The sequence below is a fragment of the Hemiscyllium ocellatum genome, chromosome 9, assembly GCF_020745735.1.
Source record: "Hemiscyllium ocellatum isolate sHemOce1 chromosome 9, sHemOce1.pat.X.cur, whole genome shotgun sequence".
NCBI lineage: Eukaryota > Metazoa > Chordata > Chondrichthyes > Orectolobiformes > Hemiscylliidae > Hemiscyllium > Hemiscyllium ocellatum.
Genome location: NC_083409.1, coordinates 81,086,010 through 81,204,433, shown reverse-complemented (window position 1 = coordinate 81,204,433; position 118,424 = coordinate 81,086,010). Strand labels below are relative to the sequence as shown.

General features: G+C 41.9%; 1 protein-coding gene and 1 non-coding gene across 3 annotated transcripts; one reads left to right on the top strand and one right to left on the bottom strand.

The window, feature by feature from the left end:
• Positions 1–12,466: 12,466 nt before the first annotated feature.
• On the top strand, positions 12,467–107,007 carry ccdc24 (coiled-coil domain containing 24). 2 transcript variants are annotated; one of them, XM_060829869.1, is made up of 9 exons: positions 12,467–12,550; positions 27,268–27,437; positions 56,857–57,029; positions 65,618–65,785; positions 68,672–68,770; positions 79,713–79,767; positions 93,502–93,571; positions 97,939–98,053; positions 106,147–107,007. In XM_060829869.1, exons 1-9 carry the CDS (start codon positions 12,472–12,474, stop codon positions 106,850–106,852), a joined length of 1,635 nt encoding a protein of 544 aa, XP_060685852.1. In that variant the 5' UTR covers positions 12,467–12,471; the 3' UTR covers positions 106,853–107,007. The 2 variants fall into 2 exon arrangements, with proteins under 2 accessions (XP_060685852.1, XP_060685853.1); XM_060829870.1 differs by lacking the exon at positions 27,268–27,437.
• Positions 107,008–108,487: 1,480 nt separating this feature from the next.
• Positions 108,488–108,561, bottom strand: trnai-aau (transfer RNA isoleucine (anticodon AAU)). The gene has a single exon. It is a non-coding gene; the product is annotated as a tRNA-Ile (tRNA).
• Positions 108,562–118,424: the final 9,863 nt, after the last annotated feature.

The following is a 118,424-nucleotide window of genomic DNA, read 5'->3' as shown; positions in this document are numbered from 1 at the left end:
TTGATATTTGTGTTTAATATGAAATTTCATTATAAGGCATTGAATCATGTAATGTCACATTTAAAACAAATCATAGATTCTACTGGTTGTACATCAAGTGAAGAGCCACAAAGGACAAGCTAATGTAAGCAGCAACAATTTTAAAGATGAAAGGAAAATTGAGCGTGCTGACAGGCCTGAAATAAAAACAGGAAAACAGGAAACAATTACACTCAGGAAGTTCTTGTTTGATGTACAGGGATAGAAATGATTGCACTTGAGATACCCTTATTTATTTATCTATTAAAACACAAGGCAATCTGTAACTAAGGGACATAACCTCAGTTTTTACTTTAATGCTCATCAGGTTTCTTTCATCTGAGTAAATAACATTTCTTACATCATTTTCCTCTGATTCTGTGGTATGAAGTGTGTGAAATCATATCAAAGCAGTTATAACATTTGCATGTTTAAATTTCATTTACTTTTTGGTGGAATGGAATGCCACCAAATGACAGATCCAATATTTCATGAGGCACCCATGAGTTCCAATTAGCATCAGCATAACAAATTCATTTGTGGCAAGAATTCACTTCATTGTCAAGACCACCTAATTCCAGCTCAGTAACATTGCCAACTATTTCCCTATCTCAGCTAATCTGCTACTGAACCACTCATCCATCTGTTTGATACTACTAGTCTTAATTATTCCAATGCTATCCTGGTGAGCATTTCATCATCCATTTTACATACTACTGTGTTTATCCAAGAGTTTCTTTCCCTCATGTTCTAACACACATTGTTCCATTCACCAATCATCTCTGAATTCATAGAATCACGTGGGGGTTGCTTTAATTTTAAAATTCTCATTCTTGTTTTTAAATGCCCTCATTTTCTCTATCCTTGTAACATCCTCTAACCTGACAATCTTGCAAAATCTCTCCCTCCAATTTCAGCCTATTGCTGAATTTGATCTTCTTGTCTGGGCTCTAACTGCTGGAATTTACTCTCTGAATCTCTGCATCTTTCTTTCTCTCCTGGCTCTTTGACTCGGCTTTCAACTATCTGTCCTAATATCTGTTGGTGTGACCTCCCATCTACAGAATCCATCTACCAGGCCTGCTGTCAAGGAAAGGCAGCCAGCATTCTCAAAGATCCATCCCACCCTGGCAATGCATTTCTACAACCTCTACTATCAGGGAGACGGTACAGAAGCCTGAACACACGCACCAGCCTGTTTCGAAACAGTTTCTACCCTACTGTTGTTCAAATATTGAATGGACTCACAAACCCTTAGCACTTGCTTGTACCTGTGCTTTTGTTTTGCCGCTCTTTACCTACTATTAACTTATCTATGCTATTTAATTATGTGAGGTGCTTGTATTTCTCGCAAGACAAAGCTCTTCACTGTTTCTCGATACACATGACAATAAATTCAATTCAATTTAATGTTAAAATGCATTTGCTAATCCTCTTCGGAAGTGCATTGGAACAGTTTTTTTAAAATGTAAATACAAATTATTGTTGTTTTACAGAATATTTTCAAAAAAAGGTTGACAGGTGGGAATTAATTGAATAGCCATTGTCCAAATTTTGTGATGCTGCTGAATGACTTACACGTCAGTGTTAGATGAATGACACAACTTCAGTTCAGACATATGATTCCAGTAAGGTCAATCCGCGGAGATTTATGAAATCAGGCAAATTCCTGTTACTGAATAATAATAATAATTAGTAAGATATGTCTCAAATTAATGAATTAGATCTATGCACACTTTTTTCTGCATAAGTTGATTTATTCTTAATACATTTGCAATGTTTCTTGTGCCACATTTTGTTCATTATGAATTCCTATGACCACATTTATAATCAGTTTTGTTTGTGTAAACCTGTAACAATATTGGTATAACATCCCAACCTTTGCAAACATATGGCACATTTAAACCCTATGCTCTGGTCTACAACTGATATTGGCCATGTAGTTCCTGCATAAGCGAAGATTCCCCAATGTATCTGCTTTTCAGATCCACATTGACAGAACGCACAGATCATGTTTCTGTACTTCACAGAATTTATTACAAATATTTGGACCCTAAACAGTTCTGAACAGTCAGCATATATCTCTACTAATTAAAAGTTTAATCCCCTTATAAACTCCTACTTAGGCACAGAGGAAAAAACAGATTATGACTGGAGTGTAAAGCTAGGAAAAGAGTTCAGTGATTCCTGTTCACAAGGGTTGTTCAGATGTTTCTTGTGATTCTTGTGTTGTCTTCTCAACACTGCTTCTCAATCATTCTTCTCCAGATGTTTTCATGAGTTTTCAAGAGGCACATGGTGGCTGGTTCTTTTATAAAATGTCTCAGGCTTATTAATTAAACATCACAGCATATAGAACCTGTTAAAGGAAAGATAAGCTGATTTTCATCAGGCTTAAATTGGCTTTTACTATAGAGAAACAAGAGAGCTGGTGGTCCAAATGCTTCTCTGCATCTTGTTCACAGCCCCAAACTGGTCAGGTACCTGAGAGCCAATCACGTAATTGTTAACAAGCAGAAGATCATTGTCATTGGTAACTAGTAACTAGCCCACAAACTAATTTGTTACATTTTATCAATGAAAGCTCCATTAGTACACACTCTTCACCTCCAGTTCATCTGCAGCCACTGCTGTAATCCACTGCTGTGCATAGTTTACACAATAAGTATCAAGTTACTTGCTTTTGAACCATACAACAATCCTCGCAATCCCTAACTATAAAACAGTTCTTTTCTCATATTAAGCCACAATTAAAAAAAAGAAAAAGAAAAATACATTGGCTTTAGAGTTGTAGAAACAACTAATTAGATCCAATGAGTCCATATTGTTGTATGTACTCTACCTGAATTTCAACCCAATCCATTTATTTCAGACAAGTCTTTCTATTCCCTTTTCTCTTGTGTTCATCTGGTTTTATTTCAAAAGCCTCTAAGCTACTTGCTTCAACCATTGCTTGCAGTATTGTGTTGTACAATTGTACTATTCTGAGTCAAGAAATTTCTTGTTGTTTATCTATTTTGTGCAATGTTCCCTAGTTTTAGATTCTCCTGCAAGTGAAAATGTTCCCTTCACACTTAACCTGACCAACCAATTTATTGATATAAAAACCTCTCTCAGGTCTTTTTCTCAATTTTCTCTTTTTCTCAACAAAAGAGACAGAACCTGCTCAAATGTTTCAAATTGCTGTAATTTATTGGTCAGGTGTCTTTCGCTTCTTTTGTATTTTCTCCACTGCATCTATGTTCTTTTTAGTGAATAAAGACCAGAACAGTGCACTGTAAATGTGGCCTGCCTAAGGTGCATTACAAGTTGATCATAAGAGCACTACTTTTGAATTTAATTTGCCTTTTGTAAGGTTCCTCATAAAACCTAAGTGGGTAAAGTTATACCTTATTGGATTGGGGCTAATATATTAGCATGGATCAAAAATTGATTGACAGACAGGATACAGAGTGTGGAAATAAATGCGTCTTTTTCCGAGTGACAGGCTATGACTAGTGGGGTACTGCAAAGATTAGTGTTTAGGGCAACAGCTATTCATTATATGTGACTATAAGAGTACCTTGGATGAGGAAACCATGAGAAATATTTCCAAGTTTACTGGTGACACAAACGTGAGTGGGATTGTGAGTTCTGAGAGAATGCATGGAGGCTTTTAAGTGATAAATTGAGTGAGTTAGCAAACACATGGCTGTTACAACATTACTAAACATGAAGTCGTACACTTAGGTGTGTAAACCTATGTTTTTAAATGGTGATATATTCAGAAGTATGGATGTAAAAAGGGATCTGGATGTTCTTGTAAACCAGTAAATGCAAGCACACAGGCAAATGCAGCCAGCAATTAGGAAGGCAAATGACATTCTAGCCTTCCTTGCTAAAGAATTTGAGATCAGATATAGGGATATCCTACTGAAACTATACAGGGCCTTGGTGAAACCACACCTGAAGTATTGTGTAGACTCCCTAAGAAAGCATATAATTTCCATGGAGGGAGCGTATCAGAGGTTTCATTCGGCTGATACTGGGGTTGGCAGGGCTGTCTTAGCAGGGAATATTGATTTGACTGGGTCACTAGAATTTAGCAGGGTGAGAGGGAATCTGGTTGAAATGTGTAAAATTCTAAAAGGGCTGGACAGAGTAGGTGTAGGGAGGATATTTTTGCTGCTTGGGGGAGTCTAGAACTGATGGTTACAGTCTAACAATATGGAATAGATCATTTAGGTCTGAGATGAAGAAAGATTTTGTCACCCAAAAGTTAGTGAATCTGTGAAATTCTCTATTGGAGAACACAGTGGAGGTGAAGTCACTGAATATATTCAAGAAAGTGATCGATAAATGTTTGTAGATTTAAAGATATCAAGGAGTATGGGGAGAAAGCAGGAACATGACATTGAGATCGAGGATCAGCCATGATCAGATTGAATGGTGGACCTACTTATCTTCCTAGTTTCAATGTTTGAGTGTCATAGTTGTCATTTTAGGGGTTGAACTGCTTCAAGATGTTGCAGGTAAATCAACACAAGTTTAATTTAGCTGCTTACTGAACTTAGGAGGTATAGTTAGTAAGTTTGCAGATGACACCAAAATTGGAGGTGTAGTGGACAGCGAAGAAGGTTACCTCAGATTACAACGGAATCTTGATCAGATAAGCCAATGGGCTGAGAAGTGGCAGATGGAGTTTAATTTAGATAAATGTGAGGTGTTACATTTTGGGAAAGCCAATCTTAGCAGGACATATATATTTATTGGTAAGGTCCTAGGGAGTTGGCTGAACAAAGAGATCTCGGAATGCAGGTTCATAGCTCCTTGGAAGTGGAATCGCAGGTAGATAGGATAGTGAAGAAGGCGTTTGGTATGCTTTCCTTTATTGGCCAGAGTATTGAGTACAAGAGTTGCAGCTGTACAGGACATTGGTTAGGCCACTTTTGGAATATTGAGTGCAATTCTAATCTCCTTCCTTTTGGAAGAATGTTGTGAATCCTGAAAGGATTCAGAAAAGATTTATAAGGATGTTGCCAGGGTTGGAGGATTTGAGCTATAGGGAGAGGCTGAATAGGCTAGGGCTGTTTTCCCTGATGCTTCGGAGGCTGAGGGTTGACCTTACAGAGGTTTATAAAGTCATGAAGGGCATGGATAAGGTAAATAGTCAAGGTCTTTTCCCTAGGGTGGGAGAGTCCAGAACTAGAGGGCATAGGTTTAGGGTGAGAGGGGAAAGATATAAGAGAGACCTAAGAGGCAACATTTTCACTCAGAGAGTGGTGTGTGCATAGAATGAACAGCCAGAGGAAATGGTGGAGGCTGGTACAATTACAACATTTGAAAGGTATCTGGATGGGTATATGAATAGGAAAGGTTTGGAGAGATATGGGCTGGGTGCTGGAAAGTGGGACTAGATTAGGTTGGGATATCTGGTCGGCATGGACCAGTTGGACTGAAGGGTTTGTTTCTGTGTTGTACATCTCTCTGACTCTACGAAGAAATCTCACAGACAATCAGGTACTGAAACAATGATTTGAACTTTATTACACATAGCAACCAAAATAAGACCACTCATGTAAACAAGTTAAACCTCACAACTCAACTTAGCTATTCCTGATTAATGATGGAACTTAGCTACAATGGCAACCAACAGTGTCTGTCTCTGAAAGCATCCAGGGTTTGTTTCTTACGTAGTGTTGTTCTTTGAAGTTCTGCTAAGGGAGAGTTCTGGAGTTGCTTTTTGATACAGGTTTTTGCCCTTCAAATCCATGATTTGATATTATAGATGTTTCTTCAGATTCATTTCATTCAAAACATTGATTACTCGTCTGGATTCCATGGCTGTATAGCTTGCTGCTATGAGAATTAAACTTGTCTGTTCCTTGTTATGTTTGGCCTGAACTGTTTGTTTTAAGCCACATCCTGTCTTGTAATTAACTGCTTAAATTCTTCAGCAAGGCAATCATTTGTCCTTATGGCATAAGGCATCCAGTTATCAAGCAGGTGTCAAAACAGTCTTTTTTTCTTCTGTAGCCTGGACTCCTTGCTTAGTGCTAATTGCTTTCAAACCCTGTATATGTTTGTTTTTGTCCCTTAATAATTTATTCCAGTGAGTTGTTGCTGCTTCTTTCCGTATGTAACAAGTTATCTTGATTCTTTTAATCCATGAACAGTTATTAAATTTTTGAAGTTTATAATATCACAAAGAAGTCTATGAATTCTCTTTGAAGCAATGGACAGCAATTATATAGTGCTGTAGAACCATTTCTGGGTTGCATGCATGATCTACTATGTAGATAGTTCACTTCTGGTTAATACAGGGAACTGAAACTAAGGAAATTGCCAGAAGCCCTCTATATCTATTTTAACTTCAGTATTCTTAGAGATGCCTGGATATGCACCACTGTAATGACTTTACTGGTTAATATTTGATCAGCTTCGTATTTTGTGACATTGCACTCATTGGATGGGCTACGTCTTAAGTGTATTATTGCTTTAAATTTCTTTACTCCTTTTTCTATACAGATCAACATTCTGCATAGAGTAAATATGATCCTTTTAACTTAGCTGTTTTGAATTTCATCTGCTATGGTTATGTCAACTTCCAAATTTAATGAATTGAATCAGGTAAATGAGTGAAGTTATTGAATGCCTCCAGTGTGGAAGTAGGCCATTCGGCCCATTGCTTCCATATCGTCTCTCTGAAGAGATATGTCTAACTCACTACAGAAGTATATGATGAATAAAGAATTCTCACTCATTTTCATCTACAATGTTGTTGTGTCTTTTTTCTTCACCTAAACTTTCAGTTAGGTTTAAATACAACTTTGTTGCTTCATTTTCAAAGTGATGTTTTTGGACTGAGTTTAAGAAATATGCAATGCTGTCTGGTATGCATAATTAGTTTCAAAGGAAACTAGTCTTCTTTTGTTGATATAAATAAAACCTAATTAGATCAAGTTTGTTTAGTTACTACCTCAGTCTGTTCACATAGAAATGCATGTGAGTTAGTCATTTTGCATCCACTTGTCAGATGTAGGCTGAAGCTTGAAAGGGGTGTGACGCTCAATGGAATTTCAAAATATTTTGTTTTTGACCTTACTTAGGAAGCATCTCTGCAAACATTGATGGAAATGCTACCATCCGTTCAAATAACAAATACTGTTTATGAATTAACTCCATACACCCTATCACCAACTCCATTTTATTTGCACATGAACAGTCCTTGACTTTAGTATTGCCCCTTCAGAGTCAGCTATCAGAGTAGCAGTATCTCTGACACACCCCTTTTTATCTGTCAGCTAGGGCTTCCTGATTGGATGAGGTTAACATGTCCAAACAGTGACCTCCAATTACATGAGCTGCAAATGTGTTGCTGGTCAAAGCACAGCAGGCCAGGCAGCATCTCAGGAATAGAGAATTCGACGTTTCGAGCATAAGCCCTTCATCAGGAATGAGAGAGAGAGAGCCAAGCAGGCTAAGATAAAAGGTAGGGAGGAGGGACTGGGGGAGGGGCGATGGAGGTGGGATAGGTGGAAGGAGGTCAAGGTGAGGGTGATAGGCCGGAGTGGGGTGGGGGCGGAGAGGTCAGGAAGAGGATTGCAGGTTAGGAGGGCGGTGCTGAGTTGAGGGAACCGACTGAGACAAGGTGGGGGGAGGGGAAATGAGGAAACTGGAGAAATCTGAATTCATACCTTGTGGTTGGAGGGTTCCCAGGCGGAAGATGAGGCGCTCCTCCTCCAGCCGTCGTGTTGTTGTGTTCTGCCGGTGGAGGAGTCCAAGGACCTGCATGTCCTCGGTGGAGTGGGAGGGAGAGTTAAAGTGTTGAGCCACGGGGTGATTGGGTTGGTCGGTTCGGGCGGCCCGGAGGTGTTCTCTGAAGCATTCCGCAAGTAAGCAGCCTGTCTCACCAATATAGAGGAGGCCACATCGGGTGCAGCGGATGCAATAGATGATGTGTGTGGAGGTACATGTGAACTTGTGGCGGATATGGAAGGATCCCTTGGGGCCTTGGAGGGAAGTGAGTGTGGAGGTGTGGGCGCAAGTTTTACATTTCCTGCGGTTGCAGGGGAAGGTGCCGGGGGTGGAGGTTGGGTTGGTGGGGGTGTGGATCTGACGAGGGAGTCATGAAGGGAGTGGTCCTTGCGGAACGCTGATAGGGGAGGGGAGGGAAATATCCGCCACAAGTTCACCTGTACCTCCACACACATCATCTATTGCATCCGCTGCACCCGATGTGGCCTCCTCTATATTGGTGAGACAGGCCGCTTACTTGCAGAACGCTTCAGAGAACACCTCCGGGCCGCCCGAACCAACCAACCCAATCACCCCGTGGCTCAACACTTTAACTCTCCCTCCCACTCCACCGAGGACATGCAGGTCCTTGGACTCCTCCACCGGCAGAACACAACAACACGACGGCTGGAGGAGGAGCGCCTCATCTTCCGCCTGGGAACCCTCCAACCACAAGGTATGAATTCAGATTTCTCCAGTTTCCTCATTTCCCCTCCCCCCACCTTGTCTCAGTCGGTTCCCTCAACTCAGCACCGCCCTCCTAACCTGCAATCCTCTTCCTGACCTCTCCGCCCCCACCCCACTCCGGCCTATCACCCTCACCTTGACCTCCTTCCACCTATCCCACCTCCATCGCCCCTCCCCCTAGTCCCTCCTCCCTACCTTTTATCTTAGCCTGCTTGGCTCTCTCTCTCTTATTCCTGATGAAGGGCTTATGCTCGAAACGTCGAATTCTCTATTCCTGAGATGCTGCCTAACCTGCTGTGCTTTGACCAGCAACACATTTGCAGCTGTGATCTCCAGCATCTGCAGACCTCATTTTTTACTCCAATTATATGAGGTCGAGCTGGCTAACCGCGTTACAATCACTGCACTTCGTACTACAATTACTAGCCCTACATAATCAATGGTCTCTGAAAGGAACTGATCAATGTGAAAGGTCTTTTGTGATTTGACTTGATTGACAGCTCTGTGCTCCATGCTTACTAAAATTGGAATATATTTTGAGGAATGTTGGCAATTCCTGTTGTTTCAGTTCCCTTTGTTGGATTATGACCGACCTGTTCAAATAGAACATTTTGTGAACCTGCGTATTGTAATGAAAGATGTATGATTTACAGTTTGGATTTCAAACTCGTAGTATGTGGGTATTGATGTATTTTGTAAAAGATTTTAGATATTAAGAAGATCAATCTTTCCAAAAACATGATTTTAAACCTGTATGTGTTCACGGAGGCTTGTCTATATTGTGTGGGTTTACAACAGGAGAAAGAAAACATTGAAAGATATTAGGTTGCTTTTGAGCTTATAATAATCAAGACTTGATTTTAATTTAGAGAAAACTAGAATTTGGTACGGTTTGGGGGCATTTTGAAGAAGATTTAACTGATCATATACAAGCAAAGGTTCTGCTGGACAAGTGATTGTTCAACCCGTTAAGGAAATAATTTACCACAGTAAAAGGCTTTGCTTGTGAAAGCTCCAGACCAGAGTGTTTGGTTAGAAGTTCGCTTTGGTTATTCAAAGCAGGGTAAGTCTAAGATTTCACTTGTGCAAGAATTCAAGGAAAATGTTTCACTGTTTACAGGACAGGAACAAATGAGAAAAGTAGTTTAATCAAACTCACTGATTTGCAAGAGAGGGAAGCATTCTCGGGATTTTAAGAAACTATAACGTGGTGTTAGTAGGGAGTAGATGGGATTTGGTTTTGCTTCATGTTTTGAAAATTTTCAACCTTAGCATGGGGAGTCCAAAATCAGAGGCCATAGGTGTAAGGTCAGAGGAGAAAGTTTTTAAAAAAACCTGACGGTCATGCAGAGGATGGTGTGCCCATGGAATGAGTGGTCAGACGATGTGGTGGAGGTAGGTACTTACAACATTTAAAAGCCATCTGGATGGGTTTATGAAGAGAAAGGATTTAAAGGGATATGGGCTAAATGCTGGCCAATGGAACTAGGTCAGATTGGGATGTCTGATCAGTGTGAATGAGTTGGACTGAAGGGTCTGTTTCTGTGCTGCACGACTCTATGACTCCATGTTATATTTAGATAAATTAGTTTGGTTTAACTTAATTTTACTAATTTTGCACAATAAATTTCTCTTTTATTGTTAAAGAGAAATCTGCAGCCTTGTTTTCAATCAGAGACTGTCAGTAAAAGATTGTCATGTTAATTTAATAAAAAATCAAGTATCAGCAGAAATCATAACATGAATGATATTACTATGCTTTAACGTTGGTGCTCTCTTCTTCAAAGAGCATTCATTGACATATTGGGATGTAGTACACCCCTGATTCAGGATAACACCTGTGCTCTGTGATGTGTGACCAGCACAGCACCCATTCAATAATAGAGGCATCATAAGTTCATTGGAGTGTGCATATTATGCATAAGGTATACCTATTTTCAAGCATCTACAATCTTAATTCAATCTTTGCTATGTTCTAAATATTTATATGATTACAACCTTGCATTATCCTTTCTGATACAATTTTGTAAATAACCATTTCATGGTTGAATCTAAATAAAACAATCTGGCTACGTAACTTATTCAATCCATCAGTGAGCGCAATAGTGCAATGGAGCCGACTGTCTGACATCAAATGTAAAATTATAATTATTAATTCTGAAGCTTGTGTTCATCATTCAAGCCACATTTAAGATTGATTAACTTCAGAGAATATGGCATATGAAAACATTGGTGTTAATTGGATTGTATCTGAACATATATTAAGGAAACAGGAGGCAAGCTTTACATTTGCTGAAAGGAGACTGGAGGTTGAAGCTTTTCAACATGCAATCATCCGAACTAGGACGGAAGACTTGAATAAAAGATAAACCATTTTATTTTTTTTAGGGTGTTGGTGGACACCGCGTGCTCCTTCTCCAAGGACCCTCGGGCTCTTTTTTTATCCTTTGTTTATTTTCTTTTTTTCTTTTTTTTCTGCTTTTTTTTCCGCACCCATGGTGTGTGTGTATGCAGTTGTGAGACACAGTGAGATAAACCATTTTATACAGCATGAGAAGAGGGTGCTGACTGGTTGACATGGAGATGCAACAAGACCATTTAACTGTCAATCTTAATTCTCAGACCAGGTAAGAAGATTCTGATTGGCCAGGCTGTTGCCTTTGTTAAGGATGGTCCAGCAAATCAGTACCTCTTCCTATAAAATCGTGTCCTTTATTTTTAAATCCATTTCTTGCATCCTGGTTCTGATGAGTGCAAGGAGAAAAGCTTCAACTTATAGTCTCCTTTTACCAATGTTTAAGTTCTATACAGCTTGAAATACTGATTACACAGGCATTTATTTATCATTATATGACATTGTTTTCAGGTTCTATAATAACATTGGTTGCTTTCAGCACAGCCAAGCCATTTTCACCCACTCATAGTTCCCATTATCATATATCTAGCCTTGCTTCTTTGTTGGCTTATTATAGATCATCCCTTTGACTGCCTTATCTTTTTTCCCCCTCTCTCACTCACCTCCAACTACCCTAACCATCATCAGCATAAATACTATCTTTTTCCAAGCAGTTATCAGTTCTGAGGATGTGTCACTGGATTAGAACTATTAACTCTGTTTTTCTTCCCACAGATACCTGCTGAGTTTCTCCAGCAATTTCTGGCTGGGTTTGTTTCAGACCTCTGGCATCTACTGTTCTTTGTTTTATTTTAGTGGTTCCCTCCTGGTGAGTTCTGTAACCATTAATATTGCATCTTCTTTAGTTCAAGCAATTCAGAAATAACTGACTTAAAAGGGCTATGTGCATAAGTTGAAAATTTTAAATTTAGCATTGGAACAAAATGGGTTTTAATTGTCCAGCTGCACGTTTGAGTAAACTGATCTTGATGTGTAATATTAAGATTTATAAGTTGCAGTTGCACTCTGAAAGGAGGGAAAACACAATTCTGAACTTGATCTCAAAGGGAAATAGTGGAAATGTGAAACCAAGACAGAAACTCAACAGTATCTATTGAGAGAAATAATGAGGTAACTTTGAAAGTTCAATTTGATCCTCCTTCAGCAACAAAAACAGAAATTGCTGAAGAAAATCAGCAGGTCTGGCAGCATGTGTGGAGAGAGAAACAGGAGTCGAAATGCTAACTCTGTTTCTCTTTACACACACATATGCTGCCAGACAAATTGAGTGTCTCCAGCAATTTCTGGTTTTGTTTGTCTCAGATCTCTAGCATCAGCAGTCCTTGGGTTTTATTTCAGTGTTTTCCCTCTGCTGAGTTCTGTAACCGTTAATATTGCACGTTCTTTCGTTCAAGCACATCTTCAGTAGTTTGTGCTTGTGGAAGTGAACAAGTTGATGCTGGTGGCCAGCACCTGGATGATGCACTGACCCTGCACGGATTTGCCGCTGGGTCTCGCTTTAAGAAGAGCTCCATTTAGGGGTTGGACGATCGTAAATCGGCGGCGGCTGTTCTCGCGAGAGGTGGGCCTTGGAGATGAGAGTTTGTGATGGCGACGGTGTCAGGGAGGGTCAGTGTCCGGCCAGAGCTGAGGTTCGGCGGCTGCTTGGGGGAGGTGAGTGCACATTGCGGCCGACATCGCCGTGGTCCGCGTGCCAAGTGCCGTTCTCGGTGTTTCAGTCACGCTGTCCGGCGAAATCCCGCCCCCATCTACCCCGCGTCCCCCAATCCCAGTCCCCCTCCCCGTTCTCCACACTTCCCCTCCCCCCTCCCTCCCTCCCTCCTGTCCCCCCTCCCCTCGCTGTCGCCTCCCCCTGCCCCCCTCGCTGCCCCCCTCCCCCACTTTCCCTTCCCCTCCCCGTCCCCCCCTCGTCTCCCCTTTCCCCTTCTCCCCCCTCCCCCCTTCCCCTCCCCCCGCCGCCCCCCTCCCCGTGCCGTCCGCCGTTCCCTCTCCCCCCGCTGTCCCTCTCCCCCCGCTGTCCCTCTCCCCCCGCTGTCCCTCTCCACCCCACCTCTCTCCCCCCTTCCCCCCGCTGGCCCCCCTCTTCACCCCCCTCCGTCCCCACACCCCCCTCCCCCCCCCCCCCCGCCGGCCCCCCCTCTCCCCTCCCCCCCCTCCCCCCGCCGGCCCCCCCTCTCCCCTCTTCCCCCCCCCCCCCCCCCCCCCGCCGGCCCCCCCTCCCCCCTCCTCCCCCCCCCCCCCCCCCCCCGCCGGCCCCCTCTTTCCCCCCCTTCCCCACACCATCCCCCCTCCCCCCTCCCCCCTGCCATCTCCCCCTCCCCCTTTCCCCTCCCCTCCCATATCCCTCCAAACCCTTCGTATTCCTATACCCATCCAGATGCCTTTTAAATGTTGCAATTGTACCAGCCTCCACCACATCCTCTGGCAGCTCATTCCATACATGTACCACCCTCCGTGTGAAAAGGTTGCCCCTTAGGTCTCTTTTATATCTTTCTCTTATCATCCTAAACCTATGCCCTCACTATCCTATCTACCATGGTCTCTTTGTTCAGCAGCACTCCCTAGGACCTTACCATCAAGTGCATAAGTCCTGCTAAGATTTGCTTTCCCAATCATGGGCGGCACGGTAGCACAGTGGTTAGCACTGCTGCCTCACAGCGCCAGAGACCCGGGTTCAATTCCTGACTCAGGCGACTGACTGTGTGGAGTTTGCACATTCTCCCCGTGTCTTAGTGGGTTTCCTCCCACAGGTGAATTGGCCATGCTAAACTGCCCGTAGTGTTAGGTAAAAAGGGGTAAATATAGGGGAATGGATGGGTTGTGCTTCGGCGGGTCGGTGTGGACTTGTTGGGCCGAAGGGCCTGTTTCCACACTCCCCCGCGCCGTCCTCCTCTCCTCCCCCTCCTCTCCTCCCCCTTCCCTGCCCCCCCCTCCGCCGCCCCTCCCGCCGTCCTCCCCCTCTGCCGCCCCCTGCCGTCCCCCCCTCCCCCCTGCCATCCCCCCCTCCCCCCTGCCATCCCCCCCTTCCCCCTCCCATCCCCCCCTTCCCCCTCCCCCTCCCCCTCCCCCTCCCCCTCCCCCTCCCCTCCCCTCCCATATCCCTCCAAACCCTTTGTATTCCTATACCCATCCAGATGCCTTTTAAATGTTGCAATTGTACCAGCCTCCACCACATCCTCTGGCAGCTCATTCCATACATTTACCACCCTCTGTGAAAAAGTTGCCCCTTAGGTCTCTTTTATATCTTTCTCTTATCATCCTAAACCTATGCCCTCACTATCCTATCTACCATGGTCTCTTTGTTCAGCAGCACTCCCTAGGACCTTACCATCAAGTGCATAAGTCCTGCTAAGATTTGCTTTCCCAATCATGGGCGGCACGGTAGCACAGTGGTTAGCACTGCTGCCTCACAGCGCCAGAGACCCGGGTTTAATTCCTGACTCAGGCGACTGACTGTGTGGAGTTTGCACATTCTCCCCGTGTCTTAGTGGGTTTCCTCCGGGTGTTCTGGTTTCCTCCCACAGTCCAAAGATGTGCAGGTCAGGTGAATTGGCCATGCTAAGTTGCCCGTAGTGTTAGGTAAAAAGGGGTAAATGTAGGGGAATGGATGGGTTGCGCTTCGGCGGGTCGGTGTGGACTTGTTGGGCCGAAGGGCCTGTTTCCACACTGTAAGTAATCTAATCTTCAAAAAAAGATGCAGCACCTCATATTTATCTAAATTAAACTCCATCTGCCAGTCCTCAGCCCATTGACTCATCTGATCAAGATCCTGTTGTAATCTGAGGTAACCTTCTTCACTGCACCTCCAATTTCGATGTCATCTGCAAAACTACTAATTTTACCTCCTATGTTCACACCCAAATCATTTATATAAATGACGATAAGCAATAGATCCAGCACCGATCCTTGTGGCACTCCACTGGTCGCAGGCATCCAGTCTGAAAAGCAATCCGTGACTACCCCATGACTTTTACCTTTGAGCCAGTTTGATATCCAAATGGCTAGTTCTCCCTGTTTTCCATTAGATCTAAACTTGCTCACCAGTCTCTATTGCAGAACCATGTCGAACGCCTCCCTAAAGTCATTATAGATCACGTCTACCACTCTGCTCTCATCAGTCCTCTTTGTTACTACTTCAAAAAAGCTCAAATCAAGTTTGTGCATGGCAAGTCATGTCTCAAAGCCATGTTGACTATTCCTAATCAGTCCTTGCCTTTCCAATACATATTAATCCTGTCCCTCCAACAACTTGCCCACCACCAATGTCAGGCTGGTCTATAATTCCTGGCTTGTCCTTACCACCTTTCTTAAACAGTGGCACCATGTTAGCCAACCTCCGGTCTTCCGGCACCTCACCTGTGACTACTGATGATATAAATATCTCAGCAAGGGGCCCAGCAATCACTTCCTTACCTTCCCACAGAGTTCAAGGGTTCACCTGAACAGGTCCTGGGGATTTTTCCACCTTTTTGCGTTTCAAGACATTTAGCACTTCCTCCTCTGTATTATGGATGTTTTTTTAAAGAGGTCACCATCTATTTTCTGACATTCTATATCTTCCATGTCCTTTTCCACGGTAAATACTGACACAAAATCTCATTTAATATCTTGACCCATCTCCTGCAGCTCTACACAAAGGCTGCCTCACTGATCTTTGAGGAGCTCCATTCTCCCCCTAGTTACCCCATTGTCCTTAATGTATTTGTGAAAACCCTTTGGATTCTCCTTAACCCTATTTGCCAAAGCTATCTCCTGTCCCCTTTTTGCCTTCCAGATTTCCCTCTTAACTATATATTTACTGCCTTTATAATCTAAGGATTCACTCAATCTATTCTGTCTATACCAGACAAAAGCTTCCTTCTTTTTCTTAACCAAACCTTCAATTTCTTCAGTCATCCAGCATTCTCTCTGCCTACCAGCCTTTCACCGTAACAGGAATATACTGTCTCCAGATTCTCGTTATCTCATTTTTGCAGGCTTCCCATTTTCCAGCTGTCCCTTTACCTGTGAACATCTGCCCCCAATCAGCTCTCAAAAGCTCTAGACTAATACTGTCAAAATTAGCCTTTCTCCAATTTAGAACTTCAACTTTTAGATCTGGTCTATCCTTTTCCATCACTATTTTAATTCTAATAGAATTATGGTCACCTCAGTCACTTGCCCTGCCTTTTTCCCCAAGAGTAGGTCAAGTATTGCACCTTCTCTAGGAGGTATATCCACATACTGAATCAAAATTTTCTTTTACATGCTTAACAAAATTCCCCTCAATCTACACCCTTAACATTATGGCAATCCCAGTCTTATGTTAGGAATGTTGAAATCCCCTATCATAACCACCCTATTATTCTTACAGATAACTGAGATCTCCTTATAAATTTGATTCTCAATTTCCCTCTATTTCTTATTTCAGTTCCACCCAAATAATTTCCAGGAATATCCTCCCTCAGTACAGCTGTAATGCTATCCCTTATCAAAAATGACTCTCCCTTCTCTCTTGCCTCCCTTTCTGTCCTTCCTGTAGTATTTGTATCCTGGAACATTAAGCTGCCAGTCCTGTCCATCCCTAAGCCATGTTTCTGTAATTATGATTTTCCAGCCCCATTCTCTAAACCCCAAGTTCATCTGCCTTCCCTGTTAGACTCCTTGCATTCAAATAAATGCAGTTTAATTTATCAATCCTATCTTGTTCTCTGCTTTGTCCCTGCCTGCCGTGGCTGTTTGACTAGCTTTTTTTCTCAATGGTACCCGTGTCCGATTGATCTCTTTCTTTAGTATCTAGAGATGTACAGCACAGAAACAGACCTTTTGGTCCAATTCGTCCATGCTGACCAGATATTCTTACTTAATCTAGATCCATTTGCCTGCACTTGGCCCATATCCCTCTAAACCCTTCCTATTTCATGTACCCACCCAGATACGTTTTGAATGTTGTAATTGTACCAGCCTTCTCCACTTCCTCTGGTAGCTCATTCTATTACATGCACCGCTGTTTGAGTGAAAAAGTTACCCCTTGGGTCTCTCCTAAGTCCTTCTCCTCTCATCTTAAACCTGTGCCCTCTTGTTCTGGACTCTCCCAGTCTAGGGAAAAGGCCTTGTCTATTTATCCTAACTTCAAGTTTTTCTTATTACATCCATAGGTAAACTGGAATCTTCCCATTTCTTTTGCTTAAGTTTCTGTAATGTAGTGATTTGGTGACGTTGTCAATCTGTTCATCAAACCTCTATTTTTGTAGACAATTGACTTGTTGATGTTTGTGATTTGTTCTCATGTTTGTACTGATTAAAAGTGAAACTTGCCTCTCTCTGCTATTGTTAAAACCTTGATTGATGTTTTAACAAATACTTTTATTAATTAGACCAACTTTGTTTTTGATATTTTCTGAGGCAAGTCAATTGGAGTCAGAAATTACTGCCTTAGGCATGGACATTAGAAGTAACTCATGCTGGAGGATCATTAAATTAATGTGATACATCCACCAAGTGAATAGTTACATGTAGATTAGATGGAAATTTTTTTTTCACAAATACCTGAGTGACTTGCATTCGAACAGCTCATTAAGGAGCAAGCATAGGTAGTTCAGTTGCTCAAACCACTCTGCCATTCAATAAGATCGTGGCCGATCTAATTATCATCTCAAATTCACATTTCAGCTGATCCATAATAACCTTTCACCCTCTTGCTTAACAAGAATCCATCTACTTCTGGTTTAAAAATATTCAAGGGAGGTGCGCACACTTGCATTTATGGTTATTGAAGGGAGGGGCCATCAAGTAATGCAGCACGGAAATGGCCCTTCGACCCACCCATCCATGCCGACCAGGTTGGTCCCTTTTGCTATGTTTGGCCCGTATCTCTTTCAACCTTTTTTACCAATGTACCTGTTCAAATATGTTTTCAATGTTGTAACTGTACCTGTCTCCACCAACACTTCTGGCAACTTGTTCCATATATGATAATACCTTGATAGGGTAAGGGAACTGTGGTTTATTACAGAAATTACATCTCTTGTTTAGTGGAAGAAGGACGCTTATGTGTTGATGAGACAAGATGATTCAGATGAGGTGATGGAGAGTTACAGATCAGCTAGGAAGGATTTAAAGAGAATTAAGAAGAGCAAAGAGAGGACACAAGCAGTCTTTAGTAAATAGAATAAGGCTTTCTATTGGTATGTGAGGAATGAAAGGATGACTAGGGTAGGAATAGAGCCTGAGTAAAAAGTGAGGTCTGCAGATGCTGGAGATCAGAGCTGAAAATGTGTTGCTGGTTAAAGCACAGCAGGTCAGGCAGCATCCAAGGAACAGGAAATTCGACGTTTCGGGCCAGAGCCGAATTCCTGATGAAGGGCTCTGGCCCGAAACGTCGAATTTCCTGTTCCTTGGATGCTGCCTGACCTGCTGTGCTTTAACCAACAACACATTTTCAGCTAGGAATAGAGCCCGTCAAAGACAGAAGTGGGAAGTTGAGTGTGGACCCTGTGGAGGTCGGAGAGATGCTAAATGGACATTTATCAGTTTCACTCGGGAAAAGAAGAATATTGTAGAGGAGAAGAATGAGATATTAGACTAGAAAGGATCGAGCTTAGTTACTTAGAGGTGTTATCCGTTCTAGAAGGAGTGAAAGTAGACAAGTCCCCTGGGCTGGATGGGATTTATCCAAGGTTTCTCTAGGAAGCTAGGGAGGAGATAGCAGAGCCTTTGGCTTTGATCCTCGAGTCGTCATTGTCTACAGGTTTAGTACCAGAAGATTGGAGGATTGCAAATGTTGTGCCCTTGTTCAAGAAGGACAGTAGAGATGACCCAGGTAATTATAGACTGGTGAGCCTTACTTCTGTTATAGGAAAGATTTTGGAAAATATTATGAGAGGGAGGATTTATAATCACCCAGCAAGCAACAACTTGATTGCAGATAGTCAATGTGGTTTCATCAAGGGCAGGTCAGGTCTCACAAACCTGAGTTTTTTGAGAAAGTGAGCAAGCATGTAGATGTGGTAAGGGCAGTCGACGTGGTATACATGGACTTCAGTAAAACCTTTAAGGTTCCACATGGTAAGATGTCGGAGAAATTGCAGAGGCATGGAATTGAGGGTGATTTAGCAGTTTGGATTAGAAATTGGCTTTCTGAAAGAAGGCAGCGAGTGGTGGTTGATGGAAAATATTCAGCCTGGAGTCCTGTTACTTACTGGTGGTGTGCCACAAGGATCTGTTTTGGGGCCACTGCTGTTTGTCATTTTTATAAATGACTTAGATGCAGGCATAGATGGATGGATTCATAAATTTATAAATGACTCTAAAATCGATGGAGTAGTGGACAGTTTGGAAGAATGTGGCAGGTTGCAGGGGGACTTGGATAAACTGCAGGATTGGCTGAGGTGTGGCAAGTGGAGTTCAGTGCAGCGAAATGTGAGGTGATGCACTTTGGGAAGAATAACAGGAAGGCAGAGTACTGGGTCAATGGAAAGATTCTTGGTAGTGTGGATGCACAGAGGGATCTTGGAGTCCATGTACATAGATCCCTGAAAGTTGCCACCCAGGCGGATAGTGCTGTGAAGAAGACATACGGTGTGCTAGGTTTTATTGGTAGAGGGATTGAGTTCAAGCCGTAATGTCATGCTGCAACTATACAAAACGCTAGCACGGCCTCACTTGGAATATTGTGTACAGTTCTGATCGCCCCATTACAGGAGGACTTGGAAGCATTGAAAAAGGTGCAGAGGAGCTGAAAATGTGTTGCTGGAAAAGCGCAGCAGGTCAGGCAGCATCCAAAGAGCAGGAGAATCAACGTTTCGGGCATGAGCCCTTCAGGAATCTTCAGGCTCATGCCCGAAACGTTGATTCTCCTGCTCTTTGGATGCTGCCTGACCTGCTGTGCTTTTCCAGCAACACATTTTCAGCTCTGATCTCCAGCATCTGCAGTCCTCACTTTCTCCTCAAAGGTGCAGAGGAGACTTATCAGGATGTTGCCTGGTGTGAAGGGAAGGTCTTATGAGGAAAGGCTGAGAGACTTGGGTCTGTTCTTCTTGGAAAGAAGAAGGCGATGAGGATTTGAGAGAGACATACAAGATGATCAGAGGATTAGATAGAGTAGACAGCGAAAGTCTTCTTCCTAGGATGATGACGTCAGCTTGTATGAGGGGGCATAACTACAAATTGAGGGGTGATAGATTTAAGGCAGATGTCAGAGGCAGGTTCTTTATGCAGAGAGTGGTAAGGGTGTGGAATGCCCTACCTGCCAATGCAGTTAACTCAGCCACATTAGGGAGATTTAAACAATCCTTGGATAAGCACATGGATGATGATGGGATAGTGTAGGGGGACGAGCTGAGAATAGTTCACAGGTTGGCGCAACATTGAGGGCCGAAAGGCCTGTTCTGCGCAGTATTGTTCTGTATGCACCACCCTCAATTTAAAAAGTTTCCCTTCTGGTCACTTTTAACTATATTTTCTCTCACTTTAAACCTATGCCCTCAAGTTTTGGTCACTCCTACCCTGCTTCCAATTCCCTTTTTTTCCAGGAAGAGCATTCCAAAGATACTCTGTCCTCTGAAATGATTTCCTCTTGTCTCTCTCTTTTAGGCACGGTGGCTCAGTGGTTAGCACTGCTGCCTCACAGCACCAGGAACCCGGGTTCAAAGCCCACCTCGAGCATCTGTCTGTGTGGAGTTTGCACATTCTCCCCATGTCTGTGTGGGTTTCCTTTGGTACTCTGATTTCCTCCCACAGTCCAAAAGATGTGCAGTCTAGGTGAATTGGCCATGCTAAATTGGCTGTAGTGTTAGGTGCATTCATCAGGGGTAAATGTAGGGGAATGGGTCTGGGTTGGTTTCTCTTCGGAGGGTAGGTGTGGACTTATTGGGCCGAAGGGCCTGTTTCCACACTGTAGGGAATCTCATCTAAATGGGCGATCCCTATTTCTTGATTCTTTGTGTTCTCCACATCCTTGTCAAGACTGCTCTAGAATTTATTGTTCCGGACACGAGTCACTACTTGCTTTTTGTAACTCCAGACTTCTCTCATGAGAGAACTCTTTCATTTACGTATTGGTTGGTAAACCTTCTCAGAATTGCTGCTAGTGCATTGACATCCTTCACTGGGGAGACCAGTACGCTGTGCAGTGCTCCACTTGTGGACTCAACACTTCTCTAACTTCAAATAATTGTTGGTCTTGCTAATGTTGATCTTCCTTTGTCTGCCTCCTGTGCAGCCATAACTTTGTCTGCCTGTCACTGTTTAAGCACCCTACGGTCTGTATGACCTTGTTTGCTTTAATCTGCCCACACTGCTTGCAAAACAAAGCTTTTCACTGTACTGAGGTATATGTGACTACAATAAATCAAATCAAACAAGTGTCCTGTATAACTGAAGCATAACTAAATTATTGTGTTGAAGTCCTCTTATAATCCTAAACCTTTTTGTAATTTAATTCTGTGCCCACATAAAATTTTTTGTGATTCAAGTATGAGGATACCCAGATCTCTCTGCATTTGAGCTCTGTAATCTCTCAGCATTTAAATATTGCACTTTTTATTTTTCTTTGCAAATGGATAATTTCAGACTTTCCTGCATTTTACTCCACTTGCCAGATCTTTGGCCCCATCATATAATCCAACCATATGTCTTTGTAACCCCCTTGTGTTATCTTCACAACCTACTTTTCTATCTTTGTGCCATCAGACAATATGATAACCATACCTCCTGTGCTTTCTCAAGTTTTTCATGTAAATTGTAAATTGTTAAGATTCCAGCACCAAACCCTGTAGTACAACAATTGTTACATTTTGCTAACTTGAAAAAAAGACTCATGCCTATTGATTTCCGTTGGTCAACCAAACTTCCAATCGGGCTAATATGCTGCCCTCTATATAACTCACTTTTACTTTCTGTAATCATGTTTGATGTGGTATCTTATGCATTCTAAGAACAGGGTCATCCACCAGTTCGGGTAAAAAATGAGGTCTGGAGATCACAGCTGAAAATGTGTTGCTGGTTAAAGCACAGCAGGTTAGGCAGCATCCAAGGAATAGGAAATTCGACGTTTCGGGCATAAGCCCTTTCGGGCATTCCTGATGAAGGGCTTATGCCCGAAACATCGAATTTCCTATTCCTTGGATGCTGCCTAACCTGCTGTGCTTTAACCAGCAACACATTTTCAGCTCATCCACCAGTTCCTAATTATCTACAGCATATTTTCTAAACAATTTCAGTGGATTGGTCAAAGCTAGTTTCCTTTGCACAAAAGCAAGCCTGATTTCTTTGAACTAATGATCTAAATGCCTGCTATAATGTCTTTACAAATAGTCATTGGGAGAATGCTATCTGCCAATGTAATAGGATCATCCCTGAATCAAGGGAACATTGGAAAACTACAGTCAATGTCTCAGCTATTTCACTAGCCACTCTTAAGACCCTAAGATGAAGGCCAACAGGACCCAAGCACTTGTCAGCAATTTGCTCAGTACCACTTCTCTGGTAATTTTCCTGAATTCCTCCCCTCCTTTCCATTGCCTTATTTTTTTGCTACTCTGGGAATGAAGTTAGTACAGGACAGGACCAGGCCCTTCTGCCCATGTCTGTGCTGACCATTCTAAACTAATCCCATTTTGCGTGCATCCCAGGGTCCCTGTCCTATACCCTGGCTGTTCACATGTCTGTCGAAGTACCTCTAAAACATTGCTATTTCATCTGTTTCTACCACCTCCCTTGACAGGCACCTTCCACTTAACTTTTGTTTTACAAAAAATATGCCACGCCTGTCCTTTAAACATCACCCCCACCCCCTCCCCCATCTTATATTAAGAGTCTTAGTAATTTCAATTACCACCGTGGGGAAAAAGACTCAGTTTGTCCACCCTGTGCATGTTTCTCATAACTTTATATACTTCTATCAGGTAAAACCCTCAGCGTCTAACACTCTATAGCAAAACCAATCAAAGTTTGTCCAATCTGTCCTTATTGCTAATAAATCCAATCCAGGGAGCAGCCTGGTAAACCATGTTTGCACTCTTTCTCGTGTCATGTCGTTCCTGTTTGGCAATCAGAATTGCACACATTACTTCAAATGTGGCTTAATCATAGTTGTTAGGTGTATTCTCTACAGTGAAGACTCATGCAAAATACTTGTTCCATTGCCATTTCCTTAGCTTTCTATAAGATTAACACTCATCTTGTTAAATCGTTTTCTTTTTAAATATTTATAGAAACTTATCTATTTTTATATTTCTCACTAATTTTCTCTCATGCTCTATTTTTTCATCCTTATTTTTAGTCATTATTTGCTTTATATTCTGTCCATGCAATGACCTTCTTTACACAGTGACTGGCATTCACTGAAATTATGATTTTAGTCATGCACATCTGTGTTCTGAGATTTGTGAAATTTTTGCTAAAACTGACAAAAATACTTAAGTCAACATTTTGAATTAAATGCATACTTGGAACTAGATCACTGCACTGTCACTGGATCAAAAACATGGAATTCTCTGCCTGACAAAATAGATTGTGTATGTCTACATTGTAGGGGCTGCATGGTTGAAGAAGGCAGCACACCATGTTTTCAGATGCAATTTGGGATGGATAATAAATGCTGGCTCTTGTTGATAGTGGGTTCCCACTCATTACGCTTTATACTTTTGAAAAGAATAAGTTTCCCCTTCACCCTCTTGCAACTTTTGCTCAAAACTGAAATCTAATCCTTCTGGCCCTTAGAATAGCCAATTAGAACAGTTTTCACTACTTACCTTGCATGAATATGTTGTCATCTTGTACGCTTTATATCTTAAATTTCCTTTCAATCCCCTTCACTTCAAACAGAACTACCCAGCTGAAAATCTCACATCTTTGGAACCATTCTGGTAAATTTCTCTTTGCACCTGTTTAGGGACCCTTGTATCCTTTCTCAGCCATTGTAAACAGTTGTGGCTTAACAAAAGTTAGATTGTATGACATAGGAATTGAAGTAGGTTAGTCAGCTCATCCTGTCTGTTCCACATTCAGTAAGATCATGGCTGATCTGATCATTCTCAAGTCAGCAATATATAAGTCTTATTATCATAGCGCTTAAATGCTATACTGATTGAAAAATCTATCTTGGCCTGAATACAATTAATGACCCAGCCTTAAACTTGCTGTGGTAAAGAATTCAGTGACCTTGAGTGTGGAAAAAATCCTCATCACCCTTGTACTACGTGGCTGAACCCTTACTCTAAGAGTGTGTTTATGGTCCGAGACTGTTCCATAAGTGAAAACGACCTCTCAGCATCCACCCAACCAAGCCCCTTAAGAATCTTGTGTTTTAATAAGCTCACCTTTTTTGTTCTTCTGAGCTCCAGTGGGTACAAGCCCAACCTATACAATCTCTCCTCACAAGAAAATCCCTCCGTACCTGGGGTTAAGAGTGAATTTTCTCTGGACTGCCTCCAATGCTAGACAATCAATTCTTAGAAAAGGGAACCGAAAAATGTTCACAGCATATTAGATATGGTCTGACTAATGCCTTTTATACTTGAGCAAGATGATTTTTATTCTCCACATCCTTTGGAATAAAGGCCAATAATTCATTTATTGTTCCTACTGTTGGCTTAACTTGTATACTATCTTTTTGTAATTCATATTCAAGGGCTCTGAATCCCTCGTGTGACATCTTTCTGCAAGTTTCTTCATTTTAAATAATATTCAGCCCTTCTATTCTTCTTACCCAAGTGGGTAACTTCACATTTTCTCACTTATTTCATCTGCCAAATTTACGCTTACTCACTGAGCCTGTACACAGCTCTCGTCAGACTCTTTTTATTCTCACCACTTATCCTCCTATCTATTTTTGTTTCACCTGCAAACGTGTCTGTAGTACATTCACTTTCTTCTTCAAGTCATTAACATAAATTGTAATTAAATCTGTCCCTCCAGCACCTACTACTGTCGCACTCCACTAGTTAAATTTCTATCCTGAAAATGCTCCACTTTCCCGATGTCAAATATTACACTAACTTGTTACTGTTAGATCCTGTGCTGATATTCTGTTGTTTTCATTTTTTTTAAATCAATTTTGGTTTGGAGTTATGATCTGGGAATTGTGAACTGAGGATGACTTGTGGACTTTGGGACAGCTTGTAGTAAAAGGGAAGGAACAAACCAAAAAGAAATTGCTTGTTTGTAAGGCTAATTGCAGGCTAATTCTTGATGAAAAGGTTTGCTGCAGACAGTGAGCCAGAGAAGACTATTGTGTTTAAACAGATAGCCAACTGGGAGTTGGTTCTGGTAAATTGGAAGCAACCCTATGTTCAAGCAGATGGCAGATGTTGGATGGTAGTTGAGGTTTCTGTGAGGGGGTTGGGAGGGAAGGATGTGTGTGGCATAGGTGGTGAAGACAATCAGTCTGTCACTTGGAAATGGAATTGAAGTTTTATTTTGAATGATGTTTTCTGGGGAGATGAGCTTGGCTGCTGACAACACAGCATGAAGATTTAACAGCTGTCTGTCTAACCTCCTGCACCAGCTGCCAGAAACCCAAAGAGTAGAAAGTAGAAGGATTGTTATGTATACCTGAGTGAACTAAGAAGTGATGCTAATTGGCAGTTTTAGAAAAGTAACCAAGGAGTCCACATCTGTGCCTGTAAAGCAGTGTATCATGAAAGCCATTTAAGTAATTTGACCTGTTTTGCTGCTTTTATTTATTCCATAGTTGCATTTGTTTGTCTATCTTGTGTGTAAATGGGGGCTGAAAACTCACTTGTTGGGATTAAAGCAGAGACATTAATTACATTACTGTTATTTAATTTTCTTCAAGTCTTTTTAAGGTACAAATACAGGGCCTGGAAATTTATTCATTCACAAAGATTTGGAATTGGTTATTCAAATGTCAGGTCAGGTGCCGTTAGTGACTGTTGGGGGTCTTTGTTTAATTTTACTGTGTTGTAAATACAGAGGTCAAAAGGCTGATTTGGTTCTGCTGTCTGCCTTTGTGTGGTAACGTTTCTTTTTTGTTTTCCTCCCTTTTTGATTTAAGCATTTTACATTGGCAGTTTTCCAATTCTCTAGTATGTTCCAAGAATTTAGGAATTTTTGGAAGAGTAGTACCAGTGCACGCATGATATGTGTAGCTTCTTCCCTTAAAATCAGTGTTTAGCCCATCATGTTCAGTTGACATATCAGCCATTAACCTGTTAATTTGTCAAGCACATTTTCTCTAGTGGTAGTTGTTTTTATTTCCTCCTTTTCTCTCTCTTTTGCTCCATGACTATTTGGTGTTTTGGGAATACTTTAAGGGTTCTCTACATTTATAAAGATTCAGCATAACCACTCTCATTTTGTACTCAACAGCTCTGTTTGAAACCCAAGAATCTGTACACTTTGCTAACTATTTTCTTAATGTGTCCTCCATTTTCAAAGACTGGTTTGAAAATGAACCTCCCAAGGTCCCTCAGTTCTTGCACACAACTTATATTTACTCTACCTTCCTTTTGTGGAATTGCATCAGTTCGGCCATGTCTGTATTAAATAGTCTGCCATTCTGCTTGCTTGTCCATTTGATGCTGTAGGTGATTCTTTTCACTGTCATTGTTTCTTATTCCTCTTCTGTTTTGTTACATCAGCAAATTTGAAATTCTATTCTGTATTCCAAAAATGAATAATTTGAAAATAGGAAAGCATTGACCCTTTTGTTTATCACAACTCTGACCTTTCATTACAACTTGTGCTTGTCCTGAAGTCGATTTTTATCCAGTTGGACCTTCTATTCCATTTCAGTGCAAAAGTTGAACTTCATTTTTAATATATTGTGACTTTTTATTGGTGCTTTGGGAATTTAGTTGTTCAACCCCACTTATCATTCTGTGATAGTTACTGAATTTCCTTTGGATATTTGGCAGAATTGTGAACTTGATTTTGAGTTTTAGCAGAACAGGCAGTTGAACATGAAGATTGGCGCGGTGTGCGAGTTATCTGCTCTGCCAAGTGTTAGAATGTAAATGGAATGTTTCTGTTTTCTGTCAACATAACAAGTGCTAATCAGTTGAAATGATTGCAGGCTACTTCACAATTCAACTTTAGACACAATTGGACCTCAATTACAATGATTAAAATTTCCTCGCCTCGTGAGCCTGCTGTGTCCGGTTAAAGCACATAGACCTACAATTGCCCTATTATGTAAATCAACTGTCCCTGCTTTCCCTCTTCGGGCCCCACTGTAGTCCTGCCACTTCCTTTTTTTTCTAAAAAGGATCTCATGTGCATAAATTGCTAGAATATCCATCAGTGCATTGGCTGGTACTAAGGAGTCTTTGCAGTTTTATCACAGGAGAAATAATTGGGAAATTTTACAGAATTTTCACATAGAACAAGCCTCCCTGATTTCTAATGCATCTGGATTTGACACACAGCTATGAATGTGAACTGTGCTGAAGGTGACAATAGATTTTATGGTAACGTTGAAAACACTTCATCACTATGGAACATAATAAAGGAATGTGTCCCTCCAAGCGAGAGAAATGAAATCCGGAAGATTTTAGGAGCATCTTTAGTCGACCTCAGCCTGGACTTGCATGCAGAGGTGAGAACGATCAGTTTTATCTATCAGTGACTTAACCCTGGATAAAGCTGTTTGACCGGTCAGGTGTTTCTGATCTAAATTCACAAACTTATAGCACAGAAGGAGCTATTAGATCTGAATGGTGAGGGCTCTTTGAATGAGCTGTTGTACTTAGTTACACAGTCCCTTTTTTTTCAATAACCGTGAAAGTTTCAAATCCTCATGTACCTGTCTAACTCCCTTTTTTAAAGTCATTTTATGCATTTTGCTTTCACGACCACTTCAGGTCAGCGGTTGTACATGTGACAACCCTTCATGAACAGGATATCATCTTCTCTCAAGATCCTTTCCAATTGTTGAAATTTGTGACCTCTGGTTATTGGCGTGCTCACCAAAGCAGATACCTGCATGGATAGTTTACAGGCGAGATTATCTTTCCTCAGAACAAGATAAATATAATTTTATTCTGGCACATCTTGGAAGTTTTGGACTCATCAAAAATGTTACATAGGGAAGTGGCATTATGCCACCAAAACACTGCGTTCTTATCAAGAAATAAAATGTCATAATTTGAAATAAATACTTTGAGATAAATAAATTGTAGAACAAATGCCAAATTACTAATATCAAAATCTCATTGAATCCAATAGTTTGCATCAGCAGAAACCCAAGAAATCAAATTGCCCATTTATTTTGTACAATTAAGTTTATATAGCAAGAAAGCTTCATAATGTGAATAATTAGAAAAATGCACGAATATTATCATAATATATTCAAAAGTGAATGCCAAAGGTTGGGAGTGCCTGAGATGTTTCGTCCCATACGATTGTCTTTCACATTTGGAAACTTCATCTGGGTTGCTGTTGGAGATTTAATATCAGCAGTGGAAAATTGTGGAAGAAATGCACAGTAAAAGTTGTCATTTCTTACTGCTCCTGTATGTATGATAGAATGATGGAAAAAGACAGTGGAGTACCAGCTTTTGTGAAGCAACTAATTATGAAATCCTGCTGTTGAATTCTAATAAGCATTGCTTTAAAATAAGATGTTGCCCATTTAAGAGATGAAGCTTTTTTTCCCTCAAGGCTGGCAGTCTTTGGATCTCTTTTTCTGAAATGACAGTGGAAGTCAAGTATTAGAATATTTATAAAGTACAGCTAGATAGGCTGTTGGTAAGCAAGAGGGTGAAAGCTTATCTGGGTAGTGGGAATGGTTGAGGTAATGATAAGATGAACTATGATCTTGTAAGGTGTACAATATGGTCCCCTTATCAAAGCAGAGATATACTGGCATTGGATGTAATCCAGAGAAAGCTCACTGGGTTGATCCCAGGTATGGACGGATTTTCGCAGAAGAGATTGAGTAGTTTGGGCTTGTACTCACTACAGTTCAGAAAATGAGAGGTGAACTTACTGAAACATGTATGATTTTTAGGGAACTTGATATGATAGATGTGGAGAGTTTGTTTCCCCTTTATAGGATTGTCTAGGACCAGAGGGCGTAATCTGAGTAAGGGGTCACGCATTTATGACCGATGAAGAAAAATTTCTTGAGGGTAGTGAATCTATGGAGCTCTTCACTGTCGAGGCTGAGTCAATTTGGATATTCAAGGCGAGCTGAAAACAATTGTTAATCAATAAGGGTATCAAGGGTTATGGGGTTAACACATTAAAGTGGTGTTGAGGTTTATCGGACCAGCTATGACTGCTGGAGCAGTCTCCATTAGCTGAATGGCTTACTCCTTCTTATGCAATGGAGTTCCCATGCATTTGATTAAGTGCTTCTCCCAACACCAAGCTCACCACTGGCAAGGGCGCCAGAGTCCACTTCAGGTCAAATGACCAGATGTACATTGGTGACTTGATAGTGGTGTAGGTGGGAACTTTATTGAGAAGTGGAACAGTAATGACAGGTTCAGGAAGAACTGCAAATAGATTATGGGAAGCGTGATTGAGAACCAGTATCTGTTATAATCTTATGTCTAACCAAAGGTATTTTTTTTTCAAGTGAAGATGAGATAAAGAAAAGGATCCAGAGTTAAAGCTCTACCCACAAGCAATGCTTTAGTAAATCTGCAACTGAAGTGGAAAATTACTAATTAAGTAAAATTCCAGACTTCTCTTTGGACACAGCTAGCACTTTGTTGGAGTTGTTATTGGTAATGTTAGTCCTGTATTTTCTTGAAAAGTACTTTTTTTTTTGTTAGCCAATGTTTAGGGCAGTTTTTATTTTCCATCCCTAATTGTACTGGAGAAGATGTTGGTGAGCTGTTGCAGTTCGTGGTACAAGTACATGCATAATGCTGTTTGGGGGCTGGGGGATGTCGTTGTGAGAATTTGACCCAGGAACAGGATGATGTGTGGTTTGGAGGGAAACTTACATGTGAACACCACTGCCTGCTGCCACTGCCCTTCTAGGTGTTAGAGGTCACTGGTTTGGAAGGCAATGTCTTGGTGAGTTACTGCAGTTAATTTTGTGCTGCACTTGTACATCTGTTACGAAAGGTGTGACTATTGAAGGTGGTGGATGGAGTGCCAATCATGTGGGCTGGTTGGTGTCGAACCTGTTATTGGAGCTGCATTATCTAGGCATGTGAAGAGTATTCCTTCACACACCTGACTTGTGTGTTTATAGATGAACAGGCTTTTGAGTAGTCAGAAGCAGCATTCCCTTTAAGGTGAGACCGCTCCATACTTCAGTGCACAGTTATTAGAGCTGGCACATTGCGACGTTCTGAAATCGTTGTCATGCACATACTTCAGAGGCCTTCACTGCTGGAAAAAAAAGTAGGAGATGAGATACGCATTGTAAAATTCTGTTACTGATCTACTTTTGTGTTAAGATGGCTAGTCTAGTTCAGTTTCTAGTCAGTGGTGGACCTCAGGATGTTGTTGGTTCAAGATAATGATGGTAGTTCCATTGAGAGTCAGAGAGATTGTTTGGTGATGGCCATGTCTTTGCACTTGAGTGGTGCTTATGTTGTTAGCTATCACCTGAACCTGATTTTGGTGTCTTTGGACATAGACTACTTCACCATCTTCAAGTGGTGCTGTACATTGTGCACTTATCAGAAAACATCTCCACCCTCTTCTTTTATGAAGATGGGAAGGTCATTGATGAAGTAACTGAAGAGACTTGGTCCAAGGACACTACCCTGAGGAACAGTGGCGATGTTTTGTGGCTGAGTTGATTTTTTTTCAACAACCATAACTTTCTTCCTTTGTGATTGCTATGACTCCAAAAATGTATGACTATTTCCTGATTCAATTTAACTTACTTGGATTCCTTGATGTCTAATGGAATATACTTTTTTTATTTGCCCATCCTGCTATTATGAGACTTTTGAATGGACCTCTGATCTGCCTCTGCCTGTCTCTCTTGCCTGCCTGTGTGTCCACCTTCTCTGCAGCTGTAACAGCATGTTCTGCACTACACTTTGTATAGTACAATCTGCTTGTATAGCAAGCACAACACTTTTCACTGTACCTCTGCATGTGACAACAATAAATCAATCAATCAATCTAGAGTTTGGTTAATTTTGAGACATTTTGTCCATGTTTGTGCCAAGGCTGGGATTAGGCCGGAAGCTGAATCTGTCCAAACTGAGAATAAGTGGGCCGATTGTTGTGGAGTCAGTGCTGCTTGATTGCTCTGTTAATGGCGGTTTCCAGTATGTTGCTGATAATTGAGTAGTGTCATGGTGCAATAATTTACAGGATTGGATTTGTCCTGCTTTTGTGGAATGGACATGCCTGAGCAATTTTTCACATCGGTGATGTACAGCTGTACAGTAACTGTATCAGAACAGCTTGGCTAGGGGCATGGCAAGTTCTGGGCATAGGAATTCAGTCATGATGCGAGAATGTTGTAAATTGTTATAAAATCAAGCTGAATACATTCAAATGGACCCGCTGGCAATGGAGTTTTTCCTGTTACACACCACACCCCTTGACCTGCATTATTTTGCTGAAATATCAAACATGATCTGACGTGCTTTTGAATTGCCTTGCCCAGTAGGGGGTGCCACTGGGTTCACAACACAGTACTACTCATTCCTTCCTTGCCAAGGTGTGTATTGATATGAAGCCAATCAATGAGCACTGGTAACAAGGTATCAGGTATGCATACTTGACTGACTGGAGTGATCCAGAGGCCTCTTGATGCAGAGTGTGAGCCCCCGTGTTTCTTCCATATCTGCTTTTCTGAATTAGGGGCAACTCCCTGTAAACGCTGCGCCGTGACAATGTCTGGAATGCCTTTTGTTTTGGTTGGGTGCCTGTCGGTTAATAGTGGCGATGATTGAATTGCAAGCCCTTACCGTGACCGTGGCAGCTTGGTCAGCTCTGGCATTGCTATAGCTGACATCTGTCGTGTCCATGATATGGGCCATTTGATTATGGCCAATTGTTCGGGGAGGGAGATGGCCTTAAGGAGATTTTGGACATAGTGTGTTGTGAATAGGAGTGCTCGAAGAGGTCAGGAATCTTCGCTGGGACCAAAGTTGAGACACGCCTAAGGCGTACTGTGAATCTGTGGAAATTGACTTGTTTTCCCTGTGGCCAGGATACAGACTTGTGTCAGCGCAGAGAGTTCTGGGCTGAAAACAGTGGGGTGGAGGGAGGCTGCTTCTAACGTGTCCATGAGGGTGCTGATTGCGCATCCTGAAAGATGTGTTCCTAGGGGTGATATTGACGACTACTGTCTACAAAGAGGGTTAAATCCATTGGAGAATCTGAAGTGTCTGGTTGGGGAATGCAAGAAGTAGTTGTATTAAGGAGTCATGTGAGGATGGGGAAGCTCCTCTTGGCGGGGCACTGAGGACAGTTGCCGGGTTAGTGGTTGAGCAGGAGTAGAAGGTCAGGAAGGGGGTTGTTAAGAAGGGCTACCTCATACCAGCTGAGTCGAGCTTGTGAAAGGTGTTGGGTCTGGTGGGAAGTGAGGAGGGCTACAATCGGGTGTGACAAATAGACGATCAAGGGTCTCTGCAGGGTGATATTGAACACAGCTGTCACAAGGGTTTATATAACTGGCAGAACTTGTGAGCACGGTGGGAGTCCCCTGGCGACAGGGTCAAGGCGAGTTGAGTGATAGGCCACTGGCCTCTTGTGATCTGAGTCTGGGTTAAAACAGCAGTTGCGCAGTACTCTACATACTGGCATACAGCTGCAAGGGTCTGTCATACATTGGTCTCCTGAGGGACCAGGGCACTGGCAAGGGCTGCTTTAAATTAATTGAAAGCTGACTTTCACCCTAGCAGAAGACCAGAAATCCCCTGAGGCCTCATTGGACGCTAAAAGGATTAGCTGCTTGGTAAGTAACGTAACATTGGGGAACCAGTGCTGGCAGTAGTTAATCAAATTTAGAAAGGCATGCATCTGCTTAGCATTCATGAGTGGAGGGGTCGCCAGGATGGGTGGGATGCGGTCTGGGTCAACTGTCACTGTGAAGTGCTGAGCACAGGAGTGCAACTTGTCGCTGGGTGCACTATTCCTTATTGGATGGAATAATGTATCCCCAAGAGTGGAGGGTATTTGGGAGACGGTTGGTATCTGCAATGTTAGCAGATTCTGAGGAGCTAGCTAGGAGAAGGCTGTCCATGTGCTAGACGACTGGAGCTGTCAGAGCTGCCGGTGCAATACCTGGAGAATAGAGTGGGCGAATGGATAAATCCCTTAGGGAGGCATGCTCGAGTGTACTGTTGACCCTTAAAGGTGAAAGCGAATAAATATTGAGACTTGGCTGCTGGGGGAGAGCAAAGAATGTGTGCTGCACGTCAACTGTGGTGAAAACATAGATGCTGGCAGGGGTGTTGCTGAGAATGGTCACAGGTTTTGGCATGACCAGGGATAGTGACTGCACTATTTTGTTGGTCTGTTGGAGATCCTGTACTAATCTCCAGTCTGGGCATCCTGGCTTCGGGACTGGTAGAATGGGGGTGTTACAGGGTGATTGCAGGGGAATAGAACTCCTTGTTGGAGGAATGAGTCTATCAAAGCTGATATCCCCTCTGTGGCCTCTGGTCTTAGAGGGTATTGAAGGGAGTTCTGCTCCTGATGTAATTTGGATTTTGAGGACCCACAGAGGTGCATCTGACTTCATGCTTAGGAGCTGACCAGAGGTCAGGAAAGGGTTCTTCTGAGGGTTTGTGTCAGGGTTGGTAGTGGCGAAGTGAACCCGCCACAACGTAAGGTCTAGAGAAGTAACTTCCTGTTGGTCAGCATTTGGGCCTGATGAGTGATACCAGGGTCCGACTGTTGCTGTAACTGGTGTGCTAAAAATCACAGAGCCTTTGCTTTGTAGCCCTCTTTTTTTACGGAAAAAGTAATGTGGGAAGAAACCAACCCTGGGTTGGTTCCAGAGGTGGAGAGGAACTTCTACTAAGAGGGCAGATCCCTCTTTACCTTCAATGTGTCCTGTGACAATGGACTCGAGGAAGAGGGCAAAGGTGGCTGCCAGCTCAGTGCAGGCTCCGGTGGAATTGTAACAATGGTTTACATGGGGATCACAGACCTGTATAGGAGGCGTAAAATTCCTTGACTGTAATTAGAGAGTAAAAAGTGAGGTCTGCAGATGCTGGAGATCAGAGCTGAAAATGTGTTGCTGGTTAAAGCGCAGCAGGTCAGGCAGCATCCAAGGAACAAGAAATTTGACGTTTCGGGCACAAGCCCTTCATCAGGAATGAGGAAAGTGTGTCCAGCAGGCTAAGATAAAAGGTAGGGAGGAGGAACTTGGGGGAGGGGCGATGGAGATGTGATAGGTGGAAGGAGGTTAAGGTGAGGGTGATAGGCCGGAATGGGGTGGGGGTGGAGAGGTCAGGAAGAAAATTGCAGGTTAGGAGGGCGGTGCTGAGTTCGAGGGAGTTGACTGAGGCAAGGTGGGGGGAGGGGAAATGAGGAAACTGGAGAAATCTGAGTTCATCCCTTGTGGTTGGAGGGTTCCCAGGTGGAAGATGAGGCGCTCTTCCTCCAACCGTCGTGTTGTTATGGTCTGGCGATGGAGGAGTCCAAGGACCTGCATGTCCTTGGTGGAGTGGGAGGGGGAGTTAAAGTGTTCAGCCACTGGGTGGTTGTGTTGGTTGGGGAGGGAGAGTTAAAGTGTAATTAGAGAGCCCACTATTGGGGACACAATAGATTCAGAACTGTCTCTTGGTAGAATTGTCTAACTGTAATGCCCTCATCAAGGCAGAGAATCCTCGACCTGAAGGGCAGCCAACAAATCCCTCCCTGCTAGGTTAACGCCTAAATTAGAGGTTGAGCGAATTGGATAGTACAGGTATGGGGACCAAACTGAACTGTGAGTGGCTTTGTTAGAGGGAGACTGCTTTTCCTGTCCAGTTAGACCACTAAGATGTACAGAGCTATGAGAGAGTCCAACCTACGTTAGCACACACAGGCGATCTCAGGTGGCGCCTGTATCAATCACGAAGGGGATTTCTTTACTCTCAAATGTCAAGTGCACTACCGGTTTATCCTCTGGGTCATTAGTCAAGACAGGGTAAAGCAGAAGGTGGGGGGGGGTTAGTCAGGCTGGGGAGGGTCTCCAGCGTAGCGCAGTTGCCCCTGCCTAGGGGTCCATATTGCGGGTTCAAGAGTGGGCAGTTGCACTGCCAATGTCTGTCTGCACCACAGTGAAAACACATGTGTATTGGCTGTGTAACTGTCTGTGGGGGGTGACCATGGTGGTTGGGGAAAGGGGGTGGATGGGTGTAAGGGGAACGATGAAAAGGTGCATCGGAGCCATTTGAGTGAGTGACATTTGTATGGTCATATTTGTCGACCCACCCTTGGGGACAATGGTGGGGTTCCATTGGGTGGTTCATGAGGGCATCAGGGCCTGCAACAGGGACATTAAAATCTTTGAGGGTCAGACAAGGTGTATCATTTCATGCTTGACTGTTGCCTGTTTAGGGTCTTTAAGACTATACCAATATTAAGTGAGCAGTTATGTCATTGTTGGTTCTAACAGCAGCTCCTACCCCGTCTGGGATATGTTGAAATAGGACAGTAAACTGGGCCAAGGGATGTCCTGCATTATAAGCGGAGTCACCTGCATAGGTGGAGTATGTGGAGCAAAGCTGATCCCAAAAGCCTGAACCTGCTTTGGCACTTCAATACCGTAGTTATATCTACCAATTGTTGTAGGGTACTTTGGAGAGCCCCTCTTATCACCTGGATTTGGTCCCCAGGCTGGGGAATGGCTCTGGAAAATGCCTCCCAATCATTGTAACTCCCTAACTGGGTTTTCCAGCTAGAACCCTTGGCTGAGGTCAAAGCCACGAAACAATAGGATGAAGAGGTCCCATGGTGTGGCTTGATACATTTGAATTGTGCTTGTACCATAATCAATGAAGTTCTCTGGATTGGTCTTTTGGTTGGGGGGCGTGGGACATGATCCAGCACATCTCTTGGAGTATCCCGGGAGTGTTAACCTGTGTCGTGGCCTCTTCCCCGCACCAGGGATTTGGTTAGGGACTGTCCAAAAAGGGAACTGTCTCTGTTCGTGTCTATGAGCTGCGTTGCCTGTTCTGTTTCGGTTAGGTGGGCTGGGGTTAGCAATTCTGTTTCTGGGCCAGTGATTGCTGTCGGAGTTGTAATAGAGAGAGAGAGAGAGAGAGATCAAGTTACCTTTTGTGGGCTAATCAGTCTCATGCAACCAACACTCAGACAATTGCTTATTCAGTCCACCTGGAAGCTCCATGTGACTGGGAATCCCACCATTGCTACCATATATTGTGTGCAAAGCCTTGGGAAAAGAAGCGGAGATGCAATTTGCACACACCAACTTCTGCAAACTTAAGTTTAATAAAGCTTGTTCAAGCTGGGTAACCCCTCTGATACTCTTTGCGAGCATGCAAAGTCAGAAGAGAGACCCCGAACAAAGAAAATACATCCCCTTCTACAAGTCACTTGGCAATGCTACAGATATAGAAATAGATTTGCTCACTGAGCTGGAAGATTTAGCTTTATGAAGCTTTTTCCGGAGGCTCACTGATGTTACCTGGATAGGATAAATAGACAAAGCTTTTCCCTGGGGTCAGGGAGTCCAGAACTAGAGGGCATAGGTTTAGGGTGAGAGGGGAAAGGTATAAAAGAGACCTAAGGGGCAACTTTTTCACGCAGAGGGTGGTACATGTATGGAATGAGCTGCCAGAGAAAATGGTGGAGGCTGGTACAGTTGCAACATTTAAGAGGCACTGGGATGGGTATATGGATAGGAAAGGTTTGGAGGGATATGGGCTGGGTGCTGGCAGGTGGGACTAGATTGAGTTGGAATATCTGGTCGGCATGGACAGGTTGGACCGAAGGGTCTGTTTCCATGCTGTACATCTCTATGACTCTGACTCTAAAAAACCTTCCTGCTCAGTCAGTTAACCTACATTCAGAACCTTAACCTGAGCTATGAGTCTTTTCAATGCCCACGAATGTTACAGATGCTCTAGCTACTCCCCCATAGTCACATGCCACTCAAGACAACTACCCCCCCCCCCCCCCCCCCCCCCCATCACTCAGTCACATATTACCCCAGGTATAATGGCAGAATGAGATCATCCTCTGAAATAATGCAAATGCTAATGCCCTGATCCTGGGGAATCGTTGTGCAGACAATTTCCTGACTCCACCTTTCCCCAAAACAATGCAGGTGCAACATACCTCTGGCCAGACAGCATTTCTGAATGGAAGAGATTGAATTATAGTTTAACTTGACAATAGTAGGGGAGTAATAGCAAATAACTATCCAAAGTTTGTGAGAAGATTTGTAGCTCTTGTGCTCGTTGTTGTGGTTCTGTTCGCCAAGCTGGGAGTTTTTGTTGCAAACGTTTCGTCCCCTTTCTAGGTGACATCCTCAGTGCTTGGGAGCCTCCTGTGAAGCGCTTCTGTGCTGGGACAACACCACTATTATAGGGCAAGCCAAACAGAGAACAGCCAGTGAATTCCTAGAGGCATGGCACTCATCCACAAATTCTATCAACAGACACATCGACCTAGACCCTATATACCGGCCACTGCAGCGGACAGCAACTGACAACCGGAAGCGGCAGATTCAAACCACTATAAATTCCGGAGGAATCAGCACAGAAGCACTTCACAGGAGGCTCCCAAGCACTGAGGATGTCACCTAGAAAGGGGACGAAACGTTTGCAACAAAAACTCCCAGCTCGGCGAACAGAACCACAACAAATAACTATCCATTGTAATTTACACTTCATTTAGACAGTTATCGGAATTCTATATGCTTTTTGTGAGACAGAAAGTTGTCTCCACCCACTTCTAGAATATAGAACATTGAACAATATACACAGTACAAGCCCTTCAGCCCTCATTGTGCTGACCTTTGATCTTACTTTAAGATCAAACTAACCCACATACCCTTTATGTCCTATCTTCAATGCACCTATCCAAAATTGCTTAAATGTCCCTAACGTATCTGACACTACCACCACAGTTGGCAGTGCATTCCACACATTCATCACACTCTGTGTAAAGAACCTATCTCTAACATCTCCCTGAAACATTCCTCCAGTCACCTTTAAAATTATGTCTCTTTGTGATGACCATTTCTGCTCTGAGAAGAAGTCTCTGGCTAATCCACACCATCTATGCCAGTCATCATTTTGTATGCCTCTATCAAGTCTGCTCTCATCCTCCTTCGCTCCGATGAGAAAAGGCATTCCTACCTCCCTCAACTTTTTTTTTCATAAGATATGGTCTCCAATCCACAGCATCCTGCTAAATCCCCTCTGTGCCATCTCTAAAACTTTCACATCCTTCCTATAACGAGGTAACCAGAACTGAACACAGCATTCCAAGTGGGATCTAACCGGGACTTGACAGAGCTGCAGCATAATCTCATGACTCTTAAACCCAATCCCCTTGCTAATGAAAGCCAACACACCATACGCCACCTTAACAACTATCAATTTGGGTGACAACTTTAAGGGTCAATAGACAGGGATCTCAAGATCCCTCTGTTCCTCCACACTGCCAAGAATCCTGCCTGAAACCCTGTATCATTCATTTAAATTCAACCTTTCAAAATGAATCACTTCACACTTTTCCAGGTTGAACTCCATCTGCCGCATTCAGCCCAGCTCTGCATTCTGTCAATGTCCCATTCCAACCTACAACAGCCCTTCACACAATCCACTGTTCCACCAACCTTCTTGTTATCGGCAAACTTGCTAACTGACCCTTCCACTTCCTCATCCAAGTCACTTTGAAAAATCGCAAAGACCAGAAGACCCAGAAGCAATTCCTGCAGAACACCACTGGTCACCAAACTCCAGGCTGAATACTTTCCACCTACGACCACCGTCTGTCTTCTATGGGCCAGCCAATTCTGTATCCGGACAGCTAGATTTCCCTATATCCCATGCCTTACTTTCTGACTGAGTCTACCATGAGGAACCTGATTAAATGCCTTGCTAAAAGTCTATGTGCATCATATCCACTGCTCTACCTTCATCAGTCTATTTTGGCACATCCCCAAAGAATTCAACAAGGCTTGTGAGACAAGACTTGCCCTCCTCAAAGCCATGCTGATTATCTCTAATGAAACTATGGTTTCCCAAGTAACCATAAATCCTGTCTCTCAAAATCCTCTCCAATAGTTTGCCCACCATAAACGTACGATTAATTGGTCTGTAGTTTCCAGGACTATCCCTATTCTCTTTCTTGAACAAGTAAATGACATTTGCCACCCTCCAATCATCTGACACTACTCCAGTGGACAGTGAGGACGCAATGATCATCGCCAACGGTGCAGTAATCTTTTCACTCACTTCCTGTAGTAACCTTCGGTATCTCCTGTCTGGACCAGGGGACTTATCTATCCCTATGTCTTTCAAAATTTTCAGCACATCCTCCTCCTTAACGTCAACCTGTTCGAGCATCTCTGTTCCATGCTGTCCTCACAAATGTCAAGGTCCGTTTCAGTAGTAAATACTGAAGCGAAGTATTCATTAAGACCTCCCCTACCTTCTCCGACTCCAGGCATAAGTTCCCTCCACTATCCCTGTCCAGCCCTACCCTCACTCTGGCCAGCTTCTTGTTCCTCAGGTAAATGTAGAATGCCTTCGGGTATTTCTTAATCCGACCTGCTAAAACTTTCTTATGCCCCCTCTAGCTTTAAGTCCATTCTTTTGTTCTTTCCTGCTACCTTGCAACCCTCCAGAGCCCAGTGTGATCTTTGCATCCTCAACCTTAAATAAGCTTCCTTCTTCCTCTTGCTGAGATGTTCTGTATCCCTTGTCATGCATGGTTCTTTCAATCTACCATCCCCTCCTCGCCTCAGTGGGACAAACCTGTCCAGCACTATCAGCAAGTGTTCCCTAAACAACCTCCACAATCAACTGTGCTGCTTTGTCTGGATGATGCTGGTCTTATTGAGAATTGTTGGAGCTGCATTCATCCAAATGAGTGGAAAGTATTCCATCACACTCCTGTCTTATGTCTTGTACATGGTAATCTCTGACAAATGCACAACTCTCTGCAGCATCTGGCCACTTGCTGTAACTTCACTCAGTGGGGCTAAATATCAATTGTTTTCTAATACTGAAAAAAAGTGCCTATTAATTTACTGCTGCACAATGACATTGTCGACAGGCTGTAGTGTAAGCTGCTGTTTCTTGAGCACCATTTCGGCAGAGAGGTAACACTGGCTCAAAGGTAGAAAACAGAGGGTGGTGGAGGGTTGCTTTTAAGACTAGAGGCCTGTGACCAGTGGAGTGCCACAAGGATCAGTGCTGGGTCCTCTACTTTGTCATTTACATAAATGATTTGGATGCGAGCATAAGAGGTACAGTTAGTAAGTTTGCAGATGACACCAAAATTGGAGGTGTAGTGGACAGCGAAGAGGGGTACCTCAGATCTTGACCAGATGGAGATTATTTCAGATAAATGCGAGGTGCTGCATTTTGGGAAAGTAAATCTTAGCAGGACTTGTACACTTAATGGTCTGGTCCGAGGGGGTGTTGCTGAACAAAGAGACCTTGGAATGCAGGTTCATAGCTCCTTGAAAGTGCAGTCGCAGGTAGATAGGATAGTGAAGAGGGCATTTGGTATGCTTTCCTTTATTTGTCAGAGTATTGAGTACAGGAGTTGGGAGGTCATGTTGCGGCTGTACAGGACACTGGTCAGGCCGTTGTTGGAATAGTGCGTTCGGTTCTGGTCTCCTTCCTATCAGAAGGATGTTGTGAAACTTGCAAGGGTTCAGAAAAGATTTACAAGGATGTTGCCAGGGTTGGAGGATTTGAGCTATAGGGAGAGGCTGAACAGGATAGGGTTGTTTTACCTGGAGTGTTGGACACTGAGGGGTGACCTTAGAGGTTTACAAAATTGAGAGGCATGGAGAAGGTAAATAGGCAAAGTCTTTTCCCTGGGGTCAGGGAGTCTAGAACTAGAGGTCATCGGTTTAGGGTGAGAGAGGAAAGATATAAAAGAGACCTAAGGGGCAACTTTTTCACACAGGGTGGTACAGGTATGTAATGAGCTGCCAGAGGAAGTGGTGGAGGTTGCAACATTTAAGAGGCATTTGGATAGGTATATGAATAGGATGGTTTTGGAGGGATATGGGCCGTGTGCTGGCAAGTGGGACTAGATTGGGTTGGGATATCTGATCAGGTTGGACCGAAGTGTCTGTTTCCATGCTGTACATCTCTATGACTCTAACACCTGACAAACCTAACCCAACAGTCACCTCATCAGAGGTCAGATCAGTTTTCCTTCGTGTGAATCCAAGGAAAGCGATGGGACCAGATGGAGTACGAGGTCATGCACTCAAGAGCATGTGCAGATCAACTGGCAGATGTCTTCTCTGACATCTTCAACTTCTCCCTGCAGCAGCCCACTGTCCCTGCCTGTTTCAAGAAGGCCAAATCATCTCTGTGCCTAAGAAGACTCATGTAGCATATCTCAATGACTACTGCCCAGTGGCCCTAACTTTGGTGGTCATGAAGTGCTTTGAAAGACTGGTCATGGCATTAATCATTCCTGATGAAGGGCTTTTTCCTGAAACGTGGATTTTCCTGTTCCTCGGATGCTACCTGACCTGCTGTGCTTTTCCAGTACGACTCTAATCTAGACTCTGATCTCCAGCAGCTGCAGTCCTCACTTAATCAACTCCAGCCTCCCCACTACTCTTAACCCACTCCAATTTGCCTGTTGGACCAACAGATCCACATCAGATGCCATATCACTTGCCTGTCACTCCTCCCTAGAACATCTTGAAACCAAGAACAGCTACGTAAGAATCCTACTCATTGACTACAGTTCAGCCTTCAACACTGTTATCTCCTTGAGACTGATTGCTAAACTTAGTGATCTCGGACTAAGCCCCACTCTCTGCAACTGGATCTCAGTTTCCTCACCGAGGGCCACAATCAGTGAAGATTGGGGACAATATTTCATTGTCACTAACACTTAACACTGGAGCCTCCTCAGGGGTGCATAATCAGCCCCTTACTGTACTCATTGTATACCCATGACTGTGTTGCAAATACCAGACTAATGCCATTTACAAGTATGCTGACGACACCACCATAGTTGGTTGAATCTCAGATGGGACTGGAGGATTTGAGTTACAGGGAGAGACTGAATAAGCTGGGCCCGTTTTCCCTGGAGCGTTGGAAGCTAAGGGATGACCTATAGAGGTTTATAAAATCATGAGAGGCATAGATAAAGGTTTTTTAGCAAAGGTTTTTTCCTCAGAGGGGACAGTTCAAAATTAGGGAGCATATTTTTTAAGGTGAGAGGAGAAAGATATAAAAAGGGACCCAAGGGGCAATTTTTTACACAGGATGGTTTGTATGTGAAATAAACTGCCAGAAGTGGATGCAAATACGGTTACAACAATTAAAGGACATTTGACATATAAAGTAAGCTTGAGAGGGATATGGGCCAAATTCAGGCAATTGGGATTAGTTTAGTTTGGGAAACTTCATCAATTGGACCAAAGGGTCTACTTCTGTGCTGTATGACTCTGATTCTATGAATCCTCTCTGTCCCCATTATCATGATTCTACTCCTGCTGTCACAACTCTTGATACCCTTGCTCCTCCTTTTGCAATTCTTGGTAACTGCTCACTCTGCTGTTGCACATTCCCTTTACCTCCTTGCAATCACCCCTGCTCCAGCTCTCTCAATTTTGTGCAACCACCCCCACTCTCACACTCTCTCTCTCACACTCTGTCTGTCTGTCTCTCTCACACTCTGTCTGTCTGTCTGTCTGTCTGTCTGTCTCTCTCACACTCTGTCTGTCTGTCTGTCTGTCTCTCTCACACTCTGTCTGTCTGTCTGTCTCTCTCACACTCTGTCTGTCTGTCTCTCTCACACTCTGTCTGTCTCTCGCGCTCGCTCTCGCTCTCGCTCTCTGTAATCCCTCTGTTCCAAGCCTGTTGTCATTGCACCTCCTTTTATATGTGGCACCTGTGTACACAGTATACCTGGATACCTCCCAGAGGCTTTCGAACTCTTGTGCAAAAGATGGTCAGTTTCACCATCTGTAAATTGGCAGGTAGCATTGATGGAGATCGAGGCACAGGAAGGGAAGAGGTGGAATCAACGTACTGGTGGCAAAGCAAGTCTTGAGATATGCTGCTGAGAAATGGAAACGTCAATATAGACTTGATCTATTTAAACTACAACAGGGAAACTCGCTTGTTGCAAGCAAGACCTATCACTGAGCATCGCAGGAGGCTCCAAAGCACTGATGATGTCGCCTAGCCAGGGGACGAAACGTTTGCAACAAAAACTTCCAGCTCGGCGAACAGAACCATAACATTGTAGGTGATTTATTTATGCTGGGTGCCTAAACTAGTGTATTCTACTTGTCACATTATCGTTCCTCCCCAATGGGCAGTTTTTAAAAAAAAAATGTGGCCAGGATAAATAAAGCAGTCTTAAAATAAAAGTCACAGAGAAGGCACACCAGTTCTGCAATCATAAAAGGGTTTTATTGTAGCAACACTTAAATGTTGATTGTATTTGCATCTTTTTACTCTCATGCTACATTGTGGGTGTTGGAACTATGAATAGATATATCCCTATACAAAAGGAAGAGGTATCAATTGTGTATTATCTGGACTACATTACTCTTCAGAATATGTCTTTATTTTTTTGGAAGCCTAATTTAAGTAATGTTGACTGGAATATAGAGAGGCCACTGTCGATATTAAAACTAAACCGCTTTCTTCATTTGTTCCTTTCCAGAAAATAAAATGCTGCTTAACCAGAACTGGGTTAACAATTTGAATAGCCTTTCACATAAACAGAAAATGTCTAACCTCTATGCCCTTCATTTCCCTGTCCCTTTATGCTTACCTCAATAGTTCACTTGACATGGCTACTGAAGCATTTCCATTTGATGCAATTTAAAACTGTAAAACAAAGCTCATATTGATGGATCTGCAAGCTGTGAGATTGACTGACTGCAGTTTAGAATGTAGACACAGCATCATTATTTCTCGATTAGTTGTATCTACAGCACAAATAATTCCATTCAGCAAAATAACTAGGATACCAATAAGTAGTAAGTGACTTTGCTAATATTTACTTAAATATTTGAATATTAATCTATCATTTGGGCTATAAATAGTTCTGCATATACAAAAACACAGAATACTGCATATGGGATGTGTTTCCAGTAGGAAACTGAACTTTTGGTCAAGATATTGATAAAGCATTTGACCTTGCTTGTGCGTTGCCTTATTTCCTTATAGATACACTTCAAATATTTGAGGGTCAGTTAGTTTAGTTAGCTGGCCAGCTGATTTGTGATGCGGAGCAATGCCAATGGCATTGGGTTCAATTCCTGCAACAGCTGAGGTTACCATGAATGAGTCTCTCTCTCTACCTCTCTACCTCTCTACCTCTCTACCTCTCTACCTCTCTCTCTCTCTCTCTCTCTCTCTCTCTCTCTCTCTCTCTCTCTCTCTCTCTCTATCTCTATCTATATATCTCTCTCTCTCTCTACCTCTCTCTACCTCTCTCTACCTCTCTCTACCTCTCTCTACCTCTCACCTTGTCTGAGGTCTGGTGATCCTCTGGTTAAACCACCATCAGTCATCTCCTAAGGAGAGAGCAGCCCTATGGTGTGGTAAGGCTATGTCAGCTTTACAGATATATGAAGTGTAAAAGGAGAGTAGATGTTGACTTAATGTGAAAAGAGAGTGAATTGGCAGCCTATTTTACATATAGAAATATAGAAACATAAATATGAGCAGGAGTGGGCCATTTAACCCCTCTAGCCTGCTATGTCATTCAATATGATCATGGCTGATCATTAAGCTTGATGTCCTAATCTCGCCATTTCCCCATATCCCTCCCTCCAAACCTGCCAACATTCTTGAAAGGGTGCAGAAAAGATTTGCAAGTTTTACCAACTTTCTCCCTGTAAAAGGGCAACCACAATTCTAAAAGTGACCTCACAATGTCTTGTATCGTCGCAGCATGACGTTCTAATGCACTGACCAATTAAGGCAAGCCCGAAAAGAGATTTGCCCCTTATCCATAGTTTCTGGTTCTGGACTGACTCACTATTGGGAAAACATTCTCGCATTTAACTTGTCCAGTCCTATTAGAATTTTATACATTTCTGTGGGATTCCCTTCTTCTAAACTTCAGTGAACACCATCCTAACTGACTCAGTCAGTTTTCATATGTCAGTCCTCTCATTCAGGAAACAATTTGGTCAACCTTCGTTGCACTCCCTCTATAGCAAGAACATCCTTTCTCCGATAAGGAGACCAAAACCCTGCATAATATTCCAGATATGACCTCACCAATGCCTGTATAATTGCAACAAGATGTGCTTGTTTGTGTACAGGCCAATGTATAGATTGTCGCCTTTACTGCCTGCGATACCTGCATGCTTGCTTTCAGCAACTGGTGCATGAGTATACCCAGGTCTTGTTGAGCATTCCCATCGCTCAGTTTATAGCCATGCAAGCAATAATCTGCTTTCTTATTTTAGTTACCAAAGTTTATCCACTTACCAATATTTATCTACTTAGATTATATCTGCCACCTCACTCAACCTGTAGCTGTCACACCGAAGTATATCTCACTTCTCACAGCTCACATCTCCACACAATGAAATGACATCACCCCAGGAAATGACATCACCAACCCAAATGAACGCAAACATATAAATAGAAAGCAGGAATCATGTACACTGCTTCACCTGAGGCCCACTGAAGATGTTACCAGTAGGGTGACAAAATGTCTGGAAATGAACCTTTTTTAAAAAAAGGAAATGATAAACAAATAGAGAATTACATGAAAGACTAAGAAAAGTAGTTTTTAGTTTGTGTTTTAAGACGTATGAAGCAATGGTGGATAAATGGTGATCTCATTGAATATGGAACAAGTTTGAGGGATGAATGACCCATTCCTGTTCTTAAATTTGCTACTTTAAATTACAAGCCTTAACATGTTTGATATGCACTTAATGCTGAACAGCAGGTGCAAACGGTAGGATTTTTCTTAAATGCATTTTTGCTCAGTGTCATAAAGTAAAGGTAGTTCTCAGAAAAGTAGAGTATAATATGGTGACTGAAAGTTTCATCATGTCTTTGAGCATTAAAAGTGTAATTGGAAACTGGGAGCTATACTTTTGATGTATCAGGAATGCTATGATCATCTATAAAACTTGAGTAAGGATCCTTCTGTGGAATGACTTTTTTTCCAATTGCTTTTCTATTCCTGTTGGATGTTTTATTGAATTTCTCTTTCTGGAATTTCGCTTGAAGCTAATAGAGACTTTTACCATTCAGATCTTTTTAATGTTGTTCTTTTGTTTGGAATGGATTTGAATTGAAGTTCAAAAAATGAAGTTTTCTGCAAATGTATTTTAGTTTAAATCCTAAACAAAGTACTTTTTCACATCGTGGTAGTGAGTTCAATTTGGAAAGATTGTAGATATATTTATAAACATGCTGTGACCACATTAGTAAATGTTGGATCATTGAGGACATAATTGCACGCAAATAACTAACTAGATATTGAATTAAGGCGTTTGTATGAGATTAATATATTTTCCCCAAAAACATTAGCTTTATAGGGGAGGGCTGAAGGAGAGCATGGAGTTGGATGGGAAGCTGTGTCGAGACTGGAATAAAGTTGAGAAGTGGGCAAAATGAAGGGAAGAGGTGAGGAGGCAGTGATGAGAGAGCAAGGGCAGGAGAGGATTTTCTGTCTCTTCCTCACCCCCATCACAAAAAGTGTTTGACTATTTAAGACCTTTTGTAAGTTATGTTCCTTATGGGTTAATTTACAATCTAATTTGTTCTGAGCTTTCCTGAAGTTATCTAATTTTACATTTTACTTGTTGATCTGTACTATATTGTTTTCTTTTTACGCTGAGTTGTTTTGTTTGCATTCATAAGAGAACCTTGGCTTTTGTCTGTAACAGAGAGAGAGGAATAAGAGCTTCTACATTCAGCTTCATGACCCCAGCAACTGCAGGAAAGCTGAAACTAAAAATCCTGGTTCTGTGGGAGCCTGACCAGGCTGCTTCTATTGTTCCAACTTGTTTTTAAAAAAAACCCAAAGCCACGTAATCTATTTAGTTTATTAGCTTTGAGCTGACAGCTCAGTATCTCAGTCTCAACCTTTCTTCACAAAAAAAAGGACAAAATACACCTAAAGCCATGGTATCATCTCACAGATCTGGGGCTCCATTGGGACGGATGTAACTAACATTAAAATATCTTCAATTCTAAAGGTGGCCTGAAGTTTGTCACTTAATAGTGTATTATCAGTTAGATCTGTCCAATTGTCTACAGCAATACTGCTGTGAGACTATGTGAGATCATATCTAACAAATAGCTGAAAACTCATGTAAACATCTGTGCTGTTGCTAATCTCTTACCATATGAAACTTTTTGAAACTGATATATTAAACAAAATCGTGTTGGGGCAGGGTGTGGTTAGCTTGGACATGGCCAAGTGTAAACAAAGAAAATAAAAAACAAAGGCTTGTCCCAACATGTCCCAGCAGTAGTTCTGCCCCAACATGTCCCAGCAGTAACTGAATTGGGGGGCAGTTGCACATGAAACTGCAGGAAATGCCTCTTTTATAAAAAGATATAAACAGCCTTGGTTTGTGTAATCACATGGGAGAGCGCTTGCTGCACTGCCTAGTGTGTAAGCACGTGCTTGGGATTGCTGGGCTCCCCTGCCACATGGTGAGAAGCAATCAATAAAGGATCTTTAATACTTTAATTTTTTTTGTTCTCTCATTTTAGTAGGAAAGTCAAGCGAGCTTTAACAAATTTAGATGTAAACAATGAACCAGTTTGAGTTGGAACCTCACCCCCAGTAGAATCACCTTCTACCCAGCTAACCAGTTATATTGTTTCATTATTTTAAAGCTCTCTATTAAGTCACCTGTCAGCCTTCTCCTTTCTAGATAGAGGAATATTAGCCTTTCCAGCCTTTCCTGTTGATGGTGGGCAGCACAGTGGTTAGCACTGCTGCCTCACAGCGCCAGAGACCCGGGTTCAATTCCCACTTCAGGCAACTGTCTATGTGGAGTTTGCGCATTCTCCCTGTGTCTGCATGGGTTTCCTCTGGGTACTCCAGTTTCCTCCCACAGTCCAAAAATGTGCAGGTTAGGTGAATTGGCCAAGCTAAATTGCCTATAGCGTTAGGTGAAAGAGTAAAACGTAGGGGAATGGGTCTGGGTGGGTTGCTCTTTGGATTGTTGGTGTGGACTTGTTGGGCCGAAGGGCCTGCTTCCACACTGTAAGTAACCTAATCTAATCTAAAATATAAATCCGTCAGTTCAGGCATCATCCTTTTATAAATAATTTTTGTAGCTTTTCTGAGGCTGGCTGTAGCACAATGACAAGAACTGTTCACAGTATGCTTTAAGTGTAGTTCTATATTTAGCTAACATAACATTCCAAGCAATTCCTCTGGAAATTAACCTCCAACAGTTTAACTTGGATTATTCATGATGTTACGTTACATTGTATTTAATAATTCTGAGAGGATTCAAATTTAGATTGTAGAAAAATTGATTGATTTCAAGTTTTATGGAAATAGCCTGGAATAATTTCTTTAAAAGAGGTCAATGACAGATCACTGTACATGTTGGAGAATTTTTTTTAAGACATTTTGTATGGAAGGGCTTCCCAATTGAGCTCTCCATTTTCTGCAAGGAAATCCTCTTTATTGAGTTCAGGGTGAAGCCCTACCTGCTGTTCAGAAAAAGTGATTATTTAATTTTATATTTCTTGAGCAAGTTGTGTCTGCTAAAACTCCAGAGACAACTATGCATGATTAGTAACTTGACCACATGCAGCAGAATATCAGAGCAACATAATTCAGAAATATTCTAAGCTTTATCCTACTTGTTTTCTTGAATAACTCCCAAAGGTCAGGAATTATTTTTTAAAAGTGCACTTTTTTCTTGAATGTGTGAATGCTGTGGGATATTTAAAAGGAATTTGCTGTAATGTGATTGAGTTGGAGACACTGTTTCTAAAGCATGAACTTTTCAAATATGTTGCCTGTAACGTGATTACATAACCAATATTAAGTGCTGTATCTAAAGCGTGATTTTTCTATAATGCGGAGTTGCACAAGAATGCAACCATCACATTATAGGAGAAGTACATGTACTTTAAGTTTACTGATTGTGTTTGCCAGTTATTGCATCTTCATTGAAAGTTTTGTATTGTATTGTAAGCTAAAAATTACCTTTATTAAACAAACATGATTGATCTTTTTATTTAAAACTTCATGCAGATCAGGTTTTTTTTGACCATTTTGGTAACAGGGAAAAGTACTTTCATGTTGTGATCTGTGGAGTACTGGCAGTAGTGTAAGAGTATATTCATTCCTCAAGCCTCAGTCATAATAGACTTGCTAATTTATGTTGTGGGTTTTAATGAATTGTGAAAGTACGCCCCTATATTGAACAGTTGCTTTACCCCATATTGTCTTAGTATAACTGAGGTCTTTTGGATGCCTGGACCTCTTCTCTTATTTTAGAGTCTTTTGGAAGGAAGACAGAGTTGCTTTAAAAGTAATTTACTATTATGTTTCTTATGAAATGACTAAATTTGCTTTGAGTGAATCTGTGGCAGATTTGACAGTGTATGTTAAAATTATAAACAATTTCAAAATTGTCTCTGGAATTGCATGGGAGCTAGACTGGAAAAGATTGGCAGATTTCCTTCCGTAAAGAATATTAGTGAACCAGATAAGGTTTTACAATAATTGTCAATGCTACATGACCACCCATTGGCTAGATGTTAAATTCTGTCTTTTATTAAATTCCGTTTCACTATCTGCAACGGTGAGATTCAAATCCCTGACCCTAGAACGTTAACCTGAGATTCTAGATTTCTAGTGCCAGTACAACTACACCACTGTGACGATACTGTGCCTTTTAAAAAATGTATTCTGTCCTGTTTCTTTGGCACAGGGGTTTTGTCACAATGGTGCCAACGTGACTCCACCCAGCAGACAGTCTGTAAACAGCTTTGGGTTTCTCCTGGGGTGTCTTTTTAGAATTAGACAAAAGAATCATGAGTGGGTGGGATCAGGCTGTCACACCCAGAGGACTTTGGTTTTGCCTTTAGTTTTTTTCACTAACCATCTGCTGGAGTGAATGGTTCATGTTATCTGTACTGCTAGATTGAAGATTAGAAAATTTTCCTCTTAGAAATCAGAAAGGGCAAATTATTTGTTGGTTGGTTTGTTTCTTTCTTTCTTTTGGAATGGAGGGAGACAACACGTGAGAATAATAACTGTGTTTGCTGCATTGCTTTTTGCCAAAGGGTATCTATGGGATGCTGTCAATGTTAGAATTGGTGGTTAGTGCTTAAGTAATACATTGTCTTGTTAAGTATGTAAATAGAGTGAAGTTATACTGATCGTTCATTTTGTTGCATTTAATTGCATTGTAAGGGTTAAGAATCAGTCCTTGCTTTTCTAAATACATGCAAATCCTGTCCCTCAGGATTACCTCCAACTTGCCCACCACTGATGTCAGGCTTACCGGTCTCAACTTGCCTGGCTTTTCCTTACCATCTTGAATAGTGGCACCACATTAGCCAACCTACAGTCTTCCGGCACTTCATCTGTGACTATTGATACAAATATCTCCGCAAGGGGTCCAGCAAGCACTTCCCTAGCTTCCCACAGAGTTCTAGGATTCACCTGATCAGGTCCTTGGGATTTATCCACTTCTGTGTTTAAAGCCATCCAGCGCCATCACCTCTGTGTAATATGGACATTTTTCAAGATGTTACCACATTTCCCCACATTTATATTTTCTATGTCCTTCTCCACAGTAAACACTGATGTAAAATACTTTAGGATCACCTCCATCTCCTGCCTTGCTGATCTTTGAGGGGCCCTATTCTCTCCCTAGTTATCCTTTTGTCCCTAATGTATTTGTTCTAACCCTTTGAATTCTCCTTAACCCTATTTGCCAAAGCTATCTCATGTCTCCTTTTTGCCTCCTGATTTCCCTCAAGTAAATTCCTATTTCCTTTATACTCTTTAAAAGATTAATTCGACCTCTCCTGTCTATACCTGACACAGGCTTCCTTCTTTTTCTTAACCAAAACCTCAATTTCTCCAGACATTCAGCATTCTCTACCAGCCTTTCATTTCACCCTAACAGGAATATACTTTCTCGTTATTTCTTTTCTGAAGGCATCCCATTTTGGAGCTGTCCCTTTACCTGTGAATATCTGCCCCCAATCAACTTTTGAAAGTTCTTGCCTAATACTGTCAAAATTAGCCTTCCTCCAATTTAGAACTTCAACTTTTAGATCTGGTCTTTCCTTTTCCATCACTATTTTAAAACGAATAGAATTACAGTTGCTGGCCCCAAAGTGCTCCCCCACTGACACCTCCGTCACCTGCCTTATTTCCCAAGAGTAGGTCAAGATTTGCATCTTCTCTAGTAGGTACATGCACATGCTGTGGCAAGGACTGATCAGGGATAGTCAGCATGGCTTTATGCATGGGAAATCTTATCTCATGAACTTGACTGAGTTTTCTGAAGAAGTAACAAAGAAGATTGATGAGGGCAGAGCAGTAGAAGTGATCTATATGGACCTCAGTAAGATATTTAACAAGGTTCCCAATGGGAGACTGGTTAGCAAGTTTAGATGTTCTGGAATACAGGAAGAACTAGCCATTTGGAACTGGCTTGAAGGTAGTAGATAGGGGGTGGTGGTGGACGGTTGCTTTTCAGACTGGATGTCTGTGACTAGTTCAGTGCCACAAGGATTGGTGCTGGGTCCACTGCTTTTCATAGAACATAGAACATTACAGCACAGTACAGGCCCTTTGGCCCTCAATGTTGCGCTGACCTGTGGAATCAATCTGAAGCCCGCCTATCTAGCACTATTTCACTTTCATCCGTATGTTTATCCAATGACCATTTAAATTCCCTTAAAGTTAGTGAGTCTACTATGCTGTTGGTGAGGTTTTCCACACTCCTACGAATCTGACTAAAGAAACTACCTCTGACATCTGTCCTATAACTATCACCCCTCAATTTAAAGCAATATTCCCTTGTGCTGGCCATCACCATTCAAGGCAAAAGGCTCTCATTGGCCACCCTACCTAACCTCCTGATTATCTTGTATCTCAGTTAAGTCACCTGTCAACCTCCTCCTCTCTAATGAAAACAGCCTCTAGTCGCTCAAAGATCTTCTCTCCATACCAGGCAACGTCTTAGTAAATCTCCTCTTTCCAAAGCTTCCACATTCTTCCTAGAATGTGGTGACCAGAACTGTACACAGTAGTCCAAGTGTGGCCGCAGCAGAGCTCTGTATAGATGTCGTATGACCTCGTGGTTCCGAAATTCAGTCCCTCAACCAATAAAAGCTAACACACCATATGCCTTCTTAATAACCCGATCAACCTGGGTGGGATCTATGAACACGGACACCGAGATCTCTCTGCTTATCTACACTATCAAGAATCTTACCGTTAGCGCAGTACTCTTTATTCCTTTTGCTCCTTCCAAAGTGAATCACCTCACACTTTTCCACAATAAACTGCATTTGCTACCTCTCAGTCCAGATCTGCAGCCTATCTATGTCCCTCTGTTATCTGCAACATCCTTCAGCACTATCCGCAAGTCCACTGACCTTAATGTCATCTACAAATTTACTAACCCATCCTTCTACGCCCACATTTGTAAAAATAACAAATAGCAGTGGCCCCAGAACAGATCCTTGCGGAACCCCACTAGTAACTGAACTCCAGGATGAACATTTCCCATGAACCACCACCCTTTGTCGTCTTTTAGCTAGCCAATTTCTGATCCAAATTGTGAAATCACCCTCAATCCCATGTCTCTGCAAGAGCCTACAATGGGGAAGCTATTCATAATTTATATAAATGATTTGGATGTGAACATAGGAGGTACAGTTAGTAGGTTTGCAGATGACACCAAAATTAGAACTGTAGTGGACCACAAAGAAGGTTACTTCAGAGTGCAACGGGATCTTGATGGGTCAATGGAACAAAGAGTGGCAGAGGGAGTTTGAATTTAGACAGATGTGAGATGCTACATTTTGGCAAAACAGATCAGAGCAGGACTTAAACACTTAACGGTAAGGTCCGAGGGAGTGTTGCTGAACAAACAGACCTTGGAGTGCAGGTTCATAGTTCCTTGAAATTAGAATCGCAGGTAGATGGGATAGTGGAAGAAGAGTTTGATATGCTTTCCTGTATTGGTCAGAGCATTGAGTATTGGAGTTGGGAGGTCATGTTGTGGCTGTACAGGCATTTGTTAGGTCACTTTTGGAATATAATCAACGAGGTAAAAACAATGACTGCAGATGCTGGAAACCAGATTCTGGATTAGTGGTGCTGGAAGAGCACAGCAGTTCAGGCAGCATCCAAAGTGCAGCGAAATCGATGTTTTGGGCAAAAGCCCTTCATCAGGAATAAAGGCAGTGAGCCTGAAGTGTGGAGACATAAGCTAGAGGAGGGTGGGGTGGGAAGAAAGTAGCAATAGGTCAGGGAGGAGAGGGTGGAGTGGATAGGTGGAAAAGAAGATAGGCAGGTAGGACAAGTCTGGACAAGTCATGAGGACAGTGCTGAGCTGGAAGTTTGGAACTAGGGTGAGGTGGGGAAAGGGGAAATGAGGAAACTGTTGAAGTCCACATTGATGCCCTGGGGTTCAAGTGTTCCGAGGCGGAAGATGAGGCGTTCATCCTCCAGGCGTCTGGTGGTGAGGGAGCGGCGGTGAAGGAGGCCCAGGACCTCCATGTCCTTGGCAGAGTGGGAGGGGGAGTTGAAATGTTGGGCCACAGGGCGGTGTGGTTACTTGGTGCTGGTGTCCCGGAGATGTTCCCTAAAGCGCTCTGCTAGGCGGCATCCAGTCTCCCCAATGTAGAGGAGACCACATCGGGAGCAACAGATACAATAAATGATATTGGTGGATGTGCAGGTAAAACTTTGGATGTGGAAGGCTCCTTTAGGGCCTTGGATAGAGATGAGGGAGAAGGTGTGGGCGCAGGTTTTACAGTTCCTGCGGTGGCAGGGGAAAGTGCCAGGATGGGAGGGTGGGTTGTAGGGGGGCGTGGACCTGACCAGGTAATCACGGAGGGAACGGTCTTTGCGGAAGGCGGAAAGTGATGGGGAGGGAAATATATCCCTGGTGGTGGGATATATTGGAGGTGGTGGAAATGTCGGGGGATAATTTAGTTTATGCGAAGGTTGGTAGGATGGAAGGTGAGCACCAGGGCGTTCTGTCCTTGTTACGGTTGGAGGGGTGGGGTCTGAGGGCGGAGTTATTGCGGGATGTGGACGAGATGCGTTGGAGGGCATCTTTAACCATGTGGGAAGGGAAATTGCGGTCTCTAAACGAGGCGGCCATCTGGTGTGTTCTGTGGTGGAACTGGTCCTCCTGGGAGCAGATACGGCGGGGGCGGAGGAATTGGGAATATGGGATGGCATTTTTGCAAGAGGTAGGGTGGAAGAGGTGTAATCCAGGTAGCTATGGGAGTCAGTGGGTTTGTAAAAAATGTCAGTGTCAAGTCGGTCGTCATTAATGGAGATGAAGAGGTCCAGGAAGGGGAGGGAGGTGTCAGAGATGGTCCAGGTAAATTTAAGGTCAGGGTGGAATGGGTTAGTGAAATTGATGAATTGCTTGACCTCCTCGTGGGAGCACGAGGTGGCACCAATGCAGTCATCAATGTAGCGGAGGAAGAGGTGGGGAGTGGTGCTGGTGTAATTACGGAAGATCAACTGTTCTACGTAGCCAACAAAGAGATAGGCATAGCTGGGGCCCATACGTGTGCCCATGGCTACCCCTTTGGTCTGGAGGAAGTATTGCATGCAATTCTGGTCTTCCTATTGGAAGCATGTTGTGAAACTTGTAAATCTTTTCTGAACCCTTTCAAGGATGTTGCCAGGGTTGGAGGATTTGAGCTATAGGGAGAGGCTGAATAGGCTTGGGGGTGTTTTCCTGGAGCATCGGAGGCTGAGGGGTAACTTTATAGAGGTTTATAAAATTGAGGGGCATGGGTAGGATAAATAGACAAGATCTTTTTTCCCTCGGGTGGGAGAGTCTAGAACTAGAGGGCATAGGTTTAGGGTGAGAGGGGAAAGATATAAAAGTGATGTAGGGGGCAATGTTTTCACAAACAGTGGTCGCTGTATGGAATGAGCTTCCAGAGGAAGTGGTGGAGCCTGGTACAATTAGAGCATTTAGAGTTAGAGTCACAGACATGAACAGCAGGGAAACAGATCCTTCGGTCCAACCTATCCATGCCAACCAGATAACCCAACCTAATCTAGTCCCACCTGCCAGCAACTGGCCCATATCCCTCCAAAGCCTTCCAGTTCATATACCCATCCAAGTGGCTTTTAAATGTTGCCTTCACCACTTCCTCTGGCAGCTCATTCCATACACGTAACACCCTCTGCGTGAAAAAGGTGCCCTTAAGGCCTCTTTTATATCTTACCCCTCTCACCCTAAACCTATGCCCTTTAGTTCTGGACTCACTGACCCCAGGGAAAAGACTTTGTCTATTTATCCTATCCATGACCCTCATGATTTTATAAACCTCTATAAGATCACCTCTCAGCCTCCTATGCTCCAGGGAAAACAGCCCCAGCCTGTTCAGCCTCTCCATATAGCTCCCTGGCAACATCCTTTGTAAATCTTTTCTGAATCCTTTCAAGTTTCACAACATTTTTCCAACAGAAATGAGAGCAGAATTGCACGCAATATTCCAACAGTGGCCAAACCAATGTCCTGTATAGCCGCAACATAACCTCCCAAATTCTGTACTCCATTCTCTGACCAATAAAGGAAAGCATACCAGGCGCCGCCTTCACCATTCTATTTACCTGTGATTTCACTTTCAAGGAGCTGTGAACCTGCACTCCTAGGTCTCTGTTCAGCAACACTCCCAAGGATCTTAACTATTAAGTGTATAGGTCCTGCTAAGATTTGCTTTCCCAAAATGCAGCACCTCACATTTATCTAAATTAAACTCCATCTGCCACTTCTCAGCCCATTGGCCCATCTGATCAAGATTCAGTTGTAATCTTAGCTAACCTCCTTCACTGTCATCTGCACCTTCAATTTGGTGTTATCTGCAAACTTACTAACTATACCTCTTATGCTCACATCAGTATCATTTATATAAATGATGAAAAGTAGTGAAACCAGCACTGATCCTTATGGCACTCCACTGGTCACAGGTCTCCAGTCTGAAAAACAACCCTCCACCACCACCTTTGAGTCAGATCTGTATCCAAATAACTAGTTCTCCCTGTATTTAAAAGGCATCTGGGTGGGTATACGAATAGGAAGGGTTTAGAGGGAAAAGGTCCAAGTGCTGGCAAATGGGACGAGATTAGGTTAGCCTATCTGGTCAACATGGACAAGTTGGACCAAAGAGTCTGTATCCGAGCTGTCCATCTCTGACTCTGAGCTTAGCTGTGGACCAATTTAATCATGTGTTTCTGGAACACAGCACCTTACACTTGCCTTTAAGATAAAGTAAAAGTTAGGGTCTAGGCTACCTCCCTGAAATATTTTGGTGGGGTTTGGGGTGTGGGAGGGCAAGGGAAGTGCTGGTTTGGTCTCTAACAGCCCATTTCTTTTCGACGTGATCACAGAAATCCACTGAAAATTGTTGTTTTCAAATGGCATGAACTTTGAATTAATCAAACTCCAAAAATAGAATTTTATACTACATGGAATAATTTAGCCTAAAATGTGTATTACAGTCTGCGTATAAAATCAGCTTGTCAAAATAAAAACTGTTGGAATTAAACTGCTCTAATTTAGATTGCTATGTGACTCCTTAATATGTTACTTCACTGGGGCACACTATAAGTCTGTATCATCATTCTTGGCTAGCCATTATTTTCTAGTTATTCACTCAGTGCGGCAATCAACTTGTTCATTTGTTTATAGCTTTGCATGTTGGTCTCTATTTTAGGTGTCCACTTTCCTGGAAATATGGCAAGGGATGAGAGCAACCAGATTGACAGTTTCTCAATTGCAAGCTTCACGTGCAGCTCTACCAGAGTCTCCTGCAATCAAAGATCTGCTTAGACAAGAAATTCAATTACTGCTTTTAGATGTTCAAAAAAGAGCCCAAAAGGAGGGCAGGTAGAGTATTCACAAGATTTCTTTATTCTGTCACCAAGTCATCGATGTACAGCTCAGAAACAGATGCTTCCGTCCAACTCGTCCATGCTGACCAGATATTCTAAATTAATCTAGTCCCATTTGCCACCACTTGGCCTATATCCATCTAAACCCTTCCTATTCATATACCCATTCAGATGCCTTTTTAAATGTTGTAATTGTACCAGCCTCCCCACTACTTCCTCTGGTAGCTCATTCCATACACTCATCACCCTCTGTGTGAAAAATTTGTCCTTAGGTCCCTTTTAAATCTCTCTCACCCTAAACCATGCCCCTCTAGTTCTTGATTCCCCCATCCCAGGGGAAAAAACTTGTCTATTTACTCTATCCATGCCCCTCATGATTTTATACATCTCTCTAAGGTCACCCCTCAGCCTCTGGTGCTCCAAGGAAAACAACCCCAGTCTATTTATTGACTATGTTAAGCTGGAATGCAATATCACTGCAGTTAAACAACATTTTAAAAATAAAAGATCTGACCTTCTTGCTTGATCTTTCTTGTTTTTGTTCTGTTCTATAATTTTCAGCAAGTTTCCAGCCCCTTGGTTTGAAGTACTGAAAAACACCTATTGCTCCCTAGTTGTTTAGTTTCATTTGCAATAAGAACTGATTTGCCTTTGAGTATTACTACAGTCTAAATCCTTTGAATTTAATTAGCAGCAAGAAGCTTACATCAAACTATTTATGTAGACTGTAAGATTAATAATATGGAATTGCTTTGATGGTTGTCCCAAGATTTAAAAACTGCTTTTCTTTTATGTCTTTCTCTCTATAATTTTGGGAGGGAAACAAAAAAGCTCTTCGAGAGGGTGTGAAATGACCGCCTATGTTTGTCTGTATTCTTCTCTGATGCTAATAGTGACTATTCTATTATTGAGAAAAACAAATCATTTAAGAAGGATGTTGATTTTATAGATTTAGAAAGGGCAGCTAATTTTTTTTAATCATCTCTAGGGAACATTTTTCAGCAATAGTAAAATTTGTTTACAATTCTCAATCATTTGGAAGAGTATCTGTGTGTAATATACTAATTATGAAAGGAAAATTTGATGAATGCTTAAAGTCCTGAAATGTTGTCTCTATAAAAGCAGGGGACTAAGAGTAACTGGATAGCTTTCCAAAGAGTCAGCAGAAGAGACAATGGGACAAATTCTGCACTACATCATTGTGATTATAGCTGCTAGAGAGAAGAGCAGCCAAGAGGATGTCTACCATGCACCTTGATGCGTGTTGTAACCAAATAAAAAGCACATGAACAGAAAGAGGATGACTCATTTGTTTTTGTGGTGACTTTGGGCCTGCTGTTTTCTCCAAGAATGCATTTTATTCATTATATTTCTAGAAGTACATTACAAAACCTTTTGACTTGAAAACCACCAAGTGTAGTAAAATGCAATTTTCTTTCCACCATGTTCACTTTTAGATGTCTCAGTATGATTGCAATGCCTTTGATTTTTGCAGTATAGATTCCATGGCAGGCAGTGTATGAGCACATACCTATCCCGTTCCATCACTAAACTAAACGTAACTGAATTATGGTCACTCTCTCCAAAGTGCCCACCTACAACTAAATCAAACACTTGGCCTGGTTCATTACCAAGCACCAGATCCAGTGTGGCCTCCCCTCTTGACGGCCCTTCAACATACTGTGTCAGGAAACCCCTCCCGTACACATTGGTCAAAAACTGATCCATCCGACGTACTAGAGCTATATAACATTTCCAGTCAATGTTGGGGAAGTTAAAATCCCCCATAATGACCACCCTGTTCCTTTCACTCCCACTCAGAATAATTTTGCTAATCCTCTCGTCCACCTCCCTGGAACTCTGCGGAGGCCTATAAAAACTCCAAGCAGTGTGACCTCTCCTCCTGTTTCTAACCTCAGCCCACTCAGTAGACAAGTCCTCATCAAAAATTCTCTCAGTCATCGTTATACTATCTTTGACTAACAAGGCCACGCCTCCCCCTCTTTTACCACCTTGCCTGTTTTTAATGAAAGATCTAAACCTCGGAACCTCCAACATCCATTCCACACCCTGCTCTGTCCATGTCTCTGAAATGGCCACAATGTCGAAGTCCCAGGTACTTATCCATGCTGCAAGCTCACCTACCTTACTTCGGATACATCTGGCGTTGCAGTAGACATGCTTTAAACGTTTGCTGTCTGCCAGCATGTTCCTGTGACCCTGAAATCTTGTCCCTGTCCTTCCTACTCTCATCCTCCTGTGCACTGCAACTGCACCTCCGGTTCCCATCCCCCCTGCTGAGCTAGTTTAAACCCACCCGAATAGCACCAGCAAATTTCCCACCCAAGATATTAGTACCCCTCTGGTTCAAGTGAAGACTGCCCTGTTAGTACAAGTCCCACCCTCCCCAGAATGAGCCCCAATTATCCAAAAACCTGAAATCCTCCCTCCTGGACCATCCTTGCAGCCACGTGTTTAGCTGATATCTTTCCTTATTCCTTGCCTCGCTATCATGTGGCATGGGTAACAATCCAGAGACAACAACGTTGTTTGTTCTCGCTCTCAGCTTCCACTCTAGCTCCCTGAAATCCTGCCTTACATCCCTATCCCTCTTTCTGCCTATGTCGTTGGTACCTACATGGACAACAACTTGAGACTGGTCACCCTCTCCCTTCATGACCCCAAAGATACGATCCGAGACATCATGGATCCTGGCACCTGGGAGGCAACACACCAACTGCGAGTCTTGTTCATTCCCAACAAGCCTTCTATCTGAGCCTCTAACTATTGAGTCCCCAATGACTAACACACTCCTCCTTGCCCTCCTTCTTTTCTATGCAACAGGGACAGGCTCTGTGCCAGACACCTGGGCCCCACTGCTTGCCCCTGGTAAGTCATTCCCCCTCAACAGTATCCAAAACGGTATACATGTTTTTCAGGGGAACGACCACAGGGGGTCCCTCCACTGACTGCTTTTTCCCCTTTCGAACAGTTACCCAGCTTTCTTCTTGCTTAGGAATAACTACTTCCCTGTAACTCCTATCTATCACAGCCTCTGCCTCCCAAATGATCCGAAGTTCATCCAGCTCCCGCTCCAGTTCCCTAACACTGTCTTGGTGGAGTGAGAGTCGGGTACACTTCCTGCAAATGTACTTGGATGGGACACGAATAGCTTCCCTGACCTCAAACATCATGCAGGAAGGACATTGCTCTCCCTGCACTGCCATCCCTGCTAGTCCCTTAGTCACAAAGTAAAAAAGAGACGCTTACCTGATATGTCCTTGGTCTTTAAGGTTAGAGGAGATGGTTGGGTGGGAGGCCCTACAAAGATAGGGTCTCGGGTTGAGGAGACACTAACTTATATAGCAGGATGGAAATAAAAATAAGAAGTCCCTCCTTTCCCAGAAATCTTTGCTCTCTGACTTCAAATTTAAAAGCACAAGTCAGTGACTCACCGCTCCCGGCAGGCCCCTGGTGCAAGCTCCCAGCCTTCGAGTTGCTGCTGCCGCTGTTCTCCTATTCCATTTGGTAGATCTTTATCTACGCCATAACCGTCCGATTAGATTTTTGACTGTGTTAAGAGAATTATATGAGAAAGTCTACTGTTTCCTTTACCATCAAGGCGCCTCCAATGTTTCATGTGGACCACTGCCTGATGGTCTCAGAGTCAAACCTAGCTTTCTGCACAAGTGTTTCTGCAGAGGTTAGATGGTATGATGTAGTCAACTGCTGGGAATGTTCCATGGCAACCTATCCTTAGTGACTTTAGAGGCATTTCATGTTTGTTTGCCAAGAATATATTCCCAGTTTAATGTGATATTTGTGTATCTTGTCCCTAAGAGTACAGTTCACTTTTGACCTTGAAATGTAGAGCAAGATGATTTAAGTAATCGCAATAGAACAGGCGTGTGGAATGGACCAGACAACTGCACTGAGTGGCCCTTATACCTGATGACCAGATTCTTGCCCACAGTGACAAAGCGTGATCACATGTAAATGCCCAGGTTTGGTTTTGCCCATCACTACTTGCTCCTTTCAGTTTTTAATGTTGACTGTGCTCCCTCTGAATCATATTGTCAGCACCTTCAGATAGTCTGACCTGAGGGTGAAGAGGAAAAAGGTTAGTTACTTCAGCACCCGAAGAAAATGGCCTCGCTCTTGCTGTGAATTTCCTTTTGCCATCGAGGCCAATTGAGCTTGTTTTGATGCTCATTGGTCTGCTTGCCAACAGATGTGAGCAGAAAGTGGCGACATTATTCATAAACGGGGTGGGAGGCTCTGTCCTGCACCCCATAGCCTGGGATTGCCACCCTTATGGTAAAAAATGAGGTCTGCAGATGCTGGAGATCACAGCTGCAAATGTGTTGCTGGTCAAAGCACAGCAGGCCAGGCAGCATCTCAGGAATAGAGAATTCGACGTTTCGAGCATAAGCCCTTCATCATTCTTGAAGGACTTGCCAAAACATTCTATGGAACAAACAACTAGGCCAGATAGAAGGGGCAGCCTTGTCTGTCTCCAGATTTGATTGGAAAGGCTCCTTATTTTCCACGGGTGGTCACAACCCTCAGACTAGGTCATTAAAATTTGGTCTGTGATCAGGAACAGGTGGGTGTGACTGGAGGTAGACAGGTATGGCGACCCGGGGATGGTGTACTCATCAGTCATCAAAGAACTGACTACAAAAATTGAGGTGATATTCTGTATGTTTTTAATATTTAAGGTGAAATAATGTTGATGTGAAATCTGCAATCATTTAAATTCATCACTCCTTATACATCTTATTATTCCTTTCCATCACTTCATGCCCTGTGATAATTGCTGGGGTCTAGACGTTTGACTTTTCTTTTAAATAGTATTTGCAGTACCAGCACTCAATGCCAGTTCTGTTTGGAGGTGTTCCTAGAAATTTAAGTTTAACAGTTCTCATGGGCTATTAGCTGCATTACTTGCTAGATTCGTACCTAATGAGGGATACACCTCTGGAAGGTTGCCAAACCATGGTACTCCAGTTTCAACTGTTATTCTGTCCATTGAAGGTCCTACTTAAACACTTGCTTACTTTTAGAGTATCAGGTGTGGTTCAGTGGGGATTGGTCTTAAAGCAGATTAGGTACCTGGCACTGGTAATCAATGTTGAGTCAAATAGGTTGTTCTCAATCAAGTGGTAGTTAGAATGACATTTTGGACAAATTGTAGCTTCTGTTAATGGAAATAACACTTATCCAGAATAGTAGCAGCATGAAACAGCTTCCCTAACCTGTTCTTCAAATCTTTGAAATACTTTGCCTTTCCACAACAATTTGAGGTAGATTGGGCACTTTGCAGGATCAAAAGTGTCAGCGTTTCACCCATTTGCTAGTCTGCATGTATGCAGGAGCAATAATCTGAATAAAGGCCATTGACATGTGTTATGGACTAGGCCTGATCCCTCAAAGCATTTTCCAGCAGGCAGCCCAGACTGTAACTTTGCTATTTGTTTCATGTAAATATACAGTGGATATTTCTGATTTAGTTGGTCCGACTGCTAAGTTTTAAACAAACAATTTATTTATGAGATTACGGAATGAAATACAAAGAACAGAATATAGAATACTGGATTAATTATCCTATCCAAAAACCTGACCAACTATCCTGACTTAATGATCCTGTTCCAAAAATACTTGCATCAATTTGTGGGCGGCACGGTGGCACAGTGGTTAGCACTGCTGCCTCACAGCGCCAGAGATCTGGGTTCAATTCCCGCCTCAGGCGACTGACTGTGTGGAGTTTGCACGTTCTCCCCGTGTCTGCGTGGGTTTCCTCCGGGTGCTCCGGTTCCCTCCCACATTCCAAAGATGTGCTAAATTGTCCGTAGTGTTAGGTAGGGGGTAAATGTAGGGGTATGGGTGGGTTGCCGCTTCGGCGGGTCGGTGTGGACTTGTTGGGCCGAAGGGCCTGTTTCCACACTGAAAGTAATCTAATCGAATCTAATCTAATCTAATCCCCATAAACACCCTCTTGGCACAAAAGGTCGAATCAAACAAAGGCTTACAGGTTTTAAGCGAGAGAGAGAGAGTACCAGGCTGGACTTAGTGGCAGCAGCCTTTCTTCACACACCCTGCTGCTGAACTAATTCTATCTAAACAGAGGCTAGCTACACAGCTAGCTGGCTGCTCCCCTTTGATTATGCCTGTTTTTAAGACATGAAAGCCTTCAACTGGAAGCATTATATGTTAGAGGTAAACAAAGCGGGCCCGAATAAACCTTTAAAACCCAGCCCTTGTTGGAGCCTGGCCAATTACCCCTCTCTGGGGAAAAAAAACTCCAGGGCACATAACTTTGAGAAAAGGACCAGCTTTGAGACACATGGATGCTCATTTTGATGCATTTATCCTTTAGAGTTATGGAGTCATAAGGATGTACAACACAGAAACAGACCCTTCAGTCCAACCTGTCCACACCGACTAGGTATCCCAATCCAATCTAGTCCCACTTGCCAGCACCCGGCCCATATCTCTTCAAACCCTTCCTATTCATATACCCAACCAAATGCCTCTTAAATGTTGCAACTTATTAGCTAAATCAATGTAAATTCCAAACTCTTGAGGCACCAGCAAAGAACCCTGCTGTACTCCACGCATCACCTCCTTCCAATCAGGCAAAGGCCACTTTATGCACGCACTCTGTTTTCTGCCAACCAGCCAGACCTTTATCTGTGCTGATATGTTGCCCCTAAGCCATGAGCTTTTATTTTCCACAATAACCTTATGTGGCACTTCATCAAATGCCTTCTCAAAATCATTGTCATCGAGTTCCTAAAACTTCTGTATCACATAAGAATTATCCTCAGGGTGATATGTTCCAGCTTATTTTACTATAATTGGCATGTGTCATGGAGATAGATTCTTGCCATCTGTTCTGCTGCACTGTAAGTTAATGTTTGTCAGATTTTAGCACAATTATGTCATTGTATCTGTTTAATTTTATAGAATTGATGTGAACCTTGGGTTTCACTACAGTCAAGATACTGTATCAATATGCAAGTTGTTTATGTAATAAATTTTGAAAGGGAGAACATTCATTGGATGTGATCAGTAATTTGGGTGGAATGTTGAGTAAACAGAGGGACAGGAGTAGGCCATTCAACCTGTTGAGTCTGCATTGGCATTGAATATGATCATGGCTGATCCAACACTTCAATACCTTTTTACCTGCACTATCCTCATAACCCTTTACACTTGTAATCAGAAATCTATCAGCCTCCACTTTAAATATACTCGAAAGACTGAGCTTCCATAGCCCTTTGGGTTTGAAAATTCCAAAGGGTCACAACCCTTTCAGATAAAAGTGCTGTTTGTATCTGTTCTAAATGGGATTCCCCTTATTTTTAAATTGTGCTTGTTTGCATTTACCCTGTACATCTTTTTTAAGTATTTTGTCGGCTTCAATGAGATCATTGTTCAATCTTAAAATCTCGAGACAGTATATGCCTAGTTTGCCTACTGTCTGTTCAGAGGACAGTCTACCAACCTAGCAGAAAAACTGGCAAACCTTTGTTGCACTCCCTCCCAATTGTAATATCTTTCCTGAGGTAAGCAAATCAAAACTTCAGCAATACTCCAGGTGCAGTCTGGTTAAGCTTTTATATAACTGAAACAAGATTTTACTGCTCTTGTGACAAGGCTAACATTCCTTGAGCCTTCCTAATTGCTTGCTGCACTTGCACATTCACTTTCCGCGATTTATTATCTAGGGCACCCAAGTCCCTTTGCACATGTACACTTTCCAACCTTTCATAGTTTGTTTAACTATTTGTCCTGTCTATTTGGAGTCAACATTTAACATAGCTGTAGAGTAGAAGGACCTCTCATTACAATTGCTTTTAAACTAATAGTATTATGTTTGGTACATACCTAGTTTCACAGAGAGAATTTATTGACGAGCTCTTCTGAATCAAATAATATTGAATGGGAATTATTTTATCCCATGGAATTAATATTTGTAAATCTGGAATCAGACCCCTGATGTGAGATTGTAAATTGATTCTAAAATAGGGAAAAGAAATATCATACTTCCTTTCTGAAGATCAGGTTTGAGTAGAGAAATCATTTTTATCTTTATGAAGCCTAGGAGCATTGACACAATTTTGCATTAACCCAAGATATACCTGTCGGGATCTTTTGATGTTATTAGATATAAAGATTTTCTACATTCTAGAGCATGATCAGTTTTTACTATGAGAAAAGAGTTTTTGATTAAGTGTTGTAAACTGCAACTAATTAGCGTGTTGGTTTCCATCTAAAGAATGTAGTTTACGTATCTCAACAGATAATGAGTTGTCCTGTTTATTCCGGCCTTACAATAGGTCATGGTACATTCATAGTGTAAAATTGCTTCCAGTTGGACATCTGTTGTATTTTTAAAGGGCTTGAGATTCCCAAGGGCTTGAATTTCACACAGATGGAAAAGAAGTATGGAGAAATAGAGATTGGAATAAACCATATTATTTTACCGTTACCACAACCATTTGTAAAATTTAGAATAATAATAGGCTGACTGGTTTCCATGTCTGAGTCATGGCTGATACAATTTCTTTTCTTTAGGGATAAGAATGATGCACTTGCACCTTATAATCCTGATGTCGTCAGTTTTGCAATGGGACAAAGTAAAGTTCAAAACACCATGAATAATCCTGCAAACACAGTGAATTTGATAGACCAGCAGGTGGGACTAAGAACCTTTGAAACCAGCAACAGAAATGAGAATGGAAGGTTGGTAAGATTATACTATATTACAGGATTTTTCCAATGATTGTGTTATAATTGAATGTCTAATATAATTGAATTACATCTTGTTCTTGTGATGTGGGCAATGATATTGCACCTGGGCATTTGAAGTCAACATATAAAACCTCAATGTTTTACAGCCCTAAGTTATTTGTTATTTTCTACTTCAAGTCCACAACAAATAGTACTTTTAACCTTAATTTCACACCTTACCACTAGGCTACCATACAGGAACTTTGTCAACAGTGTGACATTTTACTGATGATTTGTGCTTGAGATTAATTAAATTCCAAGGGTTCATTTAATAATTTGTGTTCAAAACTTTTCCTGGTGATATTAATTTGCTGTTCAGTTTGCCCTGTTCTATATCCTCCTAGCTAGGTATGACTGATGATAACTGTTCTTTCCACATTTACAAAGGTGTACAAGCGTTGCTTTTAGCTGTGGTTTAGTATAAGAGATGTTGTATCAGAAGACTTGATGGCATTAATGTGATTACCATTACGTTGGTCTTCATGCTGCATTGTTCACGGTGCGCTAGGTTGCAGTATTTCACAATTTAAGTGATATTGGTTTGTTCGTGAAGTCAGACCTGGAGGCTAATAGGCTGATTAAGCAACCGACACAGCATCCCCAGGAGGACCATTGTGGTTTAGGCAATTCTGTTTGAGCGGATAGCAGTTGTTGAATAGTAATTGAGGCCTCAGGAAGAATCAACCATTCTATCATGAAAGAACTGGAATTAAGGTTCTTTTTAAAACTGTTTTCTGAGAGATGGTTCTGGGCTGCTGCTGAGACAGCATGAAGATTTGAAAACTTCCTGCCTAATCTGATACATCATCTTCTGGAAGCCTGAAGATTAGAGAGCTGAGTTAAGTATTGCAGCTGTTGCCTGTAAATTGAGATGGTGACCCTTATCAAGGTGTCAGATAAGCAGCAAGGAGTCTATATTTATGCCTGTGAAATAACACATTCTGAAAGCGATTTCAGTAATCTGACTAGCTTTGTTGCTTTCTTTTATTTATCCTTGACTTTTTATCCGTATTTTCTGTAAATCACGGACCCGAGTCCCCAAACTATAATGACGCTGGGTAAACTTTCCTGCTTAATTTAAAACCAGCAACACAGAAAAGATTTATCCTATGCAGTAATCTCCAAAACTTTGAGTGGCCAAGAACTATATAACGTAAAGGTTAACAACTTTATTTCTTAAAATATAACAGAATAATTAACCAACCACTATTTACAACTTCTTTCTCTAACCTATCTTTTATCTTTCCTTCTATAATTCTAGTCCGCTAAAACTCCCAATTAAGATTTACAAAACAACACCTATCTCGAAATCAGGCAGCTGTAGGTTCTTGTCGTCAAATCTTCCTGTGTTGTCTTTTCTCCTTGTTAGGAACTTCTGTGTCACAGGTTACTGATCGAAAAAGTACTTTTATGAGCGATTCTTTTCAAGCAGTCTGTAACATGCTAGGTCTTGGCAGTCCTCCTCTCAACTGTTCATTTTCCCCTGGTCTTATACCCCAGAGCATTGGATTATGTCATTGGCTTTTAAGATTGTCGATATACTCAATTGAAACTTGATTGGAAATTGGTATTTTTCCAGGGTATAATTTCAACTGATTGGCTGAATTCAAATTTGTTTTGTCTCTAGGCAAGGAACTAATTGACCCAGTGTTACATTGTTGCCTTATTGAGAACACTTGGTGCTGTGTCCGGTAGTTCTGCTGCTTTTACCTCTCTTAAAGGTACACACACATCTTCATAACAGATTGTCAACGATTAAATCAGTGACGTTCAACACAATCTGCAGTCAGCCATGTTCTGTTAATCATGGCAGCGTCTGTCTTCCTTCTTCAAACTTACTAATGTGCTATGTGATCATTCTCAAGGACTCCCTGCTATGAAAGCCCAAGATAAATGGACCTTATTTTCTGACCATGTGGTGCAGTGATCATATCCTTGTGATTTTATGTTCAGCCTATTATCATTCTTCCTGAATGGATGTTCATCATCAGAATCTATTTTGCAAATTAATCATCTAATTAAGTGTACCTTTAGTTATGTGCGGTAGATAAGTTGTCTCACACAGTCTATGCACAGTTGCAGAGGCAGTTTCATCTGATTTGACTTTTTTTAAATATCTTGGTAGTAAAATAAAATGTCAGCTGATATCACCAATTGAATTTGGCTTTATTTCTCCAACATGAACTACTGCTATTGATTGGCATATTTTCATTTCTTTATAATGTTGAACAAGTCTTATGCTACAGTAAAATGTCACAAGTTGACAGTACAGCCATGGGGTCGTTTAGTATTGCCTTATTTTCAGAGACTTTGATTAATTTATGACGTGTTGGTGTAGATAGAAAAGTGGATAGCTAACAGGAGTAACGAGCAGGTACAAATAGGTCTCTATTTGTTGACATGATGTAGCAAACATTCAGTGAGCTGCAGCCACCAGGTACCTGCTTTGATTTATTTGTTGGGAAGTTTTTAAGTAAAGGATGGAAACTTGGAAATGGCATATAAATAAGGTGAATTGGGATTTTAATAAGATGCATGGAAATAAAGTAGTCATTGCTCAAGACAGGATTCTGGATTCGCCATTTACAGCTTGAAGGGAAAATTTCTCCGTATCCAGAATCTGATTTATGTTCTCTCACATTTTCCCATCTTCCTCACCATTACCCATGCCACACCAAAGTGGGGAAATTTCCACCCAGTATTCTATAGAGACTTGGTTGAAACAGCAGCTAAGATAATTCTAATTGTGTAAGATCAATTTTGTAAGGAACTATTATGAAAAGATATACAGGTTTTCAGAAATATGTTTTCCTTAACTCTGACTCCTTCCTCTTTTAGCCTTTCAGGTCTTTCCAATTCCAACTACAAGGATAATATAAATGCCATAAAAGACAAGATTAATGTCAGAAATATTGATGAAGTTGTGGCACATTTGCAGTGAGTATCAATTACATGTTTTGGATATCTCTGATATTTACAAAAACACTATCAAAATGCCACAGTGAGTGATGAAAAATATGGTCTTTGTCATTTTTCATATAACTGCTAAATGATTAAAGGGAAGTCCCAGTTATGGCATTTAGGAATTATTGTTAAACCTGCGCCATTTTGGATGATGTTTTGTGGGATGTCATGCTGATGCTTAGAAGATTCTTAAGAGGGGGTTAGCATCCTCTGCACCAAGAATGAAAGAGCCTGTTATCTCTTCAGAATGTGCCCCTTACTTTTCTTTCCTGAGTGCTCATCCAAAACGCACAAGTTGGGGTTGTTAACATCAAATTTTGGGTAAGATCTCTTCTGCTTCCCCAATTCAAACAATGTTACATTTGCCTTCCTTACAGCTTCTGACCTTGCATGTTAGACTTCAGTCATTTACTGACAGAGTCAATTAAGTTCCTTGGCATTCCTACCCTTTCCAACATCTCTCCATTTAAGATGTCGTCTGTGCACCTGTTCTTTGTACCAAATGGATGACCTTATGTTTTTCCACATTAAATTCCATCTGCCATGTTCTTGCCCAATCACTAAATCTGTTCAAACCCTTCTGAAAACATTTTATATCTTCCTCACTCAAAACATTCTTGCTAAACTTTGTATCATCTGCAAATTTGCGAATATTTCCACATCCAATTCATCAATACATCTATTGATCTTTGCAGTACCCCATTAGTCACTATATGCTTGTATGAGAATGATCCAGCTATTCCTATTCTTTGTGTAGTAGTTGGCCCTTTTAAGTTTGAGCTCTGAGGAAGGGTCATATGACATGCTAGTCCAATCAGAGATAGAAGGGAATCTGGATAAGGCATGTATGTCCATCAGTTGATTTGGGGGAGCTAGGTATGTAAGAACTTGTAAGGTACTCTCTAAAGTTTGTAAATGAAAACACTTTTGACAACAAGTCTGTCAGACAGTAGTCAGCATGTAATGTCCTCGAGGCCCTGTTGTTAAAGAAGAGAGTTGATCCAGTCTGGTGGTTCCTGGAGTAGACTACCAAAGTAATTTGACAGAATGTCTCATTGACAGAACTTTCCATCAAGCACTAAAGCATTGCTTGGGCTGTTGGGGAGAAGGACAGTACCCATCAGATCCTTCATGTATGCCTGAACACTTCTGCCGCTGCATACTGCCCACAAAGTGATTGCTATTGGGGAAGAGACTGTCATGCACACATCTCTTTTGCCTTTGCAAAGAAGAGCTGGAGTGAGATGCAGTGGTTTTTGTTGTGGTTCATCCTGAGTAGCTCCCTGACCCAAGGCCCTGCTGAATGGGCTGTTCTCCGTGACACACACCGAGACAAACATCAACTGCACCTGAAGGACCACCAACAAGGTTAAAAACGCTCTTTTCTTCTTGTCTGCCCAAAATGTGTTGCTCTTCCAGAGCAAAGAGTTGACCTCAACCAGGTGAAGTTTTAACAAAAAAAGGTGTCGCTGACTTGCATGTTCCAAGGTCCAGGACTACATCCTGAGGGATGCACTGAAGCTTGGGGCAGCTGTTGGTAAGGCGCAGTGGGGAAAGACCATAGACTCAGTCTTTCCGCAAAACATACCCAGTATCTGCCAAGATCCAAGACCCACTCACTGCCTTAAAAAGAATGTAAATAGTCATTTTGCATGAGCAGCAAACATTTTTGTTTTACACCTAAATGGAAGCTCTGAGGAATGACAAATTCCATCGTCTTTTTTTTCCTGCAAAGTACATACAGAACTGGTTTCAGCCACTTTATACTGTATATACTTGTATAAGTGTTTTTATGCATATAAGCATATTTTTGCAATAAAGAGTACTCTGTAAGTAAGTGTTATAGTTGTATTAAATTGTGTTACATAAGTTAACTGGCAGAATCCAGCTTTGAAGTTATTACACTCTGTTTACTGTCTGTTAGCTAATCCTCAATTTGTGCCAAAACATTTCATCCTGTGCCATGTGTTTTAATTTTGCTAAGCAACCTTCTGTGCATGGCCCATATCAAAAGGCTTCTGAAAATCCAAATATATTAAACCATCAACACCCATGTATTTTGTTAGTACATCCATAAAACAAATTGCAACAAATTTGTCAAATACAATTTTTATTCATAAATTTATGCTAATCGAACATTTTTATCCAACATTACTCACGTCCTTTTTTGATAGATTCTAGCTTTTCCCAGCTACTGATGTAAGGCTGATGGATCTGTAGTTCCCTTTTGCTCCTTTTGTTTAAAAAGTGGATGAAAATTACAAGCTCCAGTCTGCAAGAATCATTCCAAAATCAATGGAATTTTGAAAGTTGGTTGATTGCCAATGCATCAACTATCTCTAGCCATCTCCTTGAACACCCTGGGATATTGACTGTTAGGTCTTGGGCATTTACCAACTTTCAGCCTCATTACTTTCTTGAATACAACCTTCTTACACTAATTTCCGTCAACACGTCAGGGTCTTCAGTCACTTCTGGGTGTCTCATGCTGGGAGATATCTTGATTCTTCCTTTCTGAAAACAAACACAAAATAACTATTTAGCTTCTCTGCTGTTTCTCTATTTTACATTCTTCCAACTCTGCTTTTAATGACTCACAATTGTCAGACACTTTTTTTACATACTTGTAAGCTTTTACAGTTCAATTTTATAGTTCCATGTTATACTTTTTGCTAGGTTATTCATAGTCTGTTCTTCCTTTCCTTATTGGTTCTTGATCCTCTTTCACTATTTTAACAACATTTCCAGTCCTCAGATTTATTACTATTTTTGGCATCTTTATAAGCCTTTTCTTTTAATTTTGTACAATCCTTAATTTCCTTTGTCAGCCCTGGTTATCTGACGTTTTGTGTTTTAGTAGCTTGACTGAATGTAGAATTGCTGTAACAGTTTGTATTTAAAGACTGTCCATTGCCTGTGTAGTTTTGCTTTTTAATGTATTTTCCCAATTCAGAGCGCTCACCTTGTGCCTCTTGCTTTTATAATTTGCTTTCTTAACTTTTAACTTAACTTCAGATTTGACTACCTCAGTTTCAAACATTACGTAAGATTTTAACATATTGTGGGCACTCATCCCTTGTACAAACAAAGTTAATAATAAGCCCTTTTTATCATGAGGTGCAATATCTAAAATACAGTTTTCTTATTGGCTCTTCAAAATGCACCTCTAGAAAATCATCCCGAAGGCATCTAGAAACTTGTCCTTCACAGCTTTTGTGCTCAATTAGTTTACCTATTGCAGATTGAAGTCATCCATGATTGCTGTGCTACACGTGCCTCAAACTTCATTCATTTCATATTTTATACCTGCCCCACGCTATCACAAAGTCCTCGAGTTTCTCCCTCCCGTTTTGTGATTTAGAGATATTTCTGAGATATTACTTGCAATGTTCTTTACTGTAGAGGATATAAGTGACCTGTTCAGTTCTTCTGTGATTTCCTGACTTCCTATTTTTCAACAGGACCAATGCTTACTGTATTTTTTAAAAATCTATAAAAATCGTCACTGCACATCTTTATATTTCTCCCATCTCATGTACTTTATTTTCTCCCTTCCTCATTTTAGAAATCATTACTTTTCTTCAAAAAAAATTGTCTAATCCAACCTGTCCCCCATCTTCACGCAATTACATTTTTTCTTTAAATTTAATGCCGTAATACTTATAGTTTAGTACACATGGTGTACCCTTCCCTTAGTTTTTTGTTGGAATGTATCTGTTTTGTGCATTCTGAAATATTCCCTTAAATATCTACCACTGCACATCTGTAACCTACCTCTTGGCCTAATTTGCTGGTTCACTTTAGCTACTTCTGTTTTTATGCTCTAAGAATTATCTTTATGTAAATGTATAATATCCGTCTTGGGCCCACCCTTCACTCTTGCACACTGAATGTGAAGTTCAGTCATATTATGATCAATGCTACTGTTATGGACCAGACCAGAACCCCTCAAAATATATTCAGAAGATGGCCTAGACCCTAACTTGTTCTTATTTTAAAGGCAAGTGCAAGATGTTGTATTCCAGATGCAATTTGATTGGCCAAACTACTCGACTTTAAACAAAATACACTTCATTTTTACACTACAGTTAAAATATAGACAATTTTTTAAAAACTTGAATGAACTGCAACTCCATCAAAAATAGTTGATTATATTGACTACTAATTAACTGTTCCAATATAATACCATCCCATAAATATATCATAAGCAAAGCTCAAAACGCCGATTTTCCTGCTCCTGGGATGCTGCCTGACCCGCTGTGCTTTTCTAGCACCACTCTAATTTAGACTCATCATTAGCAAATGCAAGTTCATTAAAATAGATTGTCTCACAAGCTACTCTCCAGAACAGAAGGAAAAACATTGAGAAAACTGAGAGAGAGCAGCAGGGAGAGATGCACTACAGCTTCCAAATCCCAGCAACATCTACTGAGAAACTAAAACTAAAAACCCTGGATCTGTGTGAGCTTGACCCCATTCAGGCTGCTTTTGTTGCAACCTTAAAAATAAACCCCAATGCCTCACAAGCTGTTTACTTTAGGGCTTTGAAGCAGAGCGATCAGCACCTCTAATCTCGATCTTTCTTCATTTAAAAAAAGGGACAGAACACATCTCTTAAAGCCATAGTGTCATCAAGCTACCTAGAGGGATATTAATTACGAGGGAAAGTGGAATTGAGGATTATCAGATCGGCATGGTCTCATTAGTGGAGCAGACTCAAAGGGCTGAATGGCCAGATTTTGTTCATGTACCTTGTGATCTTATGGTCATTCATTAATCTCATCTCGTTGTACAATACCTGGTCTAATTAAACTTGCTCTGATTGGCCTCAGAATATTTCATTCCAAGGAACTATTGTGCAGACCTTTTGCATGAATTTCTCATCTAGGCTACCTTTATCCATCTGATTTTGTAGTGTATATATGAATTAAATCCCCATGATGCATTTCTAATAAGCTCTCATTATTACTACTTTACACTCTGCCCCACTGTAAGGTTACTGTTGGCTATAAGCCATTCTGTCAACCGGCTTCTTTCCTTTATCATTGCTCATGTCCACCCAAGCTATTTTTGCACTCTACTTCCCATGATCTTAGGTCATTCCTCTGTATTGTGTTCATGCCATCAGTAATTATTGGCTCTGAAAGTGATCGGGCAAGTTGAAAAGGTGATTTTAAAAAGTATATGAAATCTTTGATTTAATAAAGAGTACAAAAACAGGAATAAAATGCTAGTTGAAACTCAACTAGAGTATAGTGATCAGTTCTGAACATTACATTTTGGGAGAGATCGGAATGGTTTCAACAAGGTGGAAAATAGATCCGATTACTTACAGTGTAAGTACAACAAGTCCACACTGACTCGCCGAAGTGGCAACCCACCCATACCCCTACATTTACCCCATTACCTAACACTACGGGCAATTTAGCTTGGTCAATTCACCTGACCCGCACATCTTTGGACTGTGGGAGGAAACTGGAGCACCCAGAGGAAACCCACGCAGACACGGGGAGAACGTGCAAACTCCACACAGTCGGTCTCCTGAGGCGGGAACTGAACCCGGGTCTCTGGCGCTGTGAGGCAGCAGTGCTAACCACTGTGCCACCGTGCCGCCCTGATCTGAGAATAGTTTCAAGAATGCGATACTTCAGTTACATTAATAAATTTGATTGGGATTATTCTCTTCAGAAGATATGGTTGAGAAATAACTTGGTAAGAAGTATTCACACTCAAGAGAGGTCCAGGCAGGATAGATACAAAGAATAGGAGAAAGTGAGGACTGCAGATGCTGGAGATCAGAGCTGAAAATGTGTTGCTGGAAAAGTGCAGCAGGTTAGGCAGCATCCAAGGAGCAGGAGAATTGACATTTTGGGCATGAGCCCTTCTTCAGGAATGAGGAAAGTGTGCTAAGCAGGCTAAGATAAAAGGTAGGGAGGAGGGACTTGGGGGAGGGGCATTAGAAATGCGAAATGGAAGGAGGGTAAGGTGAGGGTGATAGGCCAGGGTGGGGGCGGAGAGGTCAGGAAGAAGATTGCAGGTTAGGAAGGTGGTGCTGAGTTCGAGGGTTGGGACTGAGACAAGGTGGGGGGAGGGGAAATGAGGAAACTGGAGAAATCTGAGTTCATCCCTTGTGGTTGGAGGGTTCCTAGGCGGAAGATGAGGTGCTCTTCCTCCAGCCGTTGTGTTGTTATGGTCTGGCGATGGAGGAGTCCAATGACCTGCATGTCCTTGGTGGATTGGGAGGGGGAGTTGAACTGTTGAGCGACAGGGTGGCTGGGTTGGTTGGTCCGGGTGTCCCAGAGGTGTTCTCTGAAACGTTCTGCAAGTAGGCGGCCGGTTTCCACAATATAGAGGAGGGTGCAGTGGATGCAGTAAATGGTGTGTGTGTGGAGGCGCAGGTGAATTTTTGGTGGATATAGAAGGTTCCCTGGGGCCTTGGAGGGAAGTGAGGGGCGGGGGAGGTGTGGGCGCAAGTTTTGCATTTTTTGCGGTTGCAAGGAAAGGTGCCGGGAGTGGAGGTTGGGTTGGTGGGGGATGTGGACCTGACGAGGGTGTCACAGAGGTAGTGGTCTTTTTGGATCGCTGATAGGGGCGGGGAGGGAAACATATCCCTGCTGGTGGGGTCTATTTGGAGGTGGCGGAAATGACGAAGGATGATAAGATGTATGTGGAGGTTGGTGGGCTGGTAGGTGAGGAAGAGTGGGGTTCTATCCTGGTGGCAATTGGAGAGGTGGGGTTCAAGGGCGGAGCAGTGGGAAGTGGAGGAGATGCGGTGGAGAGCATCATCGATCACGTCTGGGGGGAAATTGCAGTCTTTGAAGAAGGAGGCCATCTGGGTTGTTCGGTATTGGAACTGGTCCTCCTGGGAGCAGATGTGGCGGAGACGAAGGAATTGGGAATATGGGATGGCGTTTTTACAGGGGGCAGGGTGGAAGGAGGTGTAGTCTAGGTGGCTGTGGGAGTCGGTCGGTTTATAGTAAATGTCCATGTTGATTTGGTCAGTTTATAGTAGATGTCCGTGTTTATTGGGTTGCCCGAGATAGAAATGGAGAGGTCTAGGAAGGGGAGGGAGGAGACTGAGATGGTCCAGGTAAATTTGAGGTCGGGGTGGAAGGTGTTGGTAAAGTGGATGAACTGTTCAAAGAATAGACAAAGATATTTCCCTGGGGTCGGGGAGTCCAGAACTGGAGGGCATAGGTTTAGGGTGAGAGGGGAAAGATATAAAAGAGACCTAAGGGGACAACCTTTTCATGCAGTGGGTGGTGCGTGTATGGAATGAGCTGCCAGAGGAAGTGGTGGAGACTGGTACAGTTGCAACATTTAAAAGGCATCTGGATGGCTATATGAATAGGAAAGGTTTGGAGGGATATGGGCCCGGTGCTGGCAGGTGGGACTCAATTGTGTTGGGATATCTGGTCAGCATGAACGGGTTGGACTGAAGGGTCTGTTTCCATGCTGTACATCTCTATGACTCTATAATGCCAGAGTTGAGAACTCAAGCATGTTGATTTAAGGTGATTGGCAAAAATACAGATGACATTATGAGATCAGTTTGTTTAAAGCAGCAACGTTTATATCTGCCTGAGAGGTTGGCTTTCAAAAGGAAATTGAATAATCATCCAAGGGGAATTTGCAGAGCTACAGGAAAAAGACAAGGGAGTGTTACTCTTTAGCACAAGTTTAATAGTCTAAATGGCCTCGTGCAGTGATATAACTATTTTATAATTTTGTTTCAAATTTCTACATATAAAATCATATAACTGACACAAAAGATAGCTCCAACATTTGCTAACTGCGTGATGAAATACTTCTAACTGCACCAACTTCAGAAAAGCATCTCTTACTATACCAGTGTGAATTTTTCATTGTCCACACATCCCATCTTGCAGAACTTCCCTGAACAAAAAAGCCACTTTACTGTTTAATTTATTTTCAGCACTTGTATGTTATGTATTCATAATTAAATTCATATAAAATTGTTTTGTGACTGTCCAAACTTAGAAATGACCAAAAGACATGTTCTTCCATCAATTTGTTCTTTATTTTGTGGAAATTCCTGAGTTGCACTGTTCTCTGTTACATTACCAATCCTCATTATTCATACTGAATTTAACATATTGGCGATGTTAAGAATGTTCCTTTGATTCAGTGAAACATCTGCAACAAACTGAGTTTACTTCCAAGTACATTGTCATCCATAAGAGAAAACCAACTGCTGTCTTTTAATCTTATTACATTGACTGTTTCAAGTGTAATAGCTGCCATGTGGATTGCTCTGAATTTCTAGACTCATCAAAGGAATGCAAACTGTAAATTTAAGTGCCAGACTCTAAAGGGAATTCAGGGTAGAAATCCTGTTTTAATGACAAAGGAGCTGTGGTAAAATGAAGCTCACATTGAGTGTTGCCGACCAAGACTAGAATGGTACAGAAAATTAAATAACAGGCCTGCAAAATAACAGACCTCAAATGAAGGTCAATGTAAGCTTGAACAGCCACTCTTATGTTATAGTTATCATAACATGATCAAGTTTCATGTAGTGTTTGTAAGAGATAAGTAAAGATTGGATACTAGAATTTTCAATTTAAGTAAGGCAGACTTCAATGGGATGAGATGAGACAGAGTCTCCAGTTGAGTGTGAGATTCTGGAAAAGCATAGCAAGTCAGGCAGCATCCCATGAGTAGGAGAATCGACGTTTTGGGCAAAAGCCCGATTCCTCATGAAGGACTTTTGCCCGAAATGTTGATTCTCCTGCTCCTCGCAAATTGCCTGACCTGCTGTGCTTTCCCAGCCCACACTCTTGACTCTGGCCTCCAGCATCCGCAGTGGCAGAGACTGTCCACAGTAAACTGGAAAGTTCTGCTAATAGATAAAACAACTCGGGAACAGTGGAGAGTGTACAAAGAAGCATTTAGTTATTCAGAAGCAGTTTGTACCCATAAAAAGGAAAAGCTCCACCTCAAAAAAAAATACAGCCCTGGGCATCAGAGGAGGTAAGGGGTGGGACACCATAAAATTAAATCAAAGGGCTTATAAAAATGTAAAGAATAGTAGATCCCACAGAATGGGACAAAAACAAAGGCCACCAAAGGAATGTATTGGGGCTTTTACTCGAGGACTTATTGCAGTTCTGGCAGTGTCACTACAAACTCTGCTGGAGCAGTTGGCCAGTTAGATTGATCAGATCCAGAGGGCTGTTTCCATTGAAGGGTTGAAGTCTTGTTGTGCTCTAATTAAGCCTGCCTCTAGTACATTAAGTGTGGAGCAGCCTCATTCATAGTCTGTCAGCTGGGTACGAACTCTACGTCATCGTCTTTGAGGGCAAGAGGGGAATAAATGCAAATTATGCAGAGGCATTTTAAGGACATCTATAGTCGATCTTTAAGGCATTCCAAAGTGCTTTACATCTAATGGAATGTTGTGACTATTACCATGTCTGCAGAGATGACTGCTAATTTATATGCAGCAAAATTTCAGAAGAAGGAATGAGATAAATGGCTGTTGAATTATTTTGTTGTGTTACTCGTTAACCGTTTTGAATATTGGTCAGGATAATTGGAGAACTATCATCCTAATCTGAGAACAACTCCCTGGAATCTCTTGTGTGCATCTGAAGGACAGGTGGCACTTCAGTTTAATATCTCATCTGAAAGATGGTACCTTCAACAGTACATCACAACATTGCAGTGTACAGATGTGTGAGCTTGGATTATGGGTGTAGGCCTTTGGATTGGGGTTTAAAACTATGATCTTCAGACACTGTGAATGTAACACTGTTATTGACTACAGGCAGTAACACATTACCATAAAACTCTGATCTGTTGAATTACATCACTGTGTGTCAAAAGTCATTGCTTGTTTAGAATATTATTTTATGTCATCAGAGTGTATCCGAGCAAAAGTATAATAAAAGCAGAGTCTTGTGTATCTGCCAGTGTTAAATGTTCAAAGAAAAAACATCTTTGCTGACCTATACCAGGAATATGCCTTCAGTTATGTTTTCGATCAGATGCATTAAAGAATGTCTTATAGAGGGTATCATTTGCTGATATGCTTGTGTTCAGTTTAATATGCTGAAGTTTTATTTATATTGTTGTGAGGTGGTGTCTCCATTGTTTGATATCTACAGCCATGTTAAGATTAGAAAAAATAATGTTTACATGCACGTTTTAAGCTGCAAACACTGAGATGTTGGACAGTGATAAACTGAAGATAATTCAAATAATTTGAGTATGTTTGCATAGATCTGTAGAGAGATTAGGCACAATATGTCATTGATAATTTTTGAGCTGTTAAATGTTGGAAATAATGAATTTAATTTTCCTGTTTTTTGATTCTATTTTTCGTTACTGTCTAGATACATATGGTGAAAGTGTCTGGGAACCGTTAGGTTTTACAGGGATGTAGTATTCAGTAGAGGGGGTGCAAATCAAGTTTTTTATATAAAAGAAGCTACTTTAATTATGCTGTTGCCATTGAGTGCCAGTCAATGACATCTAATTACTCAAGTTAGCAAGGAACTCTTAACAGCAGTATTTGATCATTGGTCTTTACCTTGTATGGAAATTTGAAATATAATTGGTAGATGGTTAAAAATCTCACACTACCAGGTTTTAGTCAAACAGGTTTAATTGGAAGCACGAGCTTTCGGAGCGCCGCTCCTTAATCAGGCACTCCGAAAGCTAGTGCTTCCAATTAAACCTGTTGAACTATAACCTGGCATTGTGTGATTTTTAACTTTATACACCCCAATCCAACACCGGCATCTCCAAATCATAATTGGTAATGTTATCCAAAATAATTCAAACAGTTTGTACTGCATCTTTTAGTGAGGATCTGAGTAGTTCAGCTTCCATGTTTAGATACTTTGATAAATTCTGTTGGGTTTTAATTATATGTATGTATCTTCTCCAGATCTATTTTACAAGAGGAATGCAACACTTTGGAGAAACATATCCAGTTCCTACAGGTAAATGGCCTTAAAGAGTCTGATATAATTCATTAGTTACATAGTCTATGATACTGATTTATTGAACTCTAAGTTCACCTCAAAGGCCTTGCTTGCCAAAATCCAAAAAAAATTCCCATTTTCTGTGACGTTTGCCTGAAGGAGTAGCATTGCCTATACTAATTGCACAAATTTACAGAAAGTTAACTTTCAGTAAAGTCCTATATTTGGACATTCCTGTATTACTGTAGAACTAGTTACTTGCAAATACAGAAATTTCTGTAAATAAAGCAACACTATCCTAAATTCTATTTTTACAATCACCTAGGAACCCTGCATATTCACTTCACAGATATGACTAGAACATGATATTCTGCATATCAAGCTGGCCAGACAGCATCCAAGGAGCAGGTGTATCGGCTTTTCACAAAGCATCAATTCTCCAGCTCTTAGGATGCTGCCTGACCAGCTGTGCTTTTCCAGCACCACACTCTTTGACTTTGATCTCCAGCATCTGCAGTCCTCATACTCTTCTGCATGTCAAATCAGGAAATATATTACTAACATATTTTCTTCATAATTTAGCTTCAACAATTGTCTAAAATTATGAAACTCAGATGTTTGAACTAGCAAATCAGTAGTTTAAAAATTGATTGTGTCCTTGTATTAGTTCCATCATGAACTTTACAAGATGGTGTTTCTTTAATCTAGAAATTACAATACAATTTTAATGGCTTCTGTTATGAAAAGAAGAACATAAGAACGAGGAGCAGGAGTAGGCCATCTGGCCCTTTGAGCCTGCTCCACCATTCAACCAGATCATGACTGATCTTTTCATGACCTCCGCTCCACTTACCCACCCTCTCACTGTGACCCTTAATTCCTTTACTGTTCAAAAGATTATCTACTATAGCTTTAAAAACATTTACTGAGGAAGCTTCAACTATTTCACTGGGCAGGGAATTCCACAGACTCTCAACCTTCTGGGTGAAGAAGTTCCTTCTCAATTCAATCCTATATGTCCTCCCCTACGTTTGAGGCCAAGCCCTCTTGTCCTAATTTCACCTGCCAGTGGAAACATCCTGTCTACTTTTATCTGTTCCTTTCATAATTTTATTTGTTTCTATGAGATCCTCCCTCATTCTTCTAATTTCCAATGAATAAAGTACTCGTCTACTCAGTCTCTCCTCAAAAGCAAACCCCCTCAACTCCGAAATCAACCTATTGAACCTCCTCTGCATCCCTTCTCGTGCCAGTATATCCTTTCTCAAGTAAAGAGACCATATTCCATGTATGACCTCACCAGCAACCTATACAGCTATAATATAATCTCTCTGCTTTTAAACTCAATCCCTTTAGCAGTGAAGGGCAAAATTCCATTTGCCGCCTTTATTACCTGTTGCACCTGCAGACCAACCTTCATGCACAAGGACACCCAAGTCCCTCTGCACAGCAACATGCTGCAATTTCTTAGCATTCAAGTATCTCAATTGACTTTTTCAAGGCAAGTATAATGAGTAATGATGTAAATATTGATTTTTTTAAACCATTCCAAGTATGGGATATTGGGTATTGGAAAGGAAAAGATGGAAGAAATTCCACAAGTATCACACCTTTATTTGGAATAATTGGATGAATACAACAACAGTGCTTTCATATCCAGCTCAATTTGCTTCACTTTAATCCCATGGGCCAGATTTGTAATCTTTGGCCACAAAATATTCAACACAGAAATTACGACATGGGCTGATGTGTAATTTGAGTCATAGTGTAATTACCCATGGTAATACATTTAATATTTAATGTCAATTTAACATGATCAGTATAATTGTATAAAACTTCTCATTAAGAAATCTCACAGACAATCAAATACTGAAACAATTATTTAAACATTATTACATATAGCAACCAAAATAAGACCCCTCAGTAAAGAAATTAAGCCTCACAACTCAACTTGATTATTACCCGATTAAAGATGAAATTTCGTATGATTCCTCCCAACTGTGTCTAGTCTCTGGACATGTCCTTGTGTAGTGTTGTTCTCCAGAGTTCTATGCTGAGGATTCCCGGACTTGAATTCTAAGTTTGTGGCGTAACATTATTGATATCCCTTTAGATTCTTTCATCCAAATTATTGACTACACCTCCAGAACCATTAAGTCTGTAGCTTGCCACCTTATCAGAAGTAGTTCCATTGTTCCTTGTTACATTTGACATTGACTGTCCTTTTCAAGACACAGATTAAGATTAGCCCCTTAAATGCTTCTGTAGAGTAATCGATTGTCTTTGTGGCATAAGGCACCTATTTATCAAGCAGTTGTTGAAACAGTTTTGTCCCTGTAGCTTTGCCTTCTCCTCCCACATGTGGCTAATTGCTTTCAATTCATGTAAACATTTATCCTTGTTCTTTAATAATTTATTCGAGTTATTGCTGCTGCTTTCAGTATGTGAACAGTTATTAAAGTTCTGAAGTTTACTCTATCACCCATTCATTTATCTGCCTAACCTACTTTCTCTCCTGATCTTTACCTCCACCTATCCACTTACCCTCCCTCACCCCACGCCTGTCATCAGCATAAAAATCATCTTTTCCTAGCTACTTGCAGTTCTGAAGAACGGTCACTGAACTCAAAATGTTGACTTCACTTTTTCTTCACAGGTGCTGCCCATTGTACCCGGTTGATCCAGTAGTTTTTGTTCTGGTTTCTTTTGATTGTCTAGTGTTTTATAGTTGCAAGAGCGCTGAGTTCATAAATACACAGTTCTTTTTCAACTTCACCTGGGGAGATTTCAACTCTTTATTATTTTCGAAAGAGTATATTTCAGAGCAATTACATTCCATAAGCCACAATGAACCAAGTTACCAAAGGAGGTAGCCACTTGAAATCAAGACCCAATTTTTGGGATGAATTCTGTTTAAAAGTTTTCATTGTCAGGACTATCATTTTAGCAGATTGTGTCTGTTTAGCTAGCACTATCCTTTACAAATGTTGAAGGAATATAGGTATTAATTTATGATACCAACACGACAAAAGCAGAAACTACACACAAAGGATGGTCGATATCTGGAATTCTCTTCCACAAATGACAGTGGTGACAGGCTCCGTTAAGTTTAAATCCGAGATAGATAAAGTTTGTTAAACAAAGTTGTTAAGGAATATGAACCAATTTTGGAATAGGCTCCAGGGGCTGAATGGCTTACTCCTGTCCCTATATTTCTAGAAACAGAAAGTCTCAGTAAAATTGCAACATGTTCGAAATCCATCAGTATACATTTGTGGGAAACTCTAATGCTTTTCTGATAAAATCATAGAATATTTACAACCTGTGAAGTAGTCACTGATCAGGAGATAGTGAGGACTGCAGATGCTGGAGAGTCACATAAGTCATTGACCCTGTTCTCCATGCAAGAGAAATTTAGCTAATATCACTTCATTCACTTTTTCCTATAGCTCTGCAATATTTATTTCTATTCAGATAATTAGCCAATTTCCTTTTGAAAGTCTACAATTGAATCTACTTCCACCGCATTTTCACAGAGGCTAGTCAAGAGATTAGCTGCTGATTGTAGTAAAATTTAAAAAAAAATTCTCTCATGTCACCTTTACTTCCTTTGCTATCTTGAAATTTCATGATGCTTCAACTCTGGGAATAGTCGATCTGTTGTGTTCAGAATCCTCATGATTGTGAACATCTCCATCAAACCTTCTCTTTACCTTCACAGTGGAGAACAACTTCACCAATCCCCATCTAAAGTACCTCATTCCTGGAACCATTCCTGTAAATCTCTTTTCTTGTCGTCTCTTATGCCTTCATATCCTTCCCAAAGTGTGTTGAATTAGACATTCTACTCCAGTTGAAGCCAATTCAAGATTCACCATAATTTCCTTGCTTTTTGTACTCTCTGCCTCTACTTATAAAACCCAGGATACCCCCCTTTTGTTTTTAAATCTGCTTTCTCAACCTGCCCTGTGATCTGTGTACATACAGCCTAGATATCGCTGTAGCTACATCCTATTTACAATTATTACATTAGATCAGTTACAGTGTGGAAACGGGCCCTTCGGCCCAACAAGTCCACACCGACCCGGTGATGCGTAACCCACCCAGAGCCGTTCTCCTACATTTACCCATTCACCTAACACTACAGGCAATTTAGCATGGTCAATTCACCTAATTATATCCTTCGTTTCATTCCTTGTCATTTTTCATACCAAAATATATAACTTTACACCCACTGACTTTACATCATGATCGCAGCACTCAACAACATATGCTGTGTGAGTCAAAGTGTGGCGCTGGAAAAGCACAGCAGCACAGCACCTGAGGAACATGAGAGTGGATATTTTGAACATCAGGAATGTGGGGGGGGGGCAATGGGCAAAGGGGCTGAGAGATAAATGGGGGGGGGTTTGGCTGGGGGAAGGTAGCTAGGAATGCGATAGGTAGATGAAGGCAGGGGCTGATGGTGATTGGTCAGAGCGGCGGGTGGAGCGGATAGGTGGGAAGGAAGATGGACAGGTAGGACAGTTCAAGAGGGCAGTGCCGAGATGGAGGGTTGGACCTGGGGGGAGGGGAGATGAGGAAACTGGTGATATTGACATTGATTCCATGTGGTTGAAGGCTCCCAATGCAGAAGATGAGGTGTTCTTCCTCCAGGTGTCAGGTGGCTAGGATTTGGCAGTGGAGGAGGCCCGGTACTTGCATGTCCTTGGCAGAGTGGGAGGGGAAGTTGAAGTGGTAACTCTCAACCCCCCCCATTCCTGATGAAGAGCTTATGCTTGAAACGTGACTCTTCTGCTCTTGTGATCCAACCTGACCTGCTGTGCTTTTCCAGCACCACATTTTTTGACTCTGATCTCCAGCCTTTACGGTCCTCGCTTGTTCCTACTCAATTATATGCTGTGCGTATTATTCTGCCTGCTTATGTCCTCTTGAAGTACAGGAACTATTCTAATCACACATCACAATATTTAGAAGTTTGTCATCTGCAGTTTTCTTAAGTTGTGCCTTGTACATCCAAGTCAAGTACTTCCTTGTACCCGTTATTTTTATACTTCCCAGCTAGATGGCATCATTTAATTGCATTGTAATCAGAAAAGAAGACCAATTATAAACTTTGAACATAAATTTTGCTTTTTTGAACTGGCAACTCCAGCAGCTGCAGCTTGTCAGGAGAGTTTGAGAGTATAAAGCTCAGATATGTTGTTGGCAAGGTTTCCAATGTTCTTCCATCAGTACACAGGAAACCTTTTGCAAATGGAAAACATCTTCTGACACTTTGACAAATGCCAAATCCATCTCATTTTACACAACTAAAAATGCTTTTTCAGTCAACCATGGATTTCAGAATACCACTAATTGAAGTTGTAGACAATATCCCAGTTTATTGAAATGACATGCAGCTTTTTAAGAGTTGCGTTGGTAGATTAAATCCTGAAGCTATGTCTCCAACAACAGCAGCTGTTATGTACCTTATATTAGCTGAGGTAACAATTTACTTTCTTCAGCTTCGATTGGCATGTTGTCATGGGAATAATCTGAGTGACGGTGATATTAATTAATCATGACTGCGGAAATATTCTGGGCATTCTTGAAACCTGCCATAGTCCATTGACAAATTTCATTTTAGTTTTTCAGGAAAACTGATGGAAAATGTTTTATCAGAACAACTTCTCTTTCAGCAAAACATTTGAGCAGTGTTTTATTAATATAACATAACTCCCATATGCCAAAATGGTGTGCAGTTTTTTTGACCAATGCTTGTCACAGAAGAAAGGGGCTAATATCTTGCGCGTTATCACAATTTATTTGAAGACTTCTGTATCAAATTCCATATGAAGAAATTAGTATTGAAAGTATAATGGGATGATACAAAAAAAAATCTTCACGATGTAGAGTTAGGGGCCCTCTGACAAATTAAAATACAGAAATTGGAGATCATGGGTCAGGCTGTGCAAAGTACACTTAGAATAGAGTCGGAACAAAATAGCTATAAAGACTTCAAGAGAATAGTGTGAGAATTGAAGAGTTTAACGAAAAAAAGGTAAAGTGATAGAAGAATAGTGGGAGAAGGATAAATTTGATGTGGTACTGTTACGCAATCAAATTCAACGGATTTGATGAAGCTATCTGTTGTTGAAGAGCTCGAGTTATGTTATTATGCTCTAATTGTCATGCTCCACTCTGTTTCTTTTGTCTGTCATCTTCCTCAGCTGTGTGTGTGGGAAATTGTGTCTCATTAATTTGATTGAGTTTTTGGACGAGGTGACAAAAAGGCAGAGTGGTAGATGCTGTCTATATGGACTTCAGTAAAGCATTTGACAGGGTTCCACATAATACACTGGTTAGTAAGGTTAGGTCACACGGGATCTAGGGGGAGGTAATTAATTGGATACAAAATTGGCTTGAAGGTAAGCGACAGGGTGGCGGTAGAGGGTTGCTTTGCAGTTTGGGGGCCTGTGATGAGCAGTGTGCCACAAGGATAGTGCTGACTGTTTTTCGTCATTTTATATAAATGATTTGGATCTGAATATAGGATGATGGTTAGTAAATTTTCAGATGACACCAAAAAGGTGGTGTAGTGGACAGTGAAGAGGATTATCTCAGGAGTTCAATGGGACCTTGATCAGATGGGTCAAGGAGTGGCAGGTAGAGTTTAATTTTGATAAATGTGAGGTTTTGCATTTTGATAAGGCAAATCAGTACAGGACGTATACACTTAATGGTAAGGCTCTGAGGAGTGTTGCCAACCAATGTTTATAAGGATGTTGCCAGGACTGGATGTTTGAGCTGCCGGGAGAGTCTGAATAGGCTGGGGCTCTTTTCCTTGGAGTGTCGGAGACTGAGAGGTGACTTTAGAGGTTTATAAAATCATGAGGGACACGGATAGGATGAATAGCTAAGGTTTTTTTTCCAAACTTGGGCAAGAGTCTAAAACTGGAGGGCATAGATTTAATGAGAGAGGGGCAAGATTTAAAAAGGACCTGTGGGGTAACCTTTTCACATAGAGGATGGTGCCTGTGTGGAACAAGCTACCAGAGAAAGTGGTGAAGGTGGGTACAGTTACAACTTCTAAAAAGCATCTGAATGGTATATGAATTGAAGGGTTTCGAGGGATATAGATCAAATGCTGGCAAATGGGATCCTGTCAGATTCGGTTGTCTGGTCGGCACAGACTAATTGTACCAAGTGCCTGTTTTTGAGCTATATGACTCTATAACTACGCTGCCCTTTGAGGGCGGCACGGTGGCACAGTGGTTAGCACTGCTGCCTCACAGCGCCTGTAGACCCAGGTTCAATTCCCGACTCAGGCGACTGACTGTGTGGAGTTTGCACGTTCTCCCCGTGTCTGCGTGGGTTTCCTCCGGGTGCTCCGGTTTCCTCCCACAGTCACAAAGATGTGCGGGTCAGGTGAATTGGCCAAGCTAAATTGCCCGTAGTGTTAGGTAAGGGGTAAATGTAAGGGTATGGGTGGGTTGCGCTTCGGCGGGTCGGTGTGGACTTGTTGGGCCGAAGGGCCTGTTTCCACACTGTAAGTCTAATCTAAAAATCTAATCTCCCTTCCCACTGCACTACAATTTCTGAGTCCTGGGAGAACAGGTAATAAACCAGAATAAGAGAAATCATTAAGAGCAGCCTGTGACAGGGATTTTCAAAGCCAGATTGGAGAAAGTGACGAATTGTGATTTTTAGTGAGATTGTGAGATTTGATGACTCAAAATGTTTTAAAGTCTGGAGAGAATTGTTCCAGAATCCATAGTGATCTGTCTTTATCACATTTGTTACTTGATGTGTGCTATACGGTGTTTGATTGCAGTCTATTACCCATGTTAATCTCACATTTATTCTGCGTGTTAGAAATAAGGTGCACATGTGAATTGTATGACTGTTCTAATTTTGTATTGTAAAGCTTATTGTTTTGTTCCAAATTCTGGAATCTTGAGATTTTATTCTCTTAATAAATCCCTGAATCTCTTTCTTTGTCTACTTCAAAGTTGTGATCTTGTCCTCAGCCAGATCACAACATAAGTTTGGTGATCTGGACTGAGATCAAATCAATATTTATGTTAGATCCTTTGCAATCTCAGGATATTGCGAATATCTTTATAGCCAATTAAATGGGATATTTTCATTTTAAAAAATGCAGCAGTTAATTTTCACAAAGTATTTTCATACACAGGAATGAGATAATGTTCTAATTATGTTGATTGAGTGATAAATATTGGCCAGAACACTAGTTTTCTTTAAGCTATTACTTGGAGATCTTTTATGTCCAACAAAGTGAGTCCAAGAAACATGCAACATTTCTCAGTACTGCACTAAAATGACTTGATTTTAGTGGACTTAAGCACATGGAATGAGGCTTGAACTCTCACTTCTCAGAAAAGACCACTACCACCGAGCCATAACTGACACCTTTAAGACATAAAGGACAAGACTGAAGAATATCTAAATTCATAAAGAGTGCATAATGGATCATACAATTCAACTGTGATTGTGAATGCTGAAAGGCACAAAGTCTGGTTATGCATATATTTGGCAAATAGGAAGATGTTTGTGGCTGTAGGAGGTCAGGCATCTTAGCTCCAGCACATCTGCAGGAACTCCACAGGATAGTGTTCCAGGCCCAAGCATCTTCAACTGCTTCATCAAAGACCTTCCTTTCATCATAAAGTCCAAAGTGGAATGTTTAACTATAATTGCACAATAGCACCATTTGTGACTCCTCCGATACTGAAGCAGTTTATGTTCAAATACAACGAAATCTGGATAATATCCAGGATTGGGCTGACAATTTGCAAATATTTGTGCCACACAAATGCCAGGCAATGACTGTCTTTATTAAGAGACTATCCAATCCCTGCCCCTTGACATTCAGTGGTGTTGCTATCACCGAATCTAGCACTGTCAACATTCCTGGGGGTTATCGTTGACCAGAAGCTCAACTAGACTCCCCAATTAAATGTGGAGCCTACAAGAGTAGGTAGGAGGCCAGGAATACTGCAGCCAAAAACTCGTCACCTGACTAGTGCAAAGCCTGCCCATCACGACAAGGCACAAGTCAGGGGTGTGATGGAATATTCCCCGCTTGCCTGGTTGGGTTCAGCTCCAACAACACTGAAGAAGCTTGAAGCCGTCCAGGACAAAGCAGCCGCTTGACTGGCAGCACATCTACAAGCATCCATTCCCTCCACAACCGACACTCTGGAACAGCAGTGTGTATTATCTACAAGATGAATTGCAGAAATTCCCTGAAGATGATGAGGCAACACCTTCCAAACCCAAAACCACTTTCATCTAGGAGGACCAGGGCAGTCGATGTATGGAACACCAACTTCAAGTTCCCCTCCAAGGTAGTCACCGTCATGACTTGGAAATATATCACTATTCCTTCACCTTTTGTGGGTTCAAAATCCTGGAATTTCCACCATAATGACATTTTGGGTCAATGTACAGCATGAGGACTGCACCAATTCAAGAAGGCAGCTCATCCCCACCTTCTCAAGGTCAATTAAGGTTGGCCAATAAGTGCTGGCCAGCCAGCAACATGCACATCCCACGACTGAATATAAAAAAAATCAAAATTCAGACTGAGAAAAGATTTTGAACTTTGGGTGAGTTGTCGCAGAAGATGTTTGCTGCAAAGTAATGGTAAGTTGGAAAGGAGATCAAGGAAAATCCAGTTGTGGAGAAGGACAGCTGAGAGGCAAAAGGAGCAGAGTGGAGCATGACAGCTAGAAGAGGAATGTGATTAATTGGCATTGGTCTGGAGCAATAGTGTTTAGGACTATTATTTGACCATTTCTGCAGATTCACAGATTAGTTGCTCTGTCAACATGGCTTAAACGTGCATAGTTCTACGTTCATTTCCGTGCATTCTTTTGAATTTTGAATCTGGATAATGCCAGAAAAAAGTAGATATCCATTCTTCAAGTTAACTACTTATGAATGTTATGCTTGGTCACTTCCAACTGTGTTATCTTCCACAGCCCACCTTGTATGTTTGCATATGATATGTACTGTTTTGTTCATTTTAATTTAGTAATTAAATTGGGAACTTGCCATTTAATCACAGCCAAAGGTTTACAGTCATACTTTGTTTTTCTAGATGAATAAAAGTTATTATGCACATGTCTGCCATGCCAAATTACCAATATCCTGCCTGATTAACTTCTTAAATGTTCCAAACTGTTCATAGATGATAGCACAGACACCAAGCAGGGGCTGGAGAGTTGATTTGTGAACGCAGTTAAAAATATCAAAATATCGACAGAAGTAAAAGTGGTTTACAAAAGGAATCCTAAAGTTTTACGTTAAACTAGCTAATGCTTCTGGAGTCTAAAACAGAATTTTGGAAAGGAGCATTCTTCGTTTAATAAAAAGAAATTGCATTTCCAGCTGAAATAACTAGCAAAATAAATTGAATCAAATAAGTATTACAAAAATATTATGAAGTGTCGCGCATTATTGTTGAAGATAGTTACTCACTAATAGCTGTACTTTGATTGCCCAGGCTCCATCTGATGGTAAACATTGTTCAGTGCAGGTTTATCGCAGTCGGCCAGGATAACCCGCACCAACCATTTTCTACCATGAGATGGAGCCCATGACTTCAACGGAGAGTAGAAGGTTGCATCAAGGAGTGGGAATCAACTGAAGAACAAATCCAGGGCTAAGTTTAAAAAAGAACATGCAGAAGCACAAACTGGGGTGACAGCTGGGTCACGGAAGAAGTCTGGAGCCAGGGCAGGGTTGGCAAAGCAGCTGAATCACTTGACATTCACAAAAGGCCCTGGGGACTTGATAAGTAAAGATGGAGTAGAGGAACTCGTGCCAAGGGAGGAAGAACTTCTCGACTGAGGCAGGGACTAGAAGCCCCATGGAAGAGATTATGTGTAGACTGCAGGAAGTCTGTGTTAAAAGATGTTAAAATGAAACATCAGTATTAAGTGAATATATCAGCATTATGTCATTACCCAAAACAAAATTTTAGGGACGTCCCTTAAGCGGTTACTCACCTAAGAATTCAGAGTCCGAGGATCATTAAACACTAGTGGAGATATGTTGCTGGTCTTGCGATGCAGGTGTACAGATCTGGAGAGGAGATCGGTTTAGAAATTAATCAAATAATTTCTTCATATTGGATATACGTGTCTTTTGTTTCCCTTCTCAGAGTCAAAGAGTCATAGAGGTGTACAGCTCTGAAATAGATCCTTCGGTCCAACTCGTTCATACCGACTAGATATCCCAACCCAATCTAGTCCCACCTGCCAGCACCTGGCCCATGTCACTCCAAACCCTTCCTATTCATATACCATCCAGATGCCTTTTAAATGTTCTACCAGCCTCCACCACTTCCTCTGGCAACTCGTTCCGTACGCATACCACCCTCTGCGTGAAAAAGTTGCCCCGTAGGTTTCTTTTATATCTTTCCCCTCTCACCCTAAACCTATGCCCTCTAGTTCTGGACTCCCCTACCCCAGGGAAAAGACTTTGTCTGTTTATCCTATCCATGCCCCTCATGATTTTATAAACCTCTATAAGGTCAACCCTCAGTCTCTGTGTTCCAGAGAAAACAGCCCCAGCCTATTCAACCTCTCCCTATAGCTCAAATCCTCCAACCCTGGCAACATTCTTGTAAATCTTCTCTGAACCCTTTCAAGTTTCACAATATCTTTGCGATAGGAAGGAGACCAAAATTGCGCGCAATATTCCAAAAGTGACCTAACCAATGCCCTGGACAGCTGCAAAATGACTTCCCAACTCCTGTACTCAATACTGTGACCAATAAAGGAAAGCATACCACATGCCTTCTTCACTAACCTGTTTACCTGCATCTCCACTTTCAAGGAGCTATGAACCTGCACTCCAAGATCTCTTTGTTTAGCAACACTCGCTAAAACCTTACTATGAAGTGTATAAGTCCTGCTAAGATTTGATTTGCCAAAATGCAGCACCTTACATTTATCTGAATTAAACTCCATCTGCCACTTCTCAGCCCATTGGCCCATCTGGTCAAGATCCTGTTGTAATCTGAGGTAACCCTCTTCGCTGTCCACTACATCTCCAATTTTGGTGTCATCTGCAAACTTACTAACTGTACCTCTTATGTGCGCATCCAAATCATTTATGTAAATGACAAAAAGTAGAGGGCCCTGTACCGATCCTTGTGGCACTCCACTGGTCACAGGCCTCCAGTCTGAAAAATAACCCTCCACCACCACCCTCTGTCTTCTACCTTTGAGCCAGTTCTGTATCCAAATGGCGAGTTCTCCCTCTATTCCATGAGATCTAACCTTGCTCACCACTCTCCCATGGGAAACCTTGTTGAACACTTTAATGGAGTCCATATAGATCACATCTATGGTTGTTGTAGTTTTCACCATGCAACGATAGTATGATGACAAAATCTTGCAATGGATTATCTAGTTTGGTTTTCCATCTGACTGACTCCTTCAATGATGAATTGTAAAAGGAGATGTCTCTTTGATTGGTTCTTAGCCAAGTCATTGATGCAGTGTGTGCCATGGTTTGGAATTCATGGCTGCATCACGTTCTTTCCCATCTTTCACCAATGGAGTGGGGACTGCTGCCCACATGTGGGAAGATTCATTAGGGTTCAGTCCTGGGATCTCAGCTGCTGGGCCTGAGTTGAGAAATTGATTACTGCCTATCAGGATAGTGGGCTGATGCTAACTGGATGAATATTCTGGATGAATATTAGATGCTGCAGCTACAGAATGGACTGTATGATTTTAAGCACTTGTTTGGAGGATTTTTCAAATCTTTGTAAGTGGGCAAGTCAGTATTGCTCATGACCTTTTCTGTCGCATGAAGTATGGTGTCATCATGGGGAATGGTATCTGGAAGTTGGAATGGATTTAAGCGTTCCTGACAATATTCTCATGGTGGAATTTAGTTGCAAATCCACAATATGTGTGTCATAGCTGCGATCATGAGTCAGATTGCTAGTCTGCAGCAAAGTGGAGTGTTCTGGCTCACATTCTAGCAGTAACTTGATCAGTTTCACTGCTTTTTTAAAAAAGTTTTGGTAGTTGTTGATGAGATGTGGCTGTTGGGTGAGTGTTTGTCCAGGTTGATACCGATGTACTTTGGAAAAAAACGCTATTTTTCCCCTGCTACTGTCCAGCATAGTTTACTAATATATTTTACATAAGACCATGCAGAAATTTTATAAATGTAAGTAGCAGTGGGGGGTAAAGCAAAAATAAAGGAATTATTTTCTTTTTGTCAGAATTTGCATAGTATATGACATCAGATCTTGAACTGTAAGATAATTTGTCAGAAGTTCAGACCATTACAGTTACCAACTGCTAAAGATTTTGGGCTTTCGGAATAGTTGGCTGGAAAATCCTTAGTGATTGATTTTAAAATCCCTAACAATTCTCTCTCACTCCTGCCCCAAAACATGTGCAACATTATGCTTGTTTTTCACAAGAATTACAGATCAACAATCTTTTAGAATCATGTTTATCCTCAGAAAAAGAAACATGGAGGAAATAAATTGTTGTGCACTGCCTCATTGCCTGCTCCTATTCTAGTTATTCACTTTCCTTTCTTGAGTCTATCCTCCCCTGGATTCTGGTGCTCCACTGTAGTACTTAGTTTCAAGCACAACTGACCACTGGCTTCACCAAGCTAGAACTGCTCCTTAGCTTTTTGCAGAGCGTGAATTGGAGAACCAGTGCCTTTGTTAAGGAATGATAATATATGACTGTCTTCCTTTTGTAGGAATGCATAGAAGAAGAACATAATTGCAGCTTGAATTCAATGATGCAAAGTACAATTCCATCAATTGCAGGTATATTTTTATTATGTGTGTTTTGAGTTCTATTTCATGCTTACTAATGTAATTAAGGTGGGGTCAGCTGGAGTAAACTTCGAAAGGAGTTTAGTTTTAAAAAAAAAGACTGTTAATGTACATTGACAGGCATTTTAAAAAAAAAATGTTCATGACTCAGCAACATCCTAGTGAGGAAGGAGTGTTCTAGGAAGAGGATAAACCAACTATGATTAATAAAGGATGTTATGGACAGATTAGATTAGATTAGACTTACAGTGTGGAAACAGGCCCTTCGGCCCAACAAGTCCACACCGACCCGCCGAAGCGCAACCCACCCATACCCCTACATTTACCCCTTACCTAACACTACGGGCAATTTAGCTTGGCCAATTCACCTATTGACAGTATCAATAAAATCACATAACGTGTCAAAGATCAGTGGTTATTTTAGAGGAAGGGGTAAGTTTTGATTGTCAGCAAAAGATGGCCAAAATAACATGAGCAAGAAAAAAAAACTGAGGATAGACTGGCTAGTAAAATAAAAATGAACAGAATAAGCTGCTTGAAATGTCTAAAAAGGGAGAGAGGCATCAGTGAACATTTGGCCCTTCGCAAATGAGCCTGAGGAACTAGTAATGGCAATCCAGGAAATGGTGGAGGAGATAAACAAATATTTTGTGTTAGTCTCCAGCGTAAATGATAGAATGGCATTCCAAACTTACTAAATAATGAAGAGGTTAGCAGTGTTTGTTTGGGGTGAAGAGGGGAGGCGCAAGAAGTACCTTTTATCATTAAAATATTACTGGGGTTAAAGACTGATGAGACCCATGGACCTAATGGGTTGCAGCCTATGATAAAGGCCGTATCTACAGTAATTGTCAATGCGCTGGTTGTAATCATCCAAGAATCCTTGTCTGCTGGAAAGGTCCATGTGGATCAGAGGATTGCCAATGTAATATCCTCATTCAAAAGGGAGGGAGACAAAAGGGGTAACTATTAGCCGCTTAGCTTGACATCTGTTTTCGGGAAAATGTTACGGTGGCACAGTGGTTAGCACTGCTGCCTCATAGCGCCTGAGACCCGGGTTCAATTCCCGACTCAGGCGACAGACTGTGTGGAGTTTGTACGTTCTCCCCGTGTCTGCGTGGGTTTCCTCCGGGTGCTCCGGTTTCCTCCCACAGTCCAAAAGATGTGTGGGTCAGGTGAATCGGCCATGCTAAATTGCCCATAGTGTTAGGTAAGGGGTAATTGTAGGGGTATGGGTGGGAAGCGCTTCGGTGGGTCAGTGTGGACTTGTTGGGCCAAAGGGCCTGTTTCCACACTGTAAGTAATCTAATCTAATCTAATAGCAAAGCATTTAGCAACCTGTAATGTGCTCAGGCGAGTAGTTTTTTCAGGAAGTAGCAGGTAGGATTGATTTCTAAAAAGCATTACATAAGGTACCGCACATCAGGATAGTTGATAAGACAACAGCACATGGTTTTGGGAGTGGTTTATTAGCATGGATAGAGTGTTGGCTAACTAATGGAAGACCTTTGGGATTAAAGGGGTGTTTTGAGGATGGCCACCTGTAACCAGTGGAATGACATGAGCATCAGTGCTGGAGTTAGTTATTTACGACATATGTTAGTGACATGGATCCACAAACAGAAATTGCTGGGAAAGGTCAGCAGGCCTTACAACGTCTCTGAGGAGAAATCAGAGTTAATGTTTTGGGTCCAGTGATCCTTCCTCAGAACAAATTTATGGATAACACAAACATAGATGAGAAGGCAAGTAGTGAGAATGACACAAGGAGTCGATAGAGGGGAGTGGGCAAAATCTTGGCCGATGGAAAATAATAAAAAATGTGAGGTTACACACTTTGGCAGGAAGAAAAGAAGTCCTGAATGTTTTTTAATTATTATATTGTCGGAAAGATTGCTGAAAGATGCAGCACAGAGAGATTTTGGCGTCCTCATACATGATTCACAAAAGACTAGCATCCAAATACAGTAAGTAATAGGCAAGGCAAATAAAGTGTTGGCCTTTATTCCAAAGGGAATGTACAAATTAGACCATGGCTGGAATACCATAAAGTGTTCTGGTTCTGTATATAAGAAAAGATATACTAAGGTTCACTTGGTTGATGTTTGGGTATGGAAGATTTTTATTTGAGGAGAGTTGAGTAGATTAGATTAGATTCCCTACAGTATGGAAATAGGCTCTTCGGCCCAACAAGTCCACACCGACCCTCCAAAGAGTAACCCATCCAGATCCGTTTCCCCCTGACTCATGAACCTAACACTATGGGCAATTTAGCATGGCCAATTCACCTGACCTGCACATCTTTGGTTCTGGATTAGTGGTGCTGGAAGAGCACAGCAGTTCAGACAGCATCCAAGGAGCAGCGAAATCGACGTTTCAGGCAAAAGCCCTTCATCAGGCACATCTTTTCATTGTGGGAGGCAACCCATGCAGACACAGGGAGAATGTGCAAACTCCACACAGACAGTTGCCCGAGGCGGGAATCGAACCTGGGTTCCTGGTGCTGTGAGGCAACAGTGCTAACCACTGAGTCACCATGTCGTACGTGTAGGTCGGGTTTATACTCGAGTCGAGAGCGGAGTGCTGGAAAAGTAGAGCAGGTTGGGCAGCATCGAAGGGGCAGGAGAATGGATGTTTCGGGCAAAAGCCCTTCATCAGGAATGTACTCGGAGTTTAAGAGAACTAACGGAGACCTTACTGAAGCACTACGATTATTCGGGTTCTTGCCAGTGTAAATGTGGAGAGGCTTTCCCCTTTTCGGAGAGTCTGAAACCAGAACGCATTATCTCAGAATAAGGAGTTATCCATTCAAGTCAGATTGGAGGATTTTCATTTCTCTCTGGATGATGAATCTGTGGAATTCTTTACTGCAGAGGGCCATCATGGTCACATTGATAACTATATTCAAGGTTGAGATAGACTGATTTTTAAATCAGTAAGGGAATAGAGGGTTATGGAGGAAAAAGGCAGGAAAATAGATTATAAGTAGGCTATTGCTGGAAAAAGCACAGCAGGTCAGGCAGCATCTGAGGAGCAGGAGAGTTGATCTTTCGGACAGGACCCTTCATCAGACTGCCTGACCTGCTTTGTTTTATCCAGGGCCTCACTCTACCCACTCTGACTCTCCAGCATCCGCTCACACTATCTCATAAGTTGATTAGATTCCCAACAGTATGGAAAACGGGCCATTCGGCCCAACAAGTCCACACCAATCCTCCGAAGATCCACCCAGATCCAAACCCCCACATTTACCCCTGACTAATGTACCTAACACAATTGGCAATTTAGCATGGCCACTTTACCTGACCTGCACATCTTTGGATTGTGGGAGGAAACCGGAGCACCCGGCAGAAACCCACACAGACACGGGGAGAATGTGCAAACTCTCCACAGACAGTCACCGAGGCTGGAATTGAACCCAGGTTCCTGGCACTGAGAGGCAGCAGTGCTAACCACTCAGACACCGTGTTGTCCCCACATTGGTTTGTCAGCAACTTTAAACTGTTTAATATAATGGAAACAAAGGTTTATGTGCAAATATTAATGTACAATGAATTGGTGAGGATATTCAGCAAACTGTATGTTTAACAATAACATTTAAAATCATATTCTCCTCTCCCTTTTCAACCTCACTTCTAAAAATTTATAAACTGTGAATATTTCTAGCTATGTTTGTGGATCTTTAAAATTATTAACCCCTTTACAAGTTTGCAACTATAACAGTTTCAGGTAATTGCCTTGTAGTATTAGTAGCTGAAAATGTGTTGCTGGTTAAAGTGCAGCAGGTCAGGCAGCATCCAAGGAACAGGAAATTCGACGTTTCGGGCATAAGCCCTTCATCAGGAATGTAGTATTAGTAAGAATGCTAAATCAAAGTAGAGTGTTATTCAATGGCAGGTGGTTCTCCTTTTTGACTTCACACGCTGAAAACTATACAAATATGAGAAGTTTGAATGTTGAAGAAGCGAAGAATTAGTAAAACAAAATCAGCTGATTTAATTCACGGTTTGCTTTCTATATACGAGAAGAAGCCCCAGTTTCATTTATCTATGCCCTTTTTTAAACCCTATTTTATTAAGATTTGTAACGAGTTGCTAAAAAATATTGATGACTTCAATTTTAAGTCATTTATTGTAATGGGAGATTATTTTCCCTCAAATTCAAAAATCATTTAATCATTGTCTGATATGTTCCAAACACAATTCTCTACTCACCTAATGCATATTCTTTTTGGGATAAACAGTAAACATTTTATTTCCCTCATCTGCTAAGTTCTCATCCTTTCCATTTTGTAACTCATGTCCATTTGTTTGAAAGGTACAGTAAATAGTCTTAAAAGCTTTTGTTTTCATCCTTAGAGTTGAAAGATGAACGGAAAATTCTGGAACGTGACCTGCAGCAGGCACCATCAATACAAAGTCTATTACAGGTTCACAAACCACCTGGGTGCAGGTCCTCAAAAAGATCCTGCAGGTAACATGTATTCAGAGCAGTTTCTTCCTCCTCAGATCATAGGTGAGCAGGGAGGCTCTGGTATTTTACACCTAAAGTATTTTGCTTGTTTGAGGGCTCTGTTCAGCAGATTATTAAATCAATTTAAGGATCCCTAAACTAACAAATGTATCATTCTACTCTTATCTACTCATTAAACTCGCCTAATGCAAACAAATTATTAAACTCTTCCACATTCATAAACCAACATTTACATGTCCTAGTTCAAAATTCAAATTAAAAAATAAACTGCAATTAAAATTATGCACTTAGATTGTAATTACCCATCCTAATTGCCCTGGATAAGGTGAAGGTAAATTGTTTTCTTGAACTGCGGCAGCTGTTGAGTTTTCAGGACACACTGTGCTGTTAGAGAGAGGTCCAGGAAATTGGGCCCATTGGCAATGAAGAACCATGAAATAGTTCCAAATCACGGTGGTATGTGTCTTGAGGTGAAATAAAAGTGATTGTGTTCCCATGCATCTGCTGCCATGCTCTTTTAAATGATCGAGGTTGCAGGTTTTTGAAATGAAGTTGGAGGAGCTTTGGTGAGTTACTGCTGTACATTTTGTAAATGATACATACTACTGCCACTTGTCGTCAGTTGTGAAGGGGCTTAATGTTGAAAGTGTGGGTGGGGTGGTAATTGGGCTGTTTTGTCCAGGCTTCCCGTTTTTAAGCATGTTAGTAGCTTGGTGGTTAGCATAGTGTTGTGGATGTTGTCTACATAGGTGGCCAGAAACTATTGATGAGGATTTGTGCAAAAGATAATTAGCGAAGATAGACTGCAAAGAGTATAGGCCAAACTTGTGATGGGTACATGATTGGTTAGAAGACAAGAGAAAGAAAAAGTAAGGATTAAAGGGTTCATTCTCTAGCAGAATATGATAAGTGGTGAGGCCCAGGGATCTGTAATGGAGCCTCAGTTTAACTTCCTGATATTTTTAAAGCTAGATAAATGAATATGGACCAAAAGTGGGAAAGTGTAAGGTCATGCGCCTAGATAGAAAGAATAGAGACTATTTTCTAAATGGGGAGAAAATTCAGAAGTCTGAAGTGCAAGAGACTTGGGAATTCTAGTCCAGGATTTTCTCAAGGTAAACTTGCAAGTTGAGTCAGTAGATAGGAAGGCAAGTGCAATGATTGCATTTATTTCGAGAGGACTTGAGTATAAAGGCAGGGATGTACTCCTGAGGATCTATAATGTTCTGATCAGGCCACACTTAGAGTATTGTGCACAGTTTTGGGCCACATTTCTTAGGGAGGATGTACTAGCCCTGGAGCGTGTTCGGAGGAGGTTCACGAGAATGGTCCCAGAATGAACAGCTTAACAAATGAGGAACGTTTGAGAACTCTGGGTCTATACTCGACAGAGTTCAGAACGATGAAGGGGGAATCGATTGAAACTTACAGAATATTCAATGGCCTGGACAGAGTGGCTGTTGGGAAGATGTTTCCATTGGTAGGAGAGACTAGGACCTGAGGGCATACCGTTAGACTAAAGGGAAGACATTTTAGAACAGAGATAAGGTGAAACCTCTTCAGCCAGCAAGTGGTGAATATATGGAAAAGTCACTGCCTCAGAAGATTGTGGGGGCCAGGTCATTGAGTATATTTTAAGACTGAGATAGATAGGTTCTTGTTTGTAAAGGGGTTACAGGGAGAAAGTGTAAGAATGGAGTTGAGAAACTAATCAGCCATGATTGTATGGCGGAGCAGATTTGATGGGCTGAATGGCCTAATTCCTGCTGCTATGTCTTAAGGTGAAACAAAAAGTGCTGAAGATCAGTGGGACAGATAGCATCCATGGAGAGAAAGCAAGCTAACGATTTGAGTCTGGATGACTCTTCTTCAGATCTGAAGTGAAGTGTGGAGGGGACAGCATTTATGCAACAGTGAGGGAGGTGGTGTAGGGAAGGTGGAGTGCTGGGGGAGAACAGAAGTGAATACTTCAGATTTAGTGGTCAGAATTGTACATCTGAGTTTATGGATAGTGCTAAGTTAGGAACAGGATGTTCTGTAGATAAAATCAAGAAGTTGCAAAGGGACATAGCAGACTGATCCAGTAGGCAAAAAGTGTAACAGCTGGAATTCACTGTAGGCATATGAGGACTTTCACTTTCGATCTAATATAGAAAAAATGGTAATTGCTTCTGAGAAATCTGGATCTATAGAGGAATAAAACAAAAAAATTGTTTCTTCATCCAATTATTGAAACACTCATGCATGAAACAAAATGTAATCAAAAATACTATTGCAGTGTTGATTTTAATTTTAAAGATTGAAATTCAAAGGTGAAATTATATTCAGTTGCATGTGACCTTAGTAAGACTCCATCTGGAGCAAGGTGTTAGGAACTTGTGGGGGGAGGGGTAGGGGGTGGAGGGAAGGGTTAATGGGCCTTAAGAAGAGAAATTGAGAGCAGGATGCATGAATTTGATTTTCGTTGTCCTAACCTAATTGAGATGTTGCAAACAATGAAGTATTTAATAGGGTGAATGTAAGTAAACAATTTCCTTTTGTAACCAAAGGAATCGTGACAAAACATTATTATTATCTTGAGAGTAGACCTCTGCCATTTTGGAGTGAAATCAGGAAATATTTATTCACACAAAGGGTAGCAAAAACCTATTCTTGAAAACAGATGCTGGAATAACTGACATTTTCAAACTTAAGGTTGATAGATTTTTGTAAGGATAAGATATCAAGATGGGGCAAGTGAAGTTAAATTGCAAGTCAGCTGTAATCTGCTAGAACGCTGAAACAGGTTGATTGCTGTCTTCCTATAATCACAAGGATAGACTCCCCAAACTCCTCCACCTCGGTCTGCTTTATTGCCAAACTTTAATGATTTTTCAGAACATGCACAAAAATGAAACAATTTTATGAATTCCATTAGTAATTTGACTTGGTCAATCAAATTGTACCACAAGGAAAAAATATCATTCACAAATTATTTTAGAGTTGCTCTGCTATTAAAAATGCAGTAAACAGGACTGAATCTGCTCCTGATTTGTGGGAATAAGGTAAATGGTAATGACAATGACAACTTGCTTGTTAGTATTGCCTTTAAAATAAAGGCCTAGACTTTTCTTTCACATTAACAGCAAAAGCTGAGAGGATATTGAAAATGGGGAGGGAGGGGGAGTGGGGTGGTTGTGTAGAGGAGAACTGGGTACTGTTAGCTGAAGGGCAGTCCCAAAAAAACTTCTAAAGCCTGCTTTAAATGTGATGACAGGATTCTAAAGTTTGTGATAGAGTGTTGCAAAAGTTTGAAAATGTGGTAAATCACTCAAAAAAGCAAGTATCTGTCCTTGCACTGAAAACACTCCTTGGGTGCGTTTCAGCTTGTGCTTTACCATTGACTTGCTTTGTGGAAATTTTTGCCGCTTGTCTCAACACTAGGTTCAACTGCAGGAAGAAGCAGCAGCTTACACTGCGGCCTGCTGACAATGTCATTGAGCAGCAGCAAATTAATAGAAGGTCCCAAGGCACTTTTTCAGTGCTAGAAAACAATTGACATTTAGTCCCATTGAGTGAAGTTACAGCAAGTGGCCAGATGCTGTAGAAAGTTGTGTTTGTGTCATAGATTGCCATGTACAAGACAGGAGTGTGGCGGAATACTTTCCACTCATTTGGATGGATGCAGCTCCAACAATTCTCAGTAAGACCGGCATCATCCAGGACAAAGCAGCACAATTGATTGTGAAGGTTGTTTAGGGAGCATTTGCTGATAGTGCTGGACAGGTTTGTCCCACTGAGGCAAGGAGGGGTTGGTAGATTGAAAGAACCGTGCATAACAAGGGATGCGGAACATCTCAGCAAGAGGAAGAAGGAAGCTTACTTAAGGTTGAGGAGACAAAGATCACACTGGGCTCTGGAGGGTTACAAGGTGGCCAGGAAAGAAATGAAGAATGGACTTAGAGCTAGAAGGAGCATGAGAAAGTTTTTTAGCAGTTCGGATGAAGAAAAATTAAAAGGCATCCTACACTCGGGTGAGGAGCAAGAAGGTGGCCAGAGTGAGAATAGGGTCGGTCAAGGACAATGGAGGGAACTTATGCCTGGAGTTGGAGAAGGTAGGAGAGGTCCTTATTGAATACTTTGCTTCAGTATTCACGACTGAGAGGGACCTTGACATTTTGTGAGGACAGCATGAAACATATTGAGATGCTCAAATAGGTTGATGTTAAGTGCTGAAAATTTTGAGAAACCTAGGGATAGATAAGTCCCCTGGTCCAGATAGGATATGCCGAAGGTTACTACAGGAAGTGAGGGGAAAGATTAATGCGCGTATGGCGATGATCTTTGCGCCCTCACTGTCCAATGGAGTAGTGCCAGATGATTGGAGGGTGGCAATTGTCATTTCCTTGTTCAAGAAAGAGAATAGGGATTATCCTGGGAACTACAGACCAATTGTCTTACATTTGTGGTGGGCAAATTATTGGACAGGATTTATGATTACTTGGAAAACTATATAGGTTGATTAGAGAGAGTCAGTATGGCTTTGTGAGAGACAGTCTTGCCTCAAGCCTTATTGAATTCTTTGAGGATGTGACAAAACATATTGATGAAGGTAGAGCAGTAGATGTGATGTATATAGATTTTTAGCAAGATATTTAATCAGCTTCCCCCATGGTAAGTTCATTCAGAAAGTAAGGAGGCATGGGATACAGAGAAATCTGGCTGTCTAGACACAGAATTGGCTGGCCCATAGAAGACAGAGGGTGGTCGTATATGAAAAGTATTCAGCCTGGAGCTTGGTGACCAGTGGTGTTCCACAGGGATCGGTTCTGGGACTTCTGCTCTTTGTGATTTTTATAAATGACTTGGATGAAGAAGTAGAAGGGTGGGTTAGTAAGTTTGCCAATGACACGAAGGTTGGTGGAGTGGTGGATGGTGTGTAGGGCTCTTATAGGTTGGAATGGGACATTGACAGGATGCAGAGCTGGGCTGGCAAGTGGCAGATGGAGTTCAACCTGAAAAAGCGTGAAGTGATTCATTTTGAAAGGTTGAATATGAATGCAGAATACAGAGTTTAAGGTTGGATTGTGGAGGAACATGGGGATTTTGAGATTCATGTCCATAGACCCCTCAAAGTTGCCAACCCAAGTTGATAGTTGTTTAGAAGGCATATGGTGTGTTGGCTTTCATTAGCAATGGGGTTTTGTTTGAGCCGCAAAGTTATGTTGCAGCTCTGTAAAGCCCTGGTTGAACCACATTTGGAATATTGTGTTCAGTTCCAAACACCTCATTATAGGAAGGATGTGGAAGTTTTTGAAATGGTGCAGTGTAGATTTACCAGAATGATGTGGGTTGGAAGGCATGTCTTATGAAGAAAGCCTGAGGGAGCTAGGGCTTTTCTCATTGGAGCAAAGAAGGATAAAAGGTGACTTGATGAAGGTGTATAAGATGATGAGAGGCATAGATGGAGTGGATAAGACAGAGACTTTTCCGCAGAGTGGAAATGGTTATGACGAGGGGGCATAATTTTAAGGTGATTGGAGAAAGGTTTTAGGGGAGATGCCAGAGATCGGTTCTTTACACAGTGGTGGATGCTTGGAATGCACTGCCAGCAGTGGTAGTACAGTCAGATACATTAGGGACACTTAAGCAATTCTTGGATAGGTGCATGGAAGATAGCACAACTGAACTGTATGTAGGTTAGTTTGATTTTAGAGTATAATCAAAGGTCAGCACAACATCGAGTGCCGAAGGGCCTGTACTGTGCTGTACTATTCAATGTTCTAATTCATCGAGCACCTACCCATTCATTCCCTCCAGCAGTATTGCACAGTAACAGTGTGTACCATTTACAAGGTGCACTGCAGCAACTTGACAAGGTTCTTTCAACAACATCTTTAAGTCCACAATTTTTATCACCTTGAAAAGGGCTATAGATGGAGTACATCACTGTCTGCAAGTCCCATTCTAAACCACACATACCATCCTGACTCAGAGCCACATTATTGCTGCGTCATTATCACTTGCTGGTACGTCCTCCATCATAACCAAGTGTACTTAAATCACATGGACTACAGTGGTTAAAGAAAGCTGACTGCCACCTTCTCAAACACAATAAGGGACAGACAATAGCATCTTTTGCCTGTACCCCCCACAATGACGAAGCTTTTGTGGCAGGGGCTATCAAATTTTTTGGGACCACTTCAATATTCTGAGGAAATATTAGAGCAGGTACCAATACTCCAATTCTCTTGGTGCACGTTGTGACCTTGCCAGGACCTCCGAGATCTCCTTCACATTAAGATTTAGACCATACCTATCAGCTGTCTCTTCTACTTTCCTCTCTTCCACTATCCCATCAGGACAAGCTGCCTCTAAGGTTGCCTCCTGTCCTAATATCGAACTTGTATCTTACCCTAGCTTATCTTCAAACTTCTCTCATGTATTTCTGAATTAATTATGTCCATGTAATCCACTCCTTGATCCTTTACTTTTCCTGATCCCTGTGTGAGCTGATATCATTAGTAGTTGTTGTTCCTTGGGTACTGTCTTACATTTAATTTTGCTAATGTCACCCAGCTCTTCAAAAATACCTCTTGCTCCAACTGTCCTGTAAACCTCAAATTCGGCTCCAATGCTGTTTTCCTTTCCAAAGTCTTTGAACACACCAATACCTCCCAATTCCATGTTCATGTTTCCCAAAGTTCTATGTTTGATATTTACAAACTGCCCCTCAGTGACATCCTTTGAGAAAACAGCATTTGTTTTTTTCATGTACACACTATCAGCAGCCAGCTCGGTCACACCACTCCTTATACTCATTCATTGTTGCTAAATTATCACGTTGCTTGTCTGACAGCTGGATCAGCAGAAATGACTTCCAATTAAATATTGCAAAGACACAAGCAATTGTGTTCGACTTTGTCCATAAACACTTTCACTGCCTCCTGACTCCTGGCAACTGTCTGAGCCTGAACCTGATCCCGAAAAGAGATTTGGATCATATATCAGCACCATTGTTAAGACCACCCATTTTCATCTTTGGAGCATCAACATTTTCCACATCAGACTCAATCTATATGCTGCTTAAAACCCTCCTGCTTTTGTTACCACTGGACTTTATTATGGATGGTTAGCTCCCACGTACCATCCATAAAACTGTAGCTATCTAATCTTTGCTGCCTGTGCCTGTGATTCCCATCTGTTTGCTTACCACCCCTGTGTTAACTCATCCACACTGAACTGGCCAAGCAACATCTCAAATCTCGATATTTAAATTCCTTCTTAGTTTTCAAATCCTTTCATAATCTCACACTTCCTTATCACTAATCTCCCCACAGACCCATAACCCTCTTCTTGTCACTGAGAGGTGGTGTGAGAGGTATGATTCACAGTGTTGCTGAGTAGGTAATTGAGTTAGGAGGATTGTTTGATCGCACCTTCTGTCATGTTGTTGATGGTTGCAAGTAAACTGATGATACAGTTAATTGACTGGATTAGGTTTGTCCTGTTTATGTGAATAAAACACATCCAGTTAATTTGCCATATTGTCAGGTTCGACACCAGTGTTTGTAGCTGTACTGGAACAGTTTGACAGGGGCATGGGTAGTTTTAGTCTTCAGTACTGCTGCTGAAATGTTATCAGTGTCTGTAGGTTTTTTTGTATCTAGTGCCTTCAGCCTTCCTTGATGTGAGGTAAGGTGAATGGAATTCATTGGCATCTAGGATGGTGGGAATCTCAGGAGATTATGGTGTAACTGGCTGTTTGGAGGTACATGTGAATAACTCTCCAGAATGATTATCCTTTCATTTTGTTTCCTTTCACAGGAGGGATAAGGCTGACCTCTGCTTTCTGTCTCAGCATGATGATATAACTGAGATCAGTAACTTAGTAAGTGAGCAGTTGCAGCTGTGCAACTGAGTTATCAGCCTGCAGAGCTTTTGTGGAACTTTGGTGCACTGTACCAGAATATTGTCCTGAACATGGCTACTACTACCATTCTCCTATGTCTTGCACTACTTACATGAAAGAAAGACTGCCTCGAGTGTTATTATAGCAGAGTTTAATGTACCATCACATTCCACATAAAGCATTTTATTTTTGTTTGATGTAGAAACATATCGAGGTGGAGCAACACAGCAGCCAATACATCAGAAGAAACTCAATACTCCATATTGGCAGCTGACCTGTCAGAAGCTGATCTAGAACAGAAAATAAAAAATCACAGTATTTCGACCAAAGGTGAATCCAGTTCCAATGGAACTGGGAACTTAAAAACCCTTGCTGCACCCTCACACAGGACGTCTTTTAGGGCAGTGGACTTATCATTGCCTAGTTACCACGATGAGCGAGCTTCAGCAAGCTGTCCTACATCAGAAAATACATGTGCTCCTCATCCTCAGTCTAACATGAAAGGCCAGAGTAAAGTTCAACTACATCTAATGGGTGATGTGTCAGGACCATTTGATAAGCGAGAAATTGAGTCTACACATGATAGAACTTGCATTGAAGGATCGCTACTTTTACAAGCTGATGTTCAGAAGTCATTGGCGTATTCAGAATCTCCTAATAACTTCGCTGTTTGGCAGCAGTCAGTTTCTTCCTCCATCCAAACAGATAGTCATTACACCACAGAAAGTAAGAGGACTTTGTCATCAAATTTGAGAAACTCTGTTGAGGTATTATCTTCAATACCTAAACAGGATGGTCATGTTCTTATTCCATCGCCACCTTCGGGTGAAAAGCCCATTGGTGCTCAACCCAGGAACATGCACAGAGTGAGAAGAGCCCGAGTAGACAGCTTGGCTGGCAGTGCCTGAACAGTGAATCCAGCCTGAATGTTCCAGTGAGCTGGCCTCCGTTTTGAAGTTTGGATTAATTTGGGTTGATCTAAATTGATTAAAGAATAAATGCTCAAGTTCCCACTGTTTTGATAGTTTACTTCCACTGTGCTACCTCATTTTTACTTTAAGATGTGTGCTAAATAAAATAAAAATAAACTAGATACCAAAGATGTTTGCTTTCTTTGCATTAACTAAGTTATTTTAATGTTGAGAGCTTTTTTAGGAAGCAGATGTACATTTGATATTATCCAAAATGCCCTTAAAGCATTTTTTTTGCTAAGTGTGGACTGGCATCGACGTTATTGTAAATAAAATTGGGTACGATTTAAAATTGGCTATCAATTCACCAATGTCCACTTTATTTATTGCCTGGATCAAAATGATTCCTTTGGGTTGTAGCTATCTACATGGTGCCATCTCCCAGTACCTGCGGGGGTTACATTCCAGGACCTACTGCAGAAGCCTGAAGCCGCAGATAGGAGTGAACCTATTCATTTAAATGGGAAATGTCCTTTCCTGGCAGCCTCCTGCCAGGTGCTGGAGCATTCCCTACAATATACTCAGACTGTGATAAACCATGGAAAACCATTCCGCGATTGCAAGGGTCACCCTGTTTACAGTGTGGACTCTGAGCAATAGATGGCACTGTAGAGCAGATTAATTTTTTTCCCAGCTCATACAATCAGGCAATTGGAAAAAGTGGGAGATAAAAAAGTGAGGAAATTCTAACTGAAAATATTGTTCCATTTATGTAAAATTTAGCTCCTATGAGCCTCTGTGTGGGTCATTTTCTTTTGGAGTCCTCTGTGCTTCTTATCTTCTCTAGCTCTGCAAAAATGTAAAAGTAAGGTGGCCATTTATTTCCATTTTGTGTCCACTGCTACACACTGACGAGTACAGGAATAATAAGATAGGACCAGTGAATGCATGTCTGGAGGGAATGCTTTAGATTCTTGCTGCATGGCCATCTGTTCAGGGGCAGGAGGGACCTGTACAAAGTGGAAATATGCATTTTAATATAGCTGGGATCAGTATCTTTCTGTGAAATCTAAATGGTTAGCGTTCCCTTTCTCTTTATTAATTTATCCCCCCATCCTGACTCTTCTATTTTGATTACTTATGGAAGAGTACCTCCTCGACACCAATTCATGTTTCCCTTCAAATTATGTTTAAAGCCTAAATTCTGAGTTCTGGACAAAATTCCATTCAGCCAGTTTTGGGTTCTCTCCATTTACCCCAATGCTATTTTTATTTTGCAACCTGCTACTCATTCTGTAAGCTTGCTCCTGACTCCCAAATTCAGCATTTCTCATCTGATCTGTAACATCCTCACTCTTTCCATCAAGCATTTTCTGGACTACTAATAATGTTTTGCAGTTAGTCACTGTTCAGTCCTCATGCTCCGTTTGCACTATTGACAGCTGAGTTCTCCATTTGGATTTCTATTGTATCTATGTGACTGAGCACTATTAACTAAAATAAAATCCTCCTGTCACATGTACCTGGACCTTGGCATTCATTCTGGAGTAATCTCTAACTAATCCAATGTAATGTTTTCTTTAAGCATGACTTACCTTGACACAGCACAGCTGACGAGACGAGCGCCGCACATGGTCAGTGTGGGGATTGAACCCGCGACCTTGGCGTTATTAGCACCACGCTCTAACCAGCTGAGCTAACCGACCGCCAAAAGCATGACTTCCAGTATTTGCCCAATTGTGCATCTCCACTGACCCTTTTGTGATTTTTCCCAATCCTTTTCACATTTGTAGGTATGTAACCCCTGACCGAGGACAGACTCAGGAGGCAAGCAGGATTCAGGCATGTGACAGATTTTATTCCTAGTCAAGCAATCACCAGTACATGCGAGATTCCTTGAATCTTGCCTTGACACTAGAACCTAGTTATTGAGTCATAGAGATGTAGAGCACAGAAAAAAAACCCCTTTAGTCCAACTCATCTATGTCAACCAGATACCCTAAACTAATCTAGTCCCATTTGCCATCCCTTGGCCTATATTCCTCTTAAACCCTTCCTGTTCATATATCCATCCAGGTGCCTATTCTATGTGTAATTGTGCTAGCCTCCATCACTTCCTCTGGCAGCTCTTTCCAAACATGCACCACCTTCTGCCTGAAAAGGTTGCCCTTTAGGTCCCTTTTTAATTTTACCCCTCTGACCCCACACCTATGCCCTCTAGTTCTGGACTCCCTCATCCCAGGGAAAAGTCTTTGTCTATTTATCCTATGCGTGCCCCTCATGGTTTTATAAACCTCTATATGGTCACCACTCAGCCTCTGATGCTCCAGGGAAAACAGCCCTAGCCTATTCAACCTCTTCCTATAAGCTCAAATCCACCAACCCAGGCAACATCCTTGTAAATATTTTCTGAACTCTTTCAAGTTTCACAACATCCTTCTGATAGGAGGGAGACCAGAATTGCACACAATATTCCAAAAGTGGCTTAACTAATGTCCTGTACAGTTGCAACGTGACTTCCCAACTCCAATATTCAATGCTTTGACCAATAAAGGAAAGCATACCAAATTCTGTCTTCACTATCCTATCTACCTGCAACTCTTTTCAAGGAACTTGCACTCCAAGGTCTGTTTGTTCTGCAACACTGCCTAGGATCTTACTATTAGGTGTATAAGTCCTGCTGTGATTTGCCTTTGCAAAATTCCACACCTCACATTTATCTGAATTAGACTGCTGCCACTTTTCAGCCCATTGGTCCATTTGGTCAAGATCCTATTGTACCCTGAGGTAACCTTCTTCGCTGCCCACTACACCTCCAATTTTGGTGTCATCTGCAAATTTACTAACTATACCTCCTATGTTCACTTTCAAATCATTTATCTAAATAATGAAAAGCAGTGGACCCAGCACTGATCCTTGTGGCACTCCAGTGGTCACAGGCCTCCAGTCTGAAAAACAACCCTCCACCACCACCCTCTGTCTTCTACCCTTGAGCCAATTCTATATCCAAATGGCTAGTTCTCCCTGTACTCCATGAGATCTAACCTTGCTAATCAGTCTCCCATGGGAACCTTGTCGGACGCCTTAGTGAAGTCCATATAGATCACATCTATTGCTCTGCCTTCATCAATCCTCTTTGTTGCTACTTCAAAATTTCAATTAAGTTTGAGAGACATGATTTCCCATGCACAAAGCCATGTTGACTATCCCTAATCCTTGCCTTTCCAAATACATGTAAGTCCTGTTCATTAGGATACCCTCCAATAATCTGCCCACCACTGATGCCAGGCTCACTGGTCTATAGTTCCCTGGCTTTTCCTTACCATTTTACTTAAAAGTGGCACCAATTTAGCCAACTTCTAGTCTTCTGGCATCTTTCCCGTGATTATTGATGATTCAAATATCTCATAAAGGGTAAAAACAATGACTGCAGATGCTGGAAACCAGATTCTGGATCAGTGGTGCTGGAAGAGCACAGCAGTTCAAGCAGCATCCAATGAGCAGCGAAATCGACGTTTCGGGCAAAAGCCCTTCATCAGGAATTATTTCTGATGAAGGGCTTTTGCCCGAAACGTCGATTTCGCTGCTCATTGGATGCTGCCTGAACTGCTGTGCTCTTCCAGCACCATTGATCCAGTATCTCAGAAAAGGGTCCAGCAATCACTTCCTTAGATTCCCACAGCATTGTAGGGCACACCTGATCAGGACCTGGGGATTCATCCACGTTTATGCATTTTACAACATCCAGCACCACCACCTCTGTAATATGGACATTTTTTCAAGGTACTCATTCTCTTAATGTTCAGCTCCGATTGGAAGAGAGATCAATGACGCAGTGACTGTTTACAGTGAGATACTATATTTTATACATTTAGTGTTACGGTAATCACATACAATCTGGTTATTGTGCCCTTTCCCTTAATCTATACATCCAATCCTGTGAATCATCCAATCAATGATTGACACTCATCTGGACAGCGCTAAATGTCCATGATATCATGATGTTTAGTAGACATTGTAATCTCCAGGCCTTGAGATCCTTCTATGCATCCTATTAATTCACATTCCAAGTTTATTAGTTATACTTTGTCCCAGACTTGCTTATCTCTAAGGTCTGCTTGAATTCTGGTGACCATTGTATTCCTTTGCTATTTCTATTAAATTCTGTTACTCCTCTTGTATTTTCCCAACTGTCGTAACTAAAGAGAAAATACAAAATAATCCCTTCTCAAAAGTACCATTGTTTCACTTAAATGCTGGAGCAGGCTTTTCATTCTGCTTTAATCAGTTTGACCACCATTTTGTGTCTTTCAAATGTGCCCCTTACGGTACTCACTAACCCTATTACTGCCGCATACTAATTCCTCTGCGCCCTACTGTTTTCTTCCCTTATGTCCTCGTTTCTTTGTTTGTCTTCACCTTTCTCCTATTAGCTTTCCTTTTGCTTATTCCTCCACCTCCTTGCCTTTGCTGCCCTCTCTTTCCTATTTCTCTTCTGCCTTTACATCCATATTTCTCCAAGCGTTATTCTCCTCTGCCTTAGGTCAGCATGGACGAGTTGGACCGAAGGGTCTGTTTCCGTGCTGTACATCTCTATGACTCTATTGTCTTGTATTTGTGTTTGTCTTTTCCTTCCCTCCCCCACTTGATAGAATTAGACCCTGATCTAATGTTTTGCTTCACTTGAATACTATACTGGAGCTTGTTATAACACTGGAGTGCCATTCTTTGTAATTTTAATAAAACCACTCCAGCGTTTTGGAGAAAGTGAGGATTGTAGATGCTGGAGAGTCAGAGTCAAAAAGGGGGCCTGGAAAAGCATAGCAGGTCAGGCAGCATCCAAGGAGCAGGAGTGTCTATGTTTTGGGCATAAGCCCTTCATCAGCAATGTGGGGGGGGGGGGGGGGGATGAGAGATAAATAGGGGTGTGGGGGTAGGGCTGGTGGGGGAGGGGGCGAAGGTAGGTGGGAAGACAAAAGGTGGATGAAGGTGGGGAGCAATTACCAAAATCCATAAGCCTGACTGACCCAGTCGACCTCTTGTCTCCACTCGCTTCTGCCCTACTGAACTCGTATTTCGATTCTGTCCTGTCCCTCTTGGTGCAGGAACTCCCCACATACACTCGGGACAACACCCATGCCCCCCTCCTCCTCCATGACTTTCGATTCCTCGGATCTCAACACCTCATCTTCATCATGGACATCCAGCCCCTATAAACCTCCACCCCCCCCCCCTCCCCCAAATGGCGAAGGTCTACAAGCTCTCTGTTTCTTCCTCTTCCTTCCAACCTCACCAGTCCCCCTCCACTGATATGCTCATTTGATTGGCAGAACTGGTCCTCACCCTCAACAACAACTCCTTTGAATCCTCCCACTTCCAGCAGACTAGAGGAGTAGCCATGGGCACCCGCATGGGCCTCAGCTATCCCTGCCTCTTCGTCAGGTGCATACAGCAGTCCATCTTTCTTAGTTACACCGGCACCATCCGCTACATTAATAACTTTATTGGCGCCACCTCATGCTTTCATGGGAAGATTGAACAATTTATTCAACTTCAACACCTTCCACCCTGACCTCAAGTTCACATTGACCATCTTGGACACCTCCGTCCCCTGGAGCAATTCCACTCCAGGATATCCCAGCTGTCATCCTATTTCAGGGACCGTAGTTTTCCTCCAATGTAATCAACAATGCCCTCAACTTGCCACGCCTCCGTCCTCAAACTCCACCCCTCCATCCACAATAAGGAGAGAACAGCCCCAGTACTCACCTTCCACCCCTCTAATCTCTGGATACAGTGCACTATCCTCTGCCATTTCCACCACCTACAGTCAGACCCCACCACCAGACATATATTTCCCTCCCATCCCTATCTGCATTCCACAGAGACCATTCCCTCTGCGACTCCCTCGTTAGGTCCACGTCTCCCTCCAACCCATCCTCCACTCCTGGCATCTTCCCTTGCCATGACAGGAGGTATAAAACCTGTGTCCACACCTCTCTCCTCACCACCGTCCAAGGCCCCAAGGATCTTTTCACATCCGGCAGAGATTTTCTTGCACATTCACCCACTTCATCTACTGTGCCCGATATTCTCAATGTGGTCTCCTCTATATTAGGGAGACAGGATGCCAACTTGCAGAGCATTTCAGGGACTATCTCTGGGATACGTGCACTAAACAACCCCTCCTCCATGTGGCTGACCAGTTCAACTCCCCTCTTCCACTCCCCTAAGGGCTTGCTAGTCCTGGGCCGCTTCCACCTCCAAATCAAATCCATTCACCAACTGGAGGAAGAACATCTCCTCTTCCACCTCAGGACCCTTCAACCACATGGCATCAACATCGACCTCACTAGTTTCCAAATGTCCTCTTCCCCCCACACCCCGCCCCCACTTCATCCCAGATCCAACCCTCCAACTCGTCGCCATCGTCTTGATCTGTCCTACCTGTCCATCATCCCATCTATCCACTCCATCCGCCCCACCGACCTATCACAATTCCGCCCCCCCACCTGTATCCACCTAACACCTTCCTAGCTACCATCTGCCCCAGCCCCACCTCCACCCACTCCCCATTTATCTCTCAACCCCCTTTCCCCCCACCATCATTCCTGATGGAGTGCTTCTGCCCAAAATTTTGACTCCCCTGCTGCTTGGATGCTGCCCTGACCTGCTGGGCTTTTTGATACTTAAAAAAATTTGTTTTGAACAAAATGTTAAAAAGATTACTGAGTGACATTTGGCAGAATTGCAGTAGCCTTTTACTTCATAATGACTGATAAGTCAGCAAACTCTGAAGATCAGATCTGAAGGTAGGGAAGATTGAAAGTCAATCAGGATTGTTTGATCTTTTCTGAGCAGTGAAATACTTAATAAAATATTTTCAGCATGTAAAGATACTTTCATCTGCTGTATGGTACATTATCAAATGTCAGTTTTGGAAATTGGGATGTATTTTCAAAGTTCCTGGGAGGTGGTAATATTTTGAGAATATTACTTCTGATCCATCTGCTGCCAGTTTCCAACTGCTTCTGGAATTAAGGACACAGTAAGCACAAAGCCTTCCCTGTTGCTTGAATTCATGTGGAATGAATCAAATTGGCTCTCTGGTTCATGGCCATGATGCTGGGGACCTTTAGAAGAGGTTGAGGTAGACTATTCATTCAATACTTTTGGATAAAACGGTTGCAAATCCTCCACCCTTATCTGTTATATTCATTTGTTGAGTTCCACTATCCTTTAAGGTAAGGGATGTTTGTGTAGACTGCTCCTCCTCATTGTCCACTGCCACTCTCTCAACTCTGTGGCAGGACTGGAGTTCTTTGGTTTTTTTTGGTTGTGGGATTCTGTTCACTCTTGGTTGCCTAACCTTTTGGCATGAGAGGGCCACATTTTGATTTTTCTTTTATTCAGGCAAGCCAGTAAGTACATTTCAGAAAGATGAGGTTTATTCAAACAGTATACGTGAATTTTTGGGAAATTCAGACAATGAGGAAGGTGCTGTGTTGTGTAGCATTCCTCAGTTGTACATATGTCATGTGGCTATGTTTGTGCAAATCACCTGACATTTGCAGCAAGCAGTGCAACATAGCTGCAAGTCTCAGAGAGGTGGTCTGCAATGAAATCCTTGGAGGCACCTATCAATCAGAGGGACCCAGCACAGTTAGTTAAGTGCAACCTCCCATACTGGTCCCACGCTTTAGGCACAATCAAGAATCTGGTCAATGTGGCAGTGCAGGGAGCAGAGTCACGGTCAGTCTTTGTCCCCACAAGGGCCAGTCCATGCGTGTGGGGAATGCCATCAATGTCAGGGACATGATTGCCTGCCAGTTAAGGGTCTGGTTAGGTGAGGCTTAGTGATGGCAGGTCAGGTCACTTGAGAGATGTGTTATGGTCATCCTGTTACCTCTGTTATGGAAATTAAGGAGGAAGTGGGTGAAAGCAAGCAGTTCTAATCACATGCATGTGACTTGGATGGTGACCTGGGGAAGTGTGAAGCCTGTGGAGTTAATAGAATGGGAACCTAGAAAGAGGAAGCCTATGATGGAAGGCTGCTTATCCTCCTTGCTGTAGAGATGGCACTGAGCTGGATAGCAGTCTGTGACCACAGTGACATGGGACGGTGTGGCCTCCTTTGCTGGTCCTACAGGAAAAGCACTCCTCTTCCCCCACCCCATTCACAAGAACCGAGAAGTTCTTTCTGCAACATCTCTCCAGATACCTGACACAGTCAAGAAGCCCAGCTCGCAGATGGCAACCTTTCTGCAGGCACCCTACAGACTTTGAAAGATTGTGGGCCAGTTAAGAATGCTGGTCCAATGGAGGACCCTCACTGAGCTGTGAGTTCCTCCAGAACAAGTCATGGTAAAATGGGTCAAAGATAGTGTGCGTTTCTTGCCCTGAGAACTCAAACAGCGATTAATGTGGTAAGTTTCAGATACAGTGAGGAGCCGCACTCTGCCTCGTAGTGAGAATCACTCAACCAAACTCAACGTGACTTGCACTGAGCCAAAAAATGGTAAGATTCATCCTCTTGTGAACAGATGATTTATTTGTATCTCCCTGCTGAGGAGAATAAAAATGTGTGCAGCAATTAAATGCATTTACCTACCTATTTACGTGAGTCTGCATTGTACTGCCTCAAGGCTTTCAGGTTAGCTGATGTGATTGTTCGTTATTTACCTCATTGGGCTGTGTTACAACTTTAAAAATCATACAACACCAGGTTATAGTCCAACAGGTTGCCATGAAGTGGAGGTGCTGGTGTTGGAAGAAGGAACAGCGCTGCGAAAGCTTGTAATTCGAAATAAACCTGTTGGACTATAATTTGGTGTGTGATTTTTAACTCCATATTGCAACTGAACATGTAAAACACAAAAAAGCCACAAGGTGGCAACATGGTACTGAACATCAATTAAAAAGCAGTCAGTAAATTGATGAAACAAAAACTGAAATTGTTGGCAAAACTCATGGCAGCATTTGTGGTAAGAAAGCAGAGTTAACACTTCAAGTCTAGTTATTCTTCATCAGAAATAATGATGTTGCTTGAATCAATATTTCATTTTATATTCAAAAAATGATCTAGAGACAGTTGAAGCCTGCAAAGTTAAAGAGACAGTTAAGTATAAAATGATAGTTCAACCTCAGGTGACATATTTAGTCCAGTTCTGGGCATCATAATTTTGGAAGGCATGAGAAAGGTGAAAAAAAAGAGGAATAATTCAAGGAATGAGGAGCCTCATCTACATGGATAGATTGGAGAAGATCAAGAGGACAGTTGATAAAGGAGTTCAAAGTCATGAAAGGCCTGACCTGTTGGTGGAAGGATTGAGAGCCAGATTTAAGGTGATTGACAAAACCTCCTTTATGTACCAGGTAGTTAGGATATGGAGAATGTTCGTGGCCCTGAGGTAGTATTCCTGCCCCTGTGTCTGACATTCCTGGTTTGAGTCCAATGCAGGACCTGCTGGTCATGGAAGGCACATTTGTAATGGAGATAAATAGGCTGATTATCAGGTTGTGAATCGTTCCCATTTTAAGCCTGTAGAGCACAATACAATTGCAAATCACTATTCTGTGGACCAATCCAATTAAAGTCCATGACCCTGAATAAGAATTGCAGAATTATTATGGCACAAGAAGGAAGGCATTTGGCCCATCGTGCCTTTCCTGGCTCTCCCAATGAGAATCACCCCCTGAAATAAAATCAGTAATAATCTAGATTGCACTGCCTGATATTGGAGAACGATTCAATATAGGCTTCAAAAGGAATTATTTACATGAGACTGCATTGTACTGCCTCAAGGCTTTCAGTTTAGCTGATTTGGAGATGCCGGTGTTGGATTGGGGGGTACAAAGTTAAAAATCACACAACACCATGTTACAGTCCAACAGGTTTAATTGGAAGCACACTAGCTTTTGGAGCGACGCTCCTTCATCACGTCTGATGAAGGAGCGTCGCTCCGAAAGCTAGTGTGATTCCAATTAAACCTGTTGGACTATAACCTGGTGTTGTGTGATTTTTAATTTAGCTGATGTGATTGTTCGTAATTTACCTCAACAGTAGGAATGTCTTTATTCCAAAAGGAATTTGGCTAATTAATTAAAAAAAACTGTTGCTACTTGCAAATAACTGGCACCAAACAAATACTGTAACTGTTGTATCATTTTGTAGGGGTGATTAAGGGACAGAAAGCAAAGAACAGTGATGAGTTGTCATTTTACTGACTGGAGCGTTGTTAACAGTGGATCAATATTAGGACTATTGTTCTTTGGCAATAGACAATAGACAATGGATGCAGGAGTAGGCCATTCTGGCCTTCGAGCCTGCACCACCATTCAATATGATCATGGCTTATCATCCTTAATCAGTATCCTGTTCCTGCCTTATTTCCATAACCATTGATTCCACTATTCTTGAGAGCTCTATCCAACTCTTTCTTAAATGAATCCAGAGACTGGGCCTCCACTGCCCTCTGGGGCAGAGCATTCCACACAGCCACCACTCTCTGGGTGAAGAAGTTTCTCCTCATCTCTGCCCTAAATGGTCTACCCCATATTTTTAAGCTGTGTCCTCTGGTTCGGCACTCACCCATTAGCAGAGACTTGTTTCCTGCCTCCAGAGTGTCCAATCCTTTAATAATCTTATATGTCTTAATCAGATCCCCTCTCAGTCTTCTAAACTCAAGGGTATACAAGCCCAGTCGCTCCAGTCTTTCAGCGTAAGGTAGTCCCGCCATTCCAGGAATTGACCTCATGAACCTACGCTGCACTCCCTCAATACCCAGAAGGTCTTTCTTCAAATTTGGAGACCAGAACTGCACACAATACTCCAGGTGTGGTCTCACCAGGGCCCTGTACAACTGCAGAAGAACCCCTTTGCTTCTATATTCAATCCCTCTTGTTATGAAGGCCAGCATGCTATTAGCCTTCTTCACTACCTGCTGTACTTGTATGCTTACTTTCATTCACTAGTGTGCAAGAACACCAAAATCTCTTTGTACTGCTCCTTTACCTAAATTGATTCCATTTAGGTAGTAATCTGCCTTCCTGTTCTTGCCACCAAAGTGGATAACCATACATTTATCCACATTAAACTGCATCTGCCATGCATCTGACCATTCACTTAACCTGTCCAGGTCACCCTGTAATCTCCTAACATCCTCCTCACATTTCACCCTGCCAACCAGCTTAGTATCATCAGCAAATTTGCTAATGTTATTACTAATACCATCTTCTATATCATTAATATATATTGTAAAAAGCTGCGGTTCCAGCACTGATCCCTGCGGTACCCCACTGGTCACTGCCTGCCATTTTGAAATGGAGCTGTTTATCACGACTCTTTGTTTCCTGTCAGCCAACCAACTTTCAATCCAGGTCAGTACTTTGTCCCCAATACCATGCACTCTAATTTTTCTCACTAACCTCCTATGTGGGACTTTATCAAAAGCTTTCTGAAAGTCCATGTACACTACATCTACTGGATCTCCCTCGTCCATCTTCAGTTACATCCTCAAAAAATTCAAGAAGATTAGTCAAGCATGATCTCTCCTTCTTAAATCTATGC

What these genes read in the sequence shown, in the direction of transcription:
- ccdc24 (XM_060829869.1), top strand. Translation starts at nt 12,472, where the DNA reads ATGAGAGTTTGTGATGGCGACGGTGTCAGGGAGGGTCAGTGTCCGGCC. An exon ending in AACAGAAATGAGAATGGAAG is followed by an intron (nt 65,786 to 68,671) that starts GTTGGTAAGATT and finishes TTCCTCTTTTAG; the next exon opens with CCTTTCAGGTCTTTCCAATT. An exon ending in AACATATCCAGTTCCTACAG is followed by an intron (nt 79,768 to 93,501) that starts GTAAATGGCCTT and finishes TTCCTTTTGTAG; the next exon opens with GAATGCATAGAAGAAGAACA.